At 51.5% G+C, this 144,179-nt stretch overlaps 1 protein-coding gene across 1 annotated transcript; it reads right to left on the bottom strand.

The window, feature by feature from the left end:
* Positions 1 to 1,277: 1,277 nt before the first annotated feature.
* Positions 1,278 to 96,275, bottom strand: LNX1 (ligand of numb-protein X 1). The gene is given in 15 exon segments (XM_078862994.1): positions 1,278 to 1,502; positions 3,386 to 3,544; positions 4,234 to 4,371; positions 5,547 to 5,781; positions 7,380 to 7,545; positions 7,946 to 8,089; positions 9,905 to 10,015; positions 10,017 to 10,148; positions 10,548 to 10,919; positions 13,231 to 13,430; positions 23,932 to 24,033; positions 26,140 to 26,360; positions 71,915 to 72,140; positions 76,981 to 77,324; positions 96,138 to 96,275. Coding segments are annotated over 14 exon segments (2,685 nt in total). The 5' UTR covers position 77,324; positions 96,138 to 96,275; the 3' UTR covers positions 1,278 to 1,366.
* Between the last annotated feature and the right edge of the window lie 47,904 nt (positions 96,276 to 144,179).

A 144,179-nucleotide genomic window follows, 5' to 3' on the forward strand; every position in this document is an offset into this window, starting at 1 on the left:
TTTTTGCGTCTGTCCAAAAAACTAGAATGAGCGCCCGTTGGGAAAAACGAAGGCAAGAGAGAGATGTTGGCCGAAAATAGGTTCTGCCACCAATCATCGCACAAGTAGCAGCAGCAGCGGCAGCGGCAGCAGTAGCAGCGACAGCAGCGGCAGCAGCAGCAGCAGCAGCGGCAGCAGCAGCAGCAGTAGCGGCAGCAGCAGCAGTAGCGGCAGCAGCAGCAGCGGCAGCAGCAGCAGCAGCAGTAGCGGCAGCAGCGGCAGCAGTAGCAGCAGCAGCGGCGGCAGCAGCGGCGGCAGCAGCAGCAGCAGCAGCGGCAGCGACAGCAGCAGCAGCCACATTCCCGCAGCAACCAGGCGGTCCCCAGAACGCGAACGCAGCGGAGATGGCTCAGACCTTTGACCCTCGATGAAACAATGCAAGCTTTGGTTGGAAATGACTTCTCACCGTTTTACAAAGCGCCAGTTTTAAGGAATTGTGAAACAATAATGATTCTTAAAAAACCAGGATGACTTTAAAATGTCTCTCTGCTCGGATGAGCGTGGGGGGTCGACATTCACACCTGCATCCGAGGCTTTCGGATAGTGGTGGAAATTCCACATTCCGGTGGCAGGAGGGCAGTTCCATAGGACAACCCCTCTTAACTTCCCCATAAAATTGGTATTGAGCCGCCTTGTTAAACCCCTTCATCAACCACAGTGCCGTCCGACTCCACAATAAACTTACAACGAGAACAGCCTCATTGAGTCTCATTGTGCCAACGCGTATTATTATTTTTGCACGTGTGAGCAAACGAGGAGTGCCCGGAGGAAATCCACACACACACACGTACGAATAGAACACTCGGAAACTCTGCTAAACCGGAGGGGCTTCGTGTAAAGTAAAAAAACAAATCCTACTTGCTGGACTGCCTCCAGCACAATGTAGCCGCGCTCTGGGGCCGGGGAGGTCAGCCGCGGTTGGTGAAGCGGGCCGTCTAACACGGGGGGGGGGGGGGGGGGAGCGTTTTGTTTCTGTCGTTTTCTCCGTCCCGACCCGAGCGACGGACGCTCGGCCCAGCCGGGCGCCGGCGGCGGCGGCGGTGGTGGTGGTGGCGGTGGTGGTGGTGGTGGTGGCGGTGGTGGCGGTGGTGGTGGTGGCGGTGGTGATGGTGGTGGTGATGGTGGTGGTGGTAGTGGTGGTGGTGGCGGTGGTGGCGGTGGTGGTGGTGGCGGTGGTGGTGGTGGCGGCGGTGGTGGTGGTAGTGGTGGTGGTAGTGGTGGCGGTGGTGGTGGTGGTGGTGGCGGCGGCGGGTGGCGGTGGTGGTGGTGGCGGTGGTGGCGGTGGTGGTGGTGGTGGCGGCGGTGGTGGCGGCGGCGGTGGCGTCCGCTAGACGTGGGAGCCGGGCAGGGAGATGACGGTCAGCGAGACCTTGCCCCGCAGCTCCTTGAGCGTGCGCACGAGCGCCGCGTGGTTCATGCCGGCCGTGTTCCTCCCGTTCACGGCCACGATGCGATCGCCGCACCTGCCACACGCGTACGAGGGGAGAGATGATCAGAGAGAGATCACAGAGTGAGATCACAGAGAGAGATCACAGAGTGAGATCTCAGAGTGAGATCACAGAGTGAGATCACAGAGTGAGATCACAGAGTGAGATCTCAGAGTGAGATCACAGAGTGAGATCTCAGAGTGAGATCACAGAGTGAGATCACAGAGTGAGATCACACAGAGTGAGATCTCAGAGTGAGATCACAGAGTGAGATCACAGAGTGAGATCACAGAGTGAGATCTCAGAGTGAGATCACAGAGTGAGATCACAGAGAGAGATCACAGAGAGAGATCACAGAGTGAGATCACAGAGTGAGATCACAGAGAGAGATCACAGAGTGAGATCACAGAGAGAGATCACAGAGTGAGATCACAGAGTGAGATCTCAGAGTGAGATCACAGAGTGAGATCACAGAGTGAGATCACAGAGTGAGATCACAGAGTGAGATCACAGAGTGAGATCACAGAGTGAGATCACAGAGTGAGATCACACAGAGTGAGATCTCAGAGTGAGATCACAGAGTGAGATCACAGAGTGAGATCACAGAGTGAGATCACAGAGTGAGATCACACAGAGTGAGATCACAGAGTGAGATCACAGAGTGAGATCACAGAGTGAGATCACACAGAGTGAGATCACAGAGTGAGATCACAGAGTGAGATCTCAGAGTGAGATCTCAGAGTGAGATCACAGAGTGAGATCACAGAGACAGAGACGATGGGAGTGAGATCACAGAGTGAGATCACACAGAGTGAGATCTCAGAGTGAGATCACAGAGTGAGATCACAGAGAGAGATCACAGAGAGAGATCACAGAGTGAGATCACAGAGTGAGATCTCAGAGTGAGATCACAGAGTGAGATCACAGAGAGAGATCACAGAGTGAGATCACAGAGAGAGATCACAGAGTGAGATCACAGAGTGAGATCACAGAGAGAGATCACAGAGTGAGATCACAGAGAGAGATCACAGAGTGAGATCACACAGAGTGAGATCTCAGAGTGAGATCACAGAGTGAGATCACAGAGTGAGATCACAGAGTGAGATCTCAGAGTGAGATCACACAGAGTGAGATCTCAGAGTGAGATCACAGAGTGAGATCACAGAGTGAGATCACAGAGTGAGATCACAGAGTGAGATCACAGAGTGAGATCACACAGAGTGAGATCACAGAGTGAGATCACAGAGTGAGATCACAGAGTGAGATCACAGAGTGAGATCACACAGAGTGAGATCACAGAGTGAGATCACAGAGTGAGATCACAGAGTGAGATCACAGAGTGAGATCACAGAGTGAGATCACACAGAGTGAGATCTCAGAGTGAGATCACAGAGTGAGATCACAGAGTGAGATCACAGAGTGAGATCACAGAGTGAGATCACAGAGAGATCACAGAGTGAGATCACAGAGTGAGATCACAGAGTGAGATCACACAGAGTGAGATCTCAGAGTGAGATCACAGAGTGAGATCACAGAGTGAGATCACAGAGAGAGATCACAGAGTTAGATCACAGAGAGATCACAGAGTGAGATCACAGAGTGAGATCACAGAGTGAGATCACACAGAGTGAGATCTCAGAGTGAGATCACAGAGTGAGATCACAGAGTGAGATCACAGAGTGAGATCTCAGAGTGAGATCACAGAGTGAGATCACAGAGAGAGAGATCACACAGAGAGAGATCACAGAGAGAGATCACAGAGAGAGACAGACGATCACAGAGTGAGATCACAGAGAGAGAGACGATGAGAGTGAGATCACAGAGTGAGATCTCAGAGTGAGATCACAGGGTGAGATCACACAGAGAGACACGATCAGGGTGACACCACGGACGGAGAGAGAGCGAGACGGCGCCCGCACCTGAGGCGCCCGTCGTTGAAGGCGGGCGTGCCGGGCACGATGTGCTTCACGAGGAAGGGCTGCGTGTGGCGGTTCTCCTCGAAGCCGCCCACGATGCTGAAGCCCAGGCTGCCCGACGTGCCGCGCACCAACACGACCTCCTTCTGCCTCTGCAGCGCGCTGCGACGTGGCCGGGTGGCGGCGCGTGCCAGAGAGCGTACCGCAAACACGCTTGTGTCAATGTGTGTGTGTCAGTGTGTCAGTGTGTGTCAGTGTGTCAGCGTGTGTCAGTGTGTGTCAGCGTGTGTCAGCGTGTGTCAGTGTGTGTGTGTGTGTCAGCGTGTGTGTGTCAGTGTGCGTTAGTGTGTCAGTGTGTGTCAGCGTATGTCAGTGTGTGTGTCAGTGTGTGTGTCAGTGTGTGTGTCAGTATGCGTCAGTGTGTTAGTGTGTCAGTGTGTGTGTCAGTGTGTGTGTCAGTGTGTGTGTCAGTATGCGTCAGTGTGTTAGTGTGTCAGTGTGTGTCAGTGTGTTAGTGTGTCAGTGTGTGTCAGTGTGTTAGTGTGTCAGTGTGTGTCAGTGTGTTAGTGTGTCAGTGTGTGTCAGTGTGTTAGTGTGTCAGTGTGTGTCAGTGTGTTAGTGTGTCAGTGTGTGTCAGTGTGTTAGCGCGATGCGCAATAAACCCGACGACCCGGGTTCGATTCCCACTCACGGCCAACACCAGTGACGATTATCTAAACCGGTCGCAGGCCACAGTCCCCACTCAACCTCACACTCACCCACGGTCCCCGCTCACCCTCACGCTCACCCACGGTCCCCGCTCACCCTCACGCTCACCCACAGTCCCCGCCCGCCCCCCCAGCGGTGCTCACCTGGGCAGGCTGAGCCAGGTGACCCAGGAGGGCGTCCAGGTGAGGCGCTCCCCCGTGGCGGCGCCCCCCTCCTCGTTGCGCTCGTTGTCCGCCTGGGCGGCCGCCTCCTCCTCGTCGGTCGACGTCGCTCTCGGCGGCCTGCGGAGTCAACAACAACAACAACAGCAGCGGCCTGCGGGGTCAACAACAACAACAGCGGCCTGTGGGGTCAACAACATCGACAACAGCAGTAGCGGCTGCTATTCACCAATAAGTGGTGTCGATATCACCACGGCGCTCGTGCCAGGCTAGGTGCACTACGAGACCACGTGAAGTGCCGAAGGCTCTCTGACAGGAGGTCACGGGATAGACTCATGTGTCATGGGTTCCGTGACACACACACACGTCCACACAAAGAAAAATATCCCCCGTATAGCCATAACAGACTGTTTGGGGCAAGTGCTGTTAGCGAGTAGCACTTATGAAGGCCGGCATGGCACACGAGGGGGTGGGTGGCCAGCACCACGCCCGGCCGCCTTTGTCACCCCAGTGGCGATGTTTACTACACACCGCACCAGGTACTCATTTGAGGCTGAGTCGACCTAGGGACGGCCCAGGACCGGTTCAAATAATCGTCACTGATGTTGGCCGTGAGCGGGAATTGAACCGGGGTTGCCGGGTTAATTGCGCAGTGCACTAACCACGGCACTATCGCTCCCCATACACATACACACAACAACAACCGCAATTCGCCACTAAGTGGCGGTGATGTCACCACGGCGCTTGTGCCAGGCTGTGTGCACGTTGAGGCCACGTGAAGTAAGTGTCGAACGCCCGCCGGTCACAGGGCAGACCCAGGGGTCGACTGACTGAGATGACTGGCCGATGCACCACCTGTACCCCCTACTGTTCCAACGTGTACACACACACACGTACACACACGTACACACGTACACACACACACGTACACACACACACACGTACACACACACACACGTACACAATCACACACACACACATATACACACACGTACACACGTATACACACACACGTACACACGTATACACACACACACACACGTACACACACACACACGTACACACACACACGTACACAATCACACACACGTATACAATCACACACACACGTACACACGTACACACACACACGTACACACACACACACACGTACACAATCACACACACACACACGTATACACACACACGTACACACGTATACACACACACGTACACACACACACGTACACACACGTACACACACGTACACACACACACGTACACACACGGTGCCCTCCGCCTCTCTCCACGCCGACCTGTCTCTGCGCTGCCCATCCCTGCGGCCGGCCCCTCGCTCCTCGCCGACGCTGGCGGGCGACGCGGTGGCCGAGGTGGGCGAGGAGTTGGTGGGCGACGCTGCGGCGGAGGAGACGTGGGAGAGCACGTGCAGCTCCACCGTGGGCATCGCCGCGCCGGCCTTGAGCCCGGCCACGGCTTCGGCGTGCGTCAGGCGCGTCAGGTCGCTGCCGTTCGCGCTCAGCAGCACGTCGCCTGCGCACGCACAGACACGGGGGACGGACACGCGGGGTGAGCGTGGGACGACGCGCAGACAGAGGACAGGAGGTCGTGGGTTCCATCGCGAGCGTGACGCCTGCTGTGTACAGGTAGTCGTCTACTTACGATGGAGATGCGTTACGACGACCCCATCGTAAGTCGAAAATATCGTGAGTCGAAGATGGGCTAGCCTACCCAGGAGTCTTAAAGAATGGTGATAATTTAGCAAAACAGCAATTTACAGTAGCGTACTGTATAAACTATATATACTGTATGTTATTATTAAAATACTGTATTGCACAGTAAAATGTAAAGTAAAAAAAATAATGTAAATGCTTAGCCTACCTATATGAACTGCAATTAAATAGAAAGTTTTTTTCAGGAAACAATCCTATCTGCTATATAAAAAAACTTTGAACATGCATTGAACGTATCGTATCGTGGTAACCTTAAAATTAAATCGCTAAAGCTACGCATCGTACATGCATTGAACGTATCGTAACGTATCATATTGTACTGTAGTCGCCAAGATTCTGTCCGTCGTCTGCATACTTGAACGATGTTAGGTTGTCGATGGCAATTTTGCCGTATCGCTATCGCCATCGTAAGATCGAAACATCGTAAGTCGGACCCCATCGTAACTCGGGGACTACCTGTAATTAGAGTTTGCGTGTCTCTCTCTATCCCCGTGGTCGCGTGGAATTTTCTCCGGGCCCTCCGGTTTTTCCCTCCACGTTTACAATCGACATCGCGCGCTCAGAGCGTTTGGCTGCTATAAATGTCCACGTGACGATGCTAAGCCACTTCGTCGGGCTATCACTTGTGGCCAGGTCACTTCTGAAAGCGAGCAACATAGCTCAGTGGGCCTTGCCGGGTAAAATAAAAAAATTGCTTCTCGCTTTATAGTTTTCAAAAATTCAATGACGACCACGAGATGGCAGTAGTGACCAGGCCACTCGGAGCCGGTGCAGCTCTCAATCATCGAGTAAAGCTCGAGACAGCTCCAGTGGCTTCCTCGTGATTAGTAGTGTAGCGTGTAGTGTATAGTGTATAGAGGACTGTAGCGTGTAGAGTGTAGTGTATAGTGTATAGAGGACTTTAGTGTTTAGTGGTGTAGTGTATAGTGTATAGAGGACTGCAGTGTTTAGTAGTGGAGTGTTTAGTAGTGTGTAGTGTACTGTATACTGGTGTCGTGTATAGTCGTGCAGTGTACAGCAGTGTGCATGTTGAACTTCTTTCGCACCGTACGTAGCCAACAGCGCTCATGGGAGGCATGGCCGAAGGACACAAAAAGCAGTTCTCGAGAAACGAGTTTTCAATCTCGACGATGATCATTTAAAAGTGCACAGCTCCGGTGGCTTCCTAACATCGGAAGGAAGAGCGTTCCAGACGGCCGCAGAGGCGCTTCTGAAAGCGCCGCGCGATGCGGCGACCGTCTTCGTTTCGCCAATAAAGCCGTCACCGCCACTGTCACTGCCGCCACCACTGCTGCGGGGACGACCATCAAGTTTCGCGCCACGACGGTTTCCACTCCGCGGTTCGTTAGTGGCCAGCGCCCCCCGCGGTGCGTGCCGAGAGCGCCACCTCCTCCTCACCCGTGCGGACGTTGCGCGTGCGGCCCAGCGAGCCGTGCGGGTCCACGCTCGTCACGTAGATCGGGAGGTCCCCCCCGAGGCTGCCCAGACCCCCCGCCACCGTTATCCCCAGAGACTCGTGGGGGGCCTTCGAGACACGCACTGTCTTCTCCTGCCACGGCGAGCCCTGGGGGGGGCATGTACACACGCACGCACGGATGAATGCATGCAACGCGCACGCACAATGCGCGCACCCGCGTGCACTGGGTTAGGGCTACGGTGAGGGTGAGGGTTAGGGGTTAGTGACGGGATTAGTTTTACGATTCGGGTCAGTGTTAGGGTTCGTGCCGGTAGTGCGAGTATCAGGGTCAGTGTCAGGGTCAGTGTCAGGGTCAGTGTCGGGGTCATTGTTAGGGTCAGTGTTAGGGCTCGTGCTAGTATTAGTTTTAGTATCGGTATCAGGGTGAGCGTCAGTATCAGCATCAGTGTCAGGGTCATTATTAGGGTCAGGGTCAGCGTCAGTATTAGGGTCAATGTCAGGGTCAGCATCAGGGTCAGTGGTAGTGCTCGTGTTGCGGGGCCCTCACGGTGCTCAGCGCCGCTGCCGCTGCAGCGGTGGCGCCAGCGTTGTGGTCGTTGTTGTTGTTGTTGGGGACCACCTCGTGCAGGATTTCGGGAATGTGCGGCCGGCACTGTCGCGACACCACGAAGTGCACGCGGTCCTGGCACGACTGCAGGCGCAGGCGCGTCGAGCGGGGCGATCGCGCGCACACAGAGAGAGAGGGGAGGGAGAGGGGTACGACAACGTTCGTCAGCGCCCGCGACGTTCACCCGACTCGCACGTCGGGTGAACGTCGCCCTGGACATTCCTGCGGCTGTGTTCACCGTGAAACCGCCACGACGTGCCATCGCGCTTCCACCCAGCGGATGTTTCAAAGATCCCGCGGCCGGCATCATGGGTTTCAAATTTGCCAAATTTGAAATATGACCCCGCAAATTACTCGATTGGGATTACACGCTCAGCAATGTCGCCCTCTACTCCGGGACGACTGCAGGCCGTGTCTGTGAAACGCAGCGGCAGCAGCTGCAGCACCGTCGAGTTACTAATCATTTTAAAGTATTTGGATTATTTGGCTGCTACACATTTCCACGTGATGAGTCACGTGATGAGCCACTGCGCTTTTGGCTATGAATTTGTGGGCAGGTCGCTTCCGAAAAAGTACCAAATAGCTCGGTGGGCCTTACCTGGTAAAATAGTTGAGTTTTTGTTTTTGTTATTTTTCTCACCTTTCCTATACTTTGCACTCCGATTAGCACGGTTGGCTACGTACGGTGCAAAAGAAGTTCAAGGTACTGTACATGCGCCGTGCTTTTGTATCGTTTGTTGCTGTCACCTTGTGACCCCGTGCCCCGACGGGACAACTGCGAAAAAGAGCTCGACAGCTCACCGGATTCCTCCCCCAGGATAAACATTCCGGATGTGATTCACGCGCGCAGCATACACAGCTCCACCACCACCTCCACCCCCACTCCCACCTCCACCACCTCCACCCCCACCTCCACCCCCACCCCCACCACCTCCACCACCACCTCCACCCCCACTCCCACCTCCACCACCTCCACCCCCACCTCCACCACCTCCACCCCCACTCCCACCTCCACCTCCACCCCCACCACCACCCCCACCCCCACCACCTCCACCACCACCTCCACCCCCACTCCCACCTCCACCACCTCCACCCCCACCACCTCCACCCCCACCTCCACCCCCACCACCACCCCCACTCCCACCTCCACCCCCACCCCCACCACCTCCACCCCCACCACCTCCACCCCCACCACCACCCCCACTCCCACCTCCACCCCCACCACCCCCACCACCCCCACCACCACCCCCACCACCACCACCCCCACCACCACCACCACCCCCACCACCCCCAACCCCACCCCCACCACCTCCACCCCCACCACCCCCACCACCACCACCCCCACCACCCCCACCACCACCACCCCCACCACCCCCACCACCACCACCCCCACCCCCACCCCCACCCCCACCACCCCCACCCCCACCCCCACCTCTACCACCACCTCCACCCCCACCTCCACCACCACCACCACCCCCACCCCCACCTCCACCTCCACCACCACCTCCACCCCCACCCCCACCACCACCCCCACCACCACCCCCACCCCCACCCCCACCACCACCTCCACCACCACCTCCACCCCCACCCCCACCACCACCCCCACCACCACCACCACCCCCACCCCCACCTCCACCTCCACCACCACCTCCACCCCCACCCCCACCTCCACCTCCACAACCCCCACCTCCACCCCCACCACCACCCCCACCCCCACCACCACCACCCCCACCCCCACCCCCACCTCCACCTCCACAACCCCCACCCCCACCACCACCACCCCCACCCCCACCTCCACCACCACCCCCACCCCCACCTCCACCACCACCCCCACCCCCACCCCCACCTCCACCACCACCTCCACCCCCACCCCCACCCCCACCACCCCCACCCCCTTGCCTGTATGATGGCGACCGCCTGCTCCGTGGTGGCCCTGCGCACATCGCGCCCGTTGATGGCGATGACGCGGTCGCCCGCACGGAGGGCGCCCTCCCTGGCCGCCACCCCCCCCCAGCAGCACGCGCTGGACCATGACCCCCGCCGGCAGCTCCGAGGGGCCCCCGCCGCCACCGCCGCCGCCGCACGCCGCCTCGGCCAATCGGATTCCCAGCACCTCGCCCGAGTAGCGCTTCCTCAACACCACCTGGGGCCGGCACCGCGCGGTCACGGGACGTCGTCGTCGTTAACGTCATCACTCTTCGTTGTCGTCGTCGTCGTCGTCGTTGTTAACGTAGTTATCGTCGTCGTCGTCCATAAAGCCTACGTGTTAAACTGATCATCATCATCATCGGTAACATGATTTTTGTCGTCAACATCACCATTGTCATCATCATCATCATATTCGTCATCGTCATCATCATCGTCGCCGTCATCATCGTCGTCATCATCGTCGTAATTATCATCGTCAACATAATTATCGTCGTCGTCAACATCATAATCATCCATAAAGCCTACGTATTAAACTGATCATCATCATCTTTAACGTAATTATTGTCAACGTCATTATCATCATCATCATATTCGTCATCATCATCATGGTCACCTGGAGGCTTTCATTTCCAGGCCCAGCGGCCGCGGCGAGGCCGTCCCCGCGCCGCGTCTCTCCGCCGCGGAAGTCCCGGCACGTGTGCCGGCGCGGGAGCCGGTGCGACTCCCGTTGGTGGGCGGCGCCCGCCCCTCCCGCCGCCGCCAACGCCGACGCCGAGGACGCCGAGCGACGGTAGGAGCGCCGTGGGGGCGAGCGCGAGGAGGAGGCCGCCGCTGCCGCCGCCCCGGGGGGGGGGGCCGCCCCGTCGGGCCCGAAGGCGGCGTGGTGAGCGTCGCGCAGCACGCGCAGACGCACGCAGCGGCACGGCTCGGCGAGCGCGGCGCGCGCAAACTCGTGCGGCACGCTGCCGATGTCCACGCCGTTCACCTGCGCCGGCGTGGGGCGGGGGGGGTGGGGGGGGGATGAAGGACAACTTCAGTTATCGACCCCCTTCCCCGAGGTGATGATGGGCGGGCGGCCAGAACGCAGCAAAGTGGTTAAGAGGGAGCAGAGGCATCGCATCTCCGCATCTCAAACTTCATTTGGAGCTATCTGCATCTCATTACATCTCCGCATCTCAAACTTCATTTGGAGCTATCTGCATCTCATCGCATCTCCGCAACTCAAACTTCATTTGGAGCTATCTGCATCCCATCGCATCTCCGCATCTCAAACTTCATTTGGAGCTATCCGCATCTCAGTCAGGCGACCCACGCGACCTCCTGTGCAGCTCTGTCCCGTGACTTCGTGAACCTAGTCTGGCGCAGCAGTCAACACACGGGCACCTGGGTCTTTGCCGCGGCCTCCTCCTGCCAGCGGCGAGCCTTCAACACTTCCCGCAACAGCTTCCAAGTGCACCTAGCCTGGCACGAGCGTCGTGCTGACGTCGCCGCCACTTAGTGGCGAATGAAGGTTGCTGCTGCTGCTGTTGTTGTTGTTTGACTCCTGCTCTATATTTGGTTCATCTCCAGGTCCTCCAGTTTTTCCCTCCACTTTTAGAAGCAACGTGCGTTCAGAGTATTTGGCTCCTGCTGTAATTGTCAACGCGATAAGCCACTTCGTTGGGCTATCATCTGTGGTGGCCAGGTCGCTTATGAAAGACAGCAGCATAGCTCAGTGGGCCTTACCTGGTGAAGTACAAATAGTTGAGTTTAGCTTTGTTTAAGTAAAAATTGTGTCGTTCGGAAAAATGTAAGGAAGCCGGAAAGAGAGGAGAATGGGCTTGACGACGACATCAGAAGAGATTGGTGCCAGCAAGATGTTGTACTACACTATACACTACACTATACACTACTATACACTACACTATACACTACTATACACTACACTATACACTACTATACACTACACTATACACTACACTATACACTACTATACACTACACTAGTATATCCTACACTACTACACTACACTATACACTACACTATTATACACTATACTATACACTACACTATATACTACACTAGTATACACTACGCTATACACTACACTATCCACTACTATACACTACACTATACACTGCACTATTATACACTATACTATACACTACACTATACACTACACTAGTATACACTACACTATACACTACACTACACACTACACTATACACTACACTACTATACACTACACTACTATACACTACACTATACACTACACTAGTATACACTACACTATACACTACACTATACACTACACTATATACTACACTATACACTACACTATTATACACTACACTATACACTACACTACTATACACTACTATACACTACACTATACACTACACTATACACTATACTCTTATATACTACACTATTATACACTACACTACTATACACTACACTATACACTACACTATGCACTACACACTACACTAGTATATACTACACTATACACTACACCACTATACACTATACACTACACTATACACTACACTACTATACACTACACTATACACCACTACACTACACTATACACTACACTAGTATATACTACACTATACACTACACTAGTATACACTACACTAGTATACACCACACTATACACTACACTATACACTACACTAGTATACACCACACTATACACTACACTATACACTACACTACACACTACACTACACATTACAATATACACTACACTATACACTACACTATACACTACACTACACACTACACACTACACTATACACTACACTATACACTACTATAAACTACACTATACACTACACTATACACTACACTATACACTACTATACAGTACACTACTATACGCTACACTATAAACTACACTATACACTACACTATACACTACACACTACACTATACACTACACACTACACTATACACTACACCATGTGCCCATGAATCGTGATGTACGTACAACGAGCGGGTACACCCACGTATGTACACACACACACGCACACACACACGTATGTACACACACACACACCTACGTATGTACACACACACCCACGTATGTACACGCACACACACACACACCCACGTATGTACACACACACACACACACCCACGTATGTACACACACACACACCCACGTATGCACGCACACACACGTGACGACGACGACGACGACACGGTGTGTCTCTGGGGGTGTTTGTCTCTGGGGGTGTTTGTCTCTGGGGGTGTTTGTCTCTGGGGGTGTTTGTCTCTGGGGGTGTTTGTCTCTGGGGGTGCGCGCGTGCCTTGAGGATGCGGTCTCCTGGCAGCAGGCGAGCGTCGCGGCTGGCGAGGCCGGGCCGCAGCACCTGCTGCACCACGATGCTGTCGAGCGGCGTGTCGCTGCCGCCCACCACCATCACGCCCAGCTCCTCGTAGGGGTCGGCACGGCGCAGCTCCAGCGTCGACACGGCGCCCTCGCGCACCGGAGAGCCCGGGGACAGCTCTACCACACGCCACGTGGTGGTGGTGGTGGTGAGGGGTAGAGAAGGTGTCAGCATCACGTGGTGAGGTTGGTGGTGAGGGGTAGAGAAGGTGTCAGCATCACGTGGTGGTGGTGGTGAGGGGTAGGGAAGGTGACAGCATCACGTGGTGAGGGTGGTGAGGGGTAGAGAAGGTGTCAGCATCACGTGGTGAGGGTGGTGAGGGGTAGAGAAGGTGTCAGCATCACGTGGTGAGGGTGGTGAGGGGTAGAGAAGGTGACAGCATCACGTGGTGAGGGTGGTGAGGGGTAGAGAAGGTGACAGCATCACGTGGTGAGGGTGGTGAGGGGTAGAGAAGGTCACAACATCACGTGGTGAGGGTGGTGAGGGGTAGAGAAGGTGTCAGCATCACGTGGTGAGGGTGGTGAGGGGTAGAGAAGGTGTCAACATCACGTGGTGAGGGTGGTGAGGGGTAGAGAAGGTGTCAACATCACGTGGTGAGGGTGGTGAGGGGTAGAGAAGGTGACAGCATCACGTGGTGAGGGTGGTGAGGGGTAGAGAAGGTGACAGCATCACGTGGTGAGGGTGGTGAGGGGTACAGAAGGTGACAGCATCACGTGGTGAGGGTGGTAAGGGGTAGAGAAGGTGACAGCATCACGTGGTGAGGGTGGTGAGGGGTAGAGAAGGTGACAGCATCACGTGGTGAGGGTGGTGAGGGGTAGAGAAGGTGACAGCATCACGTGGTGAGGGTGGTGAGGGGTAGAGAAGGTGACAGCATCACGTGGTGAGGGTGGTAAGGGGTAGAGAAGGTGACAGCATCACGTGGTGAGGGTGGTGAGGGGTAGGGAAGGTGACAGCATCACGTGGTGAGGGTGGTGAGGGGTAGAGAAGGTGTCAACATCACGTGGTGGTGGTGGTGAGGGGTAGAGAAGGTGACAGCATCACGTGGTGGTGGTGGTGAGGGGTAGAGAAGGTGTCAAAATCACGTGGTGAGGGTGGTGAGGGGTAGAGAAGGTGTCAGCATCACGTGGTGAGGGTGGTGAGGGGTAGAGAAGGTGACAGCATCACGTGGTGGTGGTGGTGAGGGTAGAGAAGGTGACAACATCACGTGGTGAGGGTGGTGAGGGGTTGAGAAGGTGTCAGCTTCACGTGGTGAGGGTGGTGAGGGGTAGAGAAGGTGACAGCATCACGTGGTGAGGGTGGTGAGGGGTAGAGAAGGCGTCAGCATCACGTGGTGAGGGTGGTGAGGGGTAGAGAAGGTGTCAACATCACGTGGTGAGGGTGGTGAGGGGTAGAGAAGGTGTCAGCATCACGTGGTGGTGGTGGTGAGGGGTAGAGAAGGTGTCAGCATCACGTGGTGAGGGTGGTGAGGGGTAGAGAAGGTGACAGCATCACGTGGTGGTGGTGGTGAGGGGTAGAGAAGGTGTCAGCATCACGTGGTGAGGGTGGTGAGGGGTAGAGAAGGTGTCAGCATCACGTGGTGGTGGTGGTGAGGGGTAGAGAAGGTGTCAGCATCACGTGGTGGTGGTGGTGAGGGGTAGAGAAGGTGTCAGCATCACGTGGTGAGGGTGGTGAGGGGTAGAGAAGGTGACAGCATCACGTGGTGGTGGTGGTGAGGGGTAGAGAAGGTGTCAGCATCACGTGGTGAGGGTGGTGAGGGGTAGAGAAGGTGTCAGCATCACGTGGTGGTGGTGGTGAGGGGTAGAGAAGGTGTCAGCATCACGTGGTGAGGGTGGTGAGGGTAGAGAGGTGACAGCATCACGTGGTGAGGGTGGTGAGGGGTAGAGAAGGTGTCAGCATCACGTGGTGAGGGTGGTGAGGGGTAGAGAAGGTGTCAACATCACGTGGTGAGGGTGGTGAGGGGTAGAGAAGGTGTCAGCATCACGTGGTGAGGGTGGTGAGGGGTAGAGAAGGTGACAGCATCACGTGGTGGTGGTGGTGAGGGGTAGAGAAGGTGTCAGCATCACGTGGTGAGGGTGGTGAGGGGTAGAGAAGGTGTCAGCATCACGTGGTGGTGGTGGTGAGGGGTAGAGAAGGTGACAGCATCACGTGGTGGTGGTGGTGAGGGGTAGAGAAGGTGTCAGCATCACGTGGTGAGGGTGGTGAGGGGTAGAGAAGGTGTCAGCATCACGTGGTGGTGGTGGTGAGGGTAGAGAGGTGACAGCATCACGTGGTGAGGGTGGTGAGGGGTAGAGAAGGTGACAGCATCACGTGGTGAGGGTGGTGAGGGGTAGAGAAGGTGTCAGCATCACGTGGTGAGGGGTAGAGAAGGTGACAGCATCACGTGGTGAGGGTGGTGAGGGTAGAGAGGTGACAGCATCACGTGGTGAGGGTGGTGAGGGGTAGAGAAGGTGACAGCATCACGTGGTGAGGGTGGTGAGGGGTAGAGAAGGTGTCAGCATCACGTGGTGAGGGTGGTGAGGGGTAGAGAAGGTGTCAACATCACGTGGTGAGGGTGGTGAGGGGTAGAGAAGGTGTCAGCATCACGTGGTGAGGGTGGTGAGGGGTAGAGAAGGTGTCAGCATCACGTGGTGGTGGTGAGGGGTAGAGAAGGTGTCAGCATCACGTGGTGGTGGTGAGGGGTAGAGAAGGTGACAGCATCACGTGGTGGTGGTGAGGGGTAGAGAAGGTGACAGCATCACGTGGTGAGGGTGGTGGTGAGGGGTAGAGAAGGTGACAGCATCACGTGGTGAGGGTGGTGGTGAGGGGTAGAGAAGGTGACAGCATCACGTGGTGGTGGTGAGGGGTAGAGAAGGTGACAGCATCACGTGGTGAGGGTGGTGAGGGTAGAGAAGGTGTCAACATCACGTGGTGAGGGTGGTGAGGGGTAGAGAAGGTGTCAGCATCACGTGGTGAGGGTGGTGAGGGTAGAGAAGGTGTCAGCATCACGTGGTGAGGGTGGTGAGGGGTAGAGAAGGTGTCAGCATCACGTGGTGGTGGTGAGGGTAGAGAAGGTGTCAACATCACGTGGTGAGGGTGGTGAGGGGTAGAGAAGGTGACAACATCACGTGGTGAGGGTGGTGAGGGGTAGAGAAGGTGTCAGCATCACGTGGTGAGGGTGGTGAGGGGTAGAGAAGGTGACAACATCACGTGGTGAGGGTGGTGAGGGGTAGAGAAGGTGTCAGCATCACGTGGTGAGGTTGGTGGTGAGGGGTAGAGAAGGTGTCAGCATCACGAGGTGAGGGTGGTGAGGGTAGAGAAGGTGTCAACATCACGTGGTGAGGGTGGTGAGGGGTAGAGAAGGTGTCAGCATCACGTGGTGGTGGTGGTGAGGGTAGAGAAGGTGTCAACATCACGTGGTGAGGGTGGTGAGGGTAGAGAAGGTGTCAACATCACGTGGTGAGGGTGGTGAGGGGTAGAGAAGGTGTCAGCATCACGTGGTGGTGGTGGTGAGGGTAGAGAAGGTGTCAACATCACGTGGTGAGGGTGGTGAGGGGTAGAGAAGGTGACAGCATCACGTGGTGAGGGTGGTGAGGGGTAGAGAAGGTGACAGCATCACGTGGTGGTGAGGGTGGTGAGGGGTAGAGAAGGTGTCAGCATCACGTGGTGGTGAGGGTGGTGAGGGGTAGAGAAGGTGACAGCATCACGTGGTGGTGAGGGTGGTGAGGGGTAGAGAAGGTGACAGCATCACGTGCTGGTGGTGGTGGTGAGGGGTAGAGAAGGTGTCAGCATCACGTGGTGAGGGTGGTGAGGGGTAGAGAAGGTGACAGCATCACGTGGTGGTGGTGAGGGGTAGAGAAGGTGACAGCATCACGTGGTGAGGGTGGTGGTGAGGGGTAGAGAAGGTGACAGCATCACGTGGTGGTGGTGAGGGTAGAGAAGGTGTCAGCATCACGTGGTGAGGGTGGTGGTGAGGGGTAGAGAAGGTGTCAGCATCACGTGGTGAGGGTGGTGAGGGGTAGAGGTGACAGCATCACGTGGTGGTGGTGAGGGTAGAGAAGGTGTCAGCATCACGTGGTGAGGGTGGTGGTGAGGGGTAGAGAAGGTGTCAGCATCACGTGGTGAGGGTGGTGAGGGGTAGAGAAGGTGACAGCATCACGTGGTGGTGGTGAGGGGTAGAGAAGGTGACAGCATCACGTGGTGAGGGTGGTGGTGAGGGGTAGAGAAGGTGACAGCATCACGTGGTGGTGGTGAGGGTAGAGAAGGTGTCAGCATCACGTGGTGAGGGTGGTGGTGAGGGGTAGAGAAGGTGACAGCATCACGTGGTGAGGGTGGTGAGGGGTAGAGAAGGTGTCAGCATCACGTGGTGGTGGTGGTGAGGGGTAGAGAAGGTGACAGCATCACGTGGTGGTGGTGGTGGTGAGGGGTAGAGAAGGTGTCAGCATCACGTGGTGAGGGTGGTGAGGGGTAGAGAAGGTGACAGCATCACGTGGTGAGGGTGGTGAGGGGTAGAGAAGGTGACAGCATCACGTGGTGAGGGTGGTGAGGGGTAGAGAAGGTGTCAGCATCACGTGGTGGTGGTGGTGAGGGGTAGAGAAGGTGACAGCATCACGTGGTGAGGGTGGTGAGGGGTAGAGAAGGTGTCAGCATCACGTGGTGGTGGTGGTGAGGGGTAGAGAAGGTGTCAGCATCACGTGGTGAGGGTGGTGAGGGGTAGAGAAGGTGTCAGCATCACGTGGTGGTGGTGGTGAGGGGTAGAGAAGGTGACAGCATCACGTGGTGGTGGTGGTGGTGAGGGGTAGAGAAGGTGACAGCATCACGTGGTGGTGGTGGTGGTGGTGAGGGGTAGAGAAGGTGACAGCATCACGTGGTGGTGGTGGTGAGGGGTAGAGAAGGTGACAGCATCACGTGGTGAGGGTGGTGAGGGGTAGAGAAGGTGACAGCATCACGTGGTGAGGGTGGTGAGGGGTAGAGAAGGTGTCAACATCACGTGGTGGTGGTGGTGAGGGGTAGAGAAGGTGTCAGCATCACGTGGTGAGGGTGGTGAGGGGTAGAGAAGGTGTCAGCATCACGTGGTGGTGGTGGTGAGGGGTAGAGAAGGTGTCAGCATCACGTGGTGAGGGTGGTGAGGGGTAGAGAAGGTGTCAGCATCACGTGGTGAGGGTGGTGAGGGTAGAGAAGGTGACAGCATCACGTGGTGAGGGTGGTGAGGGGTAGAGAAGGTGTCAGCATCACGTGGTGAGGGTGGTGAGGGGTAGAGAAGGTGACAGCATCACGTGGTGGTGGTGGTGAGGGGTAGAGAAGGTGTCAACATCACGTGGTGAGGGTGGTGAGGGGTAGAGAAGGTGACAACATCACGTGGTGAGGGTGGTGAGGGGTAGAGAAGGTGTCAGCATCACGTGCTGGTGGTGGTGGTGAGGGGTAGAGAAGGTGACAACATCACGTGGTGAGGGTGGTGGTGAGGGGTAGAGAAGGTGTCAGCATCACGTGGTGAGGGTGGTGAGGGGTAGAGAAGGTGTCAGCATCACGTGCTGGTGGTGGTGGTGAGGGGTAGAGAAGGTGTCAGCATCACGTGGTGGTGAGGGTGGTGAGGGGTAGAGAAGGTGTCAGCATCACGTGGTGGTGAGGGTGGTGAGGGGTAGAGAAGGTGTCAGCATCACGTGGTGGTGAGGGTGGTGAGGGGTAGAGAAGGTGTCAGCATCACGTGGTGGTGAGGGTGGTAAGGGGTAGAGAAGGTGACAGCATCACGTGGTGGTGGTGGTGGTGAGGGTAGAGAAGGTGTCAGCATCACGTGGTGGTGGTGGTGGTGAGGGTAGAGAAGGTGACAGCATCACGTGGTGGTGGTGGTGAGGGGTAGAGAGGTGTCAGCATCACGTGGTGAGGGTGGTGAGGGGTAGAGAAGGTGACAGCATCACGTGGTGGTGGTGGTGGTGGTGAGGGTAGAGAAGGTGTCAGCATCACGTGGTGGTGGTGGTGGTGAGGGTAGAGAAGGTGTCAACATCACGTGGTGAGGGTGGTGAGGGGTAGAGAAGGTGACAGCATCACGTGGTGGTGGTGGTGGTGAGGGGTAGGGAAGGTGACAGCATCACGTGGTGAGGGTGGTGAGGGGTAGAGAAGGTGTCAGCATCACGTGGTGAGGGTGGTGAGGGGTAGAGAAGGTGTCAGCATCACGTAGTGGTGGTGGTGGTGAGGGGTAGAGAAGGTTACAGCATCACGTGGTGGTGGTGGTGAGGGGTAGAGAAGGTGGTGGTGAGGGTGGTGAGGGGTAGAGAAGGTGACAGCATCACGTGGTGGTGGTGGTGAGGGGTAGAGAAGGTATCAGCATCACGTGGTGGTGGTGGTGGTGGTGAGGGGTAGAGAAGGTGACAGCATCACGTGGTGGTGGTGGTGAGGGGTAGAGAAGGTGACAGCATCACGTGGTGGTGGTGGTGATGGTGAGGGGTAGAGAAGGTGACAGCATCACGTGGTGGTGAGGGTGGTGAGGGGTAGAGAAGGTGTCAGCATCACGTGGTGGTGGTGGTGGTGAGGGGTAGAGAAGGTGTCAGCATCACGTGGTTAGGGTGGTGAGGGGTAGAGAAGGTGACAGCATCACGTGGTGGTGGTGAGGGGTAGAGAAGGTGTCAGCATCACGTGGTGGTGGTGGTGGTGAGGGGTAGAGAAGGTGACAGCATCACGTGGTTAGGGTGGTGAGGGGTAGAGAAGGTGACAGCATCACGTGGTGGTGGTGAGGGGTAAAGAAGGTGTCAGCATCACGTGGTGAGGGTGGTGAGGGGTAGAGAAGGTGTCAGCATCACGTGGTGAGGGTGGTGAGGGGTAGAGAAGGTGACAGCATCACGTGGTGGTGGTGGTGAGGGTAGAGAAGGTGACAACATCACGTGGTGAGGGTGGTGAGGGGTTGAGAAGGTGTCAGCTTCACGTGGTGAGGGTGGTGAGGGGTAGAGAAGGCGTCAGCATCACGTGGTGAGGGTGGTGAGGGGTAGAGAAGGTGTCAACATCACGTGGTGAGGGTGGTGAGGGGTAGAGAAGGTGTCAGCATCACGTGGTGGTGGTGGTGAGGGGTAGAGAAGGTGACAGCATCACGTGGTGGTGGTGGTGAGGGGTAGAGAAGGTGTCAGCATCACGTGGTGAGGGTGGTGAGGGGGAGAGAAGGTGTCAGCATCACGTGGTGGTGGTGGTGAGGGGTAGAGAAGGTGTCAGCATCACGTGGTGAGGGTGGTGAGGGGTAGAGAAGGTGTCAGCATCACGTGGTGAGGGTGGTGAGGGGTAGAGAAGGTGTCAGCATCACGTGGTGAGGGGTAGAGAAGGTGTCAGCATCACGTGGTGGTGGTGGTGAGGGGTAGAGAAGGTGACAGCATCACGTGGTGAGGGTGGTGAGGGTAGAGAGGTGACAGCATCACGTGGTGAGGGTGGTGAGGGTGGTGAGGGTAGAGAAGGTGACAGCATCACGTGGTGAGGGTGGTGAAGGGTAGAGAAGGTGTCAGCATCACGTGGTGGTGGTGGTGGTGAGGGTAGAGAGGTGACAGCATCACGTGGTGAGGGTGGTGAGGGGTAGAGAAGGTGTCAACATCACGTGGTGAGGGTGGTGAGGTTAGAGAAGGTGACAGCATCACGTGGTGGTGGTGGTGAGGGTAGAGAAGGTGACAGCATCTCGTGGTGGTGGTGGTGGTGAGGGGTAGAGAAGGTGACAACATCACGTGGTGAGGGTGGTGGTGAGGGGTAGAGAAGGTGACAACATCACGTGGTGAGGGTGGTGAGGGGTAGAGAAGGTGTCAACATCACGTGGTGAGGGTGGTGAGGGGTAGAGAAGGTGACAGCATCACGTGGTGGTGGTGGTGGTGAGGGGTAGAGAAGGTGACAACATCACGTGGTGAGGGTGGTGAGGGGTAGAGAAGGTGTCAACATCACGTGGTGAGGGTGGTGAGGGGTAGAGAAGGTGACAGCATCACGTGGTGGTGAGGGTGGTGAGGGGTAGAGAAGGTGTCAGCATCACGTCGTGGTGAGGGTGGTGAGGGGTAGAGAAGGTGTCAGCATCACGTGGTGGTGAGGGTGGTGAGGGGTAGAGAAGGTGTCAACATCACGTGGTGAGGGTGGTGAGGGGTAGAGAAGGTGACAGCATCACGTGGTGGTGGTGGTGGTGAGGGGTAGAGAAGGTGTCAACATCACGTGGTGAGGGTGGTGAGGGGTAGAGAAGGTGTCAGCATCACGTGGTGGTGGTGGTGGTGAGGGGTAGAGAAGGTGACAGCATCACGTGGTGAGGGTGGTGAGGGGTAGAGAAGGTGTCAGCATCACGTGGTGAGGGTGGTGGTGAGGGGTAGAGAAGGTGTCAGCATCACGTGGTGAGGGTGGTGAGGGGTAGAGAAGGTGTCAGCATCACGTGGTGAGGGTGGTGAGGGGTAGAGAAGGTGACAGCATCACGTGGTGGTGAGGGTGGTGAGGGGTAGAGAAGGTGTCAGCATCACGTGGTGGTGGTGGTGAGGGGTAGAGAAGGTGTCAGCATCACGTGGTGGTGGTGGTGAGGGGTAGAGAAGGTGTCAGCATCACGTGGTGAGGGTGGTGAGGGGTAGAGAAGGTGACAACATCACGTGGTGAGGGTGGTGAGGGGTAGAGAAGGTGACAGCATCACGTGGTGAGGGTGGTGGTGAGGGGTAGAGAAGGTGACAGCATCACGTGGTGGTGAGGGTGGTGAGGGGTAGAGAAGGTGTCAGCATCACGTGGTGAGGGTGGTGAGGGGTAGAGAAGGTGACAGCATCACGTGGTGGTGGTGGTGGTGAGGGGTAGAGAAGGTGACAGCATCACGTGGTGGTGGTGGTGGTGAGGGGTAGAGAAGGTGTCAACATCACGTGGTGAGGGTGGTGAGGGGTAGAGAAGGTGTCAGCATCACGTGGTGGTGGTGAGGGGTAGAGAAGGTGACAGCATCACGTGGTGAGGGTGGTGGTGAGGGGTAGAGAAGGTGACAGCATCACGTGGTGGTGGTGGTGGTGGTGAGGGGTAGAGAAGGCGTCAGCATCACGTGGTGAGGGTGGTGAGGGGTAGAGAAGGTGACAGCATCACGTGGTGGTGAGGGTGGTGAGGGGTAGAGAAGGTGACAACATCACGTGGTGGTGGTGGTGAGGGTAGAGAAGGTGTCAACATCACGTGGTGAGGGTGGTGAGGGGTAGAGAAGGTGTCAGCATCACGTGGTGAGGGTGGTGAGGGGTAGAGAAGGTGACAGCATCACGTGGTGGTGGTGGTGGTGAGGGGTAGAGAAGGTGTCAGCATCACGTGGTGGTGGTGGTGGTGAGGGGTAGAGAAGGTGTCAGCATCACGTGGTGAGGGTGGTGGTGAGGGGTAGAGAAGGTGACAGCATCACGTGGTGGTGGTGGTGGTGAGGGGTAGAGAAGGTGTCAGCATCACGTGGTGAGGGTGGTGAGGGGTAGAGAAGGTGACAGCATCACGTGGTGGTGGTGGTGGTGAGGGGTAGAGAAGGTGTCAGCATCACGTGGTGAGGGTGGTGAGGGGTAGAGAAGGTGACAGCATCACGTGGTGGTGGTGGTGGTGAGGGGTAGAGAAGGTGACAGCATCACGTGGTGAGGGTGGTGAGGGGTAGAGAAGGTGACAGCATCACGTGGTGGTGGTGGTGGTGAGGGGTAGAGAAGGTGTCAGCATCACGTGGTGAGGGTGGTGAGGGGTAGAGAAGGTGTCAGCATCACGTGGTGAGGGTGGTGAGGGGTAGAGAAGGCGACAGCATCACGTGGTGAGGGTGGTGAGGGTAGAGAAGGTGTCAGCATCACGTGGTGAGGGTGGTGAGGGGTAGAGAAGGTGACAGCATCACGTGGTGGTGGTGGTGAGGGGTAGAAAAGGTGTCAACACGGCATGGCAGCTGCTAAGTTGTGGTGGCAGCGGCTACAGTGGTGGTGACTGTAGTGGTGGTTGTGGTGGTGATTGTAATAGTGGTTGTGGTGGTGATTGTAGTGGTGGTTGTGGTGGTGATTGTAGTGGTGGTTGTGGTGAGGGTGGCGACGGTGTTGGCGGATATTGATGGTGGTCTTGGCCAGGGCCGGATTAAGGTTGTGTCGGCCCTTGGGCTGCAGGTACTCTGAGGCCCCCCCCCCCAGTAATATTTTCAAAAGGAAAACAAAGTTAAAGAAAAATCAAATGTATTGTTACAACGCTAACAACAACAAATAAAATTCAGGATTCACAAACGAAGTAACTTTTCACTTCATCTCCTCCAGCTGGCGGAGGCCCCTGGGCTGCAGCCCCTAAAGCCCCCACGCCTTGAACCGGCCCTGGTGGTGGCGGCGGTGGTGGCGGTGGTGGTGGCACTGGAGTGGGTGGTGGTTGCGGTGGAGTTGGTGGTGGTTGCGGTGGCGGTGAAGTTCATGGCAGTGGTGGAGTTGGTAGTGGCATCGGTGGCGGTGGTGGTGGCGGTGGTGGCGGAATTGGTGGTGGTGGTAATGGCGGCGGTGGTGATAGTGGAGGAATTGGTGGTGGTGGTAATGGCGGTGGCAGTGGCGGTATTGGCAGTGGTGGTATTTGCGGTGGTGGTAATTGTGGTGGTAATGGTGGTGGTGGCGGTAGTGGCGGAATTGGCGGTGGTGGCATTTGCGGTGGTGGTTGTGGTAATTGTGGTGGTAATGGCGGTGGTGGTGGTGAGGACGTTACCGGAGCCGGACGATTCCCCGCCGGAGGAGCTGTCGCTGCGCGAGGGGGGGGCGCTGTCCCTGCTGGAGCCTCTCGTCCGTCGGCCCACGTCTCCATCGCCGACTGGGGCGACACGGCCCAGCACGGCACAGTCAAGCGAGCCGCACTACGTCTAGCAACACCAGCAGCGTCACTACAGCCTCAGCTACAGCGTCACTACAGCCTCACCTACAGCATGACTACAGCCTCACCAACAGCGTCACTACAGCCTCACCTACAGAGTGACTACAGCCTCACCTACAGCGTGATTACAGCCTCACCAACAGCATGACTACAGCCTCACCAACAGCGTCACTACAGCCTCACCTACAGAGTGACTACAGCCTCACCTACAGCGTGACTACAGCCCCACCAACAGCGTCACTACAGCCTCACCTACAGAGTGACTACAGCCCCACCAACAGCGTCACTACAGCCTCACCTACAGCGTGACTACAGCCCCACCTACAGCGTGACTACAGCCCCACCTACAGAGTGACTACAGCCTCACCTACAGAGTGACTACAGCCTCACCTACAGCGTGACTACAGCCCCACCAACAGCGTCACTACAGCCTCACCTACAGCGTGACTACAGCCCCACCTACAGCGTGACTACAGCCTCACCTACAGAGTGACTACAGCCTCACCTACAGCGTGACTACAGCCCCACCAACAGCGTCACTACAGCCTCACCTACAGAGTGACTACAGCCCCACCAACAGCGTCACTACAGCCTCACCTACAGCGTCACTACAGCCTCACCTACAGCGTGACTACAGCCCCACCTACAGCGTGACTACAGCCCCACCTACAGCGTGACTACAGCCCCACCAACAGCGTCACTACAGCCTCACCTACAGAGTGACTACAGCCCCACCAACAGCGTCACTACAGCCTCACCTACAGCATGACTACAGCCTCACCTACAGCGTGATTACAGCCTCACCAACAGCGTGACTACAGCCTCACCTACAGCGTGACTACAGCCTCACCAACAGCGTCACTACAGCCTCACCTACAGCGTGACTACAGCCCCACCTACAGCGTGACTACAGCCCCACCTACAGCGTCACTACAGCCTCACCTACAGCGTGACTACAGCCCCACCTACAGCATGACTACAGCCTCACCAACAGCGTGACTACAGCCCCACCTACAGCGTGACTACAGCCTCACCTACAGCGTGACTACAGCCCCACCTACAGCGTGACTACAGCCTCACCAACAGCGTGACTACAGCCCCACCTACAGCGTGACTACAGCCTCACCTACAGCGTGACAACAGCCCCGCCAAGAGCGTGAGCTAGCGAGCGAGCGAGCGATAGAGTGAGCTAAGATGCGAGTGAGTGAATAAGCCAGTGAGCTAGTGAGTGAGTGAGTGAACATGCGAGCGAACACACGAGTGAGCGAGCGAGTGAGTGAGTGTGTGAGTGAGCAAGCCAGTGAGTGAGTGAGTGAACACACGAGTGAGCGAGCGAGTGAGTGAGTGTGTGAGTGAGCAAGCCAGTGAGTGAGTGAGTGAACACACGAGTGAGCGAGCGAGTGAGTGAGTGTGTGAGTGAGCAAGCCAGTGAGTGAGTGAGCGAACACACGAGTGAGTGAGCAAGTGAGTGATTGAGCGAGTGAGTGAGCGAGTGAACACATGAGTGAGTGAGTGAGTGAACACGCGAGTGAGTGAGCGAGTGAGTGAGCGAGCAAGCGAGTGAGTGAATGAGCGAGTGAACACACGAGTGAGTGAGTGAGCGAGCGAGTGAGTGAGCGAGCGAGTGAATTAACACGTGAGTGAGTCAGTGAGCGAGTGAGTGAGTCAGTGAGTGAGTGAGCTAATACATGAGTGAGTGAACACGTGAGTTAGTGAGTGAGTGAGCGAGCGAGTTAGCGAGTGAGTGAGTGAGTGAGCGAGCGAGTGAGTGAGTGAGTGAATACACGAGTGAGTGAGCGAGCGAGTGAGTGAGTGAGCTAACACATGAGTGAGTGAACACGTGAGTTAGTGAGTGAGTGAGTGAGCGAGCGAGTTAGCGAGTGAGTGAGTGAGCGAGCGAGTGAGTGAGCGAGCGAGTGAGTGAACACACGAGTGAGTGAGCGAGCGAGTTAGCGAGTGAGTAAGCGAGCGAGTGAGTGAGTGAGTGAGTGAGCGAGTGAGTAAGCGAGCGAGCGAGTGAGTAAGCGAGCGGGAGCAGGAACCGACTGTCGAGCTCCTCCTCGGAGCTGAGCTGGAACCCGGGGTTGACGAGTCCCGGCTCGTCGGAGAGCAGTGCGATGGCCTCCACGGAGCACACGCCGGCGTTGAGCAGCGCGAGAGCGTGCTGCGCCGAGCTGTCCGCGCCGTGGCCGCCGCCGCCCCCCCAGGCCGCCGCCGCCTTGCGCCGCTTCTCCTCCGCCTCGCGGAACGCCGCCGTGCCGGGGCACCTGACACAGACGACGGCCCCCCGGCCCCGGTGAGCGAGCGCCCAGCACGGCAACGGCAAGCGGCGACGGCGGTGCCAATGGCCGCTTGCAGCACGGACCCGCGAGCGGTGAATCTATTTAGACTAAAATTTTTTTTTTTTTTTTCACCAGCTAAGGCCCACTGAGCTGTACGGCTCAACGAAGTGGCTCGCCTTCGTGTGGGAATTTATAGCAGCTGTCGATTCTAAACGTGGAGGGGAAAAACCAGGGGACCCGGAGAAAAATCCACGGGACCACGGGCAGAGAGAGAGAGAGAGACGCAAACTACAAATATATACGGCAGGAGTCAGGGTCGGGATGGAAGCTACGACCTCCTGCGCACCGCGGAGCAGATCCGCGATTCGGAGTCGCGGTTGAACTCACGAATCGGTGAGATTTGCCGCCTTGCGTGTCGCATTGTTTGCGATTCACTACTCCGGATAATTATCAATGTCCGTTTTGTCTGCTCGATTGACACGTAATCTGCGGGATGGTTGAGGCTGCGCCTCGCCAAATGCCGATGTCCCAGGGCAGCTACTGACAAGGAGAGGGGCCCGTTAGCAAGCGCCCACTCAGGCAGCAGCAGCAGCAGTGCAAGTGAGACGCTGGTGGTGGTGCTGCTGTGATCCCGTGAGGAGAAGAAAAAAAACTCGCAACTTTTTTTTCATTTCAATAAAATGGCAAACGGCGAGAAATGTGAACAAAAGCGGTGGGGGAGAGATGTACGCTTAGAATTGAACCGGGGCAGTAAGAGGAACGCACGCATCGGACAATTTAAGCAATATAAAGGCATCGCGTTGAGCGTCAACGGCCGAGGCAGACGACGTAACGGAATGTGCCGTGCCCGAGGTGACCCCGAGAAATCGGACCGCGAGGTCACGTCGACGACTTGCGCAAGCCGTCATCCAGTAGCGGATAGATCACGGCTAATGACGACGGTGATGATGACGGTGATGATGACGATGACGATGATGATAAATGTGGCTCTCAAAGAGAGCGGTGGGGTTTACGGCTGAGATTCAGAGGCCGGTGAATATCCGGCTTAGAGGCGACACTTCGCCCCCCCCCGCTTCCCTGAACCCGCGAGAACCGGGAAAGCGCGACACGGCTCACGATGCTGAGGCTGAGCAAACGTTCTTGCCGGAGCCGTACTTCCTGAGATGACCTCAGCGCCGTTGTCACCATCGTCGTCACCGTCGTCATCGTCGTCACCGTCGTCATCACCGTCACCATCACCGTCACTGTCGTCACCATCGTCATCACCGTCACCATCGTCGTCACCGTCGTCATCGTCGTCACCATTGTCATCACCGTCGTCACCGTCGTCATCACCGTCACCATCGTCGTCACCGTCGTCATCGTCGTCACCATCGTCATCACCGTCACCATCGTCATCACCGTCACCATCACCGTCACCATCACCGTCATCATCGTCACCATGGTCGTCACCGTCGTCATCACCGTCACCATCACCGTCGTCACCACCGTCATCATCGTCGTCACCGTCATCATCATCGTCACCATCATCGTCACCATCGTCACCATCGTCACCATCGTCATCATCGTCACCATCGTCGTCATCGTCACCATCATCGTCACCATCGTCGCCATCGTCACCGTCGTCACCATCGTCACCATCGTCACCATCGTCATCATCGTCATCATCGTCACCACCATCACCATCTTCATCATCGTCTTCATCATCATCGTCATCATCGTCACCACCGTCATCATCGTCACCATCGTCGTCATCGTCATCACCGTCACCGTCGTCACCATCGTCACCATCGTCACCATCGTCACCATCGTCGTCATCGTCATCACCGTCACCGTCGTCACCATCGTCACCATCGTCACCATCGTCACCATCGTCATCATCGTCGTCGTCACCACCGTCACCACCGTCGCCATCGTCGTTCAAGCAGCCGCACAGTCTCCAGCACTGGCTACTGCCGAATCTCGTAGTGTTTTGGACGTAAAGTTAACGAGCACTCCTGTGGCGTGGCAGTTTGCGCGCTGCGCTACATAAACCCGGTGGCCCGAGTTCAAGTCCCGGCCATGGGTGACGCGCCGTAAGCGGGCGAGCGGTAAAAACAACCCATCCCGGAAGGACACTGGAGAACGATGTGACATCTGTTGAAATTGAAAAATGCCGGAGGCTGTGCAGAGGCACTCGATGTAATGTGTAAGGGAGCATGTTTATTAACGAGCAATCAATGTGTATATCTCATTGAGTCACTGCACTGTGAACCCGGCGACTCGAGTTCCATTCTCGACCAGTGGTGAGTGAAATCAGTGGCGAGCGAAATCTGCACTGGTCGTAGATCCACCTGCCCCCGCTCACCGCTCCCCGCGGTCTAGCGTGGTGAAGTATGGTCAAACAAGCTGCACTGTTGACATCACGTGGGGTGGGGGACCGCCTCCATCCAGCAGTGGATCGACAAATGGCAGCAAACTACTTACGACGCGATACGTTGGATGGAAACAAGCCGCAACGCTCTACGTGACAAACCTCCCCCTCACATTCCACAACCTCCCTTGTAAGCGAAACAAATCGTTTTGAACGGTGAGCTTCCTGGTTTTGATTCAAGTAATAAACTCGACGGCACGAGACACACACACACACATGCATGTGTACGACACACACACACACATGCATGTGTGTGTGTAGCGGTTAGCGCGCTGCGCTATGAACCTGGCGATCCGGGTTCTATTCCCGCTCACGGCTCACACCAGTGACGATTATCTGAACCGGTACTGGGCCTCCCCTAGGTCGACTCAGCCTTAAATGAGTACCTGGCGCGGTGTGTAAACATCGCCACTGCGGAGACAAAGGCGGTCGGGCGTGGTGCTGGCCACCCACCCCCTCGTGTACCGTTCTGGCCTTCATAGGTGCTCGCTAACAGCACTTGTCCCTACAGTCTGTTAAAGCTATATGGGGGATCTTTGTGTCTCGTATCACAGAGCGGTAGTGTAGCGGTTAGCGCGCTGCGCTACGAACCCCGCGGCCCCAGTTGGATTCCTGCTCACGGCCAACACCAGTGACGATTAGAACCGGTCGACTCAGCCTTAATTGAGCACCTGGTGCGATGTGTAAAAACATTGCCATAGGGAGACAAAGGCGGCCAACCAAACCCTCACGTGCCGTTCCGGCCGTCAGATGTGCTCGCTAACAGCACTTGCCCCAACAGTCTGTGAAGGCTGTACGGGGAACCTTTATCTGCGTATCCCTTTTTGGCACCTTTACCAATTAACTCCTAAACGTGAGATCGGCACCGGGACAATGGCAACGACGAATCACTTCGGAAATCTCGGGGGGCCGCGTGACCCCCCCCCCCACCACTCCGTAGCGATGGCAAAGAGCGGCACGAGACACTGCCCAGGGGACTCCTTACAAAATGGAAACTAAGTGACCCTTAGTTTCCATTGCCCAGTGGGGAGGGGGGGGCTGGGGGGGGGCTGGGAGGGGGGGGCTTTGCGTGCCCATGCACTCCACTGCTGCGAGATTGTGGCACGACCAACAAACCGATATCCTTCATTCCCAAGAGCCGGAAATGAGACGAATTCACCGCAGCAGTAAATACATCGAAGCGGAGCGCAATCGATGGGAGTTGTACAGCGGTCAGCGCACTGCGCTAGCAAACCCGGGAAAGACCCAATTCCCGCTCACGGCCAACACCACCGGTGGCGATTATCTGAACCGGTCCTGGGCCTCCTCTAGGTCGACTCAGCCTCAAATGAGTACCTAGTGCGATGTGTAAACATCGCCGCTAGGGAGACAAAGGCGGTCGGGCGTGGTGCTTGGCACGCCTTCATAGGTGCTCGCGAACGGCACTTGCCCCAACAGTCTGTTACAGGCTATAAGGGGTATATTTGTATTCTTTGGGTCTTTCGGTAAAGCCAGGTAGATAGGAAAATAATTAAATAATAACAATATCACGACGTTTCGATCGCAACACAGGCAATCGTCATCAGGTGACAAATATCGCGTGAGAGCTGCTGAGGCAGGAAAAATACATGACGGTAGCGCTGCCAAGGCAGGGAGTTGTAAAGGTTTGAGATGGGTGTAGCCCAAGGGTCAGTGGGCGGAGCTAGAGATGAAATCTACATGTAAATGTAAGCTCGGGAGATATCTTGACAAACGAAGCTGTGGGGGTGGCCATTGTATTGTGAGAGACTAGCATGCAACACCCCTGGCTGTGATGTTACCTAGTAAAAAATTAACCCGTAAAAACAACGTTTTTCACTATAAATCCTTTATATGTGTGGCATCGGTTTTATTTTATTATTCATTTCAGTTTTTCTTGAGTAAAAGTTTCATTTTTATCACATTGGTTTTTTAAATTAAATATGAAAAAAAAATTTTCCTAAAAAGTGGAAAATTTTGGATTTTTTTTCACGCACAACGAGTCTGTGTGCAAAATGTCAGCTTGATTGGATCACGGGAAGTGGGTTAAAACACGACCGAAAGATTTTTGCACGGTCGTAAGCGCGCAAGCAAGCAAGTGAACTTAATATAAAGGATTAAAAAAAACAATTGTTCTAGTTGTTTGTTTATAGGTGGCGGAAGCCTGGATTTAAACCCAGGATGTCAGTGGCATAACCTCAGCCCTCTGAACCACCCCGGGGTCATCTCCCAGGGCACCGATTTTTACTGCCATGAAAACAGCAATTACCTCTTACCTCGAAGGAGGCACATCGATCGATGTGAAAGCACAGCCAAAATGTATTACGGATGTATGTTGAACTTCTTTTGCACCGTACGTGGCCAACCGTTGGCAACCGGATTTGTGGGGGTAAGGACAACAAACTGAACACAAAAAGCAGTTCTCAAGAAATGAGTTTTCAAACTAGACAATACAAAAAAATTGCGTAACTCCAGTGGCTTCCTAATATCAGAAGGAAGAGCGTTCCAGACGGCCGCAGAAGCACTTCTGAAAGCGCCGTGCGATGCGGCGACCGTGTTTGTTCGATGGCCGGCAAAAAGCCGCTTCTGCCGCGAGGATGACCGGAGTTTGCGTGACGGCTTGTGATCCTTGACAGGCTTACGACCACCTCCCTGCTCAAAACGGCCACTCCGAGCTAACGGTAGAAATTCCACATTACTGAGACGTTGGGGGTGTGGGGGGGGGACGCAGTTAATCACTTTGGCAGGCATACACACTGGAAAGACGCAGATGCAGTTCAAGTGAGAAACAACATTTCTAATTGTGCCGTTTGCTGCTGCTGCCCGCTTGATGTTTTCGGGGCCTCTGCATCCGTGCTCTTCGCTTGCGATGAAAATAAAAACGATCAGGCGACGTTCTTGCATGTGACGGTAACTCGCGGCTAAACGACGCCGACGACGACGATGCTCTTTTTGTTTTCCCCGCTGCGGGAAAGCCTCGAGCGAAACCGTAATGTATTACTTACTGTTAGTAGCTCAGCTTATTGGAGAGTATATTTAGTATACTGATGATACTATGTAGTTCATACTTTAGTTTTTTTACGTGGTGGTTTAGTCACCGCAGCTACATACTATTAACAATCCTTCCCTTTATTAATGCTACCCCTATCCCCTCCCTTTGATGCTGCTAATCCTGCATAATGCACGGGCATAATATGACTTTGAAACCCCCCGCCCAACTCCTACGCATTTCACAAGTAGTACTAATCCCATATCTACATTTCCCATAAATATGCTAAATTCCTCTTGATATGCAAATTATTTTGTCAAGGCGCTCTTCCCCCTCCAACCCAGCTTAAATAGTCGCTCCAAGCCTGGGGCGTGTCATTCAGACGCTGTCTTCCCGACAGACCTGTTCTTCACCTGAGGACGGCTGCTTGCGTTGTGGCCGAAACGTCGTGAGAATTATTTGATTGTGTTTTATTTTTATTGTTTTATTATTTCCATTCTACGTGACTTTACCGAAAGAACCAAGAAGATAAACCCCTCCACCTCGTGCGTTATATTTCGACGCGAAACGTCGAGTTTGATTTTTGTCGCTCGCCTTCACGACGCCACGCCACTGCCAACATCGGAAAAGTTTGCGAGTTTCCCCGAAAATCCGGTCAAATGTTGACTCGGCCCAGCGTCCCCCTCGAAGGGTCGGAGGAAAATGAGCAACCACTTTTGTGGGGAGTTGGCAGCAGTTGCCCTCTGAATGAACTTTTCACCGCTCCTCGTCATAGGAATGTGGAATTTCCACCAGTGGCTGCTCAGAGCCGTTAGCGGGGGGGGGGTCATGAGTTCCACCAAGAGTGGGGGGACGACCTTGACCTTCATCTGGAGGCACTGTTCCCACGTCACAGGAAGGTGGAGATTGCGTCACTGGCTCTCACACAGCCGCTGAAAAGTATGAAATCACCAAACCGAAATTTACGACTGAATTGTATTACAATCATTATCATTATTACACTGGTCAACAAAAAAAATAATTCTGGCCTGGACTTTTGCAGCTGTTTTAGACTAATTTCAGGGTGCCGATTCCAAATCTGATCTCAGATTTGCTCTATCACATCTCATTTTTATGCTATCGGCATACCCCATTTGCATTGATTTTACCCGAAATTAACTCTGTCACTTATGATTGCAAGTTGGTGCGAGTCAGTGACTGCTTTAGTGTTAAAATATGGTGCTGTATTTTTAGGATAGTGTGTTTATAATATCATTTTATGTAGATATCCACATTTATTTAATATTTTTCTTCTGCAGTTTTTATTGAAAATGCAATATTTGATATCTCAAAAACCTGACGTGATAGACAAAAACCGAAGCCAGATTTGGAATCACCTTAAAGCCGTTGTAATACCTTATGCCAGAAAAAGTGTGTTGACCAGTGATATCGATCCGCTCGAATTTTTTACAGTTTGCAAAAAATGCACCACGCGCGCACGCACACACGCTGCGCCGCTCCCGCATGAGGCCGCGGGGAGATTAGGCCGAGATAAATAATTATGTATTGTCCTTTTTGCCCGATCGACCTGGACGGGGCGACGTGGTGGCGGCGAGACCCGGATTATGTTTCTTGTCGTGACGCCACGGCAACGGCGTCATCTCCTCAGGTGACAGCGGCCGGGCCCGTTGCGCGACCTCCCTTATCCGCAAATCGCATTAACATCATTCATAACGCAAGCCGGCGGTGGCGGTGGTGGTTGTGGTGGTGGTTGTGGTGGTGGTTGTGGTGGTGGTGGTGGCGGTGGTTGTGGTGGTGGCGGTGGTGGCGGTGGCGGTGGTTGTGGTGGTGGCGGTGGTGGCGGTGGTGGCGGTGGTGGCGGTGGTTGTGGCGGTGGTTGTGGCGGTGGTTGTGGTGGTGGCGGTGGTGGCAGTGCCGGCGGACCGCTAAGCCAAAGTGGTCTTATCTCCCACGTCCGAACTCGGGCACAAAATCATGAATACCCATTGACCAAGGTGGCTAGGAGATGTTAACTACCTCGCCTGGTGTACAGGAGGTTGTGGGTTCAATCCCGACCCTGAAGCCTGCTGCTGTATATTTGGATTTTGAATGTGTCTCTCCCTGTGATCGCGTGGATTTTTCTCCGGGTCCTGCGGTTTTCCCCTCCACATTTAGAATCGACATCACGCGTCTAAGAGTATTTGGCTGCTATACATTTCCGCTTGCTGATAAGCTATCATTTGTGGCCAGGTTGCCTCTGAAAAGGAGCTAATATAGCAGTTCAATGGGCCTTAACTGGTAATAAAAAAATATGGTTTAGTTGATAGAACGAGTGAAGTAATGAATGAGTGGAGCTATACTTGGCTCGTTCGAGAGGACGCGGTGAAGAGGTGGCCGAGCACGGCGTGGAGTGCTCGTGGAAATGGGCGTGAGTCGTCGTCACCATCGTCACCACCGTCGTTACCACCATCACCGTCGTCACCATCGTCACCATCACCGTCGTCACCATCGTCACCATCACCGTCGTCACCATCACCGTCGTCATCATCGTCACCATCACCGTCGTCACCATCGTCGTCGTCACCATCACCGTCGTCACCATCGTCACCATCGTCACCATCACCGTCGTCACCATCGTCGTCGTCACCATCGTCGTCGTCACCATCGTCGTCACCACCATCACCGTCGTCACCATCGTCGTCACCATCGTCGTCGTCACCATCGTCGTCGTCACCATCACTGTCGTCACCATCACTGTCGTCACCATCACTGTCGTCACCATCACCACCATCATCGTCGTCACCATCGTCGTCACCATCGTCGTCGTCACCATCACTGTCGTCACCATCACCGTCGTCACCATCACCGTCGTCACCATCACCGTCGTCACCATCATCGTTGTCACCACCGTCGTCACCAGCGTCACCGTCGTCACCATCACCGTCGTCACCATCACCGTCGTCACCATCACCATCGTCACCATCACCGTCGTCACCATCAGCGTCGTCACCATCATCGTCGGCACCATCACCGTCGTCACCATCACCGTCGTCACCATCACCATCGTCGCCACCATCACCGTCGTCACCATCACCGTCGTCACCATCACCGTCGTCACCATCACCGTCGTCACCATCACCGTCGTCACCATCACCGTCGTCACCATCACCGTCGTCACCATCAGCGTCGTCACCATCATCGTCGTCACCATCACCGTCGTTACCATCACCGTCGTCGCCAACATCACCGTCGTCACCATCACCGTCGTCACCATCACCGTCGTCACCATCACCGTCGTCACCATCACCGTCGTCACCATCACCGTCGTCACCATCACCGTCGTCACCATCACCGTTGTCACCATCACCGTCGTCACCATCACCGTCGTCACCATCACCGTCGTCACCATCACCATCGTCGTCACCATCGTCGTCGTCACCACCGTCATCACCGTCGTCACCACCATCACCGTCGTCACCATCGTCGTCACCATCACCGTCGTCACCATTGTCGTCGTCGTCACCATCGTTACCACCGTCACCATCGCCGATTGCGAGGTTGTGTGTGCGTACATTGAACTTCTTTCGCGACGTACGTAGCCAGTCGTTGCTAAATCGAAGCGCGGCGGGTGATTCCGATTCGTCGGAAACCGCATTAAGAAAAAAAATCCGGCGACGATTGTGACATTTCTGACGATTTTCAGAAGACCTGCAGCCACCTGTACCAGCAGGCAGTGCAGCAAATAGGCGGCGAGGCCGATCTGTAGGGTGCAGTGTTCAACGGCTGCTCCCGAAAAATATAGCGTCATTTCAAGTAGGAACTGGTTAAACATTCCAAGCGCGACAGAGAGCCTTGAGACCGGAGGAGGCTATAAACTCTATTCAAAATATTTTTTCCGATAATTTCATTCTATTTGTGCCGTCGCCGTCATGCAACGAGAAGACGTGTTCTTTCGGAACTCTCGGAAAGCGGTGTCGCTTCGCTCCACAATTGGGAACAGCCCGCGGGCAGTAGATGTCATAGAACTACTTCTGAAGCCATTCAAGGGACTTCCTTTCCACGCTGCACTTTCCCCACTCGCTCTGTCGCTGAGAGTGATGTTCGTCGCACGGCGGCCAAACCCGACATTTTCAACGGGGGAAAGGAACTTGGCCAAATTAACTGCAGAACTACATTTAATGCAATTGTATCATTTTGTCCGGCAAACGGTGACCAGGCTGAGACCGCCGATTCACTACCATCTGAGAACCAAAGTTTAATCACGGATGCACGGCTGGAACCCACATTTTAATCAAGAAATCTCGGAGGTTGCCAGTTAAAAATCTGACCTCTGACCCACCCGGGTACCTCCCAAAGAACATTTTATCATTGCTATCACTGCCGCGCACAAATGATCGTGGGGCGGCCGTTTATCTCCGCTGGCGGCCCGAATCCAGCCGTAGAGATTCCACGTTCCTGCGAGCGGCAGCCTCTGTGTAAACCAACAACGTCCGGCGTTGATTGACACAACGAAGGTGAATGGGGCTTTGGCGGAGAGGACGATGAATGAAACAAGGATGTGCGCGCACGCCCGCGACAATCAGCGCGTGCGCTCGGTGCCTGGGAGTGGACGCCACCGATAAGGGATTTTTTTTCCTTTCCTCCAATCTGAATCGGAGTTTAGTGGCTCGGAGCTTTCCGCAGGGACATTCCAGCGAGGGGAGGCTTCCCGCGAACACAAAGAGCCGTCCCTGCGTCCGGCGTCGCGGGAGCTCCCAAGCTCACCAGAAGTTTACAACTCAACCGCACGATAGCATCGAGGAGACGCGCACGCGCGCGTGTCTGTGTGCGTGTGTGCGCCTGTGTATACCTGCGTGTCTGTGCGTGTGTCGGGAGCGGTGGCGCAGCGGTTTGGCGCGCTGCACTACGAACCCGACGACCGGAGTTCGATTCCCGCGCATGGCCAACGCCAGTGAACATTACCTGAACAAGTCCCGGGCCTCCCCTAGGTCGACTCGGCCTCAAATGAGTACCTGGTACAGTGTGTGAACATCGCCACTGGGGAGACAAAGGCGGTCGGGCGTGGTGCTGGCCACCCTCACCCCCTCGTGTGCCGTGCCGGCCTTCATAGGTGCTACTCGCCAACAGCACTTGCCCCTACAGTCTGTGAAGGCTACACGGGGGGTGGGGGATCTTTGTCTTTGTGAGCCTGTGCGTGCGAGTGTGAGTGGCACAGCGGTTAGTGCACTCACTGCGAGGTCGATTCCCTCCGATGGCCAAAAGTGGCGAATATCTGAAACATTCACGGACCTCCCCCCTTGGTCAGCTCAGCCTTGAACGAGCAGCTGATGTGTTAACAACGACACTGAAGGAGAAGAAGATAAAAAAACGTATTTAATCAAATAACCGTTGCTGTCTTAAATAACGATCTTCGCATGCGGCTACATTCATACGCCACGTAAATCCACTTTTTTTTTATTTCAAGTGAAATAATGCGGCATCGTAGAATTCTGTTGGGCAAATGTTGCATTTTAACCGGGCAACCGTTTTCATTTGTAATTTGGCAACAGAACCCTTCGTCCGCCATTGTATTGGCAAACGGCTGTAATTATGTAACTAATTATATCGCTAAGAGTCCCAAAAGCAATGCCATATCAGTTAAACCGTTGTTACGCAATAATAATGCGACGTATAAACAGGCCAGAGATGTTGTCTCTGCACTTAACGACAGGATTGCGTTTACTTTGCATCGTTCCGACAGGCTTTGGGCCTTCTGGAGCGATGCCTCCCGGGGGCTTTTGTTGACACCGGCGAAAAACCGTGGACATCGATGGACGCCCTCACGAGTGAGACGATACACCTCAAGGATCGATCGATTGATCGATTGATCGATCGATCGATCCGGTAAGATATTTTAACCATGAAAGAGACACCGGGCTTCACCGTGTGCCTGCTCTTTGTCTGTCCGAGAAAGGTGAGGCCCTGAACTGACTTGCCTACAATGTGGCTAGGAGATGTTGACTACCTCGCCTGGTATACAGGAGGCCGTGGGTTCGATCCCGACCCTGACGCCTGCTGTGTATTTGGAGTTTGCGTGTCTCTCTCTCTCTCATCATCATCACGGTGGCTAGGAGATGTTGACTACCTCGCCTGGTATACAGGAGGCCGTGGGTTCGATCCCGACCCTGACGCCTGCTGTATATTTGGAGTTTGCGTGTCTCTCTCTCTCATCATCATCACGGTGGCTAGGAGATGTTGACTACCTCGCCTGGTATACAGGAGGCCGTGGGTTCGATCCTGACTCTGACACCTGCTGTACATTTGGAGTTTGCGTGTCTCTCTCCCCCTGTGGTCGCGTGGATTTTTTTCCCCGGGTCCTCCGGTTTTTCCCTTCACATTTAGAAACACGCGTTTAGAGTACAGTAAAACCTTGGATTGCGAGTAACTTGGTCTGCGAGTGTTTTGCAAGACGAGCAAAATGATTAATTAATTTGATAAATGAGCGAGGTCTTGCAATACGAGTAGTACGTGCATACGCTTTGTCCGCCGAGCGTCACGTGATCACAACTGATACACGAGTGCTTTGCCGTCCTCAGGTGAAGACCAGGTCTGTCGGGGAGACCGCGTTTGAAGTTTGCGTTGTGGCTGCTTGCGTTGTGGCCGAAACGTCGTGAGAATTATTTTATTATGTTTTATTTTCATTATTTTATTATTTCCCTTCTACGTGACTTTACCGAAAGAACCAAGAAGAGTTAAATAGTTTATTTGTATTTTTTTCTGATTTACTTATCTTTCCTATACTTGGTTTAACACGTAGGCTTTCGCGACCAATATTATTCATAATAAAGGTTTTTGGGTCAGATCGCGTTATTTATAAATGTGTCGTAACCCTCCACCACCCGACACGGCCAAACAGTAAAAAAGTGTCACGTTTACAAAGGACAATATAATTCACTTCTTTAGCCCACCGGGTGTGTTGAAGAGCGAATCAATATCATTTAAAATTTGAGTACGACGTTTCGCTGGTAATATACTTTGCACTCCTATCGTGTTTTTGTATTGATTGTTATTGTAACGTGGACTTCTGTGAAAAAGATCTTCATAGCTCATCGGATTCTTCCAGTATAAATACACATCCTGATGAAAGGGCCTCCAGCGATAGAGGCAATTTTGGCCTTCACTTTCACACTGGCCAGGCAATTCACAGAAGGGGCGGCAGTAGGTGTGCAAGTACCCACACTTTACCCTACGAACATGCGAAGATTCAAGAAACGAGCTCGTCGTCAGAATGAACATCACGCGTCTAAGAGTTACTTGGCCGCGATACATTTCCACGTGATGAGCCACTCTTGCGAGCCATCATTTGTGACAGGACGCTTCTTAAAAAGGAGCTAAGTGGGCTTTCGCTGCTATATATATTTTTTGTTAATGTCCGACCGTGTCAGGAGGCCGCGCCAGGAACGCCGAGATCCTGGGTTCGACTCCTGGGTCCCAGCACCTCAAGCGAGCCCAGTTTCCACCACCCCCCCCCCCCCCGCGTGAGCCAGCTCAACGCTCTTAAGCCGACCGCTATGATGTGCTCCAATTAGCGTGCCGTTAGCGAGCGCACCGCGTGTAATTCACGCGCAAACGCGAGCGGCGACGACCACGATTAAACTAATCCATGGATTTGCTGCCACTTTCCACGCGCCCCCCCCCCCCCACCCCGAACACACGGCCCCCCGACAATCCCGCATTATAATCATCGTCGTCATCATATCGCTGCGGCCTAGTCAAGGGAACTTAATTACGAGACGTGAAATGTTTCAACCTCCACCTCGTCGCTCCGCCCCCCCCACCCAGCGGCGATTCGAGGAATTTTCACGATTCGCGATTTCAGTGACGATTCGATTATGGTGTATGTATATTTTTCGTCTCGTTCATATTGTTTTTTTATTTGCTCCGTGTCGCGTGTGCGGGTTTGTTCGCTCTGTTACACTCGATGTGACATGCATGCATATATTGAACTTCTTTTGCAGCGTACTTGGAAAGACAACAAACTACTACTATATTTTGCCACTGGTAAAGGAGGTCTCATAGCGTAAATGCTTACCCCGAGCTCTCAATACTCTGATAGTGCGCTGTTTTTTGAGTTGTACGCCTTTGGGCGTCATCTGGTCCAACGCCAATGGAGACTAGGCTCTAAGAAAAGCTGTCTCGGGTGTGGACCAATCAACTTCAAGGACAGTGCATATCATTATCATCATCAGAGTTGTTTCTTTTTGTTTGCATTTTGACTGCTTGTGTTGTGGTTATTGCAAACATAATCCCTTGTATAAAGGTGTCAGTTTTGTACCAGTTGAAAGGGTAAAAACCTACTACAAAAGGCGGTTCTAAATAATTGAGTTTTAAATCTAGATGATGATTTAAAAGTGCACGGCTCCAGTGGCTTCCTAATATCGGAATGAGGAGCGTTCCAGACGGCCGCAGAAACGCATCTGAAAGCGCGCGATGCGGCGACCGTATCTCTTCGATGGTTAGTCAGAAGCCGCTGCTGTGAAGATGACCGGAGTCCACGTGATGGTTTATGCGCCCTTACACGAACAGCAAGGGATTGTGGTTCAGTTGTGGCGAGCACTCCGTGTGTAATGAGTGCGAAAAGCATGATCGCCTCATTAGTATGCCGTTTGCATAAATCATGAGCAAGCATAACGATTGACTTGGAAATTATCCTCGAGGTGCAGAGAGACGTTGCAGAGTGTTTTTATTATTATGACGACGACGATGACGCTGCTTGTTTTACCCAGGAAAGCGAGTCTCAAGACTGTTAAAGAGCATCCTCACAAGTTTACACAGTAGGAGGAAAGGGCGGTGTGTTGTCGCTGCTGCATGTCACGGTGGCTACGAGATGTTAACTGCCTCGCCTGCTGTACAGGAGGTCGCGAATTCAATCCCGACCCTGACGCCTGCTGCATATTTGGAATTTGCGTCTCTCTCTCTCTCATCATCATCATCACGGTGGCTAGGAGATGTTAACTGCCTCGCCAGGTATACAGGAGGTCGCGGATTCAATCCCGACCCCGACGCCTGCTGCATATTTGGAATTTGCTTGTTTTCCCCGTGGTGGCGTGGATTTTTCTCCGGGTCCTCCGGTTTTCCCCTTCACATTTAGAAATACGCGCTTAGAGTATTTGGCTTCTGGTTCTTTCGGTAAAGTCACGTAGATAGAAACAACAATAAAAGAACACGACGTTTCGGTCGTGACTTTACCGAAAGAACCAGAGAGAGTATGGATTCCTCCAGTCACGAAAGCTTCAAATCAAGATATTTGGCTTCTATTTATGTCTGTAAGCTCTAAACTTCCACGTGATAATACGCTTCGTTGAGCTATAATTTGTGGTCAGGTTGCTTCTGAGAAATAGCTATGACGCTCACCTTACCTGGTAAGATTAAAAAAAAAATATATATATATAAGGTATAACTCCTCAACCCGAGCTAGAAATGCTTTGATACGTGTGACATTGTCTTTGTACTGTCCGCCTTTTTGTGTCCTCTGGTCTGACACTGGTGAGACTAGGCCATGAAGATGGCTGTCTCTGTTGTAGGCCAATCAGTTTCGAAGGCAATGCACGTCCTATTCTTGTTCATGTTTTTGTTTGTTGCGGTTGCACCCGAGTCAAGAGCCGCCTTGCTCACAGGGTGATACCTCATAAATGAAATGAAAATGATCAGTGCGTGTTTGTCTGAATGTTTTGTGACACAATTAACGTGTGGTAATGCCGGATGCCTTGCAAATGTATTTGGTGTTTGAACATCTTACCACGTCCCGTTTAATTGCCAGAAAGGGTAAAACATCGACTTATTTTGTATTCAGAATAAATCAAATTGTAAAAAAATTAACCCGTAAAAACAAAGTTTTTCACTATAAATCCTTTATATGCGTGGCGGCTAGAGTCCTCTCGTCCTCTGGCTTGAGATGGCTGCCACCTATGGGTCAGATGATTGCCTGCCACCATTAAGCAATTGGTAATTAAATATTTTTAAAAAATTCCCTAAAAAGTGTAAAATTTTGCACATTTTATTTCACGAAAATTAATTGTCACGCACAACGAGTCTGTGTGGAAAATGTCTGCTCGATTGGATCACGGGAAGTGGGTTAAAAAACGACCGAAAGATTTGCACGGTCGTAAGCAAGCAAGCAAGCACGCAAGCACGCAAGCAAGCAAGCAAGTGAACTTAATATAAAGGATTTAAAAATATATTTTTTCAAAAGGTGTGCGACCCACACTCGAGTAATTTGCAGCCAATATTTCGGCATTGGGATGTTTGGCCAATGCCGGTTCGATTGTGTGTCTCGATAGCGGTGGGAGGACACCAGAGGTCCCGTGCAGACCAGGGGTAGGTGCGATGAGGACCAGCACCTCCAACTCGGAGGTCATGGTTCACTCCCGGGAGACGGTGGATTGTTCTTTCCAGGTGAGGGGGCAACAGCTGCCCTTAGTGGAGGAGTTCAAGGACCTCGTGGTCTCGTTCGCGAGTGACGGCGAGTGGGAGCGGGAGATCGGCGGGCGGATCGGTGCGGCGTCTGCGGTGCTGCGAACGCTGCACCGTTCCGTGGTAGCGAAGCCAGAACCGAGTTCTCGAACAAAGCTCTCGGTTTACAGGTCGATCTACTTTCCCACCCTCACCTATGGTCATGAGCTTTGGGTCATTACCGAAATGATGGGATCGCCGGTACAAGGGGCCGAAATGAGGTTTCTCCGCAGGGTTGCCGGGCTCACCACTCTCCGTGATCGGATGAGGAGCTCGGTAATCCGGGAGAGCCTCAGAGTCGAGCAGATGCTCCTCCGGATTGAGAGGAGCCGGTTGAGGTGGTTCGGCCATCTGGTAAGGATGCCCCCCGGTATGACTCCAGCTGGAACTCTATTGGGCAGCAACGTCCCACTGGGCGAAGACCAGTGTTCGCTCAGCAGCAGTGTCACCTGGCTTGCTACGTCTCCTCAGTTGTGTGTTGATTCGTGTGTGTATGTGTTTTGGTTTGTGTGTGTGTGTGTTGGTGTTGTGTGTGTTGGTTTGTGTATGTTGTGTGTTGGTGTTGTGTATGTTGTGTGTTGGTGTTGTGTGTGTTGGTGTTGTGTGTGTTGGTGTTGTGTGTGTGTGTTGGTTTGTGTGTATGTGTGCTGGTTTGTGTGTGTGTTGATGTGTGTTGTTGTTCGGCCAACTCAGCCTCAAATAAGTACCTGGTGCAGTGTGTAATCACGAGGGTTTAGACCAAGGTGGCCAGGCGTGGTGCTGGTCACCCACCCCCTGGTGTGCCATGCCGGCCTTCATAGGTGCTCGCTCACAGCACTTGCCCCAACAGTCTGTTGAGGCTATACTGGGGATATTTGGTAAGTGTGTGTGTGCGTGTCGGTTGGTGAGTGTTGGTTGGCGAGTGTCGGTTGGCGAGTGTCTGTTGGTGCGTGTCGGTTGGCGAGTGTCGGTTGGTGAGTGTTGGTTGGTGCGTGTCGGTTGGCGAGTGTCGGTTGGTGCGTGTCGGTTGGTGAGTGTTGGTTGGTGAGTGTCGGTTGGTGAGTGTCAGTTGGTGCGTGTCGGTTGGCGAGTGTCTGTTGGTGCGTGTCGGTTGGCGAGTGTCGGTTGGTGAGTGTCAGTTGGTGCGTGTCGGTTGGCGAGTGTCGGTTGGTGCGTGTCGGTTGGTGAGTGTTGGTTGGTGAGTGTCGGTTGGTGAGTGTCAGTTGGTGCGTGTCGGTTGGCGAGTGTCGGTTGGTGAGTGTCGGTTGGTGCGTGTCGGTTGGCGAGTGTCGGTTGGTGAGTGTCAGTTGGTGCGTGTCGGTTGTCGAGTGTCGGTTGGTAAGTGTCGGTTGGTGCGTGTCGGTTGGCGAGTGTCGGTTGGTGTGTGTCGGTTGGTGAGTGTCGGTTGGTGAGTGTCGGTTGGCGAGTGTCGGTTGGCGAGTGTCGGTTGGTGTGTGTCGGTTGGTGAGTGTTGGTTGGTGAGTGTCGGTTGGTGAGTGTCAGTTGGTGCGTGTCGGTTGGCGAGTGTCGGTTGGCGAGTGTCGGTTGGCGCGTGTCGGTTGGCGCGTGTCAGTTGGCGAGTGTCGGTTGGCGAGTGTCGGTTGGTGAGTGTCGGTTGGTGAGTGTCGGTTGGTGAGTGTCGGTTGGCGAGTGTCGGTTGGTGCGTGTCGGTTGGTGCGTGTCGGTTGGCGAGTGTCGGTTGGTGTGTGTCGGTTGGTGAGTGTTGGTTGGTGAGTGTCGGTTGGTGAGTGTCAGTTGGTGCGTGTCGGTTGGTGAGTGTCGGTTGGCGAGTGTCGGTTGGCGAGTGTCGGTTGGCACGTGTCGGTTCATAGAGATTTTTGCTTGTGGCCTTGCTACCCACTCAAAAGCAGGGGGGGTGTGCTCACGGTTCTGTCCATCTTGGACTCGTGAGTGATAGCAGCCATGAACAAAAAAAGACATAGGTGCCCCCCCCCCCCCCCGTATAGCATTAACAGACTGTTTGGGCAAGTGCTGGTAGCGAGTAGCAGCACCTATGAAGGCCGGCACTGCGCACGAGGGAAACACACATGCACGCACAGACAAACACACACAAAAAACACACACACAAACAGACAGCCACGGCAGCCACTCACTCGGAAGCCAAAGAGCTCGGTTCAGCAGAACGAGCGAGGCTGCTGCTGCTGCTGCGGGAGAGGAGCGGAGCATTAGGCGTGCGCGCGGCGGTGCTGACGCAGGGATATTCACGGCTATTTTTAGGATATTATTGTTCTGGCTTAGCCGCATCTATGATGCGCAGGTTTTTTCTGTTGTTGTTTGGTTTGGTCGGTGGGCAAGGATGGCTAATGCTGCTCCAGCTGGGAATGTCGTCTGCCCTATGCACGACTCTTCTCCGCGAAGACGAACGCGTGAATACACGGGCGCGGGCTGTGGGGCGCAGTGGCTAGCTCGCCGCGCTCCCTGCCAGCGTGCGATTTGCACCGCCCGGCTCTCTCGAGTTCAAGCCCTGGACGTGGCGAACCGCAACTGGAGGGCGACATTTGAGTCGGCCCGAACCGTGGAGTGACGCGGCCTCACTCGATGGGACCCTGAAAGGGTTGATGACGATGATGCTGATGATGATGATGGCACTGACGTTTCTCTATCTCTCTCTACTCAGCCGATCTTCACACACCGGTGGTATAAGAGTGTCGCTGCATGAACGTGATGCATTGACGATGTGCATATTGTGTACTGCGTTGCTGCACGTGTGTGTGTATATGACGCATGTTTGCCAACGGTGAGGATAGGTGCGGCCCGCAGGGGAACTCACACAAAGACCTTCTGCGGTTTTCTTACGTAAGGAAGTGGGAACTTGCAGTGACGTGTTTTAGTCAGTATCCAGCACAAGATAAAGATACAGCCTGAACAGACTGTTGGGGCAAGTGCTGTTAGCGAGCACCTATTAAGGCCGACACGGCACACGAGGGGGTGGGTGGCCAGCACCACAACCCAAGCCAACTGCCTCTGTCTCCTCAGTGGCGATGGTTACACGTCGCACCGGTTACTCATTTGAGGCTGAGTCGACCTAGGGGTGGTCCAGGACCCAGTTCAGACAATCGTCACTGGTGTTGGCCGTGAGCGGGAATCAAACTCGGGCCGCCGGGTTCGTAGCTAACCGCTACACCACCGCTTCCCCATGCACACAAAGACAAAGATCCCCCATATAGCCTTAACAGACTGTAGGGGCAAGTGCTGTTAGCGAGTACCTATGAAGGCCGCAACGGTACACGAGGGGGTGGGTGGTCAGCACCACGCCCGACCGCCTTTGTCTCCCCAGTGGCGATGTTTACACACCACACCAGGTACTCATTTCAGGCTGAGTCGACCTAGGGGAGGCCCAGAACCGGTTCAGATAATCGTCACTGGTGTTGGCCGTGAGCAGGAATTGAACCAGGGTCGCTAGGTTCATAGCGCAGCGTAGCGCTAACCGCTACACTATCGCTCACACACGCGCCCACACACGCGCACACCCTCCGCCGTGCGTGCCTCCTACCCTACAGGGCGGTAATGCCCGTGTCCATGTGCACTACGAGTGGCTGGAAGAGAAACGGGAATCCCACCCCTACGAAAACGATGGGTTAAAATCCCAACCCAGGGCAACTGGCTCATCATCACCATCCTCATCAATCAGCATCCTCATCAATCGGCATCCTCATCAATGCTGCGATTGTCACCAAGAGCTTCGTCATTTTTTTGGGGAATTTTCACCAAATTGCCGTCGTCACCATCAACATTATTGCTGATATTGTCACAAACATGACAATTATAATCATCGCCGGTCACCATCATCAGTTATTATCGTCATCATGCTCGTTAAATTCTTCATGATTATCATTGCCATCATCATCAGTGTCATCATCACCACCATCATGGTCGTCGTCGTTGTCACATCATCAACCTGCTGAGCTCATTGAAATGTGCGCCACCTGCCAAGGCTGGCCCACTCGGTGCATTCAGGACAAACTGGAGCTTGCCATACGCACGTGTAACGTCCAACGCAGATTAACCAAAAAATTCCAGCAACATCAAATGAGCAGTGGCAACCCCTCATTCCAAGCGCCTGTACACTCCCACAAACGTTTAACAGCGTAATCAATCAATGGGCTGTAAGCTGTAATCAATCCATCAATCACTGTGCACCAATCGCATTCATTACCCTTCAAACGGCCGAAGAACCACACGGAACATGGATAATGCATGTGCTGTGGTTCACCCACCGAGTAGAGACAAAGATCCCCCATGTGGCTTTTAGCAGACGCGGGGCAAGTGCTGTTAAGCGACCCAACGCGGTGCGGCGTTGACACTAACACAACTTGACTTTTTGCCCCCGAGGGCATTTCTGTGGGACAGCGGAGAGCGCGTGCCGCTCCGCCTACCCCCACACCCCCACCACCGTCACATTTCCAGATTGTTCTCCGAGCCCACATGGGGCTCAGTGACCCAAATGCAATCAGCCTGAAACCCATGCAAGAAACATGAGACGGTAGACCCCCAGCTATAGCGGCGAGCTCATGCACTTTACAATGTGGGTTTATATTGCGTCCGGCAGAGAGAAAGGGGGAGCCAGCCAGAGGTCTCTCTGTCAGTCTCTGGGTCTCTGTCAGTCTGTGGGTGTCTGTGGGTCTCTCTGTAAGTCTGTGGGTCTCTGTCTGCTATGTGTGAGTCTGTGGGTCTCTCTGTCAGTCTCTGGGTCTCTGAGTCTGTGGGTGTGTCTGCTATGTGCGAGTCTGTGGGTCTCTGTGAGTCTGTGGGTCTCTGTCTGCTATGTGTGAGTCTGTGGGTGTCTCTGTCAGTCTGTGGGTCTCTGTAAGTCTGTGGGTTTCTCTGTCAGTCTCTGGGTCTCTAAGTCTGTGGGTCTCCCTCTGCTATGTGCGAGTCTGTGGGTCTCTCTATCAGTCCTGTGGTTCTCTAAGTCTGTGGGTGTCTGTCTGCTATGTGCGAGTCTGTGGGTCTCTCTATCAGTCCTGTAGGTCTCTGTAAGTCTGTGGGTCTCCCTCTGCTATGTGTGAGTCTGTGGGTCTCTCTATCAGCCTGTGGGTCTCTGTAAGTCTGTGGGTCTCCCTCTGCTATGTGCGAGTCTGTGGGTCTCTCTATCAGTCCTGCGGTTCTCTAAGTCTGTGGGTGTCTGTCTGCTATGTGCGAGTCTGTGGGTCTCTCTGTCAGTCTCTGGGTCTATGTAAGTCTGTGGGTCTCCCTCTGCTATGTGCGAGTCTGTGGGTCTCTCTATCAGCCTGTGGGTCTCTGTGAGTCTGTGGGTCTCCCTCTGCTATGTGCGAGTCTGTGGGTCTCTCTATCAGTCCTGTGGGTCTCTGTGAGTCTGTGGGTCTCCCTCTGCTATGTGCGAGTCTGTGGGTCTCTCTATCAGCCTGTGGGTCTCTGTGAGTCTGTGGGTCTCCCTCTGCTATGTGCGAGTCTGTGGGTCTCTCTATCAGTCATGTGGGTCTCTGTGAGTCTGTGGGTCTCCCTCTGCTATGTGCGAGTCTGTGGGTCTCTCTATCAGCCTGTGGGTCTCTGTGAGTCTGTGGGTCTCCCTCTGCTATGTGCGAGTCTGTGGGTCTCTCTATCAGCCTGTGGGTCTCTGTGAGTCTATGCATCTCTGTCTGCTCTTCGTGGGTCTATGGGCTTCTGTGCGAGTAGGAGGGGAGTGGAGTGAGATGAGAGGTAGGAGAGTGCGTGGAGGGGAGTAGAGTGAGATGAGAATGGAGAGGTAGGAGAGTGCGTGGAGGGGAGTGGAGTGAAATGAGAGGGTAGAGGCAGGAGAGTGCGTGGAGGGGAGTGGAGTGAGATGAGAGGGGAGAGGTAGGAGAGTGCGTGGAGGGGAGTGGAGTGAGATGAGAGGGGAGAGGTAGGAGAGTGCGTGGAGGGGAGTGGAGTGAGATGAGAGGGAAGAGGTAGGAGACTGCTGGAGGGGAGTAGAGTGAGATGAGAGGGGAGAGATAGGAGAGTGCGTGGAGGAGAGTAGAGTGAGGTGAGAGGGGAGAGGTAGGAGAGTGCGTGGAGGGGAGTAGAGTGAGGTGAGAGGGGAGAGGTAGGAGAGTGCGTGGAGGGGAGTAGAGTGAGGTGAGAGGGGAGAGGTAGGAGAGTGCGTGGAGGGGAGTAGAGTGAGGTGAGAGGGGAGAGGTAGGAGAGTGCGTGGATGGGAGTGGAGTGAGATGAGAGGGGAGAGGTAGGAGAGTGCGTGAAGGGGAGTAGAGTGAGATGAGAGGGGAGAGGTAGGAGAGTGCGTGGATGGGAGTGGAGTGAGATGAGAGGGGAGAGGTAGGAGACTGCGTGGAGGGGAGTAGAGTGAGATGAGAGGGGAGAGGTAGGAGAGTGCGTGGAGGGGAGTGGAGTGAGATGAGAGGGGAGAGGTAGGAGAGTGCGTGGAGGGGAGTGGAGTGAGATGAGAGGGGAGAGGTAGGAGAGTGCGTGGAGGGGAGTGGAGTGAGATGAGAGGGGAGAGGTAGGAGAGTGCGTGGAGGGGAGTAGAGTGAGGTGAGAGGGGAGAGGTAGGAGAGTGCGTGGAGGGGAGTGGAGTGAGATGAGAGGGGCGAGGCAGGTAGAGGTGAGTCCATGGACGATCTAAAAGGAGGTGAGAGTGCGATGTTGAAAGTGATCCGAGACTGGACTAGGGGCAAGCGAAGGGATTGGAGTATTGGCGGTGCTGTGGTCTTGTTGGTAGAGATTATGTATTTATCTACGTAGAACTTATTTTGCACCATACACAGCCAACCGTGCTAATTACGATGTGGCCTCAGCCTTCCAGTCATCAACGTGACTGGCTTATCGTCAGAGTTAAGACGTTACACTTAACGTAAACGCGTAAAAAAATGTAACCGGCAAAACCTCGCAGAGTTGCAAAGGGCCGATCTTGAAAGAGGGCAACACATTTTATTTCTTGACGTTCAGGAAAAATTCCGTCCGCGAGCGAGTTGGCGTCACGCGACAGGGCAAACCGGAGAACCCGGAGAGAGAAGAGAAAAAAACACAAAGGTGAACATCCACCCACTGAGACCATGGAGAAGCCCGAGCCAAGCCTGGAACGCGCCGACCCAACGCTTCTCTGGCTGCAGTGGCGTCGCTAACCCGGGACGGCGCTGCCACGCGCTGGCATCTGTGCGGCGTGGAGACAATGGGTAACAACACGTCGGCACTGCTTGTGTGTGTGTGGGGAGCGGTGGTGTAGCGGTTAGCGTACTGCGCTATGAACCCGGCGACCCGAGTTCGATTCCCGCTCACGGCCAACACCAGCGACGATTATCTGAACCGGTCCCGGGCCTCCCCTAGGTCGACTCAGCCTAAAATGAGTACCCGGTGCGGTGTGTAGTAAACATCGCCGCTAGGGAGACAAAGGCGGCCAGGCGTGGTGTTGGCCACCCACCCCCTCGTGTGCCGTGCCGGCCTTCATAGGTGCTCGCTAACAGCACTTGCCCCTACAGTCTGTTAAGGCTACACGGGGGATCTTTGTTTTTATCTTTATGCTGAACTCCTTTCGCACCGTACGTGTCCAACCGTGCTAATTGGAGTTAATTTTAGTTTTTTCAGGAGCGCGATTTTACACATTTCCCCCCCCCGCCCGCCGCACCCTCATTTTAATTTTTAGGGGCTCCCAAACCTCAACCACTGCCCCCCCTTCCCGACCAAGCCCCAGGTCGTTGATCTGTCCACACTTCATTTGGAGGACGCGCCGCTCTTCCACACTCGAAAGGGCGCGCGGAGTGGCGCGAAAACAAATCGAGGCCACGGCGATGACTCATTGATGACTCATTGGCGCTGTTCCTGCCCGCGGCGGATGGAGGCACAGCTGTATCGGGTGACGAGGCTGGCCGAAAAAAGTCAGATTCGCTTCATTTTTGTTTTTATTTTGCCGTCGTTAATTCCCATCGCGCCGTCGGCAATATGTCGCGGGATGAGGAATCCGCTCAAAAGTCTCGCAGTAAAGAGTCCATCAGCCTGCGGGAAGAGATATCAGAGATCCACTTCTGAGATCGCATTACAGTTACACGGACACGTTTCATTCGATCCGGAATTTAGCCAAATTAAGCGAATAACCAACATTGTGTGATTTTTTTTTTCTTTGCCTGGGTGAACAGCCACGTACGTGGAAGTAAACATCCTATCCAGACACGGACAACTTCCCGCTGCTGGGATATATAAACCAATGTCATACATTCGACCTTGATGTTGGGGGGGGGAGGGGGGTTTCGTGTGGTCGCCAGTCAACGCCCCGAGACCATCAGCTTGCAGGACTCGAGAACCGACCCACGGCTGGGCGACTGAGACTCAGACTCGGTGTCTCCCCCCCCTCCCCCCCCGGGAGGCCACCTCCGCCACGGCAGAGGTCGCAAACGGGTTTTGATTCCTTACCCGTACCCGGCCGCACCAGGGTCGCAAATGGGTACCCGTACTCGTACCCGGCCGGGTACGGGTACACGTTCCGTACCCTACCCGAAATGAGTGACAAACGGTGACTCACCAGTGACTCACGGCCTACCCGTACCCGGCCGCACCAGGGTCGCAAATGGGTACCCGTACTCGTACCCGGCCGGGTACGGGTACCTGTTCCCTACCCGTACCCGTACCCTACCCGAAATGAGTGACAAACGGTTACTCACCGGTGACTCACGGCCTACCCGTACCCGTACCCGGCCGCACCAGGGTCGCAAACGGGTACCCGAACCTGGCCGGGTACGGGTAGCCGGGTATCGGGTAGGGTACGGGTATCGGGTACCCGGTTGTGACCTTTGTGCCACGGCGAGCGTCTAATCCACTCTCACCACGGCGTGATGGGCGCACACGCCTTGTACGAGACAGTCGGGCGCTTGCATGATATCGTTTCCAGGGTACGACACGGTACCAGATAAAAGGGTAAAAACCTACTACTATATTTTGCCACTGGTAAAGGAGGTCTCATAGTGTAAATGCTTACCCCGAGCTCTCAATACTCTGATAGTGCGCTGTTTTTGAGTTGTACGCCTTTTGGCGTCATCTGGTCCAACACCAATGGAGACTAGGCTCTAGGAAAAGCTGTCTCGGGTGTGGACCAATCAACTTCAAGGACAGTGCATATCATTATCATTATCAGAGTTGTTTATTTTTGTTTGCATTTTGACTGCTTGTGTTGTGGTTATTGCAAACATGATCCCTTGTATAAAGGTGTCAGTTTTTGTACCAGATAAAAGGGTAAAAACCTATTACTACGGTATGGGATATCGCAACGTGATGATTCGGGTGGTAGCAAGCTCCGGCGGTTCAGCGTTTTCGCCGATTGTCGTTGCAGAGGTTCCCGGTTCGAATCTAGTGGCCGCCCTAATTAATAGTAGGGGCGCCGCGGTGGCTAGGAGATGTTAGCTACCTCGCCTGGTGTACGGGAGGTCGTGGGTTCGATAAGCCACTTCGTTGGGCTGTCATTTGTGGACAGGTCGCTTCTGAAAAAGAGCTGTAGAGCTCAGTGGGCCTTAGCTGGCAAAATAAAAAATAGTAAAGAAATAAAATAGTCAACGCGGTGGCACGGCAATAACCGTAACAAGACCACGCGCAGTCCCATTTCACAGCGGACGTTAAAGATCCCCCGATGTCATTCGCAAGAGCACGCCACCGTGCGCCGGTACCAGTGTCCAAATTTGGTAAATTTGAAAAATCTCCACCGCAAATGACCCAAATGGGACGACAGACCCAGCAAAACATGGCCCCACTACTGGCAGCAGACCATTGCCCCAGGTCACACTTGCAAATGAGACTCATGCTGGTCTCTTGAGTTCTGACCTGGTTAAAGAAATAAACTTTAAACCTGATATCAGGACAGCAGGTTCCTATAACTTCGTCATGGTGTTTCACATTGGTATGGAGTGGGTTTGTGGTTGTTGTTCTTCATCGATCACGTTTGCGAATTGCTCATTATCTTATCAGGAAATAAAACAAAACGAACCAAGATAATCCCGACATTTTGATGCTGTTGCACCACGGATGACGTGACCAAATCGTACCACCCCCACTCCACCCTCGTGTTTCGTTCGTTGTCCTTTCCCCGCACCTCCGATGAGCACGGTTGGCTACGTATGGTGCAAAAGATGTTCAACGTACATACAGAGCAAAACAATATAAATAATAATAATGATGATGATGATGAACTCATTGTCATGCCACTGCTCGATGAAGATGCCCCCATGCTGTGTTTGTTAACGGCGTTGGTTGACCATACTTCACCGCGCCGGTAAATGTGGGTTGGTGACGCGCGAGGTTCAGATCACACCGATGTCAGCCGCAGGCGGGAGCCGGAGAGTTGTCGCTCAGTTTGTAACACGGTGCTCCGGCCGCCGTCACCTCTCGCTGTAAACATGCCCCACCGCAACAATCACAATGTGCAAAGTGATTGCGCATTTCGAACTGGAAGGGAGATTTGCCCATCGTATTAAACCGTTCGCTATTAATTCAGCTATCTCACGTTACGTCAAGTGCTGCTAGCATGCATTGGGGGCATTTAAAAATATATATTCTGCAAATAAATAAAAATCAAGAAACGTGAATTGGATTTGAGACTCAGCGCCACTACTTAATATTATCATCATTACCAGCAACTATGATCAATCCACTGCTGGATGAAGCCCACCCCCCCTCCCCCCCAAGAGACTCATGGTAAACTCCGCTCAATTAATATTGAGGGGCGACCAGAAGCATGAATGAGACAAGGTGGAACAGAATGGCTCCCGCGAGGAAGTCGGCGTGTGGATGCCTAGTAATGAAAGTGCACCGCGTTCCCGTTAGCGGGGTGGCATCTATCAAGCTCCGAGGCCACCGCAGCGGCATTGGGGGCGAGCTCGCCACCGCAACCCGACACACACTTGGGCCCAGGCACAGGTTTGATCCTTGGTCAAGATAAACCCAGGCCAAGTCAGGTTCTTCGCGTACCCAGAGCTGTGCGGCAACAATGGGGTTGTGTGTATAAAAATAAAGTATATTGTTTTACGTGTAGAGACGTGTCATTTATTTTGATATCTTCTATATATGAAAAAAGGCAAAGTTGTGATTATGTGTGTCTGTTCAAAATGTTTAGCGTACTTCCCGACATGCAACAAACTTGAAATTTGCCATGTGGGTACTTTACAGACTGTACACCATGCTAAAATTATAAAGATGGACTTTGGTATTTTTTTTGGGGGGGGGGGGGGGCGCAATAATGCAGAGATTTTGCACGGCAAGTGAGCTGTGACGTCACATCTGTCACGTGACCCGCGCACGTGGAAGCGTCACGCATTGTAGTGTAGTGGGTAGCGCGCTGCGCTACGAACCCGGCGACCCGGGTTCGATTCCCGCTCACGGCCACCACCGGTGACAATTATTTCAACCGGTCCTGGGCCTCCCCTAAGTCGACTCAGCCTCAAACGAGTAACTGGTGTGTGGTGTGTGAACATCGTCACTGGGGAGACAAAGGCGGCTGGGCGTGGTGAATCCAAGTCCCGGGCGAAGCCGGGTAGGACAGCTAGTAGTCATATAAACAATAGCATGATTAGGACCGGCAAACACTTTGTTACCTGCGTGTGTGAGTATCAGTTGACATCGGTGCATGTTTTAAAATAAATAAATAAAACTGTTTAGTCGTTTTCCTTGAGTGTCGATGTGTGTCCCTGACAATGTTGTGACGAAATCACCCAGAATGCACCCCCCCTCCCCATCTCATCCGATCGCTGAAGCTACGAACACGTTTGCGCCCGGCATGGTTCTCAGTTCAGTTCAGTTTATTACAAAGTACCCCGTGAGCCGAGCAGCTCTTCACTCGGCTTCATCATCAACGACAACAACAACAACAACACGGATGGGCAACCGCCACGTGTAAAACCGCCGCTATAGGCCGCTGCGGGGCTACGTTGTCGGCAACGGGCAGAGGCAGGGCGAAACATCCATCGTACTCAACTCCGCTCCAGCGTCTCCGCTGCTCACCTGTGCCAACTCGCGCTGACCGGCGTGGTGAAGTATGGTCAAACGACGGGGCATACGAGGGAGTGACCCTGATCCAGCAGTGGATTGACAAGAGCGGTGCACGAGTGTCCGAGAGCCCGACGGAGTTGGTGATCCAGTCGACACCGGCTCGCCCGTCGCGAGCTCGCCGTCGATCACTCGCCTCCCCATCACTCTCTTTTATCGCTAGAGCCAGTCGGTTCTCCGAGAGCACGGGGTTCTCTCGAACGCGAATGGGATGCAACGCGATCGCGTGAACGGAACCTCGTCGCGCGAGGAGGAGCCAGCGTTCGTGCGGCTGCCTCGGCGTAGCATCGCAACGCGGCGGGATGCTGCTGGATGCTTCTGGATGCTACCCACGCGCCTCGGTCTTTGTTTGGCCTGCGTACGCATCTCGCGCGTTATCGCGGACTGCGCGTTCCCCCCACGTTACGTATTATTTATTAGAACGCGATTTTTCCATAACGCGGTGTTCTTCAGGCACGCAGCTACCGAGTTATAGGGGAACAGACTGTACCACGGCTACTGTTCCCGTGAGATTTTACGCGTTGATTCACCTTACACCCCAGACCGACTGTCTCATCCGTACCCGTGGATCAACCACACACGGTGTGGACGGCGGCGTTGTTCGCAGTGCGGTGCGCCAACCGCCGTGCCGCAGCTCCAGGCCGCCGCGTCTATCGTAAGCTGCCCACCAAGTCCCACTTCTGTCGTTCATCTTGACTGCAATCCACACTTTGTTCAACCAACACCGTCACCGTCACCACACTGCAGGTCACCGAGCTTCTCTCTCCGCCCCTTTCCCTTACTCTGCTCAACTTTGGAATGCCCTCCGAGCATCGTCACTTCTCCCAAAGTTTCCGTGATGTAAAAAAAAAAAATCTAAATCGCATCTCGTCTCGGAGTCTATAAATCGGCCGATGGCGACTTCGCGTGGATGCACGTTGAATGTATTTCGCAGCGTACGTAGGCCACCGTGCTAATCGGAGGTGCCCGCGCACACGCGTGTGCGTGTGCGTGCGCCGTGTGAATAGAACAGGGCCTCGGAACCGCTGCGAAGGCCGACACTCCACTGTCGCCAGATTCGGGAGCACGGATCTGGGCAGGCGAAGTGCAATGCGGCAAAACGTTAAAAAATATATATATATTCCCCCACCCAAATTTTTTTTTTCGTATCTAGGGGCAAAAAATACGCAATTGGGTGGCCACGGACAGTTTTATTGGGCTGGCGGTATTGACGAGCGGTATTGACAAGCGGTATTGACTGGCGGTATTGAAGGGCGGTATTGATCCGCACTGGGTGGCCGTTATGGCTTGGTTTATGATGACACTGCAAGTTACACTAGCAGTGTGCGTGCATGTGCGTGCGTGCATGTGCGTGCGTGCATGTGCGTGCGTGCGTGCGTGCGTGCGTGTGTGTGAATGTGTATCACCACTGGTGGTGTAGCGGTTAGTGCCCTACGCTACGAACCCGACGGCCGGGGATGGTGCTGACCACCCACCTCCTCGTGTGGTGTGCCATGCCGGCCTTCATAGGTGCTCGCTAACAGCACTTGCTCCTACAGTCTGCCAAGGCTATACGGGGGACCTTTGTGCGTGCATGTGTATGCGAATAGGCGTGCATGCGTCGTGGCGCATCTGTCAGTCATCTCAATCGGTCAACCCATGGCACCTGGGTCTGTCCCGTCACCTCCTGCCAGTGACCCTTCGACACTTCACGGGGCCTCAAAGTGCACCTGGCCTGGCACAAGGGCCGTGTTGTTGTCGCTGGTCGGTGGGTAGTGGTGGCCCAGTGGGTTAGCGCGCCGCGCCACGAACCCGGCAACTCCGAGCTCGATTCCCGCACGCGGCCCGAAAACGGTGACGAATATTTGGACCGGTCCCGGTTCTCCCGTGGGTCGACTCGGCCTTAAATGAGTAGCAGGTGCGGCGTGTTAAAAATATCAGGCGCCTTCGTCCGGCGCATTCAATCGCGGCGAGCGATTGAATCATCGGGCCCTTAGGGACCACGCTTTGAACGAAACGCGGGGCAGGGGGATGGGCGCGTAGGGAATGCGGTGCATGCTGTCACACAAATGGGCAATTAAATCCGAAGTGGCTTGATTCTATCGTCGCATCCACACGGCGAAACACGCATACTCCCTCCCTCCCTGCCTCCCTCATGGCTCTCCCATCCTCTCTCTCCTTTCTGTCTGGATCTTTATTCTGTCACACGCATCGCCGTTCGAATGGTGAAATTACAGCGATAGTTTTATGTGTGTGGGATTTGGTAGTGACAACAAAAAAACCCTTACAGCTTTCATCAGACCGCTGGGACGAGTGCTGTTGGCGAGCACCTATGAAGGCCAGCACCTATGACGGCCAGCACCTATGAAGGCCAGCACCTATCAAGGCCAGCACCTATCAAGGCCAGCACCTACCAAGGCCAGCACCTATCAAGGCCAGCTCCTATCAAGGCCAGCACCTACCAAGGCCAGCACCTACCAAGGCCAGCACCTATCAAGGCCAGCACCTACCAAGGCCAGCACCTACCAAGGCCAGCACCTACCAAGGCCAGCACCTACCAAGGCCAGCACCTACCAAGGCCAGCACCTACCAAGGCCAGCACCTATCAAGGCCAGCACCTACCAAGGCCAGCACCTACCAAGGCCAGCACCTACCAAGGGCAGCACCTATCAAGGCCAGCACCTACCAAGGCCAGCACCTACCAAGGCCAGCACCTACCAAGGCCAGCACCTACCAAGGCCAGCACCTATCAAGGCCAGCACCTATGAAGGCCAGCACCTACCAAGGCCAGCACCTACCAAGGCCAGCACCTACCAAGGCCAGCACCTATCAAGGGCAGCACCTATCAAGGCCAGCACCTATCAAGGCCAGCACCTATCAAGGCCAGCACCTATGAAGGCCAGCACCTATCAAGGCCAGCACCTATGAAGGCCAGCACCTATCAAGGCCAGCACCTATCAAGGCCAGCACCTATCAAGGCCAGCACCTATGAAGACCAGCACCTATCAAGGCCAGCTCCTATGAAGGCCAGCACCTATGAAGGCCAGCACCTATCAAGGCCAGCACCTATCAAGGCCAGCACCTATCAAGGCCAGCACCTATCAAGGCCAGCACCTATCAAGGCCAGCACCTATGAAGGCCAGCACCTATGAAGGCCAGCACCTATCAAGGCCAGCTCCTATGAAGGCCAGCACCTATGAAGGCCAGCACCTATCAAGGCCAGCACCTATGAAGGCCAGCACCTATGAAGGCCAGCACCTATCAAGGCCAGCTCCTATGAAGGCCAGCACCTATGAAGGCCAGCACCTATGAAGGCCAGCACCTATGAAGGCCAGCACCTATGAAGGCCAGCACCTATCAAGGCCAGCTCCTATGAAGGCCAGCACCTATGAAGGCCAGCACCTATCAAGGCCAGCACCTATGAAGGCCAGCACCTATCAAGGCCAGCACCTATGAAGGCCAGCACCTATCAAGGCCAGCACCTATGAAGGCCAGCACCTATCAAGGCCAGCACCTATCAAGGCCAGCACCTATCAAGGCCAGCACCTATGAAGGCCAGCACCTATGAAGGGCAGCACCTATGAAGGCCAGCACCTATCAAGGGCAGCACCTATCAAGGCCAGCACCTATGAAGGCCAGCACCTATGAAGGCCAGCACCTATGAAGGCCAGCACCTATGAAGGCCAGCACCTATCAAGGCCAGCACCTATCAAGGCCAGCACCTATCAAGGCCAGCACCTATGAAGGCCAGCACCTATGAAGGCCAGCACCTATCAAGGCCAGCACCTATCAAGGCCAGCACGGCACATTCGGTGTCCAGCACCACGCCCGGCCACCTTGGTCTCCCCGGTGCCGATGTTGACGCATCGCACAACGTACTCAGTTAAGGCCGGATCGACCTAGGGGAAGCCCAGGACCCGTTTCGGATTTTCTTCACCGATGTTGGCCGTTGAGCGCGAATGGAAGTTGGAAGCAGGGTTTGGCAGCACGGCGGAGCGCTAACCGCTGCCCCACCGCTCCCCGCACAAGGAGCCCGGGCACGCACGCACTTCTGCTGACGTCTGCTCTCTCGCCTACTCACATGCAGAATTTTAATCAGCCAATGGAGCAGTGTGGTCAGTCGCTGTTAAATGAAGACACACACACACAAAAAGACAAAGTTCCCCCGCGTCGCTGTTAATAAAACTGTTGGGGCAAGTGCTGTCCGCGAGCACCTATTCAGGCCAGGACGGTACACGAGGGGGTGGGTAGCAAGCACCACTCCCGGCCGCCTTTGTCTCCCCAGTGGCGATGATTTTACACACCGCACCAGGTACTCATTTGAGGCTGAGTCGACCCAGGGGAGGCCCACGACCGATTCAGATAATAATCGCTCGTGTTGGCCGTGAGCGGGAATTGAACTTGGGTTGCCGGGTTCATAGTGCAGCGTGCCATTTGCTACACTACCGCTCCCCACTATAATACCCACAGACACACGAGGATGCATAGAGAATTACAATCAATACTTGAGTCTACAGCCTAAGAGAGAGAGAGATACGTTGTTATTCCATTGCCTATGATGACATAACGAGATGCAGCATCTTGCAGTACGTTTGTCCCAGTTAAGAACCATCTATGTAGGACCATTAATTGATGAATGCACTATTACTGTTAATGTCACATAGCAGAAACAGACCGACACGTACAAATGTGTGCACACGTACAAAGCTGGACATCGAGCACACACCGAGTCACGACATCACACGATCGGCACGCAACCAAAAACCTCACTCTTGAGCCCCATTATACCGTTAGGGGGCCAGTTAGCGAGCACCTATTTGGGTCTGCGTGCCACGTGAAAGGTTGGTGGCGTCCACACCGATGCGTCTCCCCGAGAGATGAGAGTACGACACGTTTGTCTTTGAAGGCTGCCGAGCCAGCGCAGGGGTAAGAAGCCCAGCCCTCGATCGGAAACAGAGATGACCCAATGACGATGGACGTGCGCATCCCCACCTTGCATCCTCATTTTGTTGTTGTTGTTAACGACGCCCACCAATTTAGCGCGCGCGCGCACGGAACCGCATGTACGTACGGTACGTTGAATTTCTTCCGCACCGTACGTAGCCAACCGTGCTAATGCGGAGGTGCGGGGGAAGGACAACCAAACGCACGCACGCACTCACGCACTCACGCACGCACTCACTCACTCACGCACTCACTCACTCACGCACTCACGCACTCACGCACTCACTCACTCACGCACTCACGCACTCACTCACGCACGCACTCACTCACGCACGCACTCACTCACGCACGCACTCACTCACGCACTCACGCACTCACTCACGCACTCACTCACGCACTCACTCACGCACTCACTCACGCACGCACTCACTCACTCACGCACTCACGCACTCACGCACTCACTCACTCACGCACTCACGCACTCACTCACGCACTCACGCACTCACTCACGCACTCACGCACTCACTCACGCACTCACGCACTCACGCACTCACGCACTCACTCACGCACTCACGCACTCACTCACGCACTCACTCACGCACTCACTCACTCACGCAACAAGGCGAAGGATTCGAGCGAGTGCCGGGTGGGACAGCGCGGACCCCCACGTACCGGTAGGCGATCCACGGATCGAGGAAGAGCCCCGCCGTGCTCGTCACGTAGGAGGTGGGCGTCAGCCAGGGCAACGTGAGCAGCAGCAGCGCTTTCATTCCCATGGTCGTCCACTTGTGGAGGAGCCGACGCAAGACGACGAGACGGACCCCCCCCCCACTCCCAGTCCCCCCGGTGAGCTGCCGGGAATTCTTAAAATTCGCACTTAAAATTCTGCCCGTGACGCGGTCCGCTCTATTGTGCAGCGCGACGACGCAAGGCGCCCGCCCTCCCGCCCGCCCTCCCGCCTGCAGAATGGTGCGGTGGAGCCGCGGGTTTGGTCGCTGCGTCTCGGACGGCTCGCGTGTGGTCACCGCACGTCCATCACCGCCCCCCCCCCTCCCCGTCCGTCGCAGCGACGAAAAAATAAACCTCTGGCGACGGCCACCGCCGCCGCCACCGCCGCTACCACTACGTTCAATCGTCCCGGCCGATGCAAACGTGCGCACACACCTCGTGTAACCTCACCCCCCACCCCCCCCCGCCCCCACCGAGCGGCGGGCAGAATTTGCAGGCGGCTCCCGTTCTGGTCGCGTGTAACGTGCGTACGTGCGTGCGTCTGGGCGAGCGCGTGCGTACGTGCATGCACACACAAATGCCTCTCGGTCTACACCGCGCACGCACACACGCTCTCTCTCGCTCTCCCTTTGCCTTGCCTCTCTCTCCCCCTCTCTGTCTCCACCTACCTCCCCCCCCTCCTCCTCATCCCCACCACCACCTCTCCCACCCGCCTCTTCGGATTTGCACTGAAATCCGGCGCGTGCCGTACCGATCTGCCTGCTCCAGGGTGGGGAGGGCCCGCTGGGGCCCCCTCACCCCCCACCCCCTCACCCCCCACCCATGCTCCCCCCCCCATCTGCCCAGCACCGGTGCTGATACCGCTCGCCAACTAATCGAACTCGGGTCGCTGCATTTACTTATAGAGCAGTTTAGCTAACCACTGTGACACCACTCCACCCTCAAGTGCTGTTTGGCAAGAACCTATTAAGGTGCAACCGGTACTCATGCACGGCTGAGTCGACCTAGGGGAGGCACTGATAATCACTCACCACGGATGTGAGCTGTGGCCAGGAATCGAACCCAGGTCGCATGGTTCGTAGCGCAGTGCGCCAACAAATGTGCCACCCACTACTGCACACACACGTGCAACAATAACAACGGCCGCCATTCGCCACTAAGTGGCGGTGACGTCACCATGGCTCTTGTGCCAAGCTAGGTGCACTTTGAGGCCACGTGAAGTGTCGAAGGCTCGCTGGCAGGAGGTCACGGAATAGACCCACGTGCCATGGTTTGACTGACTGAGAGGACTGGCAGATGCACCAACTATGCTCCTCACTGTGCTAACTCTCTGCATTTTAGCGGCCCAGCACTCCACTTGTGGTTGTGAGCATCACTCCTTTGCCCTCCGCTGTTGCTGGAGGGCAACTGGCTCCAACTGCCCCGGAGTGTACGTGCACATCCCCACATATGCGTGCGTGCGTATGCAAAAACAAAGACCCCGCGTGTAGCCTTAACAGAATGTTGGGGCAAGTGCTGTTAGCGAGCACCTATGAAGGCCCGCACGGCACACGAGGGGGTGAGTGGCCAGCACCACGCCCGACCGAGTTTGTCTCCCCAGTGGCGATGTTTACACACCGCACCGGGTACTCATTTGAGGCTGAGTCGACCTAGGGGAGGCCCATGACCGGTTCAGATAATCGTCACCGGTGTTGGCCGTGAGTGGGAATCGAACCCGGGTCGCCGGGTTCACAGTGCATCGTAGCGCTAACCGCTATCCGCTACACCACCGCTACACCACGTACACATACACGTACACACACACACGTACATACGTGCACGTTTCAGGAACGCTAAACCCCGACGTAAACCAGAATTGCCGGGTTCACAGCGCAGCGCGCTAACCACTACGCCACCGCTCCCCACTACACCACATACACATGGACCCTTCCCTGTTGTTGACAGCTCTCATCTGCAGCTAATCCAGGCACCTGCTCAAGCCATCTGTGCTCCATGTTGTTTTAATGACTTCTTCCCACATTAAACTATTATCCCAAGGCACACTAACTCACGCACACACACACACACGTGTCACAGGCGGCCCAACGTGAATTGCACCGAGTAACACACGGGGACAAATCACGGACACGTCACGCGGGCAGTGGTGGCCCCGCTGCTGCCTGTGACCCAGCACCGGGGAGGCGGTGGCAAGGGTTGGTGGATCAGATGTTAACAACCTCACCTGGTATACAGGAGGTGGTAGGTTCGACCCAGACCCCGATGCCTGCCGTGTTGTTTGCATGTCCTCCCCCCGTGGAGTTTGCATTGTCTCCCCGCGGTCGCGTGGATTTTTCTCTCAGGGTCCTCCAGTTTTTCCCTCCACCTTTAAACTCAGCGTCGCGCATTTTAGAGTATTTGGGCTGCTGTAGATTTCCGCACGACAATCAGCCACCTCTCGTTGGGCTGTCATTTGTAATAGCCAGGTCGCTTCTGAAAGAGAGCTGTGTGGCTCAGTGGGCCATACACCTGGTAAAATAGAAATAGTCTAAATTCGATTTAAAGCTTTCGTGACTGCAGGGATTCATTTTCTTGGTTCTTTCGGTAAAGTCACGTAGAAGGGAAATAATTAAATAATAAAAATAAAACATAATAAAATCGTTCTCACCATTATATTATTTTATTATGTTTTATTTGTATTATTTTATTATTTCCCTTCTACGTGACTTCTACCGAAAGAACCAAGAAGAGAAAGAGTCTAGTTTGGTGTCGTAGTGGGTGTCCATGTGGCGCCCGTAGACTGGCCCACCGGGAAAAAGCGGTGCAGCAAACTCTTTGGTTCTTTCGGTAAAGTCACGTAGGTACAAGATAAATGAAATTAAATCACGACGTTTCGATCGCAACACAAGCGACCGTCATCAGGTGGCACAGACACAGCAGGATAACTGCTGACATTGGAGAAAGAGCTGCTGCAACAAGAGATTATAGATTGGTGCCGCAAACTGCAGCCTCATATCATCTGTCCCTTCCGTAGAGGATTGTCTCCTCCTTGTGCGGGTTGGGGGGAGGGGGGGTTTCTCCGGGTGCTTCGGTTTTCTCCCGTGTAAAAGAAACACTCATTAATTGGCCGAAAACATCTTGATAGATAGAGGGCCGCAGAGCTGGGGCAATCAGAGGTAGCGCAAGCCAACCGCCTGGCTGCTGCCTTTCCGCTTGTTCGTGGTTACTCGGCGATTGTGAGACGTAATTTACACGAACGACGACGCTATGTGATGATGATGATGATTAGTAACATCATCATCATCACTGGTTCTAGAGCGAGCGTCACGTTAACCTCGCGCTTTCAGTCCCACGGCCTGTCTGGAAATATCAGCGGCGAGTGACGACCGAATCGCTACCCCTCCCCCCCTCCACCAGCCCCCACTGACCGGCATGGTGAAGTATGGTCACAGAGAAACACACCGTGACCTGCTGCGCGGCGTTAGATATATTCTCATCCGGCAGTGGGTGCACGACCTGGCGGTGTACATCGTTACCGTGGGCGGTAAAGTCAATTTTAGTTTAACACGTAGCAGGCTTTCGCGACCAATATTATTAATAATAAAACGTTTTTGGGTTAGATCGTGTTATTTATAAATGTGTCGTAACCCTCCACCACCCGACACGGCCAATCAGCAAAAAAAGTGTCACGTTGACAAAAGACAAATAGTTCACTGCTTTAGCCCACCGGTGTGTTGAAGAGTGAAACCACAACATTAAACAAATTTTTGAGTACGACGTTTCGCTGGTAAATGCATCCAGCATCATCGGGCAATTCGCCAGAATGGTGAGGCTCTGCTCTTGCTCCCGGTCTTAAATAGAGCAGCAGCAGCAGCAGGGTGGAAAACGAAGGGAAGAGAGATGCTACCACAGTGGTGTCATGGTGAGCACACTGGAATTGCAACCCAGAGAAGTCCCCGGTTCGATTCCATCTCTTGGCCTGTCCACCACGCAGTATAACTGAGCTCACCGCAGACAATCTATGATTGGCGGGCCACCTGTGTGGTGGTGTAGGCATGTATGGGTACGTCCACCTCTTCCAAGATGTACGATCAGCATGCGATAGTAGTCGCGTCGGTAATTTTTTAAAATAAATTTAATTAAATCACGAGGTTTCGGAAGCAACACAAGCAACCGTCATCAGGTGGAGCAACGTCGTGATTTAATTTAATTTGTTTAAATTTACTACCTACGTGACTTTACCGGAAAAAAACTAAGAGTATGAATCCTTGCAGTCACGAAAACTTCAAATCTAGAATGTGACAGTAGGCCAAATATCCCACTAGAGCTCCAAGTGGAGGCCCTTCCGGCAGCAGTGGCGTGAGCAGGCAATTGCGTGTTAAGAGAGGACTTATCGTAATTGTTATGGAATCGCTCTCATCGATACGGCGCAAAACACCCACAGGAACGGGTAGAAAAGCGACATCAGGGAGAGAGCCTTCATCCAGCAGTGGATTTATCACAGCTGACGATGACAGCACAACAACAACAACAACAACAAAAACTTGCTGCTTGGCGGTTCCGTGAAAGTTGGGCAACTGTTTTGATGCTCGGGGCTGCTCTCAATTGCTGTGCAGATGGTGTGGCGGTTCTGTGTGCGACTGCACGCGCACGTGTGTGTGTGCGTACTTCAGCAAGCGTGCGTTATCGATTTCTCAACCACAGGTCACAGCGATTTTGATGATCGGCAGAAGAAAGGGGAAAAAAAAACACAGAAACGTTCTTCTCTTTCTCCCAGTGCCGGAGAGAATTTGTTTAACGTCGCGTTTATTGGCCGCGTGCAAGAGCGTGAGTGTGTGTCGTCTGTGTCTGTGTCAGCAGCAGCAGCAGCCTCCGTGCGATCGCTCCCCCCACCCCCCCCAACCCCCCTCCCGCTCAGCGAGACGTCCAGGCCTCAAGGCAGGGGGGCCCCGCGCTAAGAGGATTTACAAACAGGATCATCCAATTCCCCCCGCCGGGATGCATTGGCTCTGGCGAGCGCGTACGATTAATTCCCGCGGGGGGGGGGGGGGGGATGGAGTAGGGTGGCCGGATCTGCTCGAGCGTGCGATTTGTGCTCGGCAGTGCAGGGGCGCCGACGGTAAGAAATCCCCTTTAGTCGACGTGGATTGTTCGGGGTCTCGATATCCGCGCGTCGAACTGCACGCGTAAGACGCCGGCGTTACGCAATGCGTGCGCAGACCACGTGCTAATGTTACAACATGCTAATTAATGTTTTTTTTAACCAGGTAGGGCCCACTGAGCGATATTGTTATTTATTAGAAGTACATGAGACTATAACACATTTTTTTTTTTGGTAATCTTACCAGGTAAAACCCAGTGAGGCAGTAACTTACTTTTCAGAAGAGATCTGGCCACGACAAATGATAGCTCAGGGATATGGCTTAGGGTAAAGTCACGTAGAAGGGAAGTAATAAAATAATAAAAATAAAACATAATAAAATAATTCTCACGACGTTTCGGCCACAACGCAAGCAGCCGTCCTCAGGTGAAGAGGACGGCTGCTTGCGTTGTGGCCGAAACGTCGTGAGAATTATTTTATTATGTTTTATTTTTATTATTTTATTACTTCTCTTCTACGTGACTTTACCGAAAGAACCAAGAAGATGAATCCCTGCAGTCACGAAAGCTTTAAATCGAAATGGCTTAGGGTGTGGACATTTACAGCGGCCAGATAATCTGAACGCACGTTGAGTCTAAATGTGGAGGGGAAAAGCCGGAGGACCCGGAGAAAAATGACACGCGACCACGGGAAAAGAGACACGCAAACTTATTCTCCGGACCTTTCGTTAAAGTTACGTAGACAGGTTCAAAGAAAACAACAAGAAACTACGGCGTATCGATCGCTACACAAGCGGTCAACAGCTTTTTCCTCTTTTTCCCCCTTGTGTTGCGATCGAGACGTCGTAATTTTTTGTTATTTTCTTCGAACCTATCTCCGTGCCTTTACCGAAAGACCCAAAGAATATGAAATGCTGCAGTCACGAAAGCTTTAGGTCAAGATTTGACACGCAAACTCCAAATGTACAGCAGGGGGCGGGGGGGTGTCATCAGGGTTTGAGATCAAACCCACAACCCTCCTGTATACCAGACGAGGCGGTTAACATCTCGCCACCGCGGCGCCCTGCTGGGATAGCTGCCACAGTAGCCCGCACACCGGACTTACAGAGGTCGCCGGTTCGATTGCATCTCCATGCGAGGAAGTTGAAACAAGGGGGGGGGGGTAAGTTTCTTGAATCACCCCGCAACCACCACGCCCCCACCCCTCTGTCCTCTACCGCCTCTTTCCACCCAGCAGTACAAATCAGAGGTCGCAACCGGGTACCCGATACCCGTACCCTACCCGATACCCGCCTACCCGTACCCAGACGGGTACGGGTACGGGTAGCCGTTTGCGACCCTGGTGCGGCCCGGTACGGGTAGGCCGTGAGTCACTGGTGAGTAACTGTTTGTCACTCATTTCTGGTAGGGTACGGGTAGGGAACGGGTACCCGTACCCGGCCGGGTACGGGTACCCATTTGCGACCCTGGTGCGGCCGGGTACGGGTAAGGAATCAAAACCCGTTTGCGACCTCTGGTACAAATGGATGAGTTTGATTGGCAGATCGCACGTGGTGGGGTAAAGTGTGGGTCCTTCCACCACTTCCAACACATCCGGCCGGCAAGCAAGAGAAGGCAAAATAACGTATAGGGGGGAGGGGGGGTGGTGGTGGCTCTGTAGAGCTCCCACGTGTGGAGGCTGCTTTCGCCAGCAGCGGCGTGAGTGGGCACTTGCAGGGCTGCGCCTTCATCTTGTCTATATGCTCATGCAGCACACAGGGTGCTAGTGCCCCTGACATGTTAACATGCCGGGACACACACCGACTGTGGATGTGCTCGACACCTACACCACGTACGTAGACAGCAAAGAGCAAAAACACGTGGATCGTTTTTTTCCCCCCCCCCCCCCCGACATAAAAAACCCCACTTGCAATTTTGTGTCTCATGCAAACAAAAGTCAGATCAACTGTTTACCCTTCACAAACCGATTACGGCTGGCCATGACACACGAGAGCCAGCACCACGCCCGGCCGCCTCTTTCTCCCCAGTGGCGCCGTTTACACGCCGCAACAGGTATCCATTTGAGGCCGAGTCAACCTAGGGGAGGCCCAGGACCGGTTCAAATAATCGTCACCGGTGTTGGCCGTGAGCGGGAATCGAACTCGGGTGGCCAGTGGGTTTCATAGCGCAGCGCGTTCACCGCTACGCGACCGCACACACAAAGATCCCGTACCTCCGATTAGCACAATTGGCTACGTACTGTGTGAAAGAGCTTCAACATACGTACATACATCCCCTGTATAGCCTTAACAGACTTATGGAAAATGCTGTGAGTACCTGTGATGTGTTAGACATCGCACCAGGTACTCTTTTGAGGCTGAGTCGACCTAGAGGAGGCCCCGGACCAGTTCATATAATCATCGCTGGCGTTGGCCATGAGCAGGAATCGAACTCGGATCGCCAGTGCGTTCACATCGCTGCATTCCAACCGCTACACCACCGCACGAAGAAAAACAGCGCCTATGCAGGCCGGCACGGCACACAAAGGGATGGGTGGCCAACACCACGCCCGGCCACACTACCACGCTACCACACATACGCACACACACATACAATCGGGCACAGCGGCGTGAATGGTACAACATACTTAATGGGGGTAAAACGCAAAGAGGCGTTCACGCTGTCACCGCATCTCTCGCGGGACCCATTATTCGAGAGAGCGGCTCCGCTCCGAGTCTCCCGGTGGGATTTGCAAGCCGAGATAACACGGCTCCGCGCGCCTTCTGCCCACAGCGTGTTAACACGCCGCGAAACACCGCACACGCCACAAACTACGGCGCATTAAGCTCGCGGATGAAATCATGTACGATCCGACCGCAATGCATCTGGGCTGGCAATCTCGCGCTGATGAAGCCGTATGCGAGTGTAGCAAAGACGACAAAGATCCCCCCCACCCCCCCCCCCCCGTCTAGCCTCAATAGACTGTTGGGGAAAGTGCTGTTAGCGAGCTCCTATTAAGGCCGGCACGGCACACGAGGGGGTGGGTGGCCAACACCACGCCCGGCCGCCTTTGTCTCCCCAGTGGCGATGTTTACACACCGCACCAGGTAGTCATTTGAGGCTGAGTCGACCTAGGGGAGGCTCAGGATTCGGTTCAGATAATCACCACTGGAATTGAACTCGGGTCGCCGGGTTCGTAGCGCAGCGTAGCGCTAACCACTACGCTACATGACACACACACACACAAAGACCCTCTGCGTAACCTACGCAAGGTCTTGGATAGGGCTGAACGATTTCGGGGAATATATTTAATTGCGATTTTTCTGACAAATATTGCGATTTGCGATTTGCGATTACATTTTTTTAAGTCAAGCTCCAGTTCAATATTGACTGTGCAACAGATTTAAAACACGTGATGGAGCATTACCATCACAGTATGAACTGCTCTTTATATTATGATGCAAGTGTAGTGACATCACGGATGCCGCTGTGTAATGCCGGTAACAACATCGCGGGCACCACGTGGGTGTGGGTGCAGTTCCGGCCCTAGAGGGGCTCGGTGAGCGCTGTCCGACAGCGCTGAGTGGCACCACGCCCTGCGTGCAGTGCCGACCCCTACAGGATAGGGAGTGTGAGAGTGCCGGCCACGGGAATGGGGTTACTCAGGGCCATGGCACTCTGGTTGACCTCGAAGGACACGTGACCGGCAAAGTCTCCACAGGGGCCCCAGGTGGGGGCTAGGGGTGGTCACGTGTCAGGGTCGAGATTCTGCTAGAGGATTCTAGAAGGTGGGCGTGGCTAAGGGCGGAGCCGGCCACGCCGCAGAGGATAGAAGCCGGGTCCCCGAGCGGGGACCGGCTGCTGTTATTCATCCTGAAGCATCTCCGTTCTACGTCCTACAAGAGTCACCAACACGTGGACTGGACCAGAGGTCGCAACCGGGTACCCGATACCCGTACCCTACCCGATACCCGGCTACCCGTACCCGGCCGGGTACGGGTACCCGTTTGCGACCCTGGTGCGGCCGGGTACGGGTACGGGTAGGCCGTGAGTCACTGGTGAGTCACCGTTTGTCACTCATTTCCCAACGTCTTGTCTCTTCTCACAATTCAAGTTCCTAGAATCAACCCACCCGCGTCTGCAACATGGCTTCATCCCAGAGGTCGCAATCGGGTACCCGATATCCGTACCCTACCCGTACCCGGCCGGGTACGGGTAGCCGGGTAACGGGTAGGGTACTGGTACGGGTACCCGTTTGCGACCCTGGTGCGGCCGGGTACGGGTAAGGAATCAAAACCCGTTTGCGACCTCTGACTTGGACCCAAGCTAGGGTCCGTTCCATAGTAGCCTGGTGTTAAGGGGTAGTACCCCGTGCGTTGGTTTTAATAAATGTGTTGCCTCCAAGAAGTGCGTCCGCGACTCAGTAGAACCCACTACACACAAGGATGAGAACTTAACAAAGATATGAATTGATTCCAACATGTATTTATTCACATGTTTGAATTGAAATAGAACAATCAAACATCGAACAATTGTTAAGTTGAATAAATAGAGTTATATTAATAAAAAATAAAACAATTCCAATAAGAAAGTAATAGGAACTTTTGAAATCGCAAAAAATCGCAGCCTTTGCCATTTTCCAATCGCGTTGTTTTAAATTGCGATTTCGATTTGAAATCGATTAATCGTTCAGCCCTCGTGTTGGAGCAAGGACCCGTAGCGAGGACCTCTTACAGGCCGGGACGACGAACCGGGGAGTGGCGTAGCCAGCACCACGCCCGACCGGCTGATTCTTACACGTGACAGCCGCTACTCATACTGGTAGGAACCTCCTGGTTACACCAGCCCACAGGGGATTATTGTGTCCGTCGTGCAGGGAGGGGCTGGGTGGGGAGGGAGGGCCTGGGTGGGGAGGGGCTGGGTGGGGAGGGAGGGGCTGGATGGGGAAGGGGAGGGTGGATAGGGGCTGGGTGGGAAGGGGCTGGTCACCCCGTGGTGCCCTTATAAAACTCAACGTTTAACCTACTCACGCCGGCTTGTGCCCGCCCTCACAGTCGGGCATATTTGCGGGTTACACCACGCCGCCGTTGACCCTGGCCATTGACCGAGCAACCCAACGTTCCTACCAGCTCCCTCCGCAGGAGGAATGTGTTCTATGGCCGCACAACCAGTTTACACATCACAAACCACCGATGTTATTGAAAGGCGGGAATCAAACTCGACTCGCGGGGTTCATCGCGCAGCATGAGAACCAATGTGCCGCCACTGCCCAGTTACCACGCACACGAAGACAAAGCTTCCCCTTGTACAGCTTTCAACAAATCGTTGGAGCGAGTGGTTCAAGCGCCGCGCTACGACTAAAGATTCCCGGCCACTGCCAACATGTGCGGCGAGCGATATCGGAACCATTCCCGGCCCTTCCGTGGGTCAACTCAGCCTTAGGCGAGTCCCTGATGCCACGTGTACACATCAGCACTAGGGAGATAAAGGCGGCGAGGGCATGGTGCTAATCGCAACCCCACCCCCCCCTCTTGTATCTTTACCTGCCTTGATAATTAACGCACGCGCGCACACACACACACACACCCATAACAATCGATCAATCATCAGGCATAGTCAACAAGGGACCATTGCTCCGACCGTGTGACCTCTTGTGACAGCGTTCACGACAACAACAAAAACACCTCGCTTCAGGCTCGTTGTGCACCTCGACGCCACGTGAAGTGTAAAAGGATCGCTGCTGGCAGGAGGTCACGGGACAGACCCAGGTGCCATGGGTTGACCTACTCAGACGACCGGCCGATGCACCACGTGTGCTCCCCACTGTGCCACACGAAGACAAATATCCCCCCTATGGCCTTAACAGACTGTTGGGGCGAGTGCTGTTAACGAGCATCAATGAAGGCCGGCCCGGCACACGAAGGGGTGGGTGGCCAGCACCACGCCCAGGCGCCTGTGTCACCCCCAGTGGCGATGTTCACACACCGCACCAGGTACTCATTTGAGACTGAGTCGACCTAAGGGAGGCGCAGGACCGGTTGGTTCAGATAATCGTCACCGGTGTTGGCCACGAGCGGGAATCGAACTCGTGTCGCCAGGTTCGTAGCGCGGCGCGCTAGCCACACAGCACTGCTACTCTCACTGTGCCGCGTGCACACAAAGACACAGATCCCCCACATAGCCTGTAGCAGACTATTGGGGCAAGTGCCCTTAGCGAGTAGCACCTATGGAAGGCCGGCACAGAAACACAAAGGGGTGGGTGGCCAGCACCGCACCACACTGACACACTAACACACGGACACACTAACACGGAGACACACAGACACACTGACACAGACACACTGACGCACAGACACACAGACACACAGACACACTAACACACGGACACACTGACACACTGACACGGAGACACACTGACACACAGACACACTAACACACACTAACACACTGACACGGAGACACACAGACACACTAACACACAGACACACTACCACACAGACACACAGACACACAGACACACTGACACTAACACACAGACACACTAACACACAGACACACTGACACACTGACACACAGACACACAGACACACAGACACACTGACACACTGACACAGACACACTAACACACAGACACACAGACACACTAACACACAGACACACTGACACACAGACACACTGACACAGACACACTACCACACAGACACACTGACACACAGACACACTACCACACAGACACAGACACACAGACACACTGACACTGACACACACACACACACTACCACACAGACATACAGACACACACACACACAGACACACAGACACACTGACACAGACACACAGACACACTGACACACACACAGACACACTACCACACAGACACACTGACACACAGACACACACACACACAGACACACTACCACACACACACACTGACACACAGACACACTGACACAGACACACAGACACACACACAGACACACAGACACAGTGCCGCGCCCTCACCTGTTACGCAGGTGTTCCTCCAGGTCGCTGCGCTGCATCTCGCCGTCGGGACAGAGCGGACAGCCGACCATGAGCTTGTCCAGGAGGCGTTTCACGAGGAAGCTGGACGAGGAGCATTCGAAGAGACGGAACGGCTCCCTGTCCAAGGGGCAGCAGACCTCCAGGTCTTCATCGTCCTCATCGTCGTCGTCGTCATCATCGGTCCGATTTCCCTCTCCGTTCTCGCCTGGGTGAGAGTTACACGAGCCGTTGTGATTGTCATCGTCATTATCATCATCGTCGTCGTCGCCGCCGCCATCATCGTCGTCGCCATCATCATCTGCGCCTCCGGTTAGAGCGCTCGGCTACTTACGGAGCAAAGGCAGTTCGACGTACATACAAACACGATCATCGTCGTCACAAATTCGTAGCCGACAAAATGTAGTCGTCGTCATCATCATGGATGTTCGTGATTCGCGTGAAGTATGACGTCTTGAGCATCGCTGTCAAGAGCTTCAGGAAATCATCATTAATAACGAGAAGACATCATCATGATCATCATGGAGCTGTTAACATCATGTAAATTAAATTAATTTGAATTAGGTAAGACATTATCATCATCGTCAAAAGAAAAAAATTCACCACGCAACCAAGAAAACTCATCGTCATCATCGAGTGAATATTCCGCTAAGTTTTGCCATCCAGCCGCCAAGAGCCGGGTTCCCTCACTCGCACGTCACCTCTGGATGCCCCCGCCCTCCCCTCTGCTCGTCATCTCAAGGACGGCTGCATCCCTGGAGCGGAGGATTTTCCTTGTTGCTATCGGGAGCTGCATTACAATCCTCCACTCATTTCTCCATCGTGAGTTATGCTTCCATCATCCTTCTATCCAAGCGCTCCTTGACTTTGAACGACCCCGTATATCAAACACGTGTGTGTGTGTGTATGTTGAACTTATAGTAGTAGTAGGTTTTTACCCTTTTAAACTGGTACAAAACTGACACCTTTATTCAAGGCATCATGTTTGCAATACCACAACACAAGTAGTCAAAAAAGCAAACAAAAAGAAGCAACTCTGATAATGATAATAATATGCACTGTCCTTGAAGTTGATTGGTCCACACCCGAGACGGCTTTCTTTAGAGCCTAGTCCCCATTGGTGTTGGACCAGATGACACCAGAAGGCGTACAACTCAAACACAGCGCAATATCAGAGTCTTGAGAGCTCGGGGTAAGCATTACACTATGAGATCTCTTTTACCAGTGGCAAAATATAGTGGTAGGTTTTTACCCTTCTTTCGCACCGAGCGTAGCCAACCGCGCTAATCGGAGGTGCGAGGGAAGGACAACAAACTAAACACAAACGGCAGGTTATAAAGAAATTAGTTTTCAATCTAGATTTAAAGGTGACTAGCTCCAGTGGCTTCCTAATATCTGAAGGAAGAGCGTTCCAGACGGCCGCAGAAGGGCATCTGAAAGCGCGCGATGCGGTGGCCGCCTTTGTTTGATGGCGAGCCAAAAATCCGCTGCTGCGAGGATGACCGGGGTTTGCGTGATGGTTTATGCTCCTTGACAAGATCAGCAAGGGTATTGTGGTTCATTTGTGGAAAGCACTTTGTGTGAAATGCCAAGTCCTCGCTTAACATGCGGTGATCACACGATAACGAGTTGTTGCTGCGATCACGCGGTTCTTCCACGCGGGAAGACTTTTCGAACGAAGCGGAGCGGTGCACGGTGATGCTGCGGAACGCGCGACGCCGTAACGCGGTGGATCACGAACTACTTTCTTGCGCTGTGCATCTGGTGCAGCACGTGGAATGATACGTAGGGTGAACGGTGCGCACGCTCATCTCAGGTCTGTGTCCCGCAGCCACGGGACGGCTGCAGGCCGATGGTGTCGTGCAAACGCGATTCAAATTTGCATTGTTTTTATTTATTTACATATGCCACTTTTCAGGAGCGCATCTCCCGCGGTGTTCAACGAGGAATCGCTGTACACGTTGCCGAGTTCATGCCCCCATTTATTTGCCATGACACTTAGAAGAGAGATGTTTACTACCTCGCCTGGTATACAGGAGGTCGTGCGTTCGCTCCCAACCCTGAGGCCTGCTGTATATTTGGAGTTTGCATGTCTCTCTCTCCGTGGTCGTGTGAATTTTTCTCCGGGTCCTCCGGTTTTTCCCGTCCACATTTAGAATCGACGTGTGTTCAAGAGTATTTGGCTATTGCTATATTTATTTTCTACCTGCGTGGCTTTACCGAAAAGACCTAAGAGTACGAATCCTTGCAGTCACGAAAGCTTCAAATCTAGAATTATTGATATCAATTTCCACATGGTGATGAGCCACTTCTCGTTGAGCCATTCGTTGTGATGGCCGGGCCGCTTCTGAAAAAGAGCTACGCAGTTCGGTGGGGCATTAGTTGGTCAAGTAAAAACACTCGTCTTCTTGGTTATTTCGGTAAAGTAACGTAGAATGGAAATAATAAAATAAAAAAAAGTATTTAATTATTTTTCTTTTTCTTATTTTATTATTTCCATTCTACGTGACTTTACCGAAAGAACCAAGAAGATGAATCCCTGCAGTCACGAAAGCTTTAAATCGAAATTTAATAACACTCGTGTTTCACACTCTTTGGGTCTGTCGGGCAAGTCACGTGAATACGAAATTAATAGATCACGACGTTTCGATCAAAACACAAGCATTTGTCTTCAGGCAGGAAACATAATCCAGCAGCGGAACTGCTGAACCACCTGAGGACGACCGCTTGTGTTGCGATCGAAACGTCGTGATAGATGATTATTTTTTGTTTTATTTTCTTTTTCTACCTGACGTGACTTTACATTATGAGTACTACCTGCGTGCCGCTTTGTATGCGTGTGTGTTTGGCTTGGGTGCCAGAAACACACAGACACACACGCACACTCTTCACACACACGTACATAATCTTCACACGACGTGTTTGGCAACTGGCACGCCGATGAAATGTGAATTTATTGTCATTTTATCCCTCCTCTGCCACCCAAGCTGCACCCACTCTGCACATGTGTGTACGTGTGTGCGTGTGACAAGGTCTGAAATAGGCCTGAGATGGGTGCATCAAGGTAGGTGGGTGAAGCTAGAGATGGTCCAACCACAGAGGCTGGGGCAGTGGACACCCAGCCTGTCAATACAAAGACATCCATCCTAGTAATGAAATTCAGAGAGTCAGTTAACATCGGTAGAAGGGATGGAAACATCATAGCAAGTTAAGACTTTACCTGGTTAATCACCTCCTTCAATGATTGCTCAATTTGTGTTTCAGCTTAGTTTTACGTACTTAAAATGCCAAAATAAAAACTCACATGAACTCACGCGGAGTGTCTGAGCGTTGCAGTGAGATTTAGCGAAGGTGACTTACTGCGCCGGCCAGCGGGAGGGAGGGAGGGAGTGAGGGAGGGAGGGAGGGTGGGAGAGAGGGAGGGAGGGAGGGAGGGTGGGTGGGAGGGAGGGAGTGAGTGAGTGAGTGAGGGAGGGAGTGAGGGAGTGAGTGAGGGAGGGAGTGAGGGAGTGAGGGAGGGAGGGTGGGAGAGAGGGTGGGAGGGAGGGAGGGAGGGTGGGTGGGAGGGAGGGAGGGAGGGAGGGAGTGAGTGAGGGAGGGAGTGAGGGAGTGAGTGAGGGAGGGAGTGAGGGAGTGAGGGAGAGAGTGAGTGAAGGAGGGAGTGAGGGAGGGAGGGACGGAGGTCACGCGGGGCCAGAGAACTTGGGAGGTGACTTACTGCGCCGGCCAGCGGGAGGGAGGGAGTGAGGGAGGGAGGGAGAGTGGAAGAGAGGGAGGGAGGGAGGGAGGGAGGAAGAGAGGGAGGGAGGGAGGGAGGGAGGGAGTGAGGGAGGGAGGGAGGGTGGAAGAGAGGGAGGGTGGGTGGGAGGGAGGGAGTGAGTGAGGGAGGGAGGGAGGGAGTGAGGGAGTGAGTGAGTGAGGGAGGGAGTGAGGGAGTGAGTGAGGGAGGGAGTGAGGGAGTGAGTGAGGGAGGGAGTGAGGGAGGGAGTGAGGGAGTGAGTGAGTGAGGGAGGGAGGGAGGGAGGGAGGGAGTGAGTGAGGGAGGGAGGGAGTGAGGGAGTGAGTGAGTGAGGGAGGGAGTGAGGGAGTGAGGGAGTGAGTGAGTGAGTGAGGGAGGGAGTGAGGGAGTGAGGGAGTGAGGGAGGGAGGGACGGAGGTCACGCGGGGCCAGAGAACTTGGGAGCAACGACTGGCGCTAGAAAATGTCGGGTTAACGAGCGACTCCGGTGGCAAAAGCTGGCAAATCATTAACAACGACGGCGATCGCAAAAAAACAGGCCAAGCCACTAAAGCGCGCCGAGTCACATGAACGCAGCAACCTCGAGGGCCATGCCGACAGCTGCAGCCAGGCTAATGAATTAACCTCCACGTTTGTTTGTTGTAGTACAGAGTTAGACTGATGGCCTTAATCTAAGTTGTATTGTGGTTGTTGCTGTTTGACTTGCATCCCACTGGGATATTTGCACAGGGTTGGTGTACGGTGATTTTTTCTGCAATATTTTGCTGTCTTTTCTTGGATTTTCTGTTTGCACTCAGTAACATATTCACTTGAAGATGTTTTCATGTTTTTGTTTTTTGTTTGTTGCGGTTGCACCCGATTCAAGAGCCGAATGGCTCACAGGGCTATACCTAATAAATGAACTTTGAACTTTGAACCTGTGTTCCACCAGCCCTCCGTGCTGTCGGCTCCCCGCTCCCACCTCGCGCCTGTTGACTACCTCGCCTCGTATGCAGGAGGCCGTGGGTTCGATCCCGACCCCGATGCCTGCTGTGTATTTGGAATTTACATGTTCTCCCCGTGGCCGTGTGGACTTTGCTCCGGGTTCCTCCAGGTTTTCCTTCCACATTTAGAAACACGCGTCTTAAGAGTATTTTCTTGCTATACATCTCCACGCGATAAGCCACTTCGTTGAGTTATCATTTGCGGTGGCCACGTCGCTTCTGAAAAAGCGCTACATGGCTCAGTGGGGCCTTACCTGGTTTAACAATTTTTTTTAGCTTTGGTTATTTCAACGCCCGTGCTCGCCGCTCGCCGGACAAAGACCCACCGTGGGCACGGGTCGTCCGCGCGCGAGCCGCGATCCCGCGCAGGCACTCGCGGCAGTAGGTGTGTCCGCACGGCGTGTCCAGCGGGCCCAGCAGCGGCTCCAGGCACACGCGGCACGTCAGGTCCTCGTCCACCTCCTGGCGGTAGTCGTATGCGTGGCCCTCGGACGGGCTGTGCCGCTGGGCGCACGCCATGCAGAAGTCGGGCGCCTCCCAGAAGCGTGCGGCGGCGTCGCCCCCCTCCTCCTCCTCGTCCTCCACGCGGCAGGCGGACTCCGAGTCGGACTGCAGAGCCTCCAACTTCTTGGCCAGGCAGCTCATCTCTATGGGGGGCTGCTCACCCATGCTAAAGCGAAGCGAGCGAGACGGAAACAAGGGGGGAGGAGGAGGACGAGGAGAGGTTTGTGTGAGGGCGTGGTGCTCGCCACCCACCCCCGCGTGTGCAGTGCCGGCCTGCTGTGGTGCTGCTCGCTAACAGCACTTGGCCCCAACAGTCCGCGAAGGCTATACGGGGGATCGTTGTCTTTTTAAATCCTTTATATTAAGTTCACTTGCTTGCGCGCTTACGACCGTGCAAATCTTTCGGTCGTTTTTTAACCCACTTCCCGTGATCCAATCGAGCTGACATTTTGCACACAGACTCGTTGTGCGTGACAATTTATTTTCGTGAAAATTTTTTTCCAAAATTTTCCACTTTTTAGGAAACATTTTTTTTCATATTTAATTTAAAATACCAATGTGATAAAAATGAAACTCTTGCTCAAGAAAAACAGAAATGAATAATAAAATAAAACCGATGCCACACATACAAAGGATTTATAGTGAAAAACTTTGTTTTTACGGGTTAATTTTGTGTGTGTACGTCTGCGGTAGTGCAACGGTTAGCACGCCGCGCTACGAACCCGGCGACCGGGTTCGATTCCTGCTCACGGTCAACGCCAGTGACGCTTTATCTGTACCTATCCTGGGCCTCGCCTAGGTCGATTGAGCCTCAAATGAGTACCTGGTGCAGTGCGGGTAAACATCGCCACTAGCGAGACAAAGGTGGCCAGGCGTGGTGCTGGCCGCCCCACCCCCTCGCACGCCATGCCGGCCTTCATAGCTGCTACTCGCTAACAGCACTTTCCCCCAACAGTGTATTAAGGCTACACGGGTGACCTTTGTCTTTGTTTGTCTGCGTAGGACGAAGACAGCGAGTGCGTGGTGTAGTGGTCAGTTCGATTCCTGGCCATGGCGAACATGATTATCGGTGGTCATTTTGTGAATGCGTCCTGACCCTTCCCCCCCCCCCTAGGTTGACTCAGACTGAAGGAGCCGATGCTGAGCGCAAAACATTAGCACTGGAGAGAAAAAGGTGGCCGGGCGTGGTGCCAGCAGTAGTTGCTCTAACAGCCTGAGAAGGTTATACAGGGGACCTGTATCTTCATGCATCTGTGCCAATCATCAACATCATCATTGTGATGAGCGAGTACTGCAATGTCAGTACAATTGTCATCAATCGTCACCATCTAGAAAGTAGTCCACAGCCTCATCATCATCATCCCAAATTATTATCATTCAGTATTGTAGGTACACGTAACTTTAAAAAGCATCAAACACATGCACGTTTGTAGTCGTGATCATCGTCATCATCTTAAAACGAAACTTCTATTGGATCGGCGCTTCTCTGCAATGATGACCAACATCATCATCGTCGTCATCAGCAGGCACCAAGTTTGGTCATCATCATCATCGTCATCGTCATTATGACACGGCCATTGTGAACCCCATGCCAACCAGCCACCCCCGGCACACAGGCCCACTGTATTTGTATATTTGTGTGCGCGCGCCGCGTTCGTCATTACGTAGCTGCTACCGGATCGGCGGCATTTTTGTGCAAGTCAAGTCTGGCTCAGAGGTGGTCGCCCTGACTTAAATAAAAAAAAACTACCGCTTTTTTTGTGGTGTTTTTTTTTGCCATTCATCAGGTGACCTGGACAGATTCAAGATTTCAATTGAAAGTGGTGCGTTCGTCGTTCGGGGCAGTGGTGGAATGGCCCCGTGGTAACGGCGTTTTGACGCTTTTTGACGCATAGCTTCGCGGTTCGCCCCAACGCGGCCGCCCCGGTTATTACTGCGGGTCTACCAGCCCAGAGCATACGCGCGAGTTCTACGTCCCGCGATGTCATTCGCCGTCGTGTGCCAGTGACATGCACCCAAAATTTGCCCCAAAAAAATGTTACATCCTGCAAATTACGCGATGTAAATATGCATAGCAATCAGCAGCACTGACGTTTACACTCCGCATCTAGATGCTCATTTACGGCTGAGTTGATCTAGGAGTGGCCCAGAAGAGGTTCACTTGCCACTGACGTTCTTCATACAGAGGAATCAAACCCAATCCACAAAGCAGGCTGCACCACCGCTCCCCACACGCGCGTGCACGCATGCGTGGATGCACGCATGGACGCGCGTGAAAAGGCAAGTGCTGTCACAGGTGGGCAAGACACAGGTAATAAACGTCTGCCACAGGCACCAGAGGCTCATGCTATTATGGAATCCATTATATAATTGGCAATAGCTTAGCGACTAATTTGCTTGCTAATTCGTTAACTCTCAGCGCCCATCGCAGGACCAGGCCCCTCTGGGTGAAGCTTGGGTTAGCCGAGCCACCGGACGATGTGCGGCGCGGTGCGCTCACAATGCCGCACAGAGTCGGGCGGCTAAAACGCGGCGAGTTTGGCACGCCGGTGAGCAGAAGGTGGTGACATCCGCCAGTCATCTCAAGTGAGAGTCAACCCTGAACACCTGGGTCTGTTCCTTGACCTCCTGCCGACAAGCCTACCTTACTTCACGTGGCCTAAAAGTGCACCTAGCTTGGCACAAGCGCTATGGCGACGTCACCGCCACCAAGTTTGACGTTGATAATTGGGTTTTTACCCTTTTATCTGGCAACAAAACTGACACCTTTATTTACGAGGAGTCATGTTTGGATTGACCACAATACCTACAGTCGGAATGCAAACAAAAAACATAACTCTGATAATATATGCACTGTCCTTGAAGTTGATTGGACCACACCTGAGACAGCTTTCCTTAGAGCCTAGTCTCACATGATGTTGGACCAGATGACGCCAAAAGGCGCACAACTCAAAGACAATGCACCATCAGAGTATGAGAGCTCGGGGTAAGCATTTACACCATTGGAACCTCATTTGCCAGTAACAAAATATGATAATAATTTTTTTTTACCCTTTTATCTGACAATCAACTTCAAGGACAGTGCATACATTATCAGAGTTATGTTTTTTGTTTGCATTCCGACTGCGGTATTGTGGTCAATGCAAACATGACTCCACGTAAAAAAAGGTGTCAGTTCTGTTGCCAGATAAAATGGTAAAAAACCAATCATCATATTTTGTTACTGGTAAATGAGGTTCCAATGGTGAGGTTTGACGTTGTTTGCGTGCGTGTGTCCGGATTGCTATGACTTTATTGACATTGAGCACGAGTTCGGAGTGCCGTCTTACTCTCATGAGCTTTTTAAAACGAATAAATATGCGTTGCATAACAATTATTTGCGGGTCCCAGAGGCGGAAGCTTAATCCTCCCCTTTGGTTCCGACGCTGGGTGTTATGCAGGAACACACGGATCGCTTTGCTCGAATTGCAACGAATCCGCGTTATGTAACCGCACGCACCGCACCGTGCCAATAGCTGGAAATGCCATCTTGATAACGCGTTTGTAGACAGCGCCAACGGATGTCGAGTGGGTGGGTACAAGATATGCAGGTTTCCTTTGCTCTGTGTATTGGGTTCGTTGAGCTTTCGCGATATGATGCTGCTAACCAATTTATACCCAGAACCTGCTAAATGCAGGTTGAATTCACTCGTATGCGGCTATGCGGTTGGACGTGGCACCATTGTGTGTGTACTGTGTGTGTGTAGTGTGTGTGTAGTGTGTACTTTGTGTGTGTAGTGTGTGTGTGTAGTGTGTGTGTGTACTGTGTGTGTACTGTGTGTGTACTGTTTGTATACTGTGTGTGTGTACTGTGTGTGTACTGTGTGTGGTGTGTGTACTGTGTGTGTGTACTGTGTGTGTACTGTTTGTATACTGTGTGTGTGTACTGTGTGTGTGTACTGTGTGTGTACTGTTTGTATACTGTGTGTGTGTACTGTGTGTGTACTGTGTGTGGTGTGTGTACTGTGTGTGTGTACTGTGTGTGTACTGTTTGTATACTGTGTGTGTGTACTGTGTGTGTGTACTGTGTGTGTACTGTTTGTATACTGTGTGTGTGTACTGTGTGTGTGTGTAGTGTGTGTACTGTGTGTGTACTGTTTGTATACTGTGTGTGTGTACTGTGTGTGTACTGTGTGTGGTGTGTGTACTGTGTGTGTGTACTGTGTGTGTACTGTTTGTATACTGTGTGTGTGTACTGTGTGTGTGTGTAGTGTGTGTACTGTGTGTGGTGTGTGTACTGTGTGTGTGTACTGTGTGTAGTGTGTGTACTGTGTGTAGTGTGTGTACTGTGTGTGTACGTGGTGTGTGTATACTGTGTGTATGTACTGTGTGTGTGTGGTGTGTATACTGTGTGTGTACTGTGTGTGTACTGTGTGTGTGTACTGTGTGTACCGTGTGTGTGTACTGTGTGTGTGTACTGTGTGTGTGTAGTGTGTGTACTGTGTGTGTGTACTGTGTGTGTATACTGTGTGTACCGTGTGTGTATACTGTGTGTGTATATTGTGTGTGTACTGTTTGTGTACTGTGTGTGTGTACTGTCTGTTTGTACTGTGTGTGTGTAGTGTGTGTACTCTGTGTGTACTGTGTGTATGTACTGTGTGTGGTGTGTGTACTGTGTGTGTGTACTGTGTGTGTACTGTGTGTGGTGTGTGTGGTGTGTGTACTGTGTGTGGTGTGTGTACTGTGTGTGTGTACTGTGTGTGTACTGTGTGTGTACTGTGTGTGGTGTGTGTACTGTGTGTATATTGTGTGTGTGTACTGTGTGTGTACTGTGTGTGTGTACTGTGTGTGTACTGTGTGTGTGTACTGTGTGTGTGTACTGTGTGTGTGTACTGTGTGTACTACTCGGCAGTCAACTGTCTCGTGCGCTTTCGCTTTGTGTGCGCCCATTTTTTTGGAAAGCATCTACTACTACCGCACACAGCGAGGGAAACCAGTATTTTATTTAAATCATCCCTTGTGTAAGTTTAACTGCACAGCAACTATGGGTCATTTTTGTTCTCATACCCATCATTGCAATGGGAGTTAGTCCATGAGCCTCGTTCCTCAATAACTTAAAAGAGGCAATTAAAAACAAGATGGCAACAAACCTTGCACAGACAATCCCCACCCTATCCCTCAATAAAATATACCTTAATCCGAATTACAATTCCACGTCGGTCTATATATTCTAGTGAAATAGTGGGCATATTTATTTCATATATATAGAGAGAGAGGCAGTCACAGGCAGAGGAAAGAATGAGCTTGGACATGAACACGGGCAGGGAATCGACAGCACAAGATGGCGAGGGAAGGGAGTTCAAAGTTCATGGCGCCGCGGTGGCGAGATGTTAACTACCTCGCCGAGTAAACACAGGTCGTAGATTCAATCCCAAACCTGACGCCTGCATATTTAGAGTTCGTATGCCTCTCTCTCCCCATGTTAACTACCTCGCCTGGTACGCAGGAGGTCGTGGGTTCGATCCCGATCCTGACGCCTGCTGTGTATTTGGAGTTTCCGTGTCTCTCTCATCATCATCATCATCACGGTGGCTAGGACATGTTAACTACCTCGCCTGGTATACAGGAGGTTCGTGGGTTTGAGCCCGATCCTGACGCCTGCTGCTGTATATTTGGAGTTAGCGTGTCTCTCTCTCGTCATCATCACGGTGGCTAGGACATGTTAACTACCTCGCCTGGTATACAGGAGGTTCGTGGGTTCGAGCCCGACCCTGACGCCTGCTGTGTATTTGGAGTTTCCTTGTCTCTCTCATCATCATAACGGTGGCTAGGAGATGTTAACTACTTCGCCTGGTACACATCAGGTCGTGGGTTAGATCCTGACCCTGACACTTGTAGATTTGGAGTTTGCGTGTCTCTCATCATCACAATCATCACGGTGGCTAGGAGATGTTCACTACCTCGCCTGGTGTGCAGGAGGCCGTGGGTTCGAGCCCGACCCTGACACCTGCTGTGTATTTGGAGTTTGCGTGTCTCTCCCTTGTGGTCGCGTGGATTTTTCTCCGGGTCCTCCGGTTGTTCCCTCCAAATATAGAATCAACATCACGCGTTTAAGAGTTGTATGGCTGTTGCTATACATTTCCACACGATAAGCCACTTCGACGGGCTATCATTTGTAGGCAGGTCGCTTCTGAGAAAGAGCTCTATAGCTCAGTCGGCCTGACCTGGTAAAATAAATGTTTTATATTTCTAGTTTTTAGTTAGTAGACAACGAGGCAGCAGAGGAGAATGAGCGACCTCCCCCACTGCACAGTGAGAGACTGGGGGCTTCATCTAAAATGTATTCTTTATAAAGAGAATATTACGCAATACAGAAAGAGTTTATGTCTAGCTTGCAAAACAAGTACAGTGTGAACTTACACAACTGACTTTTTAAAATCTATCTCCAGACTACCTAATTGGAATATGTGACGAAGCCTTTGCCGTTGAAGCACCAACGTTTTGGGACAGCCCTGTTTCCTCCCTTAACATCGTAAAGCTTCCTTCAAAAAAGAAATATGATTAGTGGCAGATACAGGCAGCCACATTTGCAAGTGCGATTTGTAACTTTTGAACCTGACCCGCGTATCGAAAGTTCAATTTGAATGTGCGACGTAATTGAAGGATGGTGCGTTGACTTGATGTGGTCTGGGACTGTTGTTGTTGTTTTGCTGCCTTGCCCCAAGCTTGCATTTGGTGTTGAAAAATCAGCAGGGATTTATGCACTTATGCAATTTGTACTTCCGAAATGTATTTAAATGTATCGTCTTTAGTTTTGTTTTGCTGGTGTTGACGTAACTTGCTAACCCCCCCCCCCCCCCAGCTGCTACTGGACATCTGTGTAAACGAGCTTTATAACTCATCAGATTCCTCCAGGATCCATACAGATCCTGATTCCGAACTACTGCAAAGAACTCCTAATTCTGCCCAAACAAATATCATGTTTGAACGGATAGATTGCACAACTCTCTTGATACAGTTTATAACCGGGACAAATACAATCATTACCTTGCCATTCATCTTGCAATGTCGGTCCTACGTTGGCCTGTGGATGGAACCGTCAGACCAACGTTGTTCCAACATTCAAAGTTCACTGAATTTTGGAAGTACAGATAGTCCCCGAGTTACGATGGTCCCACTTACGATATTTCGATCTTAAGATGGCGATAGCGATACGACGAAATTGTAAAATATTTTACATTTCGCGTGGCAGGCAAACGCAGCAGGTACGATGCTGTACGTTAGGACGCTGCCGGGATTGTACGCATCAACCGCCTGTCTATGAAATTGCAGTTCATACAGGTAGGCTAAGAATTTACCTTTTTACTTTACATTTTACTGTGTAATACAGTATTGTAATTAATAAATACATACGGTATATAGTTTATACAGTACGCTACTGTAAATTGCTGTTTTGCTAAATTATCACCATTCTTTAAGGCTCCTGGGTAGGCTAGGCCATCTTCGACTTACGATATTTTTGACTTACGATGGGGTCGTCGTCGTAACGCATCTCCATCGTTAGTCGAGGACTACCTGTATATGTGATAAGCACGACATCTACGAAGCAGACACTGCTGTGCAATGCACAATGCATGGCTCTGGATCGGTGGCCTTCATTCCAAAGCTCGCGGGCCACTGGCTCGTGACTTGTGGCCCTCGACAAAACACAAATGTGAAAACACCCCCCCCCCCTCCCCCATCATCATCGTGGTGCTGTCAAACCCCAGTGGTTTCAAATGTGTGGCGGCCCTCACACAGATGATGTCTTATCGGCGGAGGTGGCCACCCTCTGAAAACTATACCGACTGTAATCACCCAGGAATGTCTGTCCTTAACGCTCGTGACGTCACTCCACGTCGACAAGCCCCCCTCATTAATATTCATGAGCAGGTGACGTCCTCCAAATGGACACCCGCCCCACCCCTCCTCATTAATAATGAGTGGATGACGTCACTCAATTTGGAGTACTCCCCCCCCCTCACTAATAATCATGCACAAGTGACGTCACTCCACATGGACCCCTCCTCATTAATATTCATGAGCAGGTGACGTCTTCCAAATGGACACCCCCCCCACCCCTCATTAATGAGTGGATGACGTCACTCAATATGGAGTACTCCCCCCCTCACTAATAACATGCGCAAGTGACGTCACTCCACATCGAACAGCCCCCCTCATTAATAATCATGAGCAGGTGACGTCACTCCACATGGACTCCCCCTCATTAATAACATACGCAAGTGACGTCACTCCACATCGAACAGCCCCCCTCATTAATAATCATGAGCAGGTTACATCCTCCACATGGACACTCCCCTCCATTCATAATAATTAGCGGGTGACGTCACTCCACATGGGGGGGGGGGCGAAGCGCCTCCTCCCCCCTCCTCGGCGTCAACTGACAACCGTCACTACAAAGGCAGAACCCTCACGTCACGTGATCTCCGTCACGCTGTTGAGACATCGAAGTAAAAAGGACGTCTTCATGAACAAGGGATTATAACCTTTAAATGAGATAAGTCTGTGTCACCGCGGCCTTACACATTGCACACGCATTGATGCAATGAATATCACGTCGCGGTCTGCTTTTCGTTTGCAAGTTTCAGATTTACTGTGATACACCCGTCCAAGGACGGGCAAAAGGCGAGTTAGTGAAGAACACTGCCCAAAGACTGATTACTAATGGGACACAAACTTATTAATTGTTAATGAGAATTTTTTTTCATGAGAATCAGTATTGGCGGAGTGATAACCTGGTCCCTGCCATGGAAACATACCGGGGTGGGGCCCAAAGATCGAGACACAGAGGGTCACCTTATTTTAACACATCACAAAGGGTTATTTAATTTACCTTAACACGTGTTCAAACTGACTTCCACGAACATTAATGCACGAATGCTTAAATTCTCTAATTTAGGACTTTTTTTTGTTACAGCGTCCAAGTGCAATGTTTGAATATTCGTCAATTATGTTTAACCGTCTCAATTCAATCGGGGTTCTTGGTCGAGTTTTGTAAATGATGGATTTGAGATGATCCCACAGAAAGAATGAGAAAAATTGATATTAATAATAATATATATTTAAAAACCTTAAAGAATAAACAATTTAAATGAAATAACCCTGTGTGTCCTAACTTTTGGGCCACCCTCTATAATTTCAACCAATGGCTTAGAAGCTGCCTCATTGACTGTTTGAGTAGCGACACATTCTTGACGTTCTGCAATCTGACTCATACATTTTAATACTCACACAACTGATCAATACAAAAATGTCAACCGTTTGTATATTTAACACGTAGCCTTTCACAACCAATATCATCCATAACACAGGTTCTTTTGCGGTGAGATCGCGTGAATATATAAATGTGCCGTTAAACCCACCACCACCCGACACAGCCAACTAGTAAGGGGCTTGTCACGTAAACAGCACGTGGCCAATTCGTCACTAGTACAGCACTAGTGTATAGTGTAGTGTATAGTGTAGTGTTATAGTATAGTGTATAGTGGTGTGTAGTGTAGTAAATAGTAGTTTATAGTCGTGTATAGTGTAGTGTATAGTAGTGTATAGTGGAGTGTATAGTAGTTTAGTGTAGTGTATAGTAGTGTATAGTGTAGTGTGTAGTGTAGTGTGTAGTGTATAGTCGTGTATAGTGTAGTGTATAGTGTAGTGTATAGTAGTGTATAGTGTAGTGTATAGTAGTGTAGTGTATAGTAGTGTATAGTGTAGTGTATAGTGTAGTGTATAGTAGTAGTGTAGTGTATAGTAGTGTATAGTGGAGTGTATAGTAGTGTAGAGTGTAGTGTATAGTATAGTGTAGTGTATAGTGTAGTATACTAGTACAGCACTAACCGGTGTGTTGGAGAGCCAAGCCACAACATTTACAATCGGAGTACGACGTTTCGCCACTAATTACAACCAGCTTCATCAGGCGACAGCCAGATTTGTGGAGAAGTCCTCCTGTTTCGTTCGTTAAAATAAGGTACGAGACGTCGTACTGAGATTGTGAATGTTGTGGCTTGGCTCTCTAACACACACCGGTGTGCTGTACTAGTGACGAATTGGCGTGTTGTGTTTACGTGACAACCCTTACTAATTGGCTGTGTCGGGTGGTGGCGGGGTTGACAACACATTTATATATTTACACGATCTAAACCATAAAAAACTGTATCATCGTTTGTATATTCTTTGTTACGCATCTTCTACCTCCAGCAGTATAAATTTAGTGAAAATGTAAGACTTGTAATTCCGAGTTGCTGTGAATCACAGCTGTGGAATTCTAGTCAAGTCTCACTCTGCGGATTTCATGTTTGGCGAATTTAACACCGTGTCCCTGCGTAACCTTAGTCTGCATCGAGTGACTAAATGAATTCCGCAGACTTCACCAAAAATTCCAGCTCTTGTTGTCATCCGCTAGGCAGCCACGACTACCCAGACTTAAACTCTCGAGGTGAATTAACACCGATCTATGTGTGCCATGTAGCGGTCTTCTTGTGGTTACCGTCGCCATTCAAACATTTCAGGTGACAAGTGGCCACGTGGCCAGGTGACCACAGGCGCGACGTTTGTACCTGGCCATCCACCGCTTCTGCAGACAGTGCTGTGCCACTGTCTGAACTTCATCGTCACCTGGCAACGCCACATTTTTCTCAAGAGATAACGGACCTTTGGGGCAAGTGCTGTTAGGCGAGCTTCCATGAAGGCCGGCACTGTGGCACACGAGGGGGGTGGGTGGCCAACACCACGCCCGGCCGTCTCCTTAGTGGCGATGTGTGCACATCGCACGAGGTACTCGTTTGAGGCCGAGTCGACCTAGGGGAGGCCAGTGACCGGTTCAGATAATCATCACTGTGTATGTATGTTAAACTTCTTTAGCGCCGTACATAGCCAACCGTGCTAATCGGAGGTGCGGGGGAAGGTCACGGGTGTTGGCCGTGAACGGGAATCGAACTTCCGTGGCCAGGTTCGTAGACACCACACTGCCACTCCCCGGTGAAACACACGACACCGCGGGCAAAAGTGCGTCTCTTCTGTGGTGCAAGGGAAATAGTTCACGGCTCATCACTGTCTTTGAAATGTACTGCAGAGCCTCCAAAAGATAGCCGCATGGAGTGGCCTCCGATGCTATCGTGTGTTTTCATATTCCAGGCCTGCTTTACGTCAAATCACGAAACGAAGGAATGTCCTTCCATAACTCTCACAGGAAGATGAGAAACATCAACCGAAATTAAAGAATTGCCCCCGAAGTGGACATCACAGAGCTACGATCCGGTACCGCACGACCGAGGTCCATAGGTCTCTTCAATGACCTCTTCAACTCTTACAAAACAAGAAATAATTAATCAGCCTCCAAAGAGAAGCAAGTAAATAGCTGGCGAGTTTGTGTGTTTGTGAGAGTTTCTTATTTGTGAACAATGCAATTAAACTATATATATACTGAATAGAAAAAAATCCTTCAGCAAGAATATGTTTATTGGAACTAAGCACAGTCATTTTAAGAATGCATTTGATATATGGTATGTAACAGGCTCCAAACGAAGTTAAACAACTCTTAGAATCCCTCGTAAAAATTAGGTAATTTTAAATATATCTTTCAAGTCTTCAATTTACTGACTATGAATTCACCTTACGTGTGCTGGATCTTGTCTGATCTCTCCGCGGACAAAGCACGAATGAGCCTGGTTAATACTCGAGATGGGCGACTAGCAGAGATTGTCAGATGTTGTGAAGCAGGCGTGGGCTTGTGAAGGGGCCAGGCATGGGGCAGCGTTGACGTTCACTCCCTCGCACACGTGGTTTGTCTACGGGGTCCTCTTGGCATCCTCCCACACGAGGCCAAAGACTCACGGAATTGCTCGAACATTCCATCAATGACAAAATTTATTATGACTCGGCGATGCTTTCCTGGTGAAATAATTCACTGCTGTTGCCAGCCGTCATTATTGTATTGCAGTAAAATATGTATTCACCCACTGCCCTACCTTTCCTTGACTTTGCACTCCGATCGTGCTTTTGTATCGTTTGCTGTTGTGATGTCCTGACCCGCCCCGAATGGACATCTATGATCAAGAGCTTTACAGCTCATCGGATTCCTCCAGTAGAAAGACATATTCACAATCTGACTCGTGGTGGTGGTGGTCACCTGTGCGGAGCCGGATGTTGAAACACGGCCACGTGTCTCCTTGGGCAACAGGTGTAGCACACAACAAGTCACAGAAACCAATCCCATGCAACCTCACAAGGCCTTTGTTAGCAATGTAAACAGCTTCAACTCGAATGCTACACATGGAACACTGAGCACACAAAGATAAAGATCCCCCGTGCAGCCTCAGACTGTTGCGACAAGTGCTGTTAGCAGGGTAGCACCTATGAAGGCCGGAATGGCACAAGGAGGGGGGGGCAGCACCACGCACGACCGCCTTTGTCTCCCCAGTGGTGATGTTCACTACACACTGCACCAGGTACTCATTTGAGGATGAGTCAACAGCACACACACACAGGAGGAGCTGAACACAACACAAACTCGCCAGCTAAAGAGCCTTCTGGGGGCACTGCTCAGCTATTTAATTGCTTCTCTTTGGGGGCTGATTAAATAATTCTTGTTTTGTAAGAGTTTAACGACAATACGGTACACGCAGTCTTTTAAACGAGTTGAATGATTTAGATTTAAAGCTTTCGTGACTGCAGGGATTCGTATTCTTGGTTCTTTCGGTAAAGTTACGTAGAAGGGAAATAATAAAGTAATATAAATATAAAAAATATTTTATTTATTTTATTATAAAATAATAGTAATATAAAACAATATTATATTTATAATTTTTTATTATTTCCCTTCTACGTGACTTTACCGAAAAAAACCAAGAATATGAGTTGAATAATCTCTCGATATGTTGTATGCGTATACCATCATCATCAGCAGCAGCCATGGTCAATCAACTGCTGGATGAAGGCCTCCCCATGCCGTCTGGCAAGTGTTAACTACCTCGCCCGGTATACAGGAGGTTGTGGGTTCCATCCTGATCCCTGCTCTATATTTGGAGTTTGCATGCATCTCTCCTCGTGGTCACGTGGAGTTTTCTCCGGGTCCTCCGGTTTTTCCCTCCACATTTAGAATCAACATCACGCGTTTAGAGTGTTTGGCTGCTGCTATACGTTTGTGGCCAGGTAGCTTCTTAAAACGAGCAATATAGCTTAGTGGGCCTTACCTGGCAAAATTGTTAAGATATCGCTTTCCATGTTAGGAAAGGCCAGGAATCAAACTCAGGAAATCAAATGTATCATTCCGGATGACCGCTACAAAGTATGGTCTTGAGTTTTGATTATAGTGTGCTGATCATTAAAGGTGTATTCAAAAATTTCGATTCTGCTACTGATACTCCAGCTGTTATGGAGTGACTCATGCTGCCAGCTATGGCTGCAAAGTTTGGTCGTACATGTTATGTAAATATCGTTTATTGTTACATTTGAATCACAGTAACTATGATCACTGTTACATTGTTATTATAGCTTTATTTTGATTTTGAAAACGTTTTGGTTTATCCATGTTTGTTGGTTGTAGTACAGAGTTGGCCTGATAACTTGAATCTACATTGTCTTATGGTTGTTATTGTTTGAGTTGCATCCCACTGGGATTTTTTGCATACAGCGTTGAAATGCGGTGGGTTTTTTCTGGAAAACTTTTGCTGTTTTTTCCTGGATTTTTCTGTTGCGTGTAGTCACTTGAAGATGTTTCTTGTTCACGTTTTTGTTTTGTTGCGGTTGCAACCCGAGTGAAGAGCCTCATGGCTCACAGGGTTACACCGAATACAATGAAATGGAAATGAAATGAGTGGGTTCATAGTCCAGTGTGCGAATTCCAGTACTGCACCTAACCCACTGCACACCTCGCAGAGCGTAAGAGGGCCATAAAAACAGTCGAGTGTTGACCTACTTGGAGTGAACTGAAAGTGGGGAAAAAACTGAACGTTGTCCAGAAACACTTCACGTGAACCCAAATACAGCACCAACTCTAAAAATATTAAAAAACTCTACAACGGCTTAGTCCAGCTTGAGTAAGATTACCCTTCGCAAAGGAAGATCTTTTTTTGCATTATAATAATGGAGCTTATGTGTAAGCTGTTCTTTATTTTAATACAAGTTAGACGTAGTTGAGGAAAAGATGAAGTTGAGATTTGGGATTCTGGCAGTGACGACGATGATGACATGTGGCAATCTATTCTTGTGAATGACGTCACACGGTGACTTTAATTAAGTCCACAACGAGAAGCACCTTGAACACCTCGCCGGAAATACTGTACAGTTCTGTGTTCCCACACAAACCATGAACATAGCACTTCATTTTTTTAAATGTAACTTTGGTAATTTCCCACACACACACACCAATCAACTGCTGGATGAATGCTACCTCGCCATGCTGTCAGTGACTGAGGTTGTTTGGCCAGACCTCACCACGCGGGGCCCAATGCGCGCTCGGAATGGTTCAGATCAAGGCTGTTATTATAATATATATTGGGGGGGACACATCCCCCCCCCCAATATTCAAATATGCTCAAAATGTCCCCCCCAATATATTGCTATAAAATAGATTTCTGTTTATGTGACTGTGGTTATGGTTGTACTTTATTAATCCCTAATCTCTGCCATTACATACAATGAAACAAAAAAAGAAAAAAAACAGAGCAATGTAATACAATACACTATTAGACATTATTGTAAATAAAAAGTCCATCCTGTGTGTTAGTGAATTTTGGAATATTTTAGGCAGGAAATTCGTTTTCAAATTTAGATTTTATTTTTCTGGGGGGGGGACCCTCAGACCCCCTGGAAGATTTGGTCCCCCCCAATGTTGACTCCATGGCTACGGCCTTGGTTCAAATACAACAACACTAATACTCCAATAAAAAAAATCTTCATTTTTTATTTCGCACAGAAACAACTAACAATAATACGGTAATGTTGATTAACTTTGCTCATTTCCCACTCAAGCCAGTGATACTACTAATAACCACAATACTGTAATACACTACAGTCCTTGACAGTATTTACAGAGGAAAGGCCACACATCTCAAGACTGTGCATATCAACAGGGGGGGGGGTCTGGGTCCATGTCCTTTCGTGAGTTTGGCTTCGTGTCAGATGGAAACGGGGGGAAGGGGGGAAAGGGAAACCCACGCATATGTAAAGGGAACAAGACTCCAAAGCGCGACACGGATTAAAGAATCGATTGCTGTGGATTCGAATCTCGCTAAATTGATGCAGGAATTTCACTTCCGTACAAACATTGAAAAAACTAAAACCATAAAACATGGTAGTTTACCAGGTAAGGCCCACTGAGTTATATCTCTTTTTTTAAGAAGCGATCTGATCACCACAAATGAGAGCTCGAATAAGTGGCTTATCACGTGGAAATGCATAGCAGCCAGATTATTTAGATGCACGTTGATTCTAAATGTGGTGGGGAAAACAGAAGGAGCCGGAGAAAAATCCACGCGACCTCCTGTATACCAGGCGAGGTAGTTAACATCTCATAGCAACCGTGATGATGATGAGAGACACGCAAACTCCAAATATACAGCAGCAGGCGTCAGGGTCAGGATCGGACATACGACCTCCTGCATACCAGGCAAGGTAGTTAACATCTCCTAGCCACCGTGATGATGGTGAGAGAGAGACACGCAAACTCCAAATATACAGCAGGCGTCAGGGTCAGGTTCGAACCCACGACCTCCTGCACACCAGGCGAGGTAGTTAACATCTCCTAGCCACCGTGATGATTGTGATGATGAGACACGCAAACTCCAAATATACAGGTGTCAGGTTTAGAATCGAACCCACGACCTCCTGCACACCAGGCGAGGTAGTTAACATCTCCTAGCCACCGTGATGATGATGAGAGAGAGACACGCAAACTCCAAATATACAGCAGCAGGCGTCAGGGTCGGGATCGAACCCACGACCTCCTTGCATACCAGGCGAGGTAGTTACATCTCCTAGCCACCGTGGTGATGATGATGAGAGAGATGCACATTCCAAATATACAGCAGGCGTCAGGATTGGGATTGAATCCGCGACCTCCTGCACACCAGGCGAGGTAGTGAACATCTCCTAGCCACCGTGATGATTGTGATGATGAGAGACACGCAAACTCCAAATATACAGCAGCAGGCGTCAGGTTCAGGATCGAACCCACGACCTCCTGCACACCAGGCGAGGTAGTTAACATCACCTAGCCACCGTGGTGCCCTATCTCTGATACTGACCTATACAGGTCAATGCACTCACTGCACCGTATGGAGTCCACGCCACTGTAAAAGTGTTTTCTGCTCACGGTTCCGACTTACAGACCTTCAATAAAGCTGGCAACAGGAAGTCCACAGTGGAGTTAGTACACATTCTATCGCATGACATTGAAACACATCCATTTATAAACCTCACTTTAGAACAATTACCACGCTGTAATTAATTAGGCGTACAGTATAGGGTATTGTACTTATGAACTAATCCAGTTGGCCGTGGCAATGTTATTTTTTCCTTCCACTCACTGATATAAAAAATGCTGTTAACCTTTTACTCAACGTGTTACTGTACATACAAAGACAAAGATCCCCCGTGTAGCCTCAACAGACTGTTGGGGCAAGTGGCTGTTAGCGAGCACCTATGAAGGCCGGCACATGGGGAGGGGGGGGTGGGTGACTAGCACCACGCCCGGCCACCTTTGTCTCCCCAGTGGCGATGTTTACAGAGCTCAGTATTCACACAGACACACACACACACACTCAGAGGCGTGCGACAGATGAAAGCTGTGAGAAGCGAATGAGCTCTGAAGAAGATCTCTGCGACAGATGTTCGAAGGACTTCCGACTGACCAGTGACGATAACTCAGTGGGACAGAGAGGCGAGCACGAGGAGTTGGCTTCAGACAAGCCACACACACACGGGACACGCACATGACGAGATGTCCAGAGGCACTCACAAGGGACAAACATGAAACAGATACCGTATAGCAAGGCCGTAATTGTAATAAATATTGGGACACACACACGTCCCCAATATTCAAATATGCTCAAAATGTCCCCCCCAATATATTGCTATAAAATAGATTTCTGTTTATATGATTGTGGTTATAGTTGTACTTTATGAATCCCTAATCTATGCCATTACATACAATGAAACAAGAAAAGATGAACAAAAACAAAGCAATGTAATGCAATACACTATTAGACATTATTGTAAAAAAGAAAAAAAAAGTCCATCCTATGTTAGTGATTTTTTAAATATTTTGGGCAGGAAATTCGTTTTCAAATTTAGATTTTTTTTTCTGGGGGGGGGACCCCAAATTCACTAATACACGGGATGGACTTTTTATTTAATTTTTTACAATAATGTCTACAATAATGTCTAATAGTGTATTGTATTACACTGCTGTTTTTTTCTTTTTTAACCTTTTCTTGTTTCATTGTATGTAATGGCAGAGATTAGGGATTAATAAAGTACAACCATTGTTTGTTTTATTATTATGTTTTATTTTTATTATTTTATTACTTCCCTTCTACGTGACTTTACCGAAAGAACCAAGAAGATGAATCCCTGCAGTCACGAAAGCTTTAAATCGAAATTTAAACAGAAATCTATTTTATAGCAATATACTGAGGGGGACATTTTGAGCATATTTGAATATTGGGGGAATATGTCCCCCCAAATATATATTATAATTACAGCCTTGACACACACACAGAGAGAAGTGCAAAGGCAGATGGACAAACACAATGGGGTCTAGTGACAGAACATCATTGTCAAGAAACAAACCGGTACAGAGACAGACAGACACGGGAGAGACGCTCACAGGCACAGAGACAGACAGACAGACACGGGAGAGACGCTCACAGGCACAGAGACAGACAGACAGACACGGGAGAGACGCTCACGGGCACAGAGACAGACACAGAAAGAGAGATGGAGAGAGGCAGCGAGACGTCCCCGGCAGGAAAAACAAACACGGAGACGGACTACAGATAACGCTGGGGCCACTGCAAGTGTAGGCCATCATCATCATCGTCTATGCACGTGTCAACAACACACGCGTGTGCGATGGACGTCCACCAACACCCCACCCCATCACCACCCACCACCACCACCCCCCAACACCACCCACCACCACCATCACCCCCCCAACACCACCACCACCCAACACCACCACCACCCCCCCAACACCACCACCACCCAACACCACCAGCCAACACCACCACCACCCCCCCCCCAAAACCACCACCACTCCAACATCACCCTCCACCACCACCACCCTCCACCACCACCACCACCACCCAACACCACCACCCACCACCCAACACCACCACCACCACCCCCCCCAAAAACCACCACCACTCCAACACCACCCACCACCACCATCACCCCCCCAACACCACCACCACCCAACACCACCACCCAACACCACCACCACCACCCCCCCCAAAAACCACCACCACTCCAACATCACCCTCCACCACCACCACCCTCCACCACCACCCCCCCAACACCACCCCTACCACCACTCCTACCACCACCACCCCTACCACCACCACCCCCCCAACACCACCACCACCATCACCCCCCCAACACCACCACCACCCCCCCACCACCACCATCACCACCACCACAACACCACCACCACCACACACGGCCTTCACAGGCGCTGCAGGCTGCTGCTCGGCACTTGCCCCGCAAGCGACGGCGAGGCTACCCGGGGGATCTTTGTCTTTGTCTACGGACAGCAGTGGCGTGCACGGACACGCACGCGTCTCGTGCAGAGATGGTTGCCTAGTTAGTTAGTTATGGCGAGTTAGTAAGTTAGTTAGTAAGGCGTTAAGTTGGTTAACTAAGAAGAACAGCAGCAACAACAGCAACAACAGCAGAAGCAGCAACAACAGCAGCAACAACAACAGCAACAACAACAGCAGCAGCTCACCTTGTCGAGACAGCCAAGTCGTCAGTCAGCCCGTGGAGGTGTCTTGACGATCTATCCCCACCACCACCGCCACCACCGCTACTACCACCACTACCACCCCTACCACCACCACCCCTACCACCACTCCTACCACCACTACCGCCACTACCCCTACCACCACCACCCCTACCACCACAGGCAACACGACGCCCCCTGCCCCGTCAGCGGGCCCCCCCACGAGTTCCGCGGCTTGGCTCACAGAGAGAGAGAGAGAGGGGGGGGCCACCACCTCTCTGGACGTCGTCGCCGTCGTGCCGCTGCCTTGAAGGGTGGTGGGGGGGGAAGGTGTCGGTAGTGGGTGGGTGGAGGTTGGTGAGTGGGTTGGTGGGTGGGTGGGGTGAGTGGGTGGGTGGGTGGGCGGTCTCTACCTTCCGCAACCAGGTGAGGGGGTGAGGCCGGAACGTCGTCACTCGGCCACCACCCCCTTCCTCTGCCCTGCCCAGGCGAGCAGCCCGCCCCTCCCGGGTGTCACCTGCACCCCTCCCCCTCGTCCTCTCCCCCCCCCACCCTCTCCCCCCCGCCCTCCCCCCCACCCTCTCCCCCCCCACCCTCTCCCCCCCTCCCCCCCACCCTCTCCCCCCCCACCCTCTCCCCCCCGCCCTCCCCCCCACCCACTCCCCCCCACCCCCCGCCCTCTCCTCCTCCCCCCGCCCTCTCCCCCCCTCCCCCCCACCCTCTCCCCCCCCACCCTCTCCCCCCCGCCCTCCCCCCCACCCTCTCCCCCCCGCCCTCCCCCCCCACCCACTCCCCCCCACCCCCCGCCCTCTCCTCCTCCCCCCGCCCTCTCCCCCCCTCCCCCCACCCTCTCCTACTCTTCTCCACCGCCCCCCGGCCCCTCCCCCCGCCCTCTCCTCCTCCTCCCCTTCCTCCCCGCATCGCTGCTTGTCGCCGGCAAATGTGCGTGCGCGTTTGTTGTTACCCTACGGCGAGATGTTAACTACCTCGCCTGGTACATAGGAGGTCGTGGGTTCGAACCCGACCCTGACGCCTGCTGTGTATTTGGAGTTTGCGTGTCTCTCTCTCTCATCATCATCACGGTGGCTAGGAGATGTTGACTACTTCGCCTGGTACACAGGAGGTCGTGGGTTCGATCCCGACCCTGACGCCTGCTGTGTATTTGGAGTTTGCGTGTCTCTCTCTCTCATCATCATCACGGTGGCTAGGAGATGTTGACTACCTCGCCTGGTACACAGGAGGTCGTGGGTTCGATCCCGACCCTGACGCCTGCTGTTGTGTTTGGAGTTCGCGTGTCACTCTCATCATCATCACGGTGGCTAGGAGATGTTGACTACCTCGCCTGGTACACAGGAGGTCGTGGGTTCGATCCCGACCCTGACGCCTGCTGTTGTGTTTGGAGTTCGCGTGTCACTCTCATCATCATCACGGTGGCTAGGAGATGTTGACTACCTCGCCTGGTACACAGGAGGTCGTGGGTTCGATCCCGACCCTGACGCCTGCTGCTGTGTATTTGTAGTTTGCGTGTCTCTCTCTGTCTCTTATCATCATCATCAGGGTGGCTAGGAGATGTTAACTACCTCGCCTGGTACACAGGAGGTCGTGGGTTCGATCCTGACCCTGACGCCTGCTGCTGTGTATGTTTGGAGTTCGCGTGTCTCTTCCCCGTGGTCGCGTGGATTTTTCTCCGGGTCCTCCGTTTTTTCACCTCTACATTTAGAATGGGATCGTATCGATGTTTAACGGGATCGTAGTGGTGTTGATGGGATCGTAGCTATGTATGATGGGATCGTAGTACTATCTAATAGGATCGTAACACTATTCAATGGGATCTTAGCGATTGGCCGCCGGGTTTTCCCTCTGCATTTAGAATCGACATCATGCGTTTAGAGTCGTTGGCTGCTGTACATTTTTCCACGTGTCGATAAGCTTCTTCGTTGAAACATGCTTCAAATCGCTTTAAACTATTGTCATTGTAGTGCGTAGTTAATGTGGCGCTGCACTCTGATGTTGTAGGATAAAAGATTTATTAAAAGTCTATTTAATTAAGTAGAACGTGTTGTCTATATTTATTTAAAGTTGCGCATTTTGATGTGACGTCACATTTCTCAACCCCCCCCCCCCAACGTCACAAATGTCTTACCCCCCCCCCCCCCACGTGCGTGACGTCATTTATGGAGGGCCCCTAAGATAAATGATAGTTTATATGTAAGAGTTGAACCTGTTTTAAGAGTTTGGATCTAAATTATTTAATGTAGCTGCCCTCAAAAGTGTTGGAACCACCTCAGTTCCGTCTCTTGGAATCTCCACTCTGTCCTCATTTAAATCTACTCTTGAAATCACTCAAGTTTAAGTGTGAATATTATTTGACATCATCGCTTGTTTTGCGTATTTTTGTGGAATACTTTTTGCCTGTAGCTCTGAGTCGCCCTTGAAAATGAGCTGCTTAGCTCAATGGGGCTTTGCTCGGGGAATAAACTTCCGATTTCTGAATGTGTTAAATGCGCTCATGCTGTTAAATGTTGCTTACAACAATATTGTGTTATCTAGTTGACACCGTGGTCCAGATGTCTTGTGACCTCCATTGAATTCTCTAAATATTAACTTTCTTATAAAGCAAGGGTTTATTTAAAACAAAAATTAATATGCAAAGGAAACACAAATGTTAGGGGGTCAATTAATTGGGGGGGGGGGGTCACAAGACATTTGGACCATCCTGTACAGTGATCAAAGATCGATTTTCCCGCGTGGCTGCTGGACTATGAGCACACACACACACACACATTGTGTTCGGTGTGGACTTAGAGGCCGAGTGTGATGATGCCTCTCTTTCTTGTGCGCAGGTTTTGGACTTTGGGAGTGGATAACAGAACAACGGCCTACCTTGAACAAGCCTCCACGCCCATGGATGTATACAGTAGAGCCGACACAAGATTACAGGGGGTTCGTCTTTTACTGCTAGGAACGAAGTGAACCAGCCTACAATAGATTATATCGTCCGTCCGTCCGTCCGTGTAGCAACATCGCCCCCTACTGCCAACACTTGGCAGGACCCTACAAAAACCTTTAGACTCAGTGACGCTTTCCTGGCTAAACAAGTGTAATAATACATTATGTTTCTATTCTTTGGTTATTCGTTCCTACCAGCCCACCCCGCAGGGACCTGTTAATCATTTTCTCCCATCCACACCTGTCCCCAGCCGTCCCAATCTTGTTCCCGCCATAAGGCCCCCTTCTTCCTGCCCGTTCTACCCTTATATCTCCTCGATTACCCCTCCCACTAACCCTCCTATTGGTGGGAATCCTTCCCCTGACACCCCTACAGATGTGTGCAAGCCCACTGGGCAAAGACTAGTACACGCTTTTATTTAACTCACTCCGTCTGTTGTCGTATCCTCAAAAAAGATTCTAACTTAAAATTTTACCCGCTTCCCAATGTGCTATCGAATGCAAACTTGGTCTACTTATGTCACACTGATGACAAGACTATATTCCATCATTAAGATTTAAGAAAATATAGTTTTTTACATTTTACACACTTTTATTTAACTCACTCCGTCTGTTGTCGTATCCTCAAAACATCTTATAACTCAATTTTTACCCACTTCCCAATGTGCTATCGACTGCAAACTTGGTCTACTTATGTTACACTGATGACAAGACTATATTCTATCAATAAGATTAAAAAACATTTTTTTTACATTTTACACACTTTTATTTAACTCTGTCTGTCGTATCCTCAAATCTTGTAACTCAATTTCAACCGTCTTCCCAATGTCGTATCGACTGCAAACTTGGTATAGGCATGTCATACTGATGACAATACTATAATCTATCATTGGAATTTTAAAATATATATTTTTAAACAATCTTTTTTACGGCTCCAATTGTCCACGTTTACGGCTCTAATTGTCCACGCTCAACTCACGTTGCCTGCAAATCACCACGTGGTCCCTTACGTCACGGCAAGCCTCGGGGAGCCACGCTGAGGGGCGGGGGAAGTGGAAGGAGGGGAGGGGCGATGGGGGAAGGGGGCAGGGGGAGGGGCAGCTCGGACAGTACATTTCATTAAAGCGTGTTTTTAAAAAAAGTATTTGTCATTTTTTTAAACAATTGGACATGCAGCGACCGACCCGGGCCATAAGCTCCATCCAGTCCAATTCGATCGCGTGCCGGTTACGTCGAACGCGTCCGTGCACGATACTTTTACTATTCGGAGACCTGCACCGCTATTTGTCACCCGTAATGTGTTTATTGCCCTGTCATTTGACATTTTTTTCATCAAGTAAAAATTCAACAACAACAACGACGAGAACAACAACAACAAAAAGTGCCCGGGATCACAGTTGAGAAGGTCGCGGGGTCAAATGTCAGGTCGGTGTCAGAGTGGCCTGGCATCAGATAAAAGGCAGAACGCTGTCACGGGAAGTGAGAGGTTATTTCACGGAGACAGCAACTGACGCCACAGGAATGTGGCATCATCTACCCCGTGTGCAGTTCTCCGCATGGAGGTGCTGACTTTGTATCGACTTGCGCTGTCTAACCACGCGAGAATAAATTTCGATCTAAAGCTTTCGTGACTGCAGGGATTCATATTCTTGGTTCTTTCGGTAAAGTCACGTGGATGATGATGATTGCCTGTGTTGCAATCGAAACGTCGTGAGAATTTTATTGTTTTATTTTAATTATCTTATTATTTCCCTTCTACGTCACTTTACCGAAAGAACCAAGAACATGCGAGAGTAGTACTGTGCTGTATTGAGAATGTTTGTTTTTAATCTCACAAAAGGTATGCGGCCTGTAATAAATAATCATGTAGGCACGCAACTGTGGTGACAATTAGGCCTCCCTTGGTCCAGAGCTCCCTTGACAAATAATAAGTAATATTTAAAAATACTTTTTTAAAAAACACGCTTTAATTAAATGTACCGTACGAGTAATGGCAGACCTCCACGACTCCAGGAAGTGGCCCCGAGGCTTGCCATAACGTAAGGGGCCGTGGTGATTTACAGCCAACGTCAGTTGAGCGTGGACAATTAGACCCAAGCCGAAACATAACATATAAAAAAGATTGTAAAAAAATATATTTTTAATGATAGAATAGAGTATTGTCATCAGTATGACTTAAGTATACCAAGTTTGCAGTCAATACCACATTGGGAAGTGGGTTAAAATTGAGTTACAAGATTTGAGGATACGACCACAGACAGAGTTGAGGATACGACAACAGACAGAGTGAGTTTATCAAAGCGTGTAAAAAAATGTTTTAAAAAAATAGTTTTAGATTTTTTATGATAGAATATAGTCTTGTCATCAGTATGACATTAGTATACCAAGTTTGCAGTCGATAGCACATTGGGAAGTGGGTTTAAAATTGAGTTACAAGATTTTTTGAGGATACGACAACAGACAGAGTGAGTTAAATAAAAGCGTGTAAAAAGATATACTTTTGGTATCAAAGGGGCGTTCATTATCATCAACCATGATCAATCCACTGCTGAATGACAGCCTCCCCAAGCCGTCATCACCTCTCATGGCATTGGGCCGTCTCTACTCCACTCCCTTCTTATTTCATTCACAAAATAATGATCTCTACAGGAATAACATGATGTTTTCTGACTCAAGTTATTTGAAATAATATTAAACAAAATCGTAATTACTCTTTGTCGAAAGTGAATAGCGGTCACTTTCATAATACTCTCCGAGTAATACTATAATTTGTTTATCCAGGCCGGCCCCGCAGAGTCTCAATACTTATTTTAGGAGGTTCCCAGAATGGAATGTTTGGTCAAACACCCTTTTAATTAGGATTTTAATTGTGTGCGAAATCCAGAGATCACAGAGAAAACCCATCTCACTCACGAGGACATAGATCCATCGATATGGGCTCACAAACCCGCTCGCCGCAGATGCGGTTACGCGATGCACAAATGGAAACATTAAAATCTCTCCAGTTGTGTGCGACTGTGGTCATTCAGACGAGACGGGACAACCTATAACGACGCAGCGCCCCGATCCACAAATACGCAGGAGACTTCGCGGCGATGATGATACAACTCCGCCTGCTCCCGTCTCGGTTATCTTGGCTTGAGCACCACCTGAATGTGACATTACAGTTGCAGCTCTGCATCTCCATCTGCCGTGCAGTGCCGGATTATCCTAGTAGCAAAAGTAGCTTTCGGTAAAGTCACGTAGAAGGGAAATAATAAAATAATAAAAATAAAATTCTCACGACGTTTCGGCCACAACGCAAGCTGCTTGCGTTGTGGCCGAAACGTCGTAGCTACGGGCCCCGCACTTTCAAGGGCTCCGCGCTCAATGCTTTCAAGCTATCAATTCCGGTTCAGTGATTCTGCACTTGCTCTATTACCGTAGTACTATACCACCTTCCACTTTTACGAACGACTGGGTGTATAAGGTTAGCGATTTGTCGTATTATCTGGCCGTATAGCAAATGAAAAAAATAAAATTTCTTTTGCTGTGTAAGTTAAACAATGTATGTGTTTTTAATATTTATGATTTTATTTTTATTTAGGGCCCCTCTATAACAGATGCTACAGGCTCCGCACTATCTTAATCCGGCACTGCAGCCGTGCGAAAGAAGAAAGAGAGGCGGAACGGTCTTCTCCCTGGCTGCCTCGCGGCCCCGCGGGCGTGAAGAGTTTCACAAATCCCGTCCCCCCCTCCCGCCCCCCAAAGCGCTTAAAATATATCTCTATTAAAGTGAAAGGTGCTCGCTTAGGGATTAAAGTAATAATACATTCCAGCCATTCTAAATCCACAAATGGATGAAGGACTGCCCACGCCGTGCCGATTATGGGTGCATTGTGTTTTACTCCACGTCAGTGCGATTCGGTAGAGTTTGCGTCTCTCTCTCTATCATCATCATCATCACCACGGTGGCTAGGAGATGTTAACTACCTCGCCTGGTATGCAGGAGGTCGTGGGTTCGATCCCGACCCAGGCGCCTGCTGTGTATTTGGAGTTTGCATCTCTCTCTCTCTATCATCATCACGGTGGCTAGGAGATGTTAACTACCTCGCCTGGTATGCAGGAGGTCGTGGGTTCGATCCCAACCCTGACGCCTGCAAGGCGGGATCGGTTTCTGTGAAACTCGCCACTTTTGGCTGACCATCGGACACAGACGGTCACCGCATGGCGCGCTTTCAGATGCGCTTCCTTCCAATATTAGGAAGCCACCAGACCGATGAAACTTTTAAATCTAAATTGAAAACTCTTGTTCTGAAGAAGTGGTGTTTTTGTGTTTCGCTTCATGCTTTTCAGCCGCACCTCCGATTTGCACGGTTGGCTACGTGCGCTGTGAAAGAAGTTCAACGCACATCCGCACACTGAAATTCACCATAGCAGAGAATCAATAACTCGGGTCAGTGGGTTTCACAACCACCGGACATCATCTCTCCGCACGACGATGCTTACGGATGAGAGACATGACAAATGTGGAGGCTTTGTCAACACGTGTTGGGGGGGGTGGAGGGAAACCCTGGAGACCTCGTGTGAGAGAAGCGAGGGGTCTTACCGCGTTTAATTCATTAGGCGCGTTTGGAGGACCGGCTGCCCTCTTAGGTAATTGCGACGTTCGCTGCGGAACATCCGGCTGGCGATAAATTTGGCGGCGGCGAACGGCGCTGAAATGCGCCCATGCTCTGAAGGACAGCGTGGATTCCTCAGGGTATTGTATTGGTTGTGCAATGCAGCCAGAATTATCTAAGGCACCGAGATGGCTTTTGACGGTAGCGGGTGGCATGGTCAAGAATCGAGCTCCACGTCGCTGGGATCGTAGTGCAGTGGGGATTGCTCCACCACTGCCCCCGATGATATACAATTACACCCCACATGTAAACCAATTTTTTACAAAAATATATACAAACAGATGTACAGCCCTTGTGTTACTCCACTGCTGGATGTGAGGGCCTCATACTTCACCACGCTGGTCAGGTGAGTATTGCTGAAGACAGGGAGCATTGACGTGGCAGCATAGAAGTACAGTCCAACAATTGATGTGCTATCGCTGCCCTCTGCTGCCCACAACGTAGCCTGCGTCCTGAGACGGTCATCCAATCCAGCAGTGACCAGACTTGGCCCCGGAGATGTGACGAGCGATCAGGCGCAGGTGTTTTGGTCGTAGAAACAAAAAGATCGAACATATACTCGTTGGCTCTTTCGGTTAAAGTCACGTAGAAAGAAAAACGAACTAATAGAATACACGACGTTTCGATTGCGGCACAAGCAACCGTCATCAGGTGAGAACGATGTGTAAATGCAAGCTCGGAGAGAAACACAGAGAGAGACACACATAGAGGATTGTGTCTCTCTGTGTCTCTCTCTGTGTCTCTCTGTGTGTGTCTCTGTGTGTGTCTCTGTGTGTCTCTGTGTGTTTGTCTCTCTCTCTCTGTGTCTCTCTCCGTGTCTGTGTTTGTCTCTCTCTCTGTGTATGTCTCTCTCCCCGTGTCTGTGTTTGTCTCTCTGTGTCTCTCTCCGTGTCTGTGTGTCTCCCTCTCTGTGTCTCTCTCTCCGTGTCTGTGTGTCTCTCTCTGTGTGTGTGTGTCTCTCTCCGAGCTTGCATTTACATGCAGTTCTCACCTGATGACGGTTGCTTGTGTCGCAATCGAAACTTCGTGTGTTCTATTATTGCTTACATTTTTTCTTTCTACGTGCCTTTAGCGAAAGTTCCAAATTCCTGCAGTCACGAAAGCTTCAAATCAAAGATAGAACCATCAGGTGAGCAGGACTACGGGGTTTGTCGCGGTAAGCTTTTGCAAAAAAAAAATATTTCACGGCAGAGGAGCAGAGAAAAAAAATCATTAATTAATCTGGAATGTTCACGGGAAGAGGAGAGGCGGTGTGTCGCAACTTGCACGAGGTGCCCCGTCTAGAAAGGAACGTCACTTTTAGAATGGTAATCATATTTCCTGTCAAATATTACGATAAATAAAAAAGTTAAAATAAACATGTATCAACGCTTCCCCCACGCGAGCGCACGTGTGGAATTATATTTATTTATTTATTCAAAGGGAGGTTCAAGAACCGATCTATCAAACCCCAGGGCATCTCTGATAGCCAAACACTCTTCTAGATTTGAAACCGAAGGATAGGAAGCCAAAAACTCTTCACCCCAAACATTTTAGGTTTTTTCGGTAAAGTCACGTAGGTAAAAACATTTAAATTAATAAAAGTAAAATAAAACAAATTTAAAAAAATTCACGACGTTTCGGAAGCAACACAAATTCACGACGAAACGTGAATTTTTTTAAAATTTGTTTTATTTTACTTTAATTAATTTCATTTTTTACCTACGTGACTTTACCGAAAAAACCTAAGAGTATGAATCCTTGCAGTCACGAAAGCTTCAAATCTAGGACCCAAACATTTTATTTCGCGGCTCATAAAGCCCACGTGGATAGTGTCAGGGCCGCATTAAGGCCTGGGGGCTTTAGGGGCTGCAAGCCCAGGGGCCTCTTCCAGCTCAAGGGCCTCCAGAGATTGAAGTGAGAAGTGATTTCGTTTGTGAATGCTGAATTCTATTTGTTGTTAGCCTCGTAAAAAAAAAAAACATTTAATTTTTCTTTAACTTTGTTTTCCTTTTGAAAATATTACTGGGGGCTTTTTTTCCATTTAAAGCTTTCGTGACTGCAGGGATTCATCTTCTTGGTTCTTTCGGTTATGTCACGTAGAAGGGAAATAATACAATAATAAAAATAAAACAAATAAAATTCTCACGACGTTTCGGCCACAACGCAAGCAGTTTGCGTTGTGGCCGAAACGTCGTGAGAATTGTATTTGTTTTATTTTTGTTATTTTATTATTTCCCTTCTACGTGACTTTACCGAAAGAACCAAGAAGATTACTGGGGGCCTCACACTACCTGCACCCCTAGGGGACCCACAAAATCTTAATCCTGCCCGAGATGGTGTGCACGCGGAGCGCCAGGGATCGACTTCCCTCCACTCCCTGCATCAGCTGCAGCCTTGCTGCACCACCTGGGTTACAGGCTTCAGGGTGCCACGGTGGCTAGGAGATGTTAACTGCCTCGTCCGGTATACAGGAGGTCGTGGATTCAATTCCGAACCCGACGCCGGAGTTTGCGTGTTCTCTCTCCCCGTGGTCGTGTGGCTTTTTCTCCGGGTCCTCTGGACTTTCCTCTACACATTTAGAATGAACATCACGCGTTTAGGATATTTGGCTGCTGTACATTTACACGTGATAAGCCACTTTGTTGAGCTATCATTTGTGGCCAGGTCACTTCTGAAAAATAGCAAAAGAGCTCAGTGGGCCTTACCTTGTAGAATCAAAATATATATTTTTAGTTAAATAAATAAAAAGAGTTAAAAGTTTTAAAGAGGTCGACTTGAAAAGAACATGGGCTCCATTCATAACTCTTATCAACACGAAGAAAGATCCCCCGTACAGCCTCAACAGACCGTAGGGGCAAGTGCTGTTAGCGAGTAGCACCTATGAAGGCCGGCACGGCACACGAGGGGGTGGGTGGCCAACACCACGCCCGGCCGCCTTTGTCTCTCCAGTGGCGATGTTTACACGCAGCACCAGTTACTCATTTGAGGCCGAGTCGACCTAGGGGAGGCCCGGGACCGGTTCAGATAATCGTCACTGTGGTGCTGGCCGTGAGCGTAGCGCTAACCACTACACCACCGCTCCCCACACACACAGCCAAGGGTAGTAGTCCTGTGTGATTGCAGGGCCAGATTGTTTGAAATGAATCCCCAACTATCAAAGGAAGCTCATGTGCTTTCGCAATAACACTCGCGTTACATAATGGGTACATTTTTTTGTTGTTCATATAAACACTGTACATGGCGTACGAGAGAACGAACTGCACAGCCTTTCACGGCACACTCAAGTACTTAACTAATTAAAGGCATGCCAAACAAATCATTTATCTTGTGGTTTTATTATAATAATGGTAATGATTATTGCAGAAAAAAAAGTATTATTATTTAGAGAGCGGAATAGGCAGGTCGCCGTGGCGTTAACGGTTGACGCGATCCAGATTTGAAATCCACTGAGTCGCCAAGTTCGATCTCCAGGCGCGGCAGTCTCGGGGAAGATTCTTTAGATGTACCACCGCGCCCTTCTCCCACGGCCGCCTTTGTCCACCCAGCAGTACATCGACGCGCGCGTGTGCGCCACAGATTGTCGTTGTGTAGGGCACGAGCGGTGGGGCAAAGTGTGGGTACTTCCACCTCGATTAAGATGTCCAGCCTGGGTGTAAGAGAAGGCCAAATACACTCCCTCCCCACCCTGCCCTTCTAAACGGGCTCTCTGCAGCTTCCTCCTGTAGACAGTGGAGGTCCTTCCGCCAGCAGTTGGCCTACTCTTCCTCACTGGATGTCTCGGACGAAGGGGGGAGCACTCACCACCACTCACGAGCTGCCGATGGTCTGTGGTGTAACCCAATGTTTTACCGCATGTGCATTGGTTCAACTGCCGCGCCCGGAGATCAAACCAGCGACCTATGAATTGCAAGCCCGTCGAGTGTTGCTGACCATTGGTATACTATCGGGACAGCAGCGTCCCTCTTATAACTATTAATTATTTACGAACTCAACTATTTTTATTTGTTCAGTTAAGGACACACCGAGCTCTTTTTTCAAAAGCGGCCTGGTCACGTGATCGCCCCAACGGAGTGGCCCATCGTCATCACCATCATCACGTGGAAATGTCATAGAAGCCAAAAACGCGCGTTTCTAAAGGTGGAGGGAAAAACCGGAGGACCCGGAGAAAAAAATCCACGCAACCGTGGGGAGAGCGACACGCAAACTCCAAATATACAGCAGCAAGCGTCAGGGTTGGGATTGAACCCACGACCTCCTGTACACCAGGCGAGGTAGTTAACATCTCCTAGCTACCGTGGTGATGATGATGAGAGAGAGACACGCAAACTCCAAATATACAGCAGCAGGCGTCAGGGTTGGCATTGAACCCACGACCTCCTGTAGACCAGGCGAGGGAGTTACCATTTCACCACCGCGGCGCCCCGAACAAACAAACAGAGGCAGAACAACAACAACAACAACAACTCAAAGTCATCGACTCTATAGAACTTACCAGATTGTCCGGTTTTAAAGAGCTGGCTTTAAAGGTCACCTGATGGGCGAGAAGAGAGTTTCAACACACAGAGGTCAATTTAACACACATTCACAACCGACGCTATATTTAAAGTCGGTGTAACACCTCATTGCACTCCTTCTGAAATCAATCACAAGCACCTGGATACGAAACAAAGACCACCCGTATAGCCCACACAGATTGCCGGGGCAAGTGCTGTGGTGAGCGAGCGCCTATGAAGGCCGTGATGGCCAACGAAGGGAGGTAGCTGAGCGTGGCAGTTGTCATTTCTCGGTGGCCTGGAATCATCAGCCGTGATGTTTACACACCGCACCACGTGCTTAATTTCAGGCTAAGTCGACCTAGGGGAGGCCCACGACCGGGTCAAACTCAGGTTCCCTCCAGACTAAGTGTTACATATACGCACACGTACACAGTATATAAAGATAAAGATCCCCCGTGTAGCCTTAACGGGCTGTTGGGGAAAGTGCTGCTAGCGAGCACCTATGAAGGCCGGCACGGCACACGAGGGGATGGGTGGCCAGCACCACGCCCGACCGCCTTTGTCTCCCCAGTGGCGATGTTTACACACCGCACCAGGTACTCATTTGAGTCCGAGTCGACCTATGGGAGGACCGGGACCGGTTCAGATAATCGTCACTGGTGTTGGCCGTGAGCGGGAATCGAACTTGGATAGCCTCGTGCATAGTGCAACGCGCTAAACGCGACACTATCGCTCCCCATAACATACATACACACAGTTACATACATAACATACATACACACAGTTACATACATACACACAGTTACATACATACACACAGTTACATACATACACACAATTACATACATAACATACATACACACAGTTACATACACACAGTTACATACATAACATACATACACAGAGTTACATACATACACACAATTACATACATACACACAGTTACATACATAACATACATACACACAGTTACATACATACACACAGTTACATACATATGTAGGGCTGTTACAGAGAGCCCGTTATGCATGGCAGCCTATGGTAAACAAACACAGTAGGCGGGGCTACATGAGTGCACGAGCAGGTGCCCTCTGCGACGTCCGCGCCAGACACCCTGGGGGGTCGATTCGGTCATTATGATCCCCCGGGGCCCCACCCCTCAGGGAGGGGTTGGGTATAAAAGGGGAATGTATCGAGGGGCTCGGGAGTGTTGTGTTAGCTAAGAAGAGGAGACGGAAGACGTCCTAGATAGAGCCCTGGTCTCCCCCTGGTACGCCGTCCTTATCAGGACCGCGCAGGCTCGAGCCAGTGGCGTGGTACCAGAGCCAGAGCCAGTGCTGGTCTGGACTCTGGGTACCGGGCCCGACTGACCAGTGTCGGGCCAAGATAGCCTCCCCTAGCCCATTAGAGGAGGACTCAGAGGCAGGCTAGGGTTAGCCTAGAGGTGTGTCCTCAGATAGACGGGTGAGGGGGCCGATACCCCCTCAGTGTGTATGTCACAACGTGTGGTGTTAAATAAACAAGTGTGCCTCCAACTCCGGTGTGAACGAGTCATAAGCGTTACTACATCTGGCGTCAGAAGTGAAACAAAGTACGAACATGGATACACGCCGGACGACTCGAGTCGGAGTACCAGGAGCGGAGGACACCGCTGCAGTTGGAGAGCCCGAGACGGCTGAAGATGCCATCGAGCAGCCGGGGCTGGGTGCATCCACGCCACAGCAGCTGGAGGAAGGGGAGCCGTCGACGGAGGGGCTGAGGCAGGCGCACGCGAAGCTGGCCGAGCTGCTGTACGCCGCAGCCGCCATGCTCGATAACATCACACGGCTGGGGGCTGCGGGACCGCCACGAGGCGACAGCAGCCAACGACCACAGCGCCTTCCCGCCATTTCAACGGAGCAACATTTTGAAACTCCCGCCATCGCCGCAGCTGCTGTTGAGGGCGTGGCCGCTCTAAGCATCGCGTCCAACGGCGGGAGTACAGTACCTGCCGCGTCACCACGGGTGCGACCGGCGATGCCATCGCTGCTTCGGGCCGACGCTGAGTCGAGTGAGGGAGACGAGGGAGCGCGATCGTCCTCTGCAGCCGCTGCCTTACATCAGCGACTGCCGCCACTCAAAGAATTTGTGGGCGAGGAGGGCGACTGGGGCGGCTTCCAGCGGCGCTTCCTCGCTCACCAGGAGATGGCACAGTGGACAGACGCCGAGGCTCTCCGAGCACTGCCAGCACTCCTCGACAGCGACGCCCTCGCCACACTAACATCGGCAACGAAGGAGAGGCGTTCCACGCTGCGGGAGGCGATGCAAGTGCTGTCCGCTGTGTATGGGCCACCATCGGACTGTCGTCAACTCTTTTACGATCGCCAGCGGGGGACGAAGGAGTCGCCCCTGGCGTACCGTACAAGCCTCCTGGCGCTGGCAAAGGAAGCCTTTCCACGAATGGACGACGAGGGGATCGACGCCATGGTGACAGAAAAGATACTTTTGCTGGCGGACGACTTAGACATCGTCATTGTCGCACAGGACGATGCAGAAATGTGCTCCCTCCAAGCGGCCCGTCTCCTCCACGCAAACCTGTCCTCTCAACGACGGAAGGCCAGCAAGGCGGCGAGTGGGCGCGCCGTCGCTGCGGCCACCCTCCCGGCGGAAGAGGTTTGCGCCATCAACCATCGACGGCAGCACGGAGCGGGAGCGCGGGGGGACCGGGCCGGTTCAAGCCATCTACAACGTCCATCGTCGCCACCAGCGCTTCCACGCTGCTACAACTGCGGCATCCGGGGCCACGTCGCCTCGGGGTGCCGCTCTCCTTGGCAGCGCGGGACGACACCTCAACGGGACGCCGGCCCTCGTCACAAGCTCCACCATCATAATCCGGCGAGTCGCGGCACCCCTCACGTTTGGCCCACGCACACGCCCGTCGCACACTTAAACACCGCAGCGAAGGGGGGGCCAATATCGCGTACCATGGCACCAACACGCACCGCTCTGGGTACTCACATTGAACCCAGCCAGTGGTCCGTGTTGGCCCATCGGGTTGTAGCCGCGTCGTCGGGGTCGTCGGCCGTTGTGGGTCACATCGATGGGGTGGAGGTTCGCATCTTGGTCGATACAGGAGCATCGGCGACCATTATTTCGGAGTTGATTTATAACATTCTCCCTGCCCAGAGCCGTCCTTTGATGCCTGTTAATGTGCCATTCTTTTCTGCTAACGGGGGTTCACTTGGCATCATCGGACAAATTCGAGCCCAAATTTGTGTCGGGGATATTAAATTATCTGGGCCGATTTTTGTTTCCTCCTCGCTGGCGGTTCCGTGCCTGCTGGGGACGGATTTCCTGGCCAAAATGCCGATTAGGATATTAATCGACCAGGGATGCATTGAGCTCCCATCGGGCCGACGCATGGCGTTTTTGCCATCCCCCGCTACGAGCCGGACGGCGTTCGCGACGGTGCCGGCGTTCGTAGATAGAACGGTGCGCGTTCCTCCGGGGGCGCAAATGTTAATTCCTTTGAGACTTCGGCGGCCCTTCGCTAAGGGCATTGGGGCTCAAGGGGTTTTGCTGGGACCGTCTAGGGCCGGGGTCAGTGGACCTAATTTACTCCCGGCCCAGACCATAGTGAGAGGGGATGGAGAACCCTTCATCGCGGTCCTCAATGTGGGCTCGCAGACGGTGGTGGTCCCACAGGGGACCGTGCTTGCTCACGCAACGCCGGTGCCCTGTGAGGAACCCGTCGCGAGTCATGTCGGCGCTGCCCCTGCACCGCGACCACATTCAGACAGCGATGAAGGGTGGCTCGAGGCGCTTTGCGCGGGATCGACGGACCTGTCAAATTTAGAGCGCCAACGTCTTAAGACACTACTGAGGGAATTTTCCGACGTTTTCAGTCGGGATAAATACGATTTGGGCTGCACTCATCTGCTGCGTCACCATATTGATACGGGTGACAGCGCGCCAATACGCCAAAATCCTTTTCGGTTGAGTCCCGCCGAAAAGGACCATGTCAAATCGGCTGTTGATGACATGCTAGCCGCCGACATAATTTCTCCCTCCAACAGCCCTTGGGGAGCGCCGATCGTCCTGGTTAAGAAGCAGGACGGTTCGTTGCGGTTTTGCGTTGACTTTCGGCGCCTTAATAAAATTACGGTTGCCGACGCATACCCGCTCCCACGGATGGACGAATCGCTTGACGCCTTGGCGGGAGCGCGATTCTTCTCCACATTGGACTTACTTTCGGGATTCTGGCAGCTTCCTCTGGACGATGATTCAAAGCCTAAAACTGCTTTCCGTACTCCGCACGGCCTGTTTCAATTCAACCGGTTGCCGATGGGCTTACACTCAGCGCCGGCAACTTTCCAGCGGTTGATGGAATTGGTTTTGGCTGGATTGCAATGGGAGTCGTGCCTGATTTATTTGGATGACGTCATTGTCTTTGGCAAAACTTTTGAGGAACATCTCCAGAGGTTGCGGGCGGTTTTCCTAAAGATGCGGGCTGCTAATTTGAAATTTAAGCCCCAAAAATGCCATTTGTTACGCGAGTCGGTGCGTTATTTGGGGCACATCGTGGGGCGCTCAGGTATTTCTACCGATCCCGCCAAAACGCAGTGTGTAAGCTCCTGGCCGACTCCCACCTCAGTGGGAGAGGTTAGGAGTTTTATTGGGTTTGCGTCGTATTATAGACGCTTCGTCGCTAATTTTGCGACTATCGCCAAACCCCTACATGCTTTAACATCTAAAGGGGTTCGGTTTTGCTGGGGTCAGGAGGAGGAGGCTGCTTTTTGCTCCCTTCGGGATGCTTTGGTAAACGCTCCTCCCCTGATTTACCCTGATTTTTCAAAACCGTTCTTGCTCGACACCGATGCGAGCAACACGGGTATTGGGGGCGTGCTCTCCCAGGTGGTTGACGGCGTGGAACATGTGGTTGCGTACGGCAGTCGGGTGTTGTCTCCAGCGGAGCAACGGTATTGTGTCACCCGTAGGGAACTGTTGGCAATTGTCCATTTCGTCCAACAGTATCGCCCATATCTGTACGGTCGGCATTTCACCGTCCGCACAGATCATGCGGCACTGCAGTACGCCCTGAGGGTTCAACAGCCATCGGGACAATTGTCCCGATGGTTGGAGGTCCTCCAGGATTACGATTTCCAAACCACATACTGTAAGGGCGTTCGCCACACCAACGCGGACGCTCTGTCACGCTTGCCAACCACCTCCGAGTGTGCATGCCTCCTGGGGTCTGGACGTTGCAGGCCTCCAGGGGACACATCGGTACCTGTCTTGGCGGCCGCCAACGACGACGATGCAATGGTTCCTAATTCGATCGAACAACAGGGCAAAGATTCCCTGTTGGGGTTGCCCGTCATTGAATGGGGGCGCCTCCAGATGGAGGATGTCTCCCTCCTCGGGTGGCGACGTCGCGTTGGCAGTGCGGCGGGGGGAAAAAGAGGTGGTTCCGACGCATGGGAAATGTGCCAAGGTCTGCTAATGCATTGGGACGGGAAGTCACGTCGACATCGGCTGGTTGTCCCTACTGGGTTGCGGGGTAGGGTGGTATGGGCCGCTCATGAGCGCCTCCTACACCTGGGGACCCAAAAGACTCTCGCCTTGCTGCAACTTGATTTTTACTGGCCTGGCATGACGAGGGATGTGGGGGATTTGTTGGGATCGTGCCCTCAATGTGCACAACGCAAACCGCCGGCACGGGAGTCTAACCCGCCCTTGCAATCGATCAAAGTGTCCAGGATAAACGAGCTGGTCGCTCTGGACATTTTGGGACCATTCCCCGCCACCCCCAGAGGGAATAGATATTTGTTGACGGGTGTCGAGTATTTTACACGCTGGCCTATGGCCTGGCCTTTGGCCAACCAGTCGGCAGCAGCCATCGTGGAGGCCTTTGTTCAGGGTTATGTCCTGGACAAAGGTGCTCCGGAGAGGCTGCTGACCGACCAGGGCAGAAATTTTTCCGGTAAACTACTCAGACAAGTCTGCGATCTCCTGGGCACAAAGAAAATTCGGACCTCCCCATATCACCCACAAACTGACGGGATGGTCGAACGTTTGCATCGCACCATCTCGTCCATGTTATCACAACAAGTTTCGGACTCGCAAACGGATTGGGACCTACAAATTCAGGGGGTCTTGGCGGCGTACCGGATGGCACCCCATGCGGCTACGGGGTTTTCTCCCTTTTACCTCATGTACGGCCGAGAACCAGACCCGCCTGTTCGTGCCCAGTTGCGGATCCCCGTGCCGCAGGGAAAAACTAATCTGGCTGACCACGTTAAATTTAATCTGGACAAATTGACCGAGGCACGGGATGCTGCAATGCAAAACTCTGACCTCCGTCAGAAGGCAAATGAGCGCCTCAGATTGAGTCGAGCGCACATGCTGCAGTGGAAGCCGGGGGACAAGGCATGGTTGCACTGCCCCCAGGTGCCACTGGCAACCTCCTCTAAACTTGTGCGGCCGTGGCGGGGCCCTGTGGAAGTGGTGGAGGTGTTACGTCCGCAGTGCGTGCGCATCAAGTGGGGGAAGCGGCGATGGTTCGTGCACCCCTCCAGATTAAAACCCTTCGCTGCGGTACACAACCCCACTTCACACGCGCGTGGCCAAACGTGTGGGGGGTCGGCCGACTTGCTGGGTCCGTCTCTGTCGCTCTCACCTAATGCCTTGCCGGCTGTGCCACCTTCAGGGGCATCAGGAGTGACGGGCTCACGCCCGATCACCCCTCCTGCGGATACCGAGGGTCACGCGGAGTCAGAGGAATGCTCACCTCAAGACGGACAGTCGCCACCTGATGGTCCGCCACGCGGGGTTACCCCGTGTGAGGGGCCCGCTGCAAGGACGCGCGCTAAAATGCGCAAACTGTTGTGAGGCCGGAAAATGTGTACATAGCTGTTGTGTTTATTGGCTGTTGTGTGGATGGTGTGTTTCCCGCTCCTCGGATGTACATATGTTGGGTTCACCGTTTGTTGTGTGTGCGGGGTGGGTTCCCTGCTGGTTGTATATAAGCTGTTTTTTTTACGGAATTCGTATTTATTCGGGGGGGTGCGACGGGTTGTTTCTCATCTTGTTGTTGTGTCTTGTTCTGGTTCCTGTTATGGTTCAAAAATAGTGAGGCACACGTCAGGGGGTGAAGGCACCTTTATTGTAAAATTTTGTATGTTGGCAGCCGGGACGGCTGCATGCTATGTGGGGGGGAGTGATGTAGGGCTGTTACAGAGAGCCCGTTATGCATGGCAGCCTATGGTAAACAAACACAGTAGGCGGGGCTACATGTGTGCACGAGCAGGTGCCCTCTGCGACGTCCGCGCCAGACACCCTGGGGGGTCGATTCGGTCATTATGATCCCCCGGGGCCCCACCCCTCGGGGAGGGGTTGGGTATAAAAGGGGAATGTATCGAGGGGCTCGGGAGTGTTGTGTTAGCTAAGAAGAGGAGACGGAAGACGTCCTAGATAGAGCCCTGGTCTCCCCCTGGCACGCCGTCCTTATCAGGACCGCGCAGGCTCGAGCCAGTGGCGTGGTACCAGAGCCAGAGCCAGTGCTGGTCTGGACTCTGGGTACCGGGCCCGACTGACCAGTGTCGGGCCAAGATAGCCTCCCCTAGCCCATTAGAGGAGGACTCAGAGGCAGGCTAGGGTTAGCCTAGAGGTGTGTCCTCAGATAGACGGGTGAGGGGGCCGATACCCCCTCAGTGTGTATGTCACAACGTGTGGTGTTAAATAAACAAGTGTGCCTCCAACTCCGGTGTGAACGAGTCATAAGCGTTACTACACATACACACAGTTACATACATACACACAATTACATACATAACATACATACACACAGTTACATACACACAGTTACATACATAACATACATACACAGAGTTACATACATACACACAATTACATACATACACACAGTTACATACATACATACACACAGTTACATACATAACATACATACACAGAGTTACATACATACATACACACAGTTACATACATACATACACACAGTTACATACATACATACACACAGTTACATACATACATACACACAGTTACATACATAACATACATACACACAGTTACATACATAACATACATACACACAGTTACATACACACAGTTACATACATACATACACACAGTTACATACATAACATACATACACACAGTTACATACATACATACACACAGTTACATACACACAGTTACATACATACATACACACAGTTACATACACACAGTTACATACATACATACACACAGTTACATACACACAGTTACATACATACATACACACAGTTACATACATAACATACATACACACAGTTACATACATACATACACACAGTTACATACATACATACACACAGTTACATACATACACACAGTTACATACATAACATACATACACAGAGTTACATACATACATACACACAGTTACATACATACACACAGTTACATACATACATACATACACAGAGTTACATACATACATACACACAGTTACATACATAACATACATACACACAGTTACATACATACATACACACAATTACATACATAACATACATACACACAGTTACATACATACATACACACAGTTACATACATACACACAGTTACATACATAACATACATACACAGAGTTACATACATACATACACACAGTTACATACATACACACAGTTACATACATACACACAGTTACATACATACACACAATTACATACATAACATACATACACACAGTTACATACACACAGTTACATACATAACATACATACACAGAGTTACATACATACACACAATTACATACATACACACAGTTACATACATAACATACATACACACAGTTACATACATACACACAGTTACATACATACACACAGTTACATACATACACACAATTACATACATAACATACATACACACAGTTACATACACACAGTTACATACATAACATACATACACAGAGTTACATACATACACACAATTACATACATACACACAGTTACATACATACATACACACAGTTACATACATAACATACATACACAGAGTTACATACATACATACACACAGTTACATACATACATACACACAGTTACATACATACATACACACAGTTACATACATACATACACACAGTTACATACATAACATACATACACACAGTTACATACATAACATACATACACACAGTTACATACACACAGTTACATACATACATACACACAGTTACATACATAACATACATACACACAGTTACATACATACATACACACAGTTACATACACACAGTTACATACATACATACACACAGTTACATACACACAGTTACATACATACATACACACAGTTACATACACACAGTTACATACATACATACACACAGTTACATACATAACATACATACACACAGTTACATACATACATACACACAGTTACATACATACATACACACAGTTACATACATACACACAGTTACATACATAACATACATACACAGAGTTACATACATACATACACACAGTTACATACATACACACAGTTACATACATACATACACAGAGTTACATACATACATACACACAGTTACATACATAACATACATACACACAGTTACATACATACATACACACAATTACATACATAACATACATACACACAGTTACATACATACATACACACAGTTACATACATACACACAGTTACATACATAACATACATACACAGAGTTACATACATACATACACACAGTTACATACATAACATACATACACAGAGTTACATACATACATACACACAGTTACATACATAATATACATACACACAGTTACATACATACACACAGTTACATACATACACACAGTTACATACATAACATACATACACAGAGTTACATACATACATACACACAGTTACATACATAACATACATACACACAGTTACATACATACACACAGTTACATACATACACACAGTTACATACATAACATACATACACACAGTTACATACATACACACAGTTACATACATACACACAGTTACATACATAACATACATACACACAGTTACATACATACACACAGTTACATACATACACACAGTTACATACATACACACAGTTACATACATAACATACATACACACAGTTACATACATACACACAGTTACATACATAACATACATACACACAGTTACATACATACACACAGTTACATACATAACATACATACACACAGTTACATACATAACATACATACACACAGTTACATACATACATACACACAGTTACATACATAACATACATACACACAGTTACATACATACATACACACAGTTACATACATAATATACATACACACAGTTACATACATACATACACACAGTTACATACATAACATACATACACACAGTTACATACATACATACACACAGTTACATACATAACATACATACACACAGTTACATACATACATACACACAGTTACATACATAACATACATACACACAGTTACATACATAACATACATACACACAGTTACATACATGCGCAAGTGTTACATGCACATCCTATACACACAAAGTATTACACATATACACACATTCACAATGCAGTACACACACATTACGCATGCACAGTAAATGAACACAGTTATACACGCACAATGTATCTCACACATACACACAATGTAACACACACACACACAATGTATTTCACACACACACACAATGTATTTTACACACACACACAATGTAACACACACACACAATGTATCTCACACACACAAACAATGTATTTCACATACACACACAATGTAACACACACACACACAATGTATTTCACACACACACACAATGTATCTCACACACACAAACAATGTATTTCACATACACACACACACAATGTATCTCACACACACACACAATGTATTTCACATACACACACAATGTAACACACACACACACAATGTATTTCACACACACACACAATGTATCTCACACACACACACAATGTATTTCACATACACACACAATATATCTCTCACACACACAATGTGTATCTCTCACACACAATGTAACACACACACAATGTGTCTCACACACACACACACAATCTCTCACATACACAATGTGTCACACACACAATATATCTCTCACACACAATGTGTATCTCACACACAATGTAACACACACACAATGTGTCACACACACACAATCTCTCACACACACAATGTAACACACACACACACAATGCATATCTCTCACACACACACAAAGTGTTACAACAATTCACATCGCACCCCCATCATCAAATTCGATTCTCACGGTTGGCTACGTACGGTGCGAAAGAAGTTCGACAACATACGGCACGCACCAAGTCGGACTGGAACGCACTGACGACTCCCTGGACACAGAGTTGAACACTTACCCAGGGCTCCTCTGGGCAGCGGGCAGACGAGGAGCCAAGCCTTATCAGGACCCATGAGGAATTCCCATTGACATCTCCACCACCAGCCCTGCCACCATCACCAGCCCGGCAGCAGCAGCACCACAAGCACGACCCAAAACAAAGATCCCCCGTGTTGAACAGGCTGTGTGTGGGGGCAAGTGCTGTTAGCGAGCAGCCAAGACGGTCTGGCACAGCGCGGAGGTGGTAGGCAGCCAGCACCACGGCCAGCTACCACTACCAGCACCACTACCAGCACCACCAGAATCACTACCACCACTACCACCACTACCAGCACCAGAATCACTACCACCACTAACCACCACTAACCACCACTAACCACCACCAACATCACTACCAGAATCACTACCACCACTAACCACCACCAACCCCCACCAGAATCACTACCACCACTAACCACCACTAACCACCACTACCAGCACCACCAGAATCACTACCACCACTACCAGCACCACTAACCACTACCAGAATCACTACCACCACTAACCACCACCAACCCCCACCAGAATCACTACCACCACTAACCACCACTAACCACCACTAACCACCACCAACATCACTACCAGAATCACTACCACCACTAACCACCACCAACCCCCACCAGAATCACTACCACCACTAACCACCACTAACCACCACTACCAGCACCACCAGAATCACTACCGCCACTACCAGCACCACTAACCACTACCAGTATCACTACCACTACTAACCACCACCAGAATCACTGCCACCACTAACCACTACCAGTATCACTACCACCACTAACCACCACCAGTATCACTACCACTACTAACCACCACCAGAATCACTGCCACCACTAACCACCACCAGCATCACTACCACCACTAACCACCACTAACCACCACTAACCAGCACTACCGCCAACAACACCACTAACCACCACCCGCACCACCAGCAGCACTACCACCACCAGCATTAACCACCACTACCAGCACAACTAACAGCACCACCACCACCACCACCACGGTCACCACCATCAGCGGGGGCTGTTGTGGAACGAGAGCCCCGCCCCCCTCTGCCACGCGGCTCCCAGGCGGACTTGCCTCGAGCCACGTCCCCAGCCAAGTCTGCGCCCCCTGCCTCGCGAACCTGCCGGGCGATGATGCCTCACGGTGGTGGCAGGGAGGCGCACACACACGCGCACACACAAATGTAAAGATCCCCCGTATAGCCTTAACAGACTGTAGGGGCAAGTGCTGTTAGCGAGCACCTATGAAGGCCGGCACGGCACACGAGGGGGTGGGTGGCCAGCACCACGCCCGGCCGCCTTTGTCTCCCTAGCGGCGATGTTTACACATCGCACTCATTTTAGGCTGAGTCGACCTAGGGGAGGCCCGGGACCGGTTCAGATAATCGTCACTGGTGTTGGCCGTAAGCGGGAATTGAACTCGGGTCGCCGGGTTCATAGCGCAGCGACACGTGGACACACGCACGCACACACACGCACGCACACACACACACGCGCCCGCACACACACACATACACACACACGCGCGCACACGCACACACACACGCACGCACACACGCACACATACGCACGCACACGCACACACACGCGCACGCATACAGACACACGCACACACGCATACACACACACGTGCACATACACACACGCGCACATACACACGCACACACACACGCACACGCGCCCGCACACACACACATACACACACACGCGCACACACGCACACACACACGCGCACGCACGCACGCACACATACGCACGCATACAGACACACGCACACACGCATACACACACACGTGCACATACACACACGCGCACATACACACACGCGCACATACACACATACACGCGCACGCATACAGACACACGCACACACACACGCATACACACACACGTGCACATACACACACGTGCACATACACACACGCGCACATTCACACAAGCACACATACACACATACACACACGTGCACATACACACACGCACACACGCACACACACACGCACACACACGCACGCACACACACACATACACACGCACACACGCACACACACACACACGTGCAGAGTGGGTGCAGCTTGGGGGGCAGAGGGGGGATAAAATGACAATGAATTCACATTTCATCGGCGTGCCAGTTGCCAAACACCGCGTCTGAAGATTATGTGCGTGTGTGTGTGTGAAGAGTGTGCGTGTGTGTCTGTGTGTTCTGAAAGCCAAACACACACACACACACATACCCCAAGCGGCACGCAGGTAGTAGTCATAATAACGACCGCTTGTGTTGCGATCGAAACGTCGTGATAGATTCATTTTGGTTTTATTTTAATTTTCTACCTACGTGACTTTTACCGAAAGAACCAAAGAGTATGGATTCCTGCAGTCACGAAAGCTTCAAATCTAGTCATAATGATGATTGATAGAAGGTGCAATTCCATACCTGCCCTACCTTATTACAGACAAATTCAGACATTGTTGGTCACCCCGTGCCCCTTATACTGTAAATCCCAACGTTCATCCCACAAAGTCCCATCACAAGGGGAGAAACACAAACAAAGAGACAAACCAAAATGGTATTGCTCGTATCGAAACGGCCGTACGCCGTATGGACTTGAACATCTCAATTCCCCTGTACGAGAATAATTCGGGGTTATCCGTATGGGGTTGACGGGTAATGCGATTCGTCCAGGGATCTCAGTGCGCCTTTGCTGGAGGTGAATCAATACCAATCACTCGCCAGGGCCTGAAGCCTGCTGCTAAGACAGAGGAAGTCGTGGCCTTGCAGGCGAAACGGGCACGTGCTTAGAGAAGCTCTTGATCACCATTGGAACCTCATTTGCCAGTAAAAAATATGATAATAGTTTTTTTTTTACAGGCAAATGAGGTTCCAATGGTGTAAATGCTTTCACCCCGAGCTCTCATACTCTGATGGTGCATTGTCTTTGAGTTGTGCGCCTTTTGAAGTTATCTGGTCCAACACCATGTGAGACTAGGCTCTAAGGAAAGCTGTCTCGGGTGTGGACCAATCAACTTCAAGGACAGTGCATACATTATCAGAGTTGTGTTTTTCGTTTGCATTATGACTGCAGGTATTGTGGTCTATGCAAACATGACTCCTTGTAAAAAAGGTGTCAGTTTTGTTGCCAGATAGAAGGGTAAAAAAACAAATATCAGGATTAACTGTTTTACCCTTTCTAACAATAAAAAAATAGGCGGTGGTTAAAATGTCCAAACACCAAATCGATAACCTTTTGCAAGGAATCAATTTGCTGTAATAAGCACACACACGCACAGTGCTTGCGTTGAACGCGCGCGCAACAAACATGGTCCGATCATTTTGCTTTGAAGCTTTCGTTATTTCGGTAAAGTCACGTGGGTATAAAATAAAATGAATCACGACGTTTCGGGCGCAACAACAAGCGTCCGCCATCAGGTGGGAAAGCGTGGCCTGCTGCTGGAGCAGACGAAACAGTCTTTACCGAAAGAAGCAAAGAGTATGATCTGATGCAATATGACATTGTATTTGGGACCGATTGGCCTGTACCGGGCCACCGAGCCCCCGGTCCTCCCCCACCCTTGGAGACGAAACGCATCAACTTCTGTCTGTAAGTAGCGCTCATACTGAATCATTCATATTAGGGGACGTCCATAAATGACGTCACGCGATTTTTGACGATTTTTGACCCCCACCCCCATCGTCACACGACGTCACAAGTTAGACCGCCCCCCTTCAATTATGACGTCACAAAGCTCTGCCCCCCCCCCTTCCCCCCAAAACAAACATTCTTCAAATCGCTTTAAACTATTGTGATTGTAGTGGGTATTTAATGTGCCGCTGCACTCTGATGTTGTAGGAAAAAACACGTATTGAAAAGTCTGTTTAATTAAGTAGAACGTGTTGTCTATATTTATTTAAAGTTGCGCATTTTGATGTGACGTCACATTTCTCACCCCCCCGCCCCTGTCACACATCGTCACAAATGTCTGACCCCCCCCCCACCCTAGGTGCGTGACGTCATTTATGGACGGCCTGTTACCGGAAACATTGTTTTATGCAGCTATGAGGATATTTGTTTTAGGGAAGGCAGTTGAGGAATTTAGGTCTTAGGGTTAGGGTGGTTTAATCAGGATAGTTGACCTAACTTCATTTTTTTTTAATTAAATATCACGAGTACAATTTTTATTCTCGGCCAACACCAGTGACGAATATTTGAACCGATCCTGGGCCTCCCCTATAGGTCGACTCAGCCTCAAATGAGTACCTGGTGCGATGTGTAAGCATCAGCATTGAGGAGACAAAGGCGGCCAGGCGTGGTGCTGGCCACCCACCCCCTCTTATGCCGTGCCGGCCTTTATAGGTGCTCGCTAACAGCACTTGCCCCAATATTCTGTGAAGGCTACACGGGGGATCTTTGCTGCGTGTTGTCGCGCCTGAGTCTCTCCCGTGACCTCCTGTCAGCAGCGAGCATTCCACACTTCACGTGACCTCGCAGTGCACCTAGCCTGGCACAAGGCACAAGCGCCGTGGAGACGATATGACGTAACGGTAACGCGATTCGCGTATTCGTTTAATTATTGACCACATATTACAGGGAACAATTCTCAACAACATGCGCCATTAAACATGTATGTTAAATGCCTATGTAATAGTACATTGGTGAAAATTAAACAAACGTTAAGCATCAAGCAAAGTGACATATCCCCGAACAAAAAAATACACGCGCAAGCTTTAAGTCAGCCACGCTCTGCGAACAATCCAAGCTTCCGTGCCACGACCGACAACCGATAAAACCTCGTCTTCCCTTCCTTGTGCCCCAGTAGGAAGTGAATCTGGGCTCGCATGCTACACAATCTTCACTCAGCACCCCCCTCTACCACCACCAGCAGCAGCAGAGAACCCCAATTTAAATGTCTCCGTGGCTATCACTGAACTAAGCAAAGAAAAACCAAATTCGATGAAAAAACAACCTCCCCCAGCAACTGTCCACGATGCCCCCGGACACCGCTCACACAAACACAGACGTTGCCTTTTGGGAATGTCCAGACATTAACACGTTTTTTTCCCCCCCTTTCAAATGATCACTTTGCTACTTGAACCACGTTGACTGAACAAGCATCTCATCCTCGCCAGAAACGTCCTTGTTGGGGGTTGAAACCGGCAAGGCCTTTCCAGGGAGACAAATACATCAGTACATTATTATAAATGTTCAGTGTTACGGCAAAAGGCACCCTTATAGCCGATTGGAAAGAGCCACGCTCCGCCAACGCTGCAGGAATGGGCCAATGAATTGTCAGGAATGTGCCACTCCAGAGCATCCAAGTTGCACAACTGTGGGGCAGGGAGGAAGCTCACCACCAAACATGGCACCCTTCAATACCCCTCCTCCAGTGGGCATTGACTCTTAAGAACATTCACGAGGGCATTTATGCACCCCCCTTCTCCCCCCTCCCTCCCTCCCCCTTCTTCTTCTGCTACTACTCCAGGGATATCGGAGCTCAGGAAGACGCCAGGGGGTTGTGTGGAGTTTATCGAGGCCGTTCATTGAGACACGTGGTTCAGGCAGAGGTCTCCATTGCACGGCAGTCCCTAATGCGCATCGTGACCCAATGATGGAATGCGCATTGTACATTTGAATTCTTTATTATTATGAATAAGTTCGTGCTGGTGTCAACCCCCTTTCACGTTTTCTACGTGTACCTGAATCGTTTCGTTCATCAAATACTTTTGAAAGAAAAAATAAACATCGTAAAAAATATATCTTTCCCATAACAAACAACTCTTAGAGCAGTGCTTTCAAAAGTCCCGTCGCATAGGTTTTCAGCAGTAGTTCTATGACATCGTCTTCCGGGGCTGGGCTCACTCGCACAATGTGGTGCACTGCTGGCTGCAATCATTTGAATTCGCTCAGAATGTAATTTAATTTGTGTCATGACATGAATACAGGACAACATCACACAATCACGTTCGTAAAATGTGACATCGTCAGGAAACAAAATTGTTTGAAAAAAATATGCAGAAACTTTCTCAAGACGCAGCCATCGCACACCCAACACAGAGTACCCCAGTGCATAAAAAAAACTTCATTTAAACGCAAAATTACACGCCTAATGATTGTTAAACACTGGGAACATTTGCCAAGTGGCGCTTTCGCGGAGGAGGCGAGCTCGAAAATGCCTGACTGGAATTTGTAAAGTTGACAAGTGCCGGACCGAGACACCAGATGGCAGGGGTTGGTCAATTTTGGGGCATCCTCCCTCCACTTTTACGGAGCCATGGACCCTTTTCTAGGCGCCACTTAGCGACTGAATGGGGAGCTAAAACGATCAGCTGGAATGCAAACCAGCTGACGAACGCAGAGCACGCGTCAATGTTAATCTGCGGATCGACTTTAAGATGCGGGTCACCAACGGCTCTCTGTTGAACGTTCATGAAAGCTCACAGGGCAATTCTAAATAAACTAAAAACTAATAACCCCCTTCCCCATGCGTTATTCCTGTAGCCTTCCAATGATGGGTCTTCGAGGTCCCAATGAGAAAGGCATCTGTCAATGTTGAATGATGTCTTCGGAAGAGGCTTCACACGATTGTATTATGTGCGATGATGATGGGAAAACCGAGAAGCTGGTCAGTTATGAACCCACAGAGTTATTGGGTGGGTGCCATGTGCGTGTGCATGTGTGTGCGTGTGTGTGTGCGTGTGTGCGTGTTTGTGTGCGCGTGTGTGTGCGTGTGTGTGCGTGTTTGTGCGTGTGTGCATGGTGAACTTACCAGCGGTGTCAAGATCGGCCTCTGTGGAGGAGGCTCGTGATGGACGCTGCTGGGCAGTTGGAAGCAGTCGCCCTCCAACAACAACGGAGGGCGGAGGAGCGACGCTCACAACAACGAGAGGAGCGCCGGGTGGCTAAAGCACAGCGAGTTGGCACAGTCGGGGGCACAGGTGGTGCATCAGCCAGTCATCTCAGTCATCTCAGTCAGTCGACCGGTGGCACCTGCTGGGTCTGCCCCGTGACCTCCTGCCAGCGGGCGTTCGACACTTCACGTGGCCTCAAGGTGCACATGGCCTGGCACAAGCATCGTGGTGACGTCACCGCCACATAGTGGCGAATGGCGGTTGTTGTTGTTGTTGGTGAATTTATTTAGCAGCGTACGTAGCCAACTGTGTTAATCGGAGGTGCAGGGGAAGGACAACAAACTAAACACGAAAAGCAGTTTTAAAGAAGTGAGTTTGTCGATGTAGACGATGTTAAAGCGCGCAACTCCGGTGGCTTCCTGCTATCGGATCGAAGAGCGTTCCAGACGGCCCCAGAAGCGCGTCTGAAAGCGCCGCGCGATGCGGTGCCATGCAATGGGAAGATCACGCGGTGATCAACACCGGTGGGCCCAAAAGTCAGGACACACGGGGTTGTCTTTAATTTACTGTAATCCTGGCGTTCAACATTATAATTATTCTTTGAGGCAATCATTTGTCCACTATCATTATTGATATCCTGTTTTTATTATTTATCTTCCTGTGGAGGGGGTCACCTCAAAAGTCGACCAAGAAAAACCCGGAATCAATTGAGACGGCAAACTATCATTGACGAGTGTTCGAAGATGACACTTCTGAATTAATTTCAAAACAACCCACGCACAACAGCATCACCATCACCACCATCATCATCGTCGCCCTTGTCCCGTGCTGTCTCGTTATACGTCGCCACTCAGCCTTCACCCACCCACTGCTGCCCTGTCAAGTCGCTTCGATTTTACGTCGTTTCGATATCCGTCGTCGCATCTTTCAGGGGACGCATCAGCCCGCGGGGGTGGGGTGGGGGTTATTCCTGTGTATGAATAACGCCGAATGGAAAATGTCGCGTCGAGATGCATTTGCCCAACGGTGTATGACGGTCACACGGGCCAGGAATGTTGCAGGCCCCGCGTCAAACAAAACACCGATCAGCGCCCCACCGGCGGTAAAGGCAACGGGGCGATTTGCCACGCAAACTAACTAATGAGATGGGAGGATAAGGGAATGAATCGTGAGGCCGTGCGTGAGAGACCGGGGGTGTCGCCACGTCCAGCCACCACCCCCCTCCTGTCCGACACATATCCCGTCTCACGCTCTTAACAACAACAACAACCACACAAAGACAAAGATCCCCCCCCCCGTATAGCCTAAACAGACTGTTGGGGCAAGTGATGTTAGCGAGCACCTATGAAGGCCGGAACGGCACACGAGGGGGTGGTGGCCAACACCACGCCCGGCCGCCTTTGTCTCTCCAGTGGCGATGTTTACACACCGCACCAGGTACTCAATTGAGGCTGAGTCGACCTAGGGGAGGCCCAGGACCGGTTCAGATAATCGTCAACGGTGTTGGCCGTGTGCAGGAATCGAACCCGGGTCGCCAGGTTCGTAGCGCAGCGCGCTAATCACTACACCACCGCTCCCCACACACACACGTACACACACACACACGTATACACACACACACGTAAACACACACACACGTACACACACACACGTACACACACACACATACACACACGTACACACACACACGTACACCCACACACGTACACACATACACATACACACACGTACACACACACACGTACACACACACACATACACACACGTACACACACACATTCTTTTGCATCGGGTTTTGCATTGCTGTCTTACGTTGCCATAGGGTTAACTGTGTTTACGTGATGTGATGATTAGTATGGTGGTGGTGGTGATGATGATGTTATTTTTGTCTACCATTATCTGCCAATCACAATTGCTTGTTTCGTTTAAAGTATTGTTGGTAATTGTGATGATAACTCCATGATGGTCATCATGTTGATACGTCAATTATGTTTGTTATCATAACCATCTCCCTTTCATTATATTGTACATCAAACATCATCCTCAATTAGGGTTAGTTTTTTTTAAAAATAATCATCTCCCTTTCATTATACAGTACGCATCTGTGTGTCGTTTATTACAATATTTATAATGACGCTGCTGCTGCTGACTCAATGACGATCATCTCATCCATTCCTGACAACGATATATCCAGATTTGAAGCTTTCGTGACTGCAAGGATTCATATTCTTATGTTTTTTCGGTAAAGTCACGTAGGTAAGAAATTCAAATTAATAAAAGTAAAATAAAATATAAATCACGACGTTTCGGAGGCAACACAAGCTTCCGTCTTCAGGTGGAACTGTCACAGCCACGACAGCTGTATCAAGTAAATGAGAGATTGCAAGAGCTACCACTCAGTATATATAATGGTTGAAGAGGGGAAGGGCCAAGTACGTGACTTTACCGAAAAAACCTAAGAATAAAAAACGATATATCCCTTGACGACCACGCCGAGGAGGAGGAGGAGGGGTGCAGGGAGGTGCTCATGACGATTCAATCTTGCTTCCTTCTCAACAGCCCACGGTGCTATTGGCGAATGCTGTTGAGTGCATTGCGTGCAGCTTGAGACGCAGGAGGGGGTGGGGGGGGTTAGTGCAGCAGGAGGAGGGTGATGATGATGATGAGATGGCGAACTTCGCGCGTGAATTGACGGCGCGTTCTAAAGAAGAGCGACAGGGGAAAAAAAACCAGGGGGTGTTCGCCTTCTCTCACAGCCTCTCCTCTGGATTACCCCCCCACCCACCCTCGCCCGCCCGTCCCTCCGCACCCCCACTCTGCTACCCCAGTTAGCGCGGGGGTTCATCCCCCCCCCCACCACCACCACCACCCCTGCCCAGAAAGCCAAGGGGGTCCTCGTTAAAGCGCGCCGGGGCTTTCTCCCGCTGCCTCGGCAGGGCAGGAGCGAGGGCAATCCTCGAGGTCACCTCCCCCCTGTCGAGCCGTATTAGTGCGATCGTTTGACGTGGGTCTCAGGGCGATTGACCTCTTTGCGTAGCCTTTACACCCTCCCCTCCTCCTCCTCCCCCCCATCCCTCCTCCTCCTCCTCGTCCTCGTCACCTCGCTGCCCAGGGCAGTGCAGCTTCCACACACACGCAGAGGTGGCTAGGAGATGTTGACTACCTCGCCTGGTATACAGGAGGTCGTGGGTTCGATTCCGACCCTGACGCCTGCTGCTGTATATTGGGAGTTTGCGTCTCTCTCATCATCATCATCACGGTGGCTAGGAGATGTTGACTACCTCGCCTGGTGTACAGGAGGTCGTCGGTTCGATTCCGACCTTGACGCCTGCTGTATATTTGGAGCTTGCGTCTCTCTCTCATCATCATCATCATCACGGTGGCTAGGAGATGTTGACTACCTCGCCTGGTATACAGGAGGTCGTGGGTTCGATCCCGACCCTGACGCCTGCTGTGTATTTGGAGTTTGCGGTGTTTCTCTCCCCGTGGTGGCGTGGATTTTTATCGGGGTCTTCCGGTATTTCCTTACACATTTAGAATAAACACCACGCGTTTCGGGTATTTGGCTGATATACATTTACACGTGATAAGCCACTTCATCGAGCTATCATTTGTGACCAGTTCGCTTCTGAATAAAAATAGTTCTAGTTTATTTTAAATAGTGTATAGAGATGAGAGGGACGCTGCTGCCCAGGTGAATACAAACGATGAGCAACACTCGACGGGCTTGCAATCCATAGGTCGCTGGTTCGATCTCCGGGCGCGGCAGTTGAACCAATGCACTTCCGGTTAATAACACTGGTCAACACACTTTTTCTGGCATGAGGTATTCCAACGGGGTTAAGGTAATTTTGGGGTGCTGATTCCAAATCTGGCATCAGTTTTTGTCCATCAAATCAGGTTTTTGAGATATCAAATATTGCATTTTCAATAAAAACTGCAGAAGAAAAATATTACATAAATGTGGATATCTACATAAAATGATATTATAAACACACCATCCTAAAAATACAGCTTCATATTGTAACACTAAAGCAGTCACTGACTCGCAACAACTTGCAATCATAAGTGACAGAGTTAATTTCGGGTAAAATCAATGAAAATGGGGTATGCCGATAGCATAAAACGAGATGTGTTAGAGCAAATCTGAGATCAGATTTGGAATCAGCACCCTGAAATTAGTCTATAACAGCTGCAAAAGTCCAGGCCGGAAAAAATGTTTTTTGTTGTTGTTGACCAGTGTAATGGGTTACACCACAGACGATTGGCTGCTTGCGAGTGGTGGGGTAAAGTGTGAGTGCTCCCCTCTTCGTCTGAGGCATCTCGCCAGTGAGGAAGAGTAGGCCAAGAGGTATACTGCTCAGTGGGCGTTACCTGGTAAAATCTAAAATAAAATCGGGTTTATCTTCTTGGTTCTTTCGGTAAAGTCACGTAGAAGGGAAATAATAACATAATAAAAATAAAACGTAATAAAATAATTCTCACGACGTTTCGGCTGCTTGCGTTGTAGCCGAAACGTCGTGAGAATTACTTTATTATGTTTTATTTTTATTATTGTATTACTTCCCTTCTACGTGACTTTACCGAAAGAACCAAGAAGATGAATCCCTGCAGTCACGAAAGCTTTAAATCGAAAAATAAAATCGGGTATAGTTTTAATAAACAAAAAATAGTTGATGGTTTTTAATTGAAAAAAAAACAGTTTCTAGTTTTAATTACAACATTTTTTTTCGTAGTTTTAATGAACAAAAAAATGGTTAAGTAAAAAAAACCGTACTTTTATAGCTTTGCGGGCGAGCTCAGCAGTACGACCTCGTGCCACGCAGCAGCGGTCACGACACTCCGAGCGCGCTCTGTTCAGGATCGTCACGTGGAGGACACAATGGGGGGGGGGGGGGGGGGGGCGGGGGTCAGTCAGCCTGTCCAGTGAGTGGACTCTGTATAGGCCGGTTTCGCCCCTTTTTGGGGCTCATCAGCAGCTCAACAAAAACACCCAACATGTGAGCGCACCGTGGCTCGTACCGCCGCGTTCTGCATTGAAGAGGCTTATCTGACGATGATGAAAGTTTACAATTGTAAGGTGGCGCATTTCATCCGTCGGTCCCACCAATGCGCCACCAGCGGGTATGGGGAGGATGCAGGGCATGAACAGAACCTACAGGGTACAGGGCCAGCACTAGGAGGGATAGGGGGTACAGGACATTTTAAAGAGGCGAGCTTTCAAGACAGGACTGAAGCAACAGCGCTCACGACTCGGGTTGTCTCATTCGCGACGGCAAAGTGAGGTTCATAGTCTGGCAACAGCCCCATCACTCACCTACTCACTCACCCACTCACTCACTCACCTACTCACTCACCTACTCACTAAGTCACTTACCTACTCACTCACCCACTCACTCACCTACTCACTCACCCACTCACTCACCCACCTACTCACTCAGTTACCCGCCCACTCACTCACTCACTCACCCACTCATCCACTCACTCACTTACCACCGACTCACTCACCCACTCACTCACCCACCTACTCACCCACTCACTCACTCACCCACTCACTCACTCACTCACTCACCCACTCATCCACTCACTTACCACCGACTCACTCACCCACTCACTCACCCACCAACTCACCCACTCATCCACTCACTCACCCACTCACTCACCCACCTACTCACCCACCTACTCACCCACTCACTCCCCACTCACCCACTCACTCACCCACTCACCCACTCACTGACTCACTCACCCACCCACCAACTCACTCACTCACCCACTCACTCACCCACCTACTCACCCACTCACTCACCTACTCACTCACCCACTCACCCACTCACCCACTCACTCACCCACCTACTCACCCACTCACTCACCCACTCACTCACCCACTCACCCACTCACTCACCCACTCACTCACCCACCTACTCACCCACTCACCCACCCCCCTCACCCGCAATCAGACTTAGATCTGACCACTCCGATTGTCTCATTAGCGAAGGCAAAGCTCAGTTCCACAGTCTGCCAGCTGCGCCGTGCAGGCAAGCAGCGGCCGTCACCCCAGGGACGGGGCCTTGACCTCGGAGTGCCGAGACGAAGTCGATCCGAAGTTTTCAGGGACCTCGTTGGAGACTCAACGGGGATCAGTGCCTGTGAATACCGCGGGGCCGAACGCACCGAGTGCCCTGTGGGTCAGCATCAGGATTGTACATTCAAGCGTTCTTCGTTGCAAAGGGCCCGTTGGCCACTCGCAGGGCCCTGGTGGCCTTTAGCGCGGCCCCCGACATCACACAAGACGTGGGAACACCCCCTCGTAGGCGGTGTGGAGGCACCTCACACGGATTGATGTCCTATCGGCGAAAGTGGGACCCCCCCCCCACCCGCCCTGTGAAAATGAGTGAGAAGCACAACACCGGTTTAGAAGAAGACGAGCCAACGGTGTCAGTGGAAGACGCGCAAATAGTCTGGTTCACCATCTCATCGTCAAACAAATACATGGGTCTCTTTACCACGTGGCCTTCGAGGCTTGCGTTCGCCAACAACGTCTGTCTGAGCTCGCAACCTCTGGGCAGGCTTTGCCCATCGAGAGGCTCATCAGGAGGCTCGGGCTTGCCGAGCAACTACTGCTGCTTTGCCACAAGATGTCACTGGTCAGTGCCCTCCCTCTTCACCGTGGGCCGCCAGCGCAACATTTGTACAACTAATTACCCACCTTGAATTTTTTTTTAAATACACGCATATCGCGTAAGCATTACGTTTTATTAAAATTATATTGGCCTGATGGGTGGCGAGATGTTAATGATTTCGCCTGGCATGCAGGAGGTCGTGGGTTCGATTTCGACCCTGACGCCTGCTGTATATTTGGAGTTTGCGGCGTCTCTCTCTCTCGCCCCGTGGGCGCGTGGATTTTCCTCCGAGTCCTCCGGTTTTTCTCTCTCGACATTTAGAGTCAACATCCACGCGTTAAGAGCCTTTGGCTGCTGTACATTTCCATCTGACGAGTCACTTTGTTGAGCCATCAGTTGTGATGGGCCAGGTCGCTTTTGATAAAAAAAAAAAAGACGCGAAATAGCTCAGTGGGCCTTACCTGGTAAAATAATGCAACTTTTTTTTTATTACTTAATTAAAATCCACCGCTGGATGAAGGTCTCTCCAAGACGTCGCCACTTCTCTCACGCTCGGAACAACGATCGCGTGTGTGTTCGGAAGCATCTCAAAGTCGCTCTCGGCCAGAGCTGACACAAGCAAGTGAGAGGCTGATGATGATGGTGGTGATGGTGGTGATGCTTCGTGTGTCGCGTGTGAGTGGCACGCCTCTCCACGGTCGTTTCGGTCAAGGTGGACTATTTGTCGTCACGTTGCTCATTCTAGATTTGAAGCTTTCGTGACTGCAAGGATTCATATTCTTAGGTTTTTTTCGGTAAAGTCACGTAGGTAAAAAAATTAAATTAAGTAAAGTGTCAAAAAAATCACGACGTTTCGGAGGCAACACAGGTGGAACCGTCACAGCACGACTGCTGTATCAAGTGAGAGAAATTCCAAGAAAACAGTCCTTGTATATATACTGGTTGAGGGTGGGAGGAGCCAAGGTAGGCACCTGGATATTATTTTTTGTGAGGTTCGGTGCGGCTGAAGAACGCTGCTAGGAATGAGTCACGTTGCTCGTTTGAGCGTGCGCACAGTTTGTTGTTGTTGCTGCTGCTGTTGTTGTTGCTGCTGTTGTTGTTGTTGTTCTAGGTCGTTTACCGCTTCCGCGTGAGTCTCGAGATGGCCAGGAGATTGCAAGCACGGCGATGGAATTATTGACGAAATCTGTGCGGAGCTGTGCGCGTTACCCCCCCCCTCCCCCGTTTATGATGTGTGGTGGGTTGTCTCGGGGTACGACTTCGTGGTGCCAGCCAAACATCCCGATGCAGGACCCTCTTGCAAAATATTCTTGAACATTTTTGTGGGTTTAGGGCATTATTTTTTATTATGTTCTTAATTGGACAATTTAGCGTGAATAATTCCACGCTTTATAATGTTTAAGTCATCGAACATCTATTGAGTTGTGTGTGGTGCTACTGATGTCCTGTTTTATGGCCCTAATCCAACACTGAAAATTCCACACTCCAAAGACGGGCCAAGTACATCCATAGTACAACCATTGTAAAATTCCCACAAGTGGTGCATTGCTCATTCACCCACCACTGAGCGATAATGATGATTTGCTTGAGTAGACCACCGACCATGGAATTGAATTCATGAACCCGCCAATAGTTATCTTACGTAACTTTAATTCTCAAAATATAAATGTTAATGACTTTAACCCCCCACCATCTCATTAATGCCATTCAGTGATAGCCTGAAACAAATGCATGGCTATGTGACCCTTTGTTGCCGGTATCAAGATGATGATGAAACAAAGATGAATAAGGAGTTTTACCCTTTGCCGGCGATAACACAGTTGCTGTTAAGATGTTCAGACACCAAATGTTGCGAGGCATCATCCAGGCGAGACAAGAAGGCCATGGCACTTCATTACGACGGCGAGTTTGTTTGCGTGTTATACCGCGAGCACGATGCGTGGTTCGTGCAGACTCCATGCCTTGCGATCGGTGGCTCGTTGGTGTTCACACATCTTCCGACATCGCGCGGCGCTTTCGGACGCGCTTCTGCGGCCGTCTGGAACGCTCTTCGTTCCGATATTGGGAAGCCACCGGAGCTGCGCGCTTTTACACCGTCTTCATTGACAAACTCACTTCTTTAGAGCTGCTTTTTAAATCCTTTATATTAAGTTCACTTGCTTGCGCGTGCAAATATTTCGGTCGTTTTTTTACCCACTTCCCGTGATCCAATCGAGCTGACATTTTGCACACAGACTCGTTGTGTGTGACAATAAATTTTCGTGAAATTTTTTTTCAAAAATTTTACACTTTTTAGGATTTTTTTTTTATATGTAATTACCAATTGCTTAATGGTGGCAAGCAATCATCTGACCCATAGGTGGCAGCCATCTCAAGCCAGAGGACGAGAGGACTCTAGCCGCCACGCATATAAAGGATTTATAGTGAAAAACTTTGTTTTTACGGGTTAATTTTTTTGTGTTCAGTTTGTTGTCCTCCCCCCGCACCTCCGATTACCACGGTTGGCTACGTATGGTGCGAAAGAAGTTCAACGTACATACACACACATGCACAACAACAACCGTCATTCGCCACTAAGTGGCGGTGACGTCACCACGACGCTTGTGCCAGGCCATGTGCACCTTGAGGCTATCACGTGAAGTGTCGAACGCCCGCTGGCAGGAGGTCACGGGGCAGACCCAGCAGGTGCCACGGGTCGACTGACTGAGATGACCGAGATGACTGGCTGATGCACCACCTGTGCCCCCTACTGTGCCAACTTGCTGTGCTTTAGCCACCCGGCGCTCCGCTCGTTGTTGTGAGCGTCGCTCCTCCGCTCTCCGTTGTTGTTGGAGGGCGACTGCCTCCAACTGCCCAGTAGCGTCCTTCACGAGCCTCCTCCACACATACATACACACACATACACACACATACATACACATATACATACACACACACACAAACCACCTCCTTGTGCGAATGCCGGACATTCTAAAAGCCATTTTTTTTCATCATTAAAAAATTCCACTGCTGTACCAAACCATGTCCTGGCCACTACTAGAAGCGCAGGCCTAAACCTCCGGCATAATATCGTTTTTTGGGGGCTTAGATCGCGCAAATATAAATGTGTCGTTAAACCCGCCACCACCCGACTCAGCCAATTAGTAAAGGTTCGTCACGTGAGCACAACGTGGCCCATTCGTTACGAGAGCAAATGCACAGCTTTTGCAGTCGACGTGTCGAACTAAACCTCCCGGGATCTCCAGGACACCCACCCCCCATCCCAAGGTTCCAAAGCCGGGGGCCTCTAACGCCGCTGAGCGTTAACCTTCCGAGCTCGGTGACGATTAGGCGGTGATTTGGGCGCGACTCGAGAAAAGCCACGGCGCGACCTCACGGTCCTTTGAAGATGAAATATCTCGCCTCGTCTTCAGCTGCTCGCAAAGACATTACCATGAAAATACCCCCAACCCCCCCCCCCCGAACGGGCGGAGGGATGGGGGGGAGGGTGGCGTTTATTTTTATTTGCGTAAAGCCTACCCCCCCCCGCTACCCCCATCCCAGTATATCTCGCACGGGGTCTGCCAGAGTGAGTGCCCTGGGTTTGGGGACATTTGGCTTAAAGAAGCAGTTAAAAAGACCCGTGGCAGTAAATCTTGAGCTGATACCGCCACCGCTGCGTTTCATTTACAATCTCGCGCATTCACTCACTCCACTCGGATCGCCCAACCCTCTCGGGGTTCCGAGTGAAAGTCGATTTACTTGAATGCTGGGTGGCCCACGGGGCCCTGAGGAGCGCGCGCGTGCGCGTGCGTGCGCGTGGGTGTGTGTGCGTGCGTGCGCGCGTGCGCGTGCGTGTGCGTGTGTGTGCGTGCGTGTGTGTGCGTGCGTGTGCGTGTGTGCGTGCGTGTGCGTGCGTGCGTGTGTGTGCGTGTGCGTGCGTGTGCGTGTGTGTGTGTGCGTGTGTGTGCGTGCGTGTGTGTGCGTGGGTGTGTGTGCGTGCGTGCGTGTGCGTGTGTATGCGTGTGTGCGTGCGTGCGCGTGCGTGTGTGTGGGGAGCGGTAGTGTAGCGGTTAGCGCGCTGCACTACGAACCTGGCGACCCGGTTTCGATTCCCGCTCACGGCCAACACCAGTGACGATTATCTGAACCGATCCTGGGCCTCCCCTAGGTCGACTCAGCCTCAAATGAGTACCTGGTGCGGTGTGTAAACATCGCCACTGGGGAGATAAAGGCGGTCGGGCGTGGTGCTGGCCACCCACCCCCTCGTGTACCGTTCCGGCCTTCATAGGTGCTCGCTAACAGCACTTGCCCCGACAGTCTGTTAAGGGTATACGGGGGATCTTTGTCTTGTGTGTGTGGGTGGGTGTGGGTGCGTGTGTGTGGGTGTGCTTTGGCCGTGCCGGTTTATAGACGCCGGCACATCAAAAGCACCGAGCGTCGCATTATTCCGGAGTGGTCAAACATCCCGTTGTAGAGCCCTCCGTGATATGGGAGGTGTTCAGATCCAGAGAAGCCTTCCGGGGTGTAAAGAACAAAGGGCACTCGTGATAGGCGCGTCTTTTGCCGGGACGTGTTTATTATGGAATGCCGACTCTGAAAGGAACGGGGCTTCATCTTCTTGGTTCTTTCGGTAAAGTCACGTAGAATGGAAATAAAAAAATAAAAAAAAATACAACATAATAAAATAATTGTCACGACGTTTCGGCCACAACGCAAGCAGCCGTCCTCAGGTGGCCGAAACGTCGTGCAAATTATTTTATTATGTTGTATTTTTTATTATTTTATTATTTCCATTCTACGTGACTTTACCGAAAGAACCAAGAAGATGAATCCCTGCAGTCACGAAAGCTTTACATCGAAATTGAACGGGGCATCGCTTGTGGTTTGTCTGCGGGGTTTTCGTTGATAAAAAATATATAAAATCGGCGACGATGAAAAACCACCGCGTGGGTGTTCGCGGTTCTGCTACGTGGATCTGGCGCGCGCGGAGTTTGGCACGATGTCCGACGTTTCGCCGCACGTGTTGGCAGGCCTCTTCGTGAACTGAAGAGAGCGGCTCACGATCTCGCTGGGTCTACACACGTAAATGTGTCAGATTCGAATCTGTAGATCAGATTATAATGTGACTTCAACGTGATATATTGACATATATACAAAATATTTATTTACCAGATTATAATCTGTAGATCGGACTATAATCTGATTACAATGTGATATATTGACATATATACAACATATTTTTGTTGAAAAAATATATATCAGATTATAAAAAGTCTATGGGCAGTGTTGAGTCTATGGGCAGTGTTGAGTGTATGGGCAGTGTTGAGTCTATGGGTAGTGTTGAGTCTATGGGCAGTGTTGAGTCTATGGGCAGTGTTGAGTCTATGGGCAGTGTTGAGTCTATGGGCAGTGTTGAGTCTATGGGCAGTGTTGAGTCTATGGGCAGTGTTGAGTCTATGGGCAGTGTTGAGTCTATGGGCAGTGTTGAGTCTATGGGCAGTGTTGAGTCTATGGTGCAGTGTTGAGTCTATGGTGCAGTGCTAAGTCTATGGGCAGTGTTGAGTCTATGGGCAGTGTTGAGTCTATGGGCAGTGTTGAGTCTATGGTGCAGTGTTGAGTCTATGGTGCAGTGTTGAGTCTATGGGCAGTGTTGAGTCTATGGGCAGTGTTGAGTCTATGGTGCAGTGTTGAGTCTATGGTGCAGTGTTGAGTCTATGGTGCAGTGTTAGTCTATGGGCAGTGTTGAGTCTATGGGCAGTGTTGAGTCTATGGGCAGTGTTGAGTCTATGGGCAGTGTTGAGTCTATGGTGCAGTGTTGAGTCTATGGTGCAGTGTTGAGTCTATGGGCAGTGTTGAGTCTATGGGCAGTGTTGAGTCTATGGTGCAGTGTTGAGTCTATGGGCAGTGTTGAGTCTATGGGCAGTGTTGAGTCTATGGTGCAGTGTTGAGTCTGTGGTGCAGTGTTGAGTCTATGGGCAGTGTTGAGTCTATGGTGCAGTGTTGAGTCTATGGTGCAGTGTTGAGTCTATGGGCAGTGTTGAGTCTATGGGCAGTGTTGAGTCTATGGTGCAGTGTTGAGTCTGTGGTGCAGTGTTGAGTCTATGGGCAGTGTTGAGTCTATGGTGCAGTGTTGAGTCTATGGGCAGTGTTGAGTCTATGGGCAGTGTTGAGTCTATGGTGCAGTGTTGAGTCTATGGTGCAGTGTTGAGTCTATGGGCAGTGTTGAGTCTATGGTGCAGTGTTGAGTCTATGGTGCAGTGTTGAGTCTATGGTGCAGTGTTGAGTCTATGGGCAGTGTTGAGTCTATGGGCAGTGTTGCGTCTATGGTGCAGTGTTGAGTCTATGGTGCAGTGTTGAGTCTATGGTGCAGTGTTGAGTCTATGGTGCAGTGTTGAGTCTATGGGTAGTGTTGAGTCTATGGTGCAGTGTTGAGTCTATGGTGCAGTGTTGAGTCTATGGTGCAGTGTTGAGTCTATGGTGCAGTGTTGAGTCTATGGGTAGTGTTGAGTCTATGGGTAGTGTTGAGTCTATGGGTAGTGTTGAGTCTATGGTGCAGTGTTGAGTCTATGGTGCAGTGTTGAGTCTATGGTGCAGTGTTGAGTCTATGGTGCAGTGTTGAGTCTATGGGCAGTGTTGAGTCTATGGGCAGTGTTGAGTCTATGGTGCAGTGTTGAGTCTATGGTGCAGTGTTTAGTCTATGGTGCAGTGTTTAGTCTATGGGCAGTGTTGAGTCTATGGTGCAGTGTTGAGTCTATGGTGCAGTGTTGAGTCTATGGGGCAGTGTTTAGTCTATGGGCAGTGTTGAGTCTATGGGCAGTGTTGAGTCTATGGTGCAGTGTTTAGTCTATGGTGCAGTGTTTAGTCTATGGGCAGTGTTGAGTCTATGGGTAGTGTTGAGTCTATGGTGCAGTGTTGAGTCTATGGTGCAGTGTTGAGTCTATGGTGCAGTGTTGAGTCTATGGTGCAGTGTTGAGTCTATGGGCAGTGTTGAGTCTATGGGCAGTGTTGAGTCTATGGTGCAGTGTTGAGTCTATGGTGCAGTGTTTAGTCTATGGTGCAGTGTTTAGTCTATGGGCAGTGTTGAGTCTATGGGGCAGTGTTGAGTCTATGGGCAGTGTTGAGTCTATGGTGCAGTGTTGAGTCTATGGGGCAGTGTTGAGTCTATGGGCAGTGTTGAGTCTATGGGGCAGTGTTGAGTCTATGGGGCAGTGTTGAGTCTATGGTGCAGTGTTGAGTCTATGGGGCAGTGTTGAGTCTATGGTGCAGTGTTGAGTCTATGGGGCAGTGTTGAGTCTATGGGCAGTGTTGAGTCTATGGTGCAGTGTTGAGTCTATGGGGCAGTGTTGAGTCTATGGGGCAGTGTTGAGTCTATGGGCAGTGTTGAGTCTATGGGGCAGTGTTGAGTCTATGGTGCAGTGTTGAGTCTATGGGGCAGTGTTGAGTCTATGGGCAGTGTTGAGTCTATGGTGCAGTGTTGAGTCTATGGTGCAGTGTTGAGTCTATGGTGCAGTGTTGAGTCTGTGGTGCAGTGTTGAGTCTGTGGTGCAGTGTTGAGTCTATGGGCAGTGTTGAGTCTATGGTGCAGTGTTGAGTCTATGGGCAGTGTTGAGTCTATGGTGCAGTGTTGAGTCTATGGGTAGTGTTGAGTCTATGGTGCAGTGTTGAGTCTATGGGCAGTGTTGAGTCTATGGTGCAGTGTTGAGTCTATGGGTAGTGTTGAGTCTATGGTGCAGTGTTTAGTCTATGGGAAGTGTTGAGTCTATGGGTAGTGTTGAGTCTATGGTGCAGTGTTGAGTCTATGGGCAGTGTTGAGTCTATGGTGCAGTGTTGAGTCTATGGGCAGTGTTGAGTCTATGGGCAGTGTTGAGTCTATGGGCAGTGTTGAGTCTATGGGCAGTGTTGAGTCTATGGGCAGTGTTGAGTCTATGGGCAGTGTTGAGTCTATGGGCAGTGTTGAGTCTATGGTGCAGTGTTGAGTCTATGGTGCAGTGCTAAGTCTATGGGCAGTGTTGAGTCTATGGGCAGTGTTGAGTCTATGGGCAGTGTTGAGTCTATGGTGCAGTGTTGAGTCTATGGTGCAGTGTTGAGTCTATGGGCAGTGTTGAGTCTATGGGCAGTGTTGAGTCTATGGTGCAGTGTTGAGTCTATGGTGCAGTGTTGAGTCTATGGTGCAGTGTTAGTCTATGGGCAGTGTTGAGTCTATGGGCAGTGTTGAGTCTATGGGCAGTGTTGAGTCTATGGGCAGTGTTGAGTCTATGGTGCAGTGTTGAGTCTATGGGCAGTGTTGAGTCTATGGTGCAGTGTTGAGTCTATGGGCAGTGTTGAGTCTATGGTGCAGTGTTGAGTCTATGGGCAGTGTTGAGTCTATGGGCAGTGTTGAGTCTATGGGCAGTGTTGAGTCTATGGGCAGTGTTGAGTCTATGGGCAGTGTTGAGTCTATGGGCAGTGTTGAGTCTATGGGCAGTGTTGAGTCTATGGTGCAGTGTTGAGTCTATGGTGCAGTGCTAAGTCTATGGGCAGTGTTGAGTCTATGGGCAGTGTTGAGTCTATGGGCAGTGTTGAGTCTATGGTGCAGTGTTGAGTCTATGGTGCAGTGTTGAGTCTATGGGCAGTGTTGAGTCTATGGGCAGTGTTGAGTCTATGGTGCAGTGTTGAGTCTATGGTGCAGTGTTGAGTCTATGGTGCAGTGTTAGTCTATGGGCAGTGTTGAGTCTATGGGCAGTGTTGAGTCTATGGGCAGTGTTGAGTCTATGGGCAGTGTTGAGTCTATGGTGCAGTGTTGAGTCTATGGTGCAGTGTTGAGTCTATGGGCAGTGTTGAGTCTATGGGCAGTGTTGAGTCTATGGTGCAGTGTTGAGTCTATGGGCAGTGTTGAGTCTATGGGCAGTGTTGAGTCTATGGTGCAGTGTTGAGTCTGTGGTGCAGTGTTGAGTCTATGGGCAGTGTTGAGTCTATGGTGCAGTGTTGAGTCTATGGTGCAGTGTTGAGTCTATGGGCAGTGTTGAGTCTATGGGCAGTGTTGAGTCTATGGTGCAGTGTTGAGTCTGTGGTGCAGTGTTGAGTCTATGGGCAGTGTTGAGTCTATGGTGCAGTGTTGAGTCTATGGGCAGTGTTGAGTCTATGGGCAGTGTTGAGTCTATGGTGCAGTGTTGAGTCTATGGTGCAGTGTTGAGTCTATGGGCAGTGTTGAGTCTATGGTGCAGTGTTGAGTCTATGGTGCAGTGTTGAGTCTATGGTGCAGTGTTGAGTCTATGGGCAGTGTTGAGTCTATGGGCAGTGTTGCGTCTATGGTGCAGTGTTGAGTCTATGGTGCAGTGTTGAGTCTATGGTGCAGTGTTGAGTCTATGGTGCAGTGTTGAGTCTATGGGTAGTGTTGAGTCTATGGTGCAGTGTTGAGTCTATGGTGCAGTGTTGAGTCTATGGTGCAGTGTTGAGTCTATGGTGCAGTGTTGAGTCTATGGGTAGTGTTGAGTCTATGGGTAGTGTTGAGTCTATGGGTAGTGTTGAGTCTATGGTGCAGTGTTGAGTCTATGGTGCAGTGTTGAGTCTATGGTGCAGTGTTGAGTCTATGGTGCAGTGTTGAGTCTATGGGCAGTGTTGAGTCTATGGGCAGTGTTGAGTCTATGGTGCAGTGTTGAGTCTATGGTGCAGTGTTTAGTCTATGGTGCAGTGTTTAGTCTATGGGCAGTGTTGAGTCTATGGTGCAGTGTTGAGTCTATGGTGCAGTGTTGAGTCTATGGGGCAGTGTTTAGTCTATGGGCAGTGTTGAGTCTATGGGCAGTGTTGAGTCTATGGTGCAGTGTTTAGTCTATGGTGCAGTGTTTAGTCTATGGGCAGTGTTGAGTCTATGGGTAGTGTTGAGTCTATGGTGCAGTGTTGAGTCTATGGTGCAGTGTTGAGTCTATGGTGCAGTGTTGAGTCTATGGTGCAGTGTTGAGTCTATGGGCAGTGTTGAGTCTATGGGCAGTGTTGAGTCTATGGTGCAGTGTTGAGTCTATGGTGCAGTGTTTAGTCTATGGTGCAGTGTTTAGTCTATGGGCAGTGTTGAGTCTATGGGGCAGTGTTGAGTCTATGGGCAGTGTTGAGTCTATGGTGCAGTGTTGAGTCTATGGGGCAGTGTTGAGTCTATGGGCAGTGTTGAGTCTATGGGGCAGTGTTGAGTCTATGGGGCAGTGTTGAGTCTATGGTGCAGTGTTGAGTCTATGGGGCAGTGTTGAGTCTATGGTGCAGTGTTGAGTCTATGGGGCAGTGTTGAGTCTATGGGCAGTGTTGAGTCTATGGTGCAGTGTTGAGTCTATGGGGCAGTGTTGAGTCTATGGGGCAGTGTTGAGTCTATGGGCAGTGTTGAGTCTATGGGGCAGTGTTGAGTCTATGGTGCAGTGTTGAGTCTATGGGGCAGTGTTGAGTCTATGGGCAGTGTTGAGTCTATGGTGCAGTGTTGAGTCTATGGTGCAGTGTTGAGTCTATGGTGCAGTGTTGAGTCTGTGGTGCAGTGTTGAGTCTGTGGTGCAGTGTTGAGTCTATGGGCAGTGTTGAGTCTATGGTGCAGTGTTGAGTCTATGGGCAGTGTTGAGTCTATGGTGCAGTGTTGAGTCTATGGGTAGTGTTGAGTCTATGGTGCAGTGTTGAGTCTATGGGCAGTGTTGAGTCTATGGTGCAGTGTTGAGTCTATGGGTAGTGTTGAGTCTATGGTGCAGTGTTTAGTCTATGGGAAGTGTTGAGTCTATGGGTAGTGTTGAGTCTATGGTGCAGTGTTGAGTCTATGGGCAGTGTTGAGTCTATGGTGCAGTGTTGAGTCTATGGGCAGTGTTGAGTCTATGGGCAGTGTTGAGTCTATGGGCAGTGTTGAGTCTATGGGCAGTGTTGAGTCTATGGGCAGTGTTGAGTCTGTGGTGCAGTGTTGAGTCTATGGGCAGTGTTGAGTCTATGGTGCAGTGTTGAGTCTATGGGCAGTGTTGAGTCTATGGTGCAGTGTTGAGTCTATGGGTAGTGTTGAGTCTATGGTGCAGTGTTGAGTCTATGGGCAGTGTTGAGTCTATGGTGCAGTGTTGAGTCTAT

Source organism: Lampetra fluviatilis, chromosome 15, assembly GCF_964198595.1.
Source record: "Lampetra fluviatilis chromosome 15, kcLamFluv1.1, whole genome shotgun sequence".
Taxonomy (NCBI): domain Eukaryota; kingdom Metazoa; phylum Chordata; class Hyperoartia; order Petromyzontiformes; family Petromyzontidae; genus Lampetra; species Lampetra fluviatilis.